Below are 144,179 nucleotides of genomic sequence, written 5' to 3'. Positions count from 1 at the left end.
TGACTACACTAAAGCCTTTATGTGGATCATAACAAACTGTGGAAAAATTTTAATGGGATAGATGAGAGTACCAGACTACCTTATCGGTCTCCTGAGAAACCTGTATGTGGGTCAATAAGGAGCATTTAGAACTGGACATGAAACAACTGACTGGTTCAAAATTGAGAAAGGAGTATATCAAGGCTGTGTATTGTCACTCTACTCATTTAACATATATGCTGTGTGTGTGAATGCTAAGTAACTTCAGTTGTGTCTGACTCTGTGTGACCCTAAAGACTAGCCTGCCATGATCCTCCCTGTCCATGGGCTTCTCCAGGCAAGAATACTGGAGTATCTCTCCATTCCCTCCTCCAGATGATCTTCCTGACACAGGGATTGAACCCATATCTCTTATTTCTCCTGCATTAGGAGATGTGTTCTTTACCATTAGCACCATAGATTAAATCAGGCAAGAAGTCAGATTGGGTAAATCACAAGCTAGAATCAAGATTGCCAGGAGAAATACCAACAAACTCAGGTATGCAGATGATACCTCTCTAATGGCAGAAAGTGAAGAGGAACTAAAAAGCCTCTTGATGTTGGTGAAAGAGAAGAGTGAAAAAGCTGGCCTGAAATTCAACATTTAAAGAAGAAATAAGATTGTAGCATCTGTCCCCATAACTTCATGGCAAATAGAAGGCAAAATAGTGGAAGCAATGACAGATTTTGTTTTATTTTTGGGGGCTCTAAAATCACCATGATTGGTGACTGCAGTCATGAAATTAAAAGACACTTACTCCTTGGAAGGAAAGCTGTAACAAACCTAGACAGTGTAGACATCAAAGATATCACTTTGCCAACAAATTTCCATTATAGTCAAAGCTATGATTTTTCCAGTGGTCATGTATGGATGTGAGAGTTGCACATAAATAAGGCTGAGTGGTTGCACCATAAAGTGGCTAAAATATTGATGAATTCAATTGTGATGCTGGAGAAGATTCTTGAGAAGACTAGTCAATTGTAAAAGAAATCAACCCTGAATATTCACTGGAAGGACTGATGCTAAAGCTGAAGCTCCAATACTTTGGCTACCTGATGCAAAGAGCCAACTCATTGGAAAGACCTGATGCTGGGGAAGACTGAAGGCAAAAGAAGAAGGAGGCAGCAAAGGATGAGATGGTTAGATAGCATCACTGGCTCAATGGACACGGATTTGAGCAAACTGAGAGATACTGGAGGGCAGAGGAGCCTAGTGTGCTACAGTCTATAGGATCAAAAAGAATCAGACAGGACTTAGCGACTGGACAACAACAACAATCTGTATTTATGATGCTTGACCACCAACAGAACATATATTAGCTTTTAAATCCCCCTTGTTTCTTGGCCTGTTCTCTAGAGAGCTAGTGTTTTTTTTTTTTTTTTTTTTCCCTTATCTGCTGTATCCATACACTAGGTTAGTAAGATATTTCTAGGGAATTTCTTTTCACATTGATAAAGTCCCTCTTTGGTATAAGTAAATTGGATTCTGACTGTTTTTAAAACAAAAGTGTCGGCTTTTGGTTAAATCTAATCATTCATTGGATAGGCTAGTCTCAAGCCTCTAAAGCTGAAAACATCTTTATCCTTTGATGAACAATGTGCATGTGATTCCCTAGTTTAGATTTTTAATCTTTAAAAGGTTATTCAACATATTTCACATTTCAAGTTTGTCTACATGTCAGTAAGTTTTTGCTGTAAAACAAACTGCCCCAAAATTAGTGACTTAAAACAATAACAATAACTTAAAATTCTGTGAGTTGGAAATTTGGGCTGGACTCAGATAAGTGTTTTTACTGCTCTCTGCTGGGCACACAAAATCAGATGATGATTTAGCTGCCTGGCTAGACCAGGCATCCTCAAATTTAACTCTCTTTCATGTATTTGTTCCTTATCCACCAAGCTATTCCAGGCCTTTCCACATGCAAAATCTCTTGTGATCCTGACTCAGAACTGACACTTCATTTCTGCTCCATTCTACAGGCTGAAGCAAGCCAGTAGTCTAATATAAACCACAGAAGTGGGGAGATAGGCCCTAACCCTTGATGAATAGAGATTCACATATATGTTATAAAGACAATCATACTGGGAAGAAATAAAGTATGGCCAATTTTCAAATCCAGTATTTTTTTCATGTTTCCTGTTACTTCATTTAAATTTCTATTTGTTTTATTTAATTACTTTAAAAATTACTTGATAAGTTTTTTTTTCCCCAATTGATCTAGAAACTCACATTTTAGAGAGTAATCTCAATTTTTATTCCTATGGTGACATCAGTAGGGATAGTGTATGTATGTGTGTGTGCTTGTGTGTAGCAGTGCTGAAAATGGTGAAAGTGTCTCATTTCTTTTGTTATATGAAAACTTTGCTTAAGACTGTTGAAGTTCTTTTTCTTTGTTTTTTGTTTTTGTATTTTTTCCTATATGTACCTGAAGTTCTGTGTGTCCAAGAGTGTTAGTGAAAGATTCCTACATACTGCCAGTGGTATGAAATTTAATTTTAATCTATACATACAAAAGGTCAGTTTTCATTCCAATCGTGAAGAAAGGCAATACCAAAGAATGCTCAAACTACCGCACAATTGCACTCATCTCACACGCTAGTAAAATAATACTCAAAATTCTCCAAGTCAGGCTTCAACCGTACATAAACTGTGAACTTCCAGATGTTCAGGCTAGATTTAGAAAAGGCAAAGGAACTAGAGATCAAATTGCCAACATCTGCTGGATCATCGAAAAAGCAAGAGAGTTCCAGAAAAACATCTAATTCTGCTTTATTGACTACGACAAAGTCTTTGACTGTGTGGACCACAATAAACCCTGGAAAATTCTTCAAGAGATGGGAATACCAGACCACCTGACCTGCCTCTTGAGAAATCTGTATGCAGGTCAGGAAGTAAGAGTTAGAACTAGACATTCAACAACAGATTGGTTCCAAATAGTAAAAGGAGTATGTCAAGGCTGTGTACTGTCACCCTGCTTATTTAACTTATATGCAGAGTACATCATGCAAAATGCTGGGCTGGATGAAGCACAAATTGGAATTAAGACTGCTGGGAGAAACATAAATAATATCAGATATGCAGATGACACCACCCTTATGGCAGAAAATGAAGAAGAACTAAAGAGCCTCTTGATGAAAGTGAAAGAGGAGAGAAAAAGTTGGCTTAAAACTCAACATTCAGAAAACTAAGATCATGGCATCTGGTCCCATCACTTCATGGCAGATAGATGTGGAAACAGTGGAAACAATGACAGACAATTTTTTTGTGCTCCAAAATCACTGCAGATGGTGATTGCAGCCGTGAAATTAAAAGACACTTGCTCCTCAGAAGAAAGTTATGACCAAACCTAGACAGCGTATTAAAAAGCAGAGGCATTACTTTGCCAACAAAAGTCTGTCTAGCCAATGCAATGGTTTTTCCAGTAGTCATGTGTGGTGTGAGAGTTGGATTATAAAGAAAGCTGAACACCAAAGAATTGATGCTTTTGGACTGTGTTGTTGGGGAAGACTCTTGAGAGTCCCTTGGACTGCAAGGAGATCCAACCAGTCCATCCTAAAGGAAATCAGTCCTGAATATTCATTGGAAGGAATGATGCTAAAGCTGAAACTCCAATACTTTTGGCCACCTGATGTGAAGAACTGACTCACGGGAAAAGACCCTGATGCTGGGAGGGATTGGGGGCAGGAGGAGAAGAGGATGACAGAGGATGAGATGGCTGGATGGCATCACCAACTCAATGGACATGAGTTTGAGTAAACTCCAGGAGTTGGTGATGGACAGGGAGGCCTGGCGTGCTGCGATTCATGGGGTTGCAAAGAGTCGGACATGACTGAGTGACTGAACTGAACTGAACTGATACCTACAGAATATTAACTTCTCAGAACGTCAGGCAGAAATAACCACCCATGTTGCTTCTCAGTGAAAATAGCAGGATTTTCTTGTCTGTACTTACTAGTGTGTGCATGCTCAGTTGCTCAGTCATGTCCAACTCTCTGTGACTTCATGGTCTGTAGTCCTCCAAGCTCCTCTGTCCGTAACATTTTCCAGGCAAGCATACTGGAGTGAGTTGTCATTTCCTCCTCCAGAGTATCTTCCTGACCCATGGATCAAAGCTGCTTCTCCTGAGTCTCTTTCATTGGCATCATTGGCAGGCAGATTCTGTACCACTGAGCTACTTGGGAAGCCCATTTAGTAGTGAAGAAACTTTTAAGACTTCAGTTGTTCAGACCTTTTGGTCTCATCTCCCCTATTTGGCCTGTGATGATAAAATACTGGCCTCAAACTCCCTCAGTGCTTGTATCCTCATTGTTCCCCACACTTTCCTGGTATCGGCTTGTGATTTTGTTTCTTGGTTGAAATCTAAAATTTATTTTTGGTCACAGGGGATTTTTTCTTTCATTTTTAATTTAAAATTTTCATTGCTGTTTGTGTATTTTATTTTAAAATTTCTGTGTGTTTGAAGCAGGATGGATAATATGTATTAGCTATAAAACTGTACCAAAGTAGTTATAAGAGGTGCTTTTTGCTTGTTCTTTTAAATCTTCTGGGCTATAGGGCACACTTAACTGACTTTAGGACCCACCAATAACCATGCCTCATGAAAGTTCACCTTAGTGATTTAATAAGCCAGCCATGCCTATCTTAAACATTAGAGAGTGTTTCCATTTTAATTGAATCCTGAGTTTTCTTTTTTTTTTTAATCAATAAACATGTCTTATTAGGAAATAGATACTATCTCCTTTTATCTACTGTGGCCTTTGAAGTTACTGAAATATTAAAGCATAATGGTGCTATATCTGGTTATACTCCCTTCTAAAATCCTGACTTTTTCTGTTTACAAATTCCATGTAGATTGTTGTCTCAGTATCAGAAATGGTTTCACTAACCTCTAGAGTTGTCTTTTGTGTGTGCAGAGATTCTATAAACTGGTAGTTTTAAGTGGAACTTTAAGCTTTTACACAGCATATTGTAATTGTAGGATATGAATATCTCTTCCAGGTAATATATATATATATATATATATATTAGGGTAGAGTAGAATATTTTTCAAACTGAGTTTTAACAAACACTAAACCCAGAAGTTTATTGAGTGAAAAAATAAGGCAAGGAGTCAAACTATTTTGAAAAATGCTATGCACAACCCCATTTTAGGGTATTCATAATGTATAGTCAAATTAGAAAACTTATACAAATATTGTCATAAAGAACTTAGTTTTGTTTTTAATCTTATATATTTTAAGACATATTAAAGAAGAGTTTTAGGTTTATAATAAAACACAGAGAAAGATACAGAAATTTTATATATGGTCTCTACCCCTGCACATACATAGCCTCCTCTATTATAAATATGCAGAAAGGTATTTTTTTTTTTTTAACAAAAGATCAACCTTCATTGTTACATCAAAATTAATCAAAGTTTATAGTTTTCATTAGAGCTCACTCAGTGCTCTGAATTCTGTGGGTTGAACAAATATATAATACATATATCTATCCTTATAATATGATGCAGAATATTTTCACTACTCTAATAATCCTCTATGCTCTGCCTATTCATGTCTTTCCCCTTATCCCATAGCAATCACTGATCTTCTTACTCTTTTTATTATCCCCATAGTTTTGTCCTTCGCATAATGTCTTATAGATAAAATTATATAATAAGGCAGACTTTTTCAGTTTGGCTGCTTTCGCTCAGAATTACATATTTAAGATTCCTCCTTATCTCTTTTTATGGCTCCATAGCTCATTTCCGTTTAGAGCTGAATAATATTTCATTTTTTGAATGTACCACAGTTTATTTATCCATATACCTCCCTAGGGATATCTTAAGTGCTACCAAGTTTTGGTAATTATGAATAAAGCTGTCATAAATATCACTATACAGGTTTCTCCATAGATATAAGTTTTCAACTTCTTTGAGTAAATGCCAAGGAGCATGACTGCTGTATCATATGAGTACCTATAGTTTTCTAAGAAGCTAACAAAATGTCTTCATACTGGCTCTTCCATTTTTCATTCACACCATCAATGAATGAGAATTCCTGTTGTTCCACATATTACCCCACACTGTAGGTTGTCAAGTGTTCTGGAGTTTGGCAATTCCAGTTGCTGTTGTAGTCTCATCGTTTTAATTTGTATTTACCTGATGACACATGATGTGAAACATATTTTCATTTGATTAATTGTCATACAAATATCTTGTTTGCTTAGATGTCTATTCAAGTCTTTGATCCATTTTTTGAATTGTTTTCTTGTTGTTGAGTTTTAAAAGTTCTTTGCATATTTAGGATATGTAAAGATGTCCTTTATCAGATGTGCATTTTGCCAATATTTTCTCCCATTCTGAGTCTTGATTTTTCATTCTCTTGAAAGTATCCTTCACAGAACAAGCTTTTATTTTTTTGTGACACTGCATGGTTTATGGAATCTTAGTTTCTTGTTGTTCAGTCACTGAGTCGTGTCCAACTCATTGCGACTCTGTGAACTGCAGCATTCCAGGCTTCCTTGCCCTTCACTATCTACCAGAGCTTCCTCAAACTCATATCCATGAGTCAGTGATGCCATCCAAGCATTTCATCCTATTGTTCCCTTCTCCTGCTGCCTTCAATATATCTCAGCCTCAGGGTCTTTTCTAATGAGTCAGTTCTCCACATTAGGTGGCTAAAGTATTGGAGCTTTAGCTTCAGCATCAGTCCTTCCAATAAATACTCAGGATTGATTTCCATTAAGATTGACTGGTTTGAACTCTTTCAGTCCAAGGAACTCTCAAGAGTCTTCTCCAGTACCACAGCACAAAAGCATCAATTATTTGGCATTCAGCCTTCTTTATGGTCCAACTCTCACATCCATACATGACTACTGGAAAAATCATTGCTTTGACTATATGGGACTTTGTTGACAAAGTAATGTACCTGTTTTTTAATATGCTGTCTAGGTTGGTCATAGCTTTTCTTCCAAGGAGCAAGTGTCTTTTAATTTCATGGCTGCAGTCACCATATGCAGTGATTTTGGAGCCCAAGAAAATAAAATCCCTCACTGTTTCCATTGTTTCCCTATCTATTTTCCATGAAGTGATGGGACTGGATGCCATGATCTTCGTTTTTTGAGTGTTGAGTTTTAAGCCAGCTTTTTCACTCTCCTCTTTCACCTTCATCAAGAAGCTCCTTAGTTCCTCTTCGCTTTCTGCCATAAGGGTGACATCATCTGCATATCTGATGTTATTGATATTTCTCCCAGAAAGAAGTCTTGATTCCAACTTGTGCTTCATCCAGCCCGGCATTCACATGATATAATCTGCATATAAGTTAAATAAGCAAGGTGACAATATTCAGCCTTGACATACTACTTTCCCAATTTTGAACCATCCATTGTGCCATGTCCGGTTCTAACTGTTGCATGTTGACCTGTGTAAAAGTTTCTCAAAAGATAGGTAAGGTGGTCTCTTATTCTCATCTCTTTAAGATAGTCAATAAAGCTGAAGTAGATGTTTTTTCTGGAACTCTCCTGCTTTTTCTATGATGCAGTGAATGTTGGCAATTTGATTTCTGGTTCCTCTGCCTTTTCTAAATCCAGCTTGAACATCTGGGAGTTCTCTGTTCACGTACTGTTGAAGCCTGGCTTGTATAATTTTGTAATGATTAGCATTACTTTGCTGGCATGTGAAGTGAGTGAAACAGTGTGGTAGTTTGAACATTCTTTGACATTACCCTTCTTTGGGATTGGAATGAAAATGGACCTTTTCCAGTCCTGTGGTCACTGCTGAGTTTTCCATATTTGCTAGCATATTGAGTACAGAACTTCCATAGCATCATCTTTTAGGATTTGAAATAGCCCAGATGGAATTCCATCACCTCCACTAACCTTGTTCATAGTGATGCTTCCTAAGGCCCACTTGACTTTGCACTCCAGGATGTCTGGCTCTAGGTGAGTGATCACACCATTGTGGTTATCTGTTATTAAGATCTTTTTTGTATAGTTCTTCTGTGTATTTTGGGCTTCCCTCGTGGCTCACCTGGTAAAGAATCTGCCTTCAATGCAGGAGACCTGGGTTTGATCCCTGAGTTGGGAAGATCCCCTGGTGAAGGGAAAGGCTGCCCACTCTAGTATTCTGGCTTGGAGAATCCCATGGACTGTATAGTCCACAGGGTCGCAAAAGTCAGACCCGGCTGAGCAACTTTCACTTTCATTTTCTGTGTATTCTTGCCACTTCTCCTTAATATCTTCTGCTTCTGTTAGGTCCATACCATTTCTGTCCTTTATTGTACCCATCTTTGCATGAAATGTTCCCTTGATATCTCTGATTTTTTTTTTTTTTTTGAAGAGATCTCTAGTCTTTCCCTTTCTATTGCTTTCCTCTATTTCTTTGCTTTGTTCACTTAGGAAGGCTTTCTTATCTCTCCTTGCTATTCTTTGGAACTCTGCATTCAGATGTGTGTATCTTTCCTTTTATCTTTTGCATTTTGCTTCTCTTCTCCTCTCAGCTAATTGTAAGGCCTCCTCAGACAGACATTTTACCATTTTGCATACTTTTTTCCTTGGGGATGGTTTTGATCACCCCGTTCTGCACAGTATCATGTTAGTCCTCTGACCAGGGATTATACCCAGTTCCACAACAGTGAAAGCACTGAGTCATAACCCTGAACTGCTAGGGAATTCCCTAAAGTATTTACTTAATGAAGTCCAGGTTACAAATGACTTACCTCATGGATTATGCCTTTGGTATTATATCTAAAAAGATAACACTATATCCCAAGGCAGTAGAATTTCTCCCAAGGCAATAGAATAAGTTATCTCCAGGTGTTTTATAGTTGTATGTTCTACATTTAGATCTGCGATCCATTTAGAATTATCTTTTATGAATATTTTAATTTCTGTGTAAATTGCTTTTTTAAATTTCCATTTAATCTCTCAATATTTGTTTTTTAAAATATTTGTTTTCTTCATTATCAAAACATTATAAGATGACCATATTTATGGGAGTATATTTCTGGGTTCAGTATTTTGTTCCATTGATCTATTTGTCTCAGTTCAGTTCAGTTCAGTCGTTCAGTCGTGTCCGACTCTGCGACCCCATAAATCGCAGCACACCAGGCCTCCCTGTCCATCACCAACTCCCGGAGTTCACTCAGACTCACGTCCATTGAGTCAGTGATGCCATCCAGCCATCTCATCCTCTGTCGTCCCCTTCTCCTCCTGCCCCCAATCCCTCCCAGCATCAGAGTCTTTTCCAATGAGTCTTCGCTTCGCATGAGTTGGCCAAAGTTACTGGAGTTTCAGCTTTAGCATCATTCATTCCAAAGAAATCCCAGGGCTGATCTCCTTCAGAATGGACTGGTTGGATCTCCTTGCAGTCCAAGGGACTCTCAAGGGTCTTCTCCAACACCACAGTTCAAAAGCATCAATTCTTCGGCGCTCAGCCTTCTTCACAGTCCAACTGTCACATCCATACATGACCACAGGAAAAACCATAGTCGTAAATGTCATAGTGTCTTAATTAGTCACTTTATAGACAGTCTTGAAGTTATATAGTATCAGTCCTCCAGATTTCCTTTTCTCCTTCAATATTATGTTGTCTATTCTGGTTCTTTTGCTTCCCTACATAAGCTTTGGAATCAGTTTATCGTGTGTGTGTGTGTGTGTGTGTGTGTGTGTATGTTAGTTGCTCAGTCATGTCCAACTCCTTGCAAATCCATGGACTGTAGCTTGCCAAGCTCCTCTGTCCTTGGAATTCTCAGCAAAAATACTGAAGTGGATTGCCATTTCCTTCTCTAGGGGATCTTCCTGACCCAGTGATTGAACCCAGTTCTTCTACATTGCTGGCAGATTCTTTATCATTTGAGCCACCAGGAAAGCCCCCTCAGTTCAACATATTCACTTTTAAAAACTTGCTGGAATTTTGGTAGATATTGCATTGAATCTATGGATCAAGTTGGGAGTAAATGATTTTCTTGACACTATTTTGTCTTAGTATGAACACAGATTATTTTTTGATTTATTTACTTCACTGTTTTGGTTCAGTTTTGTTTACAGTTTTCATCTCCATTTTATTCATTACCTCTCTAATCTTTATTATATCACTCCTTTTTCTGACTTTATTTATTTTTCTTTTTCTAATACTTTTAGCTGGAAAGCTAGGTTGCTTGAAATCTTTCTTGCTTATTGAGGACCCCTTGTGGCTATGAACTTACCTCTTAGAACTACTTTTGACACTTCCTGTAGATTTGGGGGAGCTGCATTTCCATTTTCATTTGTCTTTAGATATTTTCTGATTTCCTCTTTGATTTCATGGTTGGCTCATTCATTTAGTAGAATGTTGTTCAGTCTCCACATGTGTGTGTTCTTCTATGTTCTTTTTTTTTTTTCTTTTTGTATAAATTTTTAGTTTCATACTGTTTTGTCAGAAAAAAGAAATACTTGTTATAATTTCTATTGTCTTAAATTTGTCAAGACTTGTTTTTGTGACCTACTCTGTGAAAAACCTGTAGAACATTTCATGCACACTTGAAACAAATATGTATTCTACTTTTTCAGTACATAAAATCCTAAACATGTTACTTAAGTCCAACTGGTTGAATGTGTCATTTAAGACTACTGTTGCTTATTGATTTTCTTTCTAGATGATCTATCCATTGATGTCAGTATGCTGTTAAAGTCCCATACTATTTGTTTTTTAATTGTAAATTCTTCCACAATATCTGTTAGTATATATTTAAGTGCTCCTGTATCAGGTACTTTTATGTAACAAGTGTAATATCCTCTTCTTGCATTGATCTCTTTATCATTATATAACCCCCTCCTTTGGGTTTTGTTACAGACTTTTATTTTAATGGATCATTTCACAGGGCACAGGATAGGTTGATATGTTATTTCTCTCAATATTTCAAAAATTTTGCTCAGCTTTTTTCTTTCTTGCATGCTTTCTGAGGAGTCAGATGTAATTCTTATATTTACTGTCTATAGGTAAAGTTTATTTTTCTCCTCTGGGATTGTTCAGGATTGTTTATCTTTGTTTTTCTCTACTTTGAAGATAATATACCTAATTGTAGTTTTTGGGCATTTTCTTAGCTTGTGTTCTCTGAATTTCCTGGATCTTTGGTTTGGTATGTGACTTAACTTGGGAAAAATTCTCAGTCATTATTGATTTAAATGTTACTTCTGTTTTCTGCTTTTTCTCCTTCTAATATTTCTATTACATGTACTGTACAACTTTTGTAGTTGCCCCAAGGTCTTTGAATATTATGTTTATTTCTTTTTTCAGTCTAATTTCTCTTTGTTCTTTGAGGATTCTATTGATGTATGCTCTGGCACAGGTGGTCTCGTGGTAAAGAACCCACCTTCCAGAGCAGGAGACATAAGAGATGTGTCTTGGGTTTCTGGGTCAGGAAGATCCCCTGAAGTAGGGCATGGCAACCCACTCCAGTATTCTTGCCTGGTGACTCCCATGGACAGAGGAACCTGGTGGGCTACAGTCCATATGGCCACAGAAAGTTGGGCATAAATAAAGCGACTTAGCATGCATGTAGCACTAGCACAGAAATGTTATATCTCATCTGTGTTCAATCTACTAATGAACACTTCAAGTGCATTCCTCATTTCTGTTATAGGTTTTAAAAACATCTCTAGTATTTATTTTTTGTTCTTTCTTAAGATTTGCCTCTCTCTACTTATATTGTTTATCTGTTCTCACATGCTGTCTACTTTATCCATTAGAGCCCTTGGCATATTAATCATGAAAAAGAAAAGTGGGAAGTGCCACCTTGGAAGACTGGCAGGCTACAGTCCATGGGGTCACAAAGAGCTGGACATGACTGAGTGACTGACACACACTGAACTTTAGCCACCAGGCTCCTCTGTCCATGGAATTCTCCAGGTGAGAATACTGGAGTACATTGCCATTCCATTCTCCAGAGGATCTTCCCAACCCAGGGATCAAACCTGGGTCTCCCAGATTGCAGGCAGATTCTTAACTGTCTGATAGTTGTTTTAACTTTCTGGTCTAAGAATCCAGCCCCACTCATGGGTCTGGTTCTGGTGCTTGCTCTATATCTTCAAATTATGTTTTTGCCATCTGGAATGTCTTGTAATTTTTTTTCTTACTGGCTGAAAATGAATTGTTGTAAATATGTATTTTTTCTTTCTTTCTTTCTTTCTTTTCATACTGTTTATGGGGTTCTCATGGCAAGAATACTGGAGTGGTTTCCCACTCCCTCCTCCAGTGGACCACATTTTGTCAGAACTCTCCACTATAACCCAACCATCTTTGGTGGCCCTACGCGGCATGGCTCATAGATTCATTGAGTTATGCAAGCCCCTTTACCATAACAAGGCTGTGATCCATGAAGGGAAAAAGGACCCTGATGCTTAGAAAGATTGAAGGCAAAAACAGAAGGGGATGGCAGAGGATGAGATGGTTAGTTAGCATTACTGACTCAATGGACATGGATTTGAGCAAACTCCAGGGGATGGTGAAGGACAGGGAAGCCTGGTGTGCTGCAGTCAACAGATATGCAGAGTCAGATATGACTTAGTGACTAAACAACAGGCTTTTAATCATGTGGTGTTGATGTCTGAGGGGAGAGGAAACTTTCTTTAGTTAGTTCTGTGATTAAATCTCCATATTTTTGTGTGTGAACCTATGCCTTTGAAATATGAACTTTGTAAGTGTTTATTATTTTTTGTCCTCTCCCTCATAGATTGGATAGGATGGCTAGCATGAAAGGGAATGAATAATTTTCTTCCCCAGGTCACTCATGGTCTGGAAGTTCAGGGTCTTAGTTAATTTTCCCAAAAGGCAGGCCTTGTTATAAATAGACTGCTTTGCCATATTTCAAAATGGGTTCTTGCCCCTGTACCTGCTAGAAGACTTAGGGTGTTTTTTCTGGTATTTACTGTGGGACCCTGGTAAAACTCCTGGTGGAGGTATGTCTCACAGTATTGTGGGGGTTCCCTAATGACTGGGTCCTCTTGAGTTTTTAATTTTCAGACTTGTCTGCACTAAACCTCTAGCAGTTCTTCAATTACAGTTCATGTTTTCCTAGCTAGGTACAGTTCATAATGGGAGCTTCTGCTTATGAATATACTCCGGTGAAACTTGACTCCTTTTATTTGCCTATTTCTCCAGTCTTGAGAGCAGGACTTTGCCCTGTGTTTGTGTCTTTCTTATGGATCCCCCTAAAATGATTGATTTTCAGTTTGTCCAGTAGTTTCTTGTTAGGATGTGGCCCAAAAAAAGAAATCCTACAACTGGATACAAAGATTAAAATGTCTTATGAAACCTGCCTATATCCCTTTGCCAAGAATAATTGTCTTCCAAACTTGACTACAATGCTATGTATTATGTTTTTTAAAATACTTTTATAGGTGATCCTTTTCTAGGTTCTTATATTAATAAATAGAAACCTGCCTCAAAATAGTTATTACAGAAAGATTGGGTTTGATTAGGCATATTCTGCTCATTCATGGCACTTTAAAAAAAAGGAAGCCACTTATTAATGATTATATTGTCAGAAATTTTGCATTAATAATGTTATTTATTTTGCAAAAGAAAAAGGAAGTTTCTGTATTCTGTACACCATTTGCTAAGTCTGTACCAAGGGACTGAATACTCAGTCTAAACAGAAAAATGACTTAAGGATAAAATGTAAGATAATAAGAAAGGTTAATTCATGACTAATTCCCAAACTTTTACTAAATCCTCCTGTGTCTCAATCACTATGTAGGTATTACAGGTACAAGTAGAAGAATTAGACTTTGTGTTTCTCTCTTGTCTTCTAGATATTATCTAAAACTGTATCCCAGTGTTAGTTTGTCCAGCTGAATTATTTCCAGTTTGTCCAACTAACATGTTGTATGATGCTTCTCTCTTGCATTCCAAATCTCTTCAGCCTTCTAAGATTAACTTCTTATACCACCCTGGGTGTAAATGTTTTATGATTTTTATATATTAGCCCTGACAGAGTCTCTATCTGTTTCAGAAGAGCCCTATTATACCACCGGCTGGAAATCTTTACATTTGCCATTTTTTTCAACCACTTGTGCAGAATTCTAATCTCACATCATCTACCCTATAACCCTGAAGCTAAATTGGCAATATTTCTTAAGGCACCATGTAGAGAGATTTAATCCTAAAGCAACCATGTAAAATAATGCATGTGCTACCAATTTAAATGCTGCACTTTATGTGTGCAGTTTAAAGGGAGAAATTATACATTGTTGCAATGAACTCTAAAACTGCTCACAAGAAGAAATGATATTGTGAGAAAACCAGTGAGTTTTTAAAAGATCATAAAAAGCAGTACATTTATCTGCATTAATGATTGACTAAACACTATGTAAAAATTGACTACATTGTAGAAATGTATTTAATTTTATTCAGTGTGAATTTGGGCACAGCATTTTACTTACTTAATTTCAAGTAGTGTATAATAAAGAGACAAGTGTTTGTTTTTAGCCATAAAATTCTCCATGAAGAAGAACTGCATACACTGATATAAAAAGCAACATATTCATTTGTTCACTTATCAATTTATCCAATATTATTAAGCAACACCTCTCTCCCTAAGGAACACTGCAATTTTTTTGTGATTCACAGATGGCTAACATAGGCTTATTTGCTCAATAACTGGTTTCAAAGGGGCTTTCATAAAATTGTTATTTGTTTGAAAATAAATGATCATTTCCACTTTCTTAGATTTGAAAAGAGCTTTAAAAAATGGTGATTTTGTATTCATACCAATTGTGTCATTTTTCTATCCTGATTGAGCAAGTCAGGTAACCTTTCTGATACCAGGTTTCCTTATGTGTTTATTGTTTATCAATCCATTTTATATATCTGAAATATACCAGACCACGTGTTTTGCACAAATTTATATGAGTTGCCACTTGTTATATTATCTACAAAGAGAATATTTTTTTTCTCATTTTTAATTAAGGAAATTATGAAACAAATTAAATTCATTATGTAAAATTATTCAGGCCAGGAAGTATTAGAGCTAGAATTTAGGTCATCCTGATCTGGCTAAGGTAAAGTTCAAATTCTTAATATTAGGCAATCCTCCTTACTGTGGTGATATTGGGAATTCTACTTCAGAGTGTTGTGAGGATTTTTCAGCGACTGAGAAAATATCTCTAAATTCTCTTGAACTTATAGATGTCTACAAATGTAAAACATATATTCATAATCTACTTAAGTTTACTATTTCTCCCAAAAGCCTTATAAACTTAAATATGTTTGTCTTCCTTATAAAATTTTTCTTTGATTTACATAGAGTTATTTTTATGTACAATATATGGCTCTATGAATTAGTCACATACAGTAATAAAAATATAAATACACATAAATGCAAATTTGGCAAATGATATCTTGATACTCAAAGAAAAATGTTTTAACTTTCCTGTTATTTAGAATGATTAGAAAAAGGAAAGTAACTGATACTTTAAAACATTAAAAACTGCAGTATTTATTTTATTTCAGTTTCAAATCACTGATGACTCACAATGTCAAAAAAGATTTGTTGAGTTGATATTAACTTTCTTTTATCTGAGATTACTCATTCCCCCTGCATGTTTGAATAATAGTTTTGTGAACTATGGGCTTTCCTGGTGGCTCAGGTGGTAAAGAATCCACCTGCATTGCAGGAGACCTGGGTTCAGTCCCTGGGTTGGGAAGATAGCTTGGAGAAGGGAACAGCTACCCACTCCAGGATTCTGGCCTGGAAATTCCAGGGTCAGAACAGCCTGGCAGGGGAGTCCATGGGGTTGCAAAGAGTTGGACACGACTGAGCAACTACCACTTTTCACTTTGTGAACTATATAATTCACTATTGACAATTATTTTCTTTCACTACTTTCTTCTCACCTCCATGGTTTCAAATGGGAAATCTGTGGTTATTTGAATTGGTATTCCTATTAATGCTAATGAATAACCTCTCTCTGCTTCCAGTTTATTTATCTTATTATTTTTTTCTATTCTAAGTTGAATTTTGATGTATCTTGAGGTGGAGTTCTTTGGAACTATACTGTTTGTGTTCACTCAGCTGCTTGGATCTGTAAATTTGTGTCTTTTCCCAAATTTGGGAAGTTTCAGACATTATCTTTTCACATACTCTTTCAGTGCAAGTCCCTTTTTCCTCTTCTCGGAGACGTCTGTGATACAAATCTTGGACCTTCTATAATGATCCATGATATCTGAGGCTTTTGTTATTCTTTTACTCCTTTTCTTCTCTGTTGTTTAGATTTGCTGAATATTGTTCTTCCCTTAAGTTCACTGATTCTCTCTTCTGATATCTGCACTAGAGCCCATTCAATGTGTGTTGTATTCTGTTATTGTATTATTCACATCTATAATAACCATTTGTGTCTTTTTTTTATAACACATTACTTTGCTAAATTTTCTATTGTTTGCATTTGTTTCAATAAATCTGTATTTAATTGTTGAAGCTTTTTTTTTTTTTTTTAAATGATGGCTGCTTTAAATTCCTTGTCAGTTAAATCTACCTTCAGATATATCTCAATATTGGCATCAGTTAAATGTCTTTTCTCATTTAAGATATGCTTTTTGGTTCTTGATATGACAGGTGATTGTAACCTGAACATTTTGTCTATTATGTTAGGATTTTGTCTATTATGTTAGGAGAATCTGTGACCCTGATTAGTTTTGGCACTTGGATCTTAGCTTAATTTTCTGGACTGTGGTTCCAATGACAGTTTAATATTGAAGACTTTGAGGTGTTATTCTAGTCTGATTGATTTATCTTGTACCTCTGAGGCTCCCAGGTGTGGCCTGAGGGGATGAAAAATATTTCTCTAGGCGAGGGGCTGTCTAATATGTCTGGGTGTAGAGTGTGTTGAGACCTTATATCAGTGCCCTACATCCTGCCAGATGTCTCTGAGCAATCAGGAGTCTTGTCCTACAAGAATACAGAGGCTTCCCATACTATGACTGTAACTGGATTCCACCTGACATTGAAGTGATACTAAACAGGCTTCGTGGACCAGTTTGCTTCATGTAGTTTGGTCTCTCCTGTCACCTCTGCCTGCTACTATCCATATCTCTCAGTGTCATTGTCTCTTACATTATTACCTATAGTATTGCCTAGTAACTAGGATCAAGGAGATACAGGTCTATCTTGTTTGAAATGGAAGTCCAATGTTAATTTTCCTACTACCAGCAACATAAATTCAGGAAAACATATAATGTAACAATCAGTAAACTTATTTCTATGTATTTTAAGAGTGCTTGTTGGTTTATTATCATTTAACCAAGAATAAATGTTCATATAAAATAAACACAACATCTACCATTTCTTAATGTTGTACCAATTCTCATTGTCCAATGTATTATTTTAGCCTTGCTCATTTTAGGAAACTCTAACCCTTATTCTTAATGAATTACATAATAAAACAGAACTCTTGTCAGAATGAGTTGAGTTAAAAACCTGAAACTTACCTAACAAAGAGCAAAGATTCTTTCTTTATTTCTATCTAAAAATACTTTATTGAGATATGATTGACAGCAAAAAAGCTGTACATTTTGAATGTATACCATTTGATGCTTAATGTATACACACATAAATCCATTACTATATTCAGTGTCATAAACTTATCTAGCATTTTCAAAAGTTTCCTATATTTATATGGTGAGAATGTTTAACACAAGATCTACATTCTAGGCAACTGTTTAAGTATTAAATACAATATTATCAACTACAGATTGTATGCTATATAATAGATTTCTAGGACTTATTCATCTTGCATAATTCATACATTATATCCTTTGACAAACACTCCCATTTTCCTTCTCCCCAGATCCTAGTAACCTCCATTTTACTCTGCTTCTATGAGTTGACTATTTAAGATTTCTCAGATTCTCTAGTATTTGCCCTGCTATGTCTGTCTTATTTTAGTTGTCATAATGTCCTCCAAATTCAGCTCTACTGTTGCAAATTGTGGGACTTGCTTTATTTTAAAAGCTCAATAATATTCCATTGCATGTAATAACAATATTTTCTTTGTCCATGTATCTGTCATTGGGCATTTCAGTTGCTTCGATATCTTGGCTAATGTGAATGGTGGTGGTCACTTAGTCACTAAGGCATGTCCAACCCTTGTGACTCCATGGACTGTAGCCCTCTAGGCTCCTCTGTCCATGGAATTTCTCAGGCAAGAATAATGGAGTAAGTTGCCATTTCCTACCCTAGGGGATCTTCCTACACAGGATTGAACCCACAGATCCATGTCTGCTGCACTGGAGGCAGATTATTTACTGCTGAGCCACTAGGGAAGGCCAGCTACTGCGAATAGTGCTGCAGTAAACATGGGAATACAGATAGCTCTTTGAGATATGCATTTTGTTTCCATTGGATATGTACCTTAAAGTGAGATTACTAAATCGTATTCTGTGTTTAATTTTTTGTTGTTGTTGTTCAGTCGCTCAGTTGAGCCTGACTCTTAGTGACCCCATGGACCACAGCATGCCAGGCCTCCCTGTCCCTCACCATCTCCTGGAGTTTGCCCAAGTTCATGTTCATTGCATTGGTGATGGGGTCCAACCATCTCTGTTTAATTTTATATGGTCCCAAATAAGAAGGTCTTAGAGTGGAAAATGGGCAAACATCTATTGCCTGAAGAGAAAATTTACAGGAAGAAAAGAAAGTTTTTATCTTCTGTCTACTGTAGACTATCTATCCAGTTGTTTCCACAACACAACAATTTTCAATGTAATAGAACAAATCACTCCTCTATTCAAAACTAACAGCTTTCATCAGTACACTAAGTGCACACCAAAGTAATTACAATGGCTCTGAGTCTTTATTATGGTCTTTGCACCTCTTCACTGCACCTTTCCTCACTGTCCTTGTCAGTTACCACAGTCTTGCCAAATCGATCTCTATGTTCTCCTTCATGCTCAGCAAGCAGACCCCATCATAATGTAAGTGGCATCTTACTTTTCCCTTTATGGGATGCTATTTGTGACATTGTATGACTCCCTCCTTCACCTCCTCTTGGCTCTCTTGTCTTGCCAGACCTTTGCTAACTGTTCTATTTATTGTTCTAGCTCCTCTGCATTCATGTTCTCCGTTTTAGATTCTCTGTGCCAGTTTTTATCATTACAAAAGAGTGTATATTTCATTTGTTTATGGGCTTATACACTATCTTTGGACTTGAAAATCCAACTTCCACAAAAGTGATCACATTTGTCTTTTGCTTCATTCCATTTATGTGTAGCAAATAATAAACATCTTTTGAATGTATGAAATGCATAGAGGATTCCAAGATATAAATATTATTATACATTGCCATACTCTAATAAAATATCTGTTACTCTTTTATGTAATTAATATTTTTCATGGTTACCTATAGCTTTTGGGTTGAGGTCAAATTCCAGAACTCTCAAGACCTTTCATTTCTGATTTCTACCTAGTCACTTGACGCCACTTACTATTTCCTCCACACATACAGAAAATTGCTTGCAATTTTCTCCAACTCTATCCTGTAATTTCACACTTTCTTCACATTATATATTATATATATATATATACAATAATATCATATATTATATTATATGTATAATACATATATATTATATATATTTCCACTTCTTTGGAGAGGATAGCTAATCCCTCTTATGTTTTCAATAATAATTATAAAATAATAATTAAAGAGTATGAGAAATTTAAAGGAGATTAATAAAATAAATTTCTGGGGGAGAACAAGATGGTGGAGGAGTAGGTGGACATGGAATACATCCTTCTCTCCATGGATACATCAGGAATACACCTTTAGACACATAAGTGTATGCAGAACACCAGCTGAGAGCAGGCAGGAGTACCTGACCAGCAGAAAAGAATATACAGAACCACGCAAAAGTCAGTAGGATGAAGGAACTAGGAGAAAAACAGGAGTGTTAATAAAACTGGACCTGCCCTCAGCAGGTGGCGGAACTGAAGCAGGGGTCCGATCCCCACATCAGGGCAACTGTCTGAGTCAGAGGATAAACATTTAAGGCTGAGAGTGAAACAGCTGATATGTGGCAGCCTAACTGGAATGGGAATCAGACAGTCCTTGGCACAGCCATATATACCCCAAATAGGTATGCAGGTCTCCTAGAAATCACAGTGGCTGGGAGCTGGAGTTTAGGAATTGTGGAGCAATCCCAGGGCGAGGGCTGCTGTTGACTGCAGCGGGACATGTCAAGGGGAGGTGAGGGAGGAGATTGTGGTGGGAAATGCCTGTGAAGGAAAGCCAGGTAGCCATGGAAGCAAGGCGATACTGCTGAGTCATGTATAGGCAGTGGAGTCATCACAACAGCCTCTCTCTCTCCTCAAGCTAGCAACGGCAGCTGAATAATAGAGAGCCTGAACCGTCAAACACCTGACCCACTGAACTACAGACTAGGACACCACCCACTGTGCTCTTTTAAGTGACTGATGCCCCAAACTAGAGTAGGATCCAACCCAGAATGCCCCTTTAAGTGCCTGATGCTCTGATCTACAGAGTAGAACCCCACCAGTGGGGCCCCTCTATGTGTCTGACCCGCCAAACAACAGAGAAGGACCCCAGGCAAGGGAGCCCCCTAAGGGCCTGAATGGGCAGAGCTATGTAGAAAGACTGGCCAAAGAGGCCTTCTGATCGCCAACTACAAGAGGCTCGAAAAAAGACTGATGGTGCTATAACTCCTGTGGCAGAGGCAGTCCATGTCCCTATACACTTGGTGCTACTAGGATCTCCACAAGCCAAGCAGCTGAACCACCTTCAACTCTCTGAGCCACGTTCAACTCTCACTAGGGAAGAGCTACCACAGGCAAAAAAAGTCTTGCATCTATGCATGCAGGGTCACTTTGGTTGTGTCCAACAATTTGCAACCCTGTGGACTATGGCCTGCCAGTCTTTTCTGTTCAGGGCATTCTCCAGGCAAGAATATAGGAGCGTATTGGCCAATACTGGTTTCCATGCCCTTCTAGAGCACTATATTTCCTGCTTCCCTAGCCACCAACTCCCCTGAGTACCTAGTGCTGCCAAACGCCTGCAACACAAGCAGCTGCAACACCTCCACACCTGGCCCTCACTGGGGCAGACCCAAGTCCTCCAGGGCAGCCTCAGGAGCAAACCCCAGTGGATGACTCACATGCACAGATGGAAATAAAACCACAGTTGAAACCCAGGGGCAGTGTGGAAGAAGACCACTTAAGGAAGAAGACCCAAACCTTCCCACTAGCTGTACAAACTACAGATTAAATCCACACAATCAACTAGGCAGACTCTGTGTCTATGGAATATATAAAATGTCACTGAGAGCTCCCACAAAAGAAAATGCACTAGGTCTGACAGTTGTGGACATTGGAGGCAAAAACACATAGGAGTAGTACCAGATTAGAACCTGAGCTGCCCTCACAGGTCCAGAGATCAGCAAGGTGTTGGAGTGCATCCTATGAAGGTGAGGTGGACTGTGTACTTTATTTTTATTGGACATTTTTCATTTTATTTTCACTCCTTTACTCCCCACTTGGCACCTTTCTTTACTTTTGTTTTCCAGTTTGTGCTTTAGTTAGGTTTGTTCTTAAATGGTAAATATAATTTTTGATTTCCTTTGTATGCCAGGTCAATCTATTGTATTTTTGTTGGACTGTTTTGACTTTGCTCATGGTGTATATTCCATCATTTTAATTAATATTTGTCTTATTTTGTAATGGTCATTTGTCTGGGGTTCATCTTTGGTTTCTTGTTCATGGGAGTTTGTTTTAATCTCATTTTTGCCATAACAAACCACTTGTGGAATCTTTGTTCCTGACCAGAGATCAAACCCTAAGCCATTGGACTGGGGGCACTGACTCCAAGACCCTAGACTACCAGAGATCTAACCTTAGGGAGTATCAAACAGTAAGAACTCACACAAAGGAAACCACTTCAATATAAGACCTGGCATCACCCAACCATCAGTAGTACCCTGTGCAGGACTCTTCATCTAAACAACAAATAAAAGGAAAGTACAAACCCAATCATCAGCAGACAGGATTACCACCTCAGTCAGCCTTTCCAGTCAAAGGAAAAACAAACAAACAAACAAAAACTCAGCACAAATCTCACCCTATAAGCTTACAGAAACCACTGGACCAACCTAGGAGGGCAGAAACCAAAAAGATGAAACAATTCAACCTAAAACCTGGGAAAGGGAGACCTCAAACACAATAAGGTTTAAAAAAATAATGAAAAGGCAGAGAAATAGTACAAAAATAAAGGAACAAACTGGAAACAGAGAAGTCCAAATAAAAGAAGGGGAAATAGGCAAACTACCTAAAAAATAATTCAGAATAATGATATTAAAGATAATCAAAAACCTTGAAAATAGAATGTAGAAAATGCAAGAGTCAATTAACAAAGACCTAGAAGAATTAAAGAATAAACATACAGAGACAGAACAATTACCAAAATTAAAAATATTCTAAAAGGAATCAATAGCAGAATACCTGAAGCAGAAGAACGAATCAGTGAGCAGGAAGATAAAATGTTGGAAACAACTTCTGAAGAGCAGAATAAAGTAAAAAGGATGAAAAGAACAGAAGACAGTCTCAGAGACACGGGAACAATATCAAATGTACCAACATTTGAATTATAGGGATCCCAGAAGAAGAAGAGAAAAAGAAAGGGTATGAGAATTTTTTTTTTTTAAGGAACTCCATCCAGGTTGTTTGCACAGAAAATTTTTGAAGAGATTATAGTTGAAAATTTCCCCAACATGGAAAAGGAGAGAGTCAATCCAGTCCAAGAGGCAAAGAGTCCCATAGAGGATAAACCCAAGGAGAAACATGCCAAGACATATATTAATCAAACTAACAAAGACTAAACACAAAGAAAGAATATTAAAAGCAGTGAGGGAGAAGCAACAAGTAACATACAAGGGAAACCCAATACGTTTAACAGCTAATCTTTCAGCAGAAACTCTGCAGGCCAGAAAGGAAAGGTAGGATATATTTAAAGTACTGAAAGGGAAAAATCAACAAGCAAGATTACTGTACGGGCAAGGATCTCATTCAAAATTGATGGAGAAATAGAAAGCTTTTCAGACAAGCAAAAGTTAAGAGATCCAATGCCACCAAACTAGCTTTACAACAAATGTTAAAGGTACTTATAAAGTCAAGAAATACAAGAGAAGAATAAAGATCTACAAAATCAACCCCAAAGAATTAAGAAAATGGCCATATAGGGAACATATAATGGAACATACATATCAGTAATTACTTTAAATGTAAATGGATTAAATGCTCCAACCAAAAGAAACAGGCTGGCTGAATGGATACACAAACAAGACCCATCTATATGCTGTCTACAAGAAACCCACTTCAGACCTAAAGACAAATATAGACTGAAAGTGAGAGAATGCAAAAATATATTCCATGCAAATGGGAAACAAAAGAAAGCTGGAATAGCAATCCTCATATCAGACAAAATAGACCTTAACATAAAGAAGATGACAAGAGATAAGGAAGGACACTACATAATGATCAAGGGATCAATCCAAGAGGAAGACATAACAATTGTAAATAACTATGCACCCAACATGGGGTCGCAAAGAGTCAGACACAACTGAGCGACTGAACTGAACTGAACTGATGCACTCAACATAGGAGCACCTCAATGCATAAGACAAACACTAAGAGATATAAAAGAAGAAATTGACAGTAACATAATAATAGTAGGAGACTTTAACACCCAACTCACATCAATGGACAGATCATCAAAACAGAAAATTAATAAGGAAACACAAGTTTTAAATGATACATTAGATGAGATGGATGTCATTGATTTCTTTAGGACTTTCAATGTGATCCGTATCAAATTGCCAATGGCATTTTTCACCAAAGTAGAACAAAAAATTTCATAATACTTATGGAAACACAAAAGAACCCAAATAGCCAAAGCAGTTTTATGAAAGAAGAATGGAGCTGGAGGAATCAAACTTCCTGACTTCAGATAGTTCTACAAAAGTACAGTCATCAGGACATATGGTTCTGGCACAAGAACAAAAATATAGACCAATGGAACAAGATAGAAAGCTCAGAAATAGACCCATGCACCTATGGGTTCCTTAATTTTGACAAAGGAGGTAAGAATATACAATGGGGACAAAGAGAGCCTCTTCAATAAATGTGCTGGGAAAACTGGACAGTTACATGTAAAAGAATAAAATTAGAACACTTCCTAACACCATACACAAAGATAAACTCAAAATGGATTAAAGACCTAAATGTAAGACCAAAAACTATAAAACTCTTAGAGGAAAAGATAAGCAGAACAATCAATGACATAAATCAAAGTAAATTCCTCTATGACCCACCTCCTAGAGTCACAGAAATAAAAACAAAAGTAATCAACTGGGACCTGATTAAACTCAAAAGCTTTTGCACAGCAAAGGAAACTATAAACAAAGTGAAAAGACAACCCTCAGAATGGGAGAAAATAATAGCAAATGAAATAACTGACAAAGGATTGATTTCCAAAATATACAAGCAGGTCATACAACTCAATGTCAGAAAATACAAACAACCCAATCAAAAATTGGGAAAAAGACCTAAACAGACATTTCTCCAAAGAAGACACACAGATGTCTAACAAACACATGAAACGATGCTCAACATTGCTCACTATTAGAGAAATGCAAATCAAAACTACAATGAGATATCACCTCACACTAGTCAGAATAGCCATCATCAAAATGTCTACAGACAATGCTGGAGAGACTGGGGAGAAAAGGGAATGCTCTTGCAGTGTTGATGGGAATGTAAACTGATACAGCCACTATGGAAGATGGTATGGAGATTCCTTAAAAAGCTAGGAATAAAACCACCATATGACCCAGCAATCCCACTCCAAGGCATATACCATGAGGAAACCAAAATTGAAAAAGACACATGTATCCCATTGTTCATTGTAGCAGAATTTACAATAGCTAGAACATGGAAGCAACTTAGATGTCCATTGACAGATGAATGGATAAAGAAGTCATGGTACATACACACAATGGAATATTACTCATCCAAAGAAAGGAACACATTTAAGTCAGTTCTAATGAGGTGGATAAGCCTAGACCCTATTATACAGAGCGAAGTAAATCAGAAAGAGAAAGTTAAATATTGTATTCTAACGCATATATACGGAATCTAGAGAAATGATACTGAAGAATTTATTTACAGGGCAACAATGGAGAAACAGACATAGAGAATAGACTTATGGACATGGGGAGAGGGTAGAAGAGGGTGAATTGTATGGAAAGAATAACATGAAAATTTACATTACCAGATGTAAAATAGATAGGCAATGGGAATTTACTGTATGGCTCAGGAAACTCAAACAGAGGTCTGTATCAACCTAGAGGAGTAGGATCCGGAGGGAGATGGGAGTAAGATTCAAGAGGGAGGGGATATATGTATGGTTATGGCTGATTCATGTTGAAGTTTGACAGAAAATGACAAAATTATGTAAAGCAGTTATCCTTCAATTAAAAATAAATTTAAAAAATGAAGTTCCAAATATATGCCACTCTGGTTAAGAAATAGAATATTTCCATTAGCTTGCAAGCCATTCTCAGTCCCTCTTAAGTCACATTCATTCTGTTCTCTGCTTTACCCCTTCTCAGTGATAAAACAGTTCAGTTCAGTTGCTCAATCATGTCTGACTCTTTGCCACCCCATGGACTGCAGCATGCCAGGCTTCCCTATCTTTTACCAACTCCTGGAGCTTGTTCAAACTCATGTCCATCGAGTTGGTGATGCCATCCAACCATTTAATCATCTGTCATCCCTCTTTCCTCCTGCCTTCAATCTTTCCCAGCATCAGGGTCTTTTCCAAAGAGTCAGTTCTTCGCATAAGGAGGCCAAAGTATTGGAGTTTTAGCTTCAGCATCAGTCCTTCCAATGCATATTCAGGACTAATTTCCTTTAGGTTTGACTGGTTGGATCTCCTTGCAGTCCAAGGGACTCTCAAAGGTCTTCTCAAATACCACAGTTCAAAAGCATCAATTCTCTGCGCTTTCTTTATAGTCCAATACTATAAAGACTGCAGTCCAATAGTCTACACTTCTTTATAGACTATAAAGCTTTCTTTATAGTCCAACTGTCACATCCATACATGACTACTCAGAAAACGATAGCTTTGACTAGAAGGACCTTTGCTGGCAAAGTAATGTCTCTGCTTTTTAATATGCTTTCTCAGTTGGTCATACATTTTTCTACCAAGGAGCAAGCATCTTTTAATTTCCATGGAAACAGTTAAAGACTTTATTTTGGGGTTTCAAAATCACTGCAGTTGGTGACTGCAGCCATGAAATTAAGTGATAAAACAATTATTAATTATTTGTTAAGCACTCTCTTGCTTGTTTAGTTTAGCCAAGTAGGCATTTAGACTAAAGTAATATGGGGTTACCGGAGAAGGCAATGGCACCCCACTCCAATACTCTTGCCTGGAAAATCCCATGGACAGAGGACCCTGGTGGGCCACAGTCCATGGGGTCGCTAAGAGTCGGACACGACTGAGCGACTTCACTTTGACTTTTCACTTTCATGCATTGGAGAAGGAAATGGCAACCCACTCCAGTGTTCTTGCCTGGAGAGTCCCAGGGACGGGGAGCCTGGTGGGCTGCCGTCTATGGGGTCGCACAGAGTCGGACACGACTGAAGCAACTTAGCAGCAGCAGCAGCAGCAATATGGGGTTACAGAGTTGGACATAAGTGAGTGACTAAGCGCAACACAATGTATATTTTAGATTTTCTTGTTTAAATACTTTTCAAACGTGGAACTGCATGAGCTCTTTGAATGTGAAGGAGAAATGGAGATAGGTCAAGAAAAAGGAAAAATAAAGAGTGTGCTAAACGTGGCAGGATAAAGTAGCATGAACCTAAAGGAATACAGGCATTTAGAAAGGAAAGGAAATATAATAATCTGAAAATATCAATGGAGAGTTGTCAAGACAATCCAGAGCCTGTAACCATAACCTTCTTATATGTCTTGCAGCTGATTCCTCTCTTCCTCCTAGTCATTTAGTCAAGACTGTCTTTCTGAACTTGAGTTTAGCTTCATTCTGGCTTCCAGGTTTCCTGTTTCTGACTATTGACCCTAGATTCCATTCTTGCTTTCTTTCTCTTCGTGCATATTAGTTTGGATATTCCATTGTTTTTCGTGCTTACCTGGAGCATGAGCAGCAATCACTCTTTCTCAGGGCTCAAGATTTGTATGTTAATCTTACTCACTTTTTATCAAACTATCCGAAACCTTCAGTTTGTGTTAGAATCCCCAACATTTCCAAACACCCTGTAAAAGAGGGTTAACTGCACTATGCAAGCATTCATCTTCAATCTTCTCAAACTGAATTAGATAGAGATGGATTGTACTTTTGACTGACATATTTATCTTTGTTTCAATATTGCAAACTAATGACCTCCCACTACCATTACCAACCTCCACCACTAATGTTTGGCTCATGATTGGTTCTCAATAAATTCTTACTACATGAATGAAAGAACAAATGATTGAATGCCAGTTGCAAAATGTTACAATTTAAACAGATATAGGATAACTGTTCCAAGAATTCAAGTTGCATTCCTAGATTCACGTCATAATCCTTTCCTTTATGATTATATGACCTTGGACAAATTACTTATTGTTCTTGAATCTACTTATCTGTAAAATGAGAGATAATAACAAACCTATCTCATTGAATTTCTATTAAAATTATCAATAGCTGAGTCCAATGCCTGGTAAAAGTTATTAAAACAATGTTTTTTTTTTTAAATCCACTTATCTATTTATTTAATTTTATATTTGTTTATTATAAGAAGCTATTACACAGAATGGAATACAAGAAAATCTGTTGGAGATTCTATTTTTAAATGTCACTTTTTAAAAACTAATTTGCTTGTATTCATTTGTTTTCCTTGAGTGCAAAAATAAAAAAGTTTCATCTATCTGGATTCTTAACACATCTCTGCCAAATTAATTAGAAGAGATGTACTCTTCACTATATTAAAAATAGTAAGTCACACTATAGAAATCTGAATGACTTTATTATTGCCTTGCTTTTTTCCCCTTGAAATAGGCAACAGAGTGTCTATTATACACAGAAAGAAATTACTTTGAAACATAACTGTGGAAGCATATTTCTTTTTTTTATATTTGCAAGAGATGTCTATTTCCTATTTGAACACTGCTTTTTTATTTGGTAGCCAGAAAAAAGCTTACTGCAGTAATATATTTAAGTTTTGGTCTACTTCTGCATAATCTAATTTTTATATACTCTGCACAAATTGTAGCCACTTCATCAATGTCTTGCTATTTTTCCTCTCAACAATACAATGACAGTGATTAATTTCTAAAGACTGGCAAACAAAAACCTTACCTTGGAAGTGATTAAAACTGAGCTGCATACTGTGTGAAGGCTAACAGATTTATACACATGCTAGTGGCCCACACATACTCTTATAAACAGGATAAATTGTATGCCTAAATATTACTATAAAAAGAAGAGAGAACAAGATAATATACTCTACTACATTTTGATAAGTATATTGCCTATACCTGGTTACATTATAATCATTAAAACAGTGTATGTTAATGGCCATATATGAGAATGTTAATTAATTCTAAAGTAAATATTTCAATATAATATGAAGCACAGAACACTACTCGAAGATGGTGGAGGAATAGGAAGGGGAGATCACTTTCTCCCCCAAAAATTCATCGAAAGATCATTTAAACACTGAGCAAATTCCACAAAACAACTTCTGAATGCTGGCAGAGGACACAGTGCACCCAGAAAGACAGCCCATTGTCTTCAAAAGGAGGCAGGACAAAATATAAAAGATAAAAAGAGAGATAGAACTGTTAAGGATGGAGAGAGGTCCCAGGGAGGGAGTTGTAAAAGAGGAGAAGTTTCCAAACACCAGGAAACCCTCTTACCAGTGGGTCTATGGGGAATTTTGGAATCTCAGAGGGCAACACAACTGGGAAGAAAAACAAATAAATAAGTAAATAAAACCCACAGATTAACAGCCTAACAGCAACTCCCAGCAGAGAAGTAGCCCAGACACTCGCATCTGCCACCAGAAACAGGGGATGAACAGGGAGGCATGGGCTGCAAGCTCAGGGTAGGGACAGGGCTTGAATGCCATGAGGAGAATCTGAGGAAGATAACATGAGATTCAGCTCAGTTCAGTGGCTCAGTCGCGTCCGACTCTTTGCAACCCCATGAATCACAACATGCCAGGCCTCCCTGTCCATCACGAACTCCTGGAGTCCACCCAAACTCATGTCCATCGAGTCAGTGATGCCATCCAGCAATCTCATCCTCTGTCGTCCCCTTCTCCTCCTGCCCCCAATCCCTCCCAGCATTAGGGTCTTTTCCAATGAGTCAACTCTTCGCATGAGGTGGCCAAAGTATTGGAGTTTCAGCTTTAGCATCAGTCCTTCGAATGAACACCCAGGACTGATCTTCTTTAGGATGGACTGGTTGGATCTCCTTGAGTTCCAAGGGACTCTCAAGATTATTCTTCAACACAACAATTCAAAAGCATCAATTTGTTGGTGCTCAGCTTTCTTCACAGTCCAACTCTCACATCCATACATAACCACTGGCAAAACCATAGCCTTGACTAGATGGACCTTTGATGACAATGTCTCTGTTTTTGTATATGTTATCTAGATTGGTCATAACTTTCCTTCTAAGGAGTAAGTGTCTTTTAATTTCATGGCTGCAATCACCATCTGAGGTGATTTTGGAGCCCAAAAATATAAACTCTGACACTGTTTCCACTGTTATCCCATCTATCTGCAATGAAGTGATGGGACCAGATGTCATGATCTTCATTTTCTGAATGTTGAGCTTTAGGCCAACTTTTTCACTCTCCACTTTCACTTTCATCAAGAGGCACTTTAGTTCCTCTTCACTTTCTGCCATAATGGTGGTGTCATCTGCATATCTGAGGTTATTGATATTTCTTCCAGCAATCTTGATTCCAGCTTGTGCTTCTTCCAGCCCAGCGTTTCTCATAATGTACTCTGCATACAAGTTAAAAAAGCAGGGTGACAATATACAGCCTTGACGTACTCCTTTTCCTATTTGGAACCAGTCTGTTGTTCCATGTCCAGTTCTAACTGTGGCTTCCTGACCTGCATATAGGTTTCTCAAGAGGCAGGTCAGGTGTTCTGGTATTCCCATCTCTTCCAGAATTTTCCACAGTTTACTGTGATTCACACAAAGGCTTTGGCATAGTCAATAAAGCAGAAATAGATGTTTTTCTGGAACTGTCTTCCTTTTTCCATGATCCAGAAGATGTTGGCAATTTGATCTCTGGTTCCTCTGCCTTTTCTAAAACCAGCTTGAACATCTGGAAGTTCACGGTACATGTACTGCTGAAGCCTGGCTTGGAGAATTTTGACCATTACTTTACTAGCGTGTGAGATGAGTGCATGTGTGCAGTAGTTTGAGCATTCTTTGGCATTGCTTTTCCTTGGGATTGGAATGGAAACTGACCTTTTCCAGTCCTGTGGCCACTGCTGAGTTTTCCAAATTTGCTGGTATATTGAGTGCAGCACTTTCACAGCATCATCTTTCAGGATTTGATATAGCTCAACTGGAATTCCATCACCTCCACTAGCTTTGTTCATAGTGATACTTTCTAAGGCCCACTTGACTTCACATTCCAGGATGTTTGGCTCTATGTGAGTGATCACACCATCATGATTATCTAGGTCATGAAGCTCTTTTTCGTACTGTTCTTCTATGTATTCTTGCCACCTCTTCTTAATATCTTCCACTTCTGTTAGGTCCTTACCATTTCTGTCCTTTATTGAGCCCATCTTTGCGTGAAATATTCCCCTGGTATCTCTAATTTTCTTGAAGAGATCTCTAGTCTTTCCCATCCTGTTGTTTTCCTCTATTTCTTGCATTGATCACTGAGGAAGGCTTTCTTATCTCTCCTTGCTATTCTTTGGAACTCTGCATTCAGATGCTTATATCTTTCCTTTTCTCCTTGCTTTTCACTTCTCTTCTTTTCACAACTATTTGTAAGGCCTCCTCAGACAGCCATTTTGCTTTTTTGCATTTCTTTTCCATGGGGATGGTCTTGATTCCTGTGCCCTGTACTATGTCATGAACCCCCATCCAAAGTTCATCAGGCACTCTATCTACCAAATCTAGTCCCTTAAATCTATTTCTCACTTCCACTGTATAATCATTTGGGATTTGATTTAGGTTATACCTGAATAGTCTAGTAGTTTTCCCTACTTTCTTCAATTTCAGTCTGAATTTGGCAATAAGGAGTTCATGATCTGAGCCACAGTCAGCTCCTGGTCTTGTTTTTGCTGACTGTATAGAGCTTCTCCTTCTTTGGCTGCAAAGAACATAATCAATCTGATTTCAGTGTTGACCATCTGGTGATTTCCATGTGTAGAGTCTTCTCTTATGTTGTTGGAAGAAGGTGTTTGCTATGACCAGTGCATTTTCTTGGCAAAACTCTGTTAGTCTTTGCCCTGCTTCATTCCATACTCCAAGGCCAAATTTGCCTATTACTCCACGTGTTTCTTGACTTCCTACTTTTGCATTCCAGTCCCGTATAATGAAAAGGACATCTTTTTTGGATTGTGAGTCTTCATAGGACCGTTCAACTTCAGCTTCTTCAGCATTACTGGTTGGGGCTAGGCTTGAATTACCATGATATTGAATGGTTTGCCTTGGAAATGAACAGAGATCATTCTGTCGTTTTTGAGATTGCATTCAAGTACTGCATTTCGGACTCTTTTGTTGACCATGATGGCTACTCCATTTCTTCTAAGGCATTCCTGCCCACTGTAGTAGATATAATTGTCATCTGAGTTAAATTCAGTCCAGTCCATTTTAGTTCGCTGATTCCTAGAGTGTCGACATTCACTCTTGCCATCTCCTGTTTGACCACTTCCAATTTGCCTTGATTCATGGACCTGACATTCCAAGTTCCTATGCAGTATTGCTCTTTACAGCATTGGCCCTTGCTTCTATCACCAGTCACATCCACAACTGGGTATTGTTTTTGCTTTGGATCCATCCCTTCATTCTTTCTGGAGTTATTTCTCCACTCATCTCTAGTAGCATATTGGGCACCTACCAACCCGGGGAGTTCCCCTTTCAGTATCCTATCATTTTGCCTTTTCATACTGCTCTTGGAGTTCTCAAGGTAAGAAAACTGAAGTGGTTTGCCATTCCCTTCTCCAGTGGACCACATTCTGTCAGACCTCTCCACCATGACCCTCCCGTCTTGGGTGGCCCCACACGTCATGGCTTAGTTTCATTGAGTTAGACAAGGCTGTATTCTGTGTGATCAGATTGGCTAGTTTTCTGTGATTATGGTTTCAGTGTGTCTTCCCTCTGAAGCCCTCTCACCACACCTACCATCTTACTTGGGTTTCTCTTACCTTGGACGTGGGGTATCTCTTCATGGCTGTTCCAGCAAAGTGCAGCCACTACTCCTTACCGTGGATGAGAGGTACCTCCTCACAGCTGCTCCTCCTTACCTTGAATATGGAGTAGCTCCTCTTGGCCCTCCTGCGCCTGCATAGCCACTGCTCCTTGGATGTAGGGTTGCTCCTCTCAGCCGCCTCCCCTAACGTGAGATAGCAACCCAAACTATGGGACAGCCAGAGAGAGAGAAGAAAAAGAGAGAGAGAGAGAGAGAACTCTCCATGAAAAGCTCTAACCTAAGGCAAATGGCAACCCACTTCAGTGTTCTTGCCTGGAGAATCCCAGGGATGGGGGAGCCTAGTGAGCTGCTGTCTATGGGGTCGCACAGAGTCGGACACAACTGAAGCGACTTAGCAGCAGCAGCAGCAGCAAGGCACTGCTGGGCCAACTCACAGAACAAAGGACTGAACTAATACCAGAGGAGAGCTAGCCGGCTGTGGACTGGCTCATCTCCCACCGGAGGCAGGGAGACAGGCGAGTGACAGCCAGAGCCAGAAAGAGGCAATCCTGGCCCCAGACACGGCATCCTCTACCAAACTGCGAGCAGGCTCCCAGTTGCTAACCAAGTTTTCCTGAGATCCTTGATGGTTGACTTCCGCTGGGATGGTCGCAACAAGAGATCAGCTCCTGAGGAGACACACAGCACACCTGAGACAGCGCTCCTGCTGTGCACCCAGGAAACTGAGCACCTGGGACAGGGGAGGTGATAAGATGCACCGCATAACTGGGGAGAGTGTGCTCGCCAAGCACCTGGTCTCCTGAGCTGTTCTGACCTGGGAAGGGCACAAAACGCAGGCCCAACCAAGTGCACACCTTAGTGGAGTACCGGAGAACCTGAACCAGAATGGCTTAGACCTAGGAAGTGCACACAACCCAGGGCTCACTTTACACAGTTCCCCTGCAGAGCAACCTGGAGCCTGAGCAGTGTAGACTGGGAAAGCACACACTCTATGAGTAGGGGAAGACCCAGTGTGGCCAAAACACTGCAAGGCCTCCCCACACACACCAGTGATATTCCTTTGCAGTGTTCCTCCCTCCCTATAGCACGAATGAACAAGTGAGCCTAAATAAGTGACCACCTTTGCCCCCTTGTGTCAGAGTGGAAATTAGACACTGAAGAGACCTGCAAACAGAAGAAGCCAAAATAAACAGAGGGAACTGCTTTGGAAGTGACAGGTACAATAGATTAAAACCCTGTAGTTAGCAGCGACTACATTGGAAAGGCCCTATAGACCTTGAGAAGTATAAGCTGGAACAAGGAACTATGTGAAACGGAACTGACCCCACACTGCAGGCAACAGCTCCAGAGAAATTCCTAAATATATTTTTATATCATCATTTTTAATTTTTAATTTAATTTTCACTTTTACAACCTACTATTACCTTGCCTCCCAAAAACCCTGTTTTTAAAGCAAATCTCATATATATATTAAATTTTTTTTTTAATATTGTATTTTTGAGAGTCTAACGTCTACTCTAGATTTTTAATCTTTCCTTTTTATATTTGTTATCAATTTTGTACCTTTAAGAATCCAATCTTAAGTACCTACTTTTACTTAGAAGTGTGATTACTGGCTTGATTGACCTCTCCCCCTTTTGACTCTCCTTTTTCTCCCCTGCTGCTGCTACTGCTGCTAAGTCTTGTCATTTGTGTCTGACTCTGTGCGACCCCATAGACGGCAGCCCACCAGGCTCCTCTGTCCCTGGGATTCTCCAGGCAAGAACACTGGAGTGGGTTGCCGTTTCCTTCTCCAATGCATGACAGTGAAAAGTGAAAGTGAAGTGGCTCAGTTGTGTCCAACTCTTAGAGACCCCATGGACTATAGCCTACCAGGCTCCTCCGTCCCTGGGATTCTCCAGGCAAAAGTATTGGAGTGGGTCACCTCTATTTCCTCCCTCCCCCTTCTCTTCTCTACCCAACTCTGTGAATCTCTGGGTATTCTGGGCTGTGGAGAACACTTAGGGAGCTAATTACTGGCTAGATCTGTCTCTCTCCTTTTGACACCCCCCTCTTCCCTTCCTGGTCACCTCTATCTCCTCCCTCCCTTTTCTCTTCTCTGTGTAATGCCATAAACGTCTCTGGGTGTTCCAGGCTGTGGAGAGCACATAGGGATTTGATTACTGGATAGATTGCTCTCTCCCCTTATAATTCCCCCTATTCTCCTTCTGGTCACCTCTATCTCCCTCCTCCCTCTACTCTTCTCCATGTAACTCAGCTAACCTTTCTGGGTGTCCCTTACTGTGGAGAAGCTTTTCTCCATTAACCTAGGTGTTTTATCATCGGTCCTGTATGGATGGAGAAGTCTTAAAGCTATTGTAAGAATAAGACTGAAAACCAGAGGCAGGAGGCTTAAATCCAAACCCTGACAACACTAGAGAACTCTTGACTCCAGGGAAAATTAATTGATAAGAGCTCATCCAAAAGCCTCCATACCTACACTGAAACCAAGCTCCACCAAAAAGCCAACAAGTTCCAGAGCAAGACATACCATGCAAATTCTCCAGCAACACAGGAACATAACCCAGAGAGCTTTAATATACAGACTGCCCAAAGTCACACCAAACCCACAGATATCTCAAAACTCACTACTAAACACTTCATTGCCCTCCAGAGAGAAGAAATCTAGCTCCACCAACCAGAACACCAATGCAAGCATCCCTAACCAGGAAACCTTGACAAGCCACTCGTCCAACCACACCCACAAAGAGGAACCTCTACAATAAAAAGGAACCACAAGCTGCCAGCATACAGAAAAGTCAACCCAAACACAGCAATTTAATCAAGATGAAAAGGAAGAGAAATACTCAGCAGGTGAAGGAACATGATAAATGCCCACCAAACCAAACAAAAGAGGAGGAGATAGAAAGTCTACATGAAAAATAATTCAGAATAATGACAATAAAAACGATCCAAAATATTGAAAACAAAATGGAGGTACAGATACATAGCCTGGAGACAAGGATTGAGAAGATGCAAGAAAGGTTTAACAAGGACCTAGAAGAAATAAAAAGGAGTCAATCAATACTGAATACTGCAATAAATGAGATCAAAAACACTCTGGAGGGAATCAACAGTAGAATAACTGAGGCAGAAGATAGGAAAAATGAGGTGGGAGATAGAATGGTGGAAATAAGTGAAGCAGAGAGGAAAAAAGAGAGAAGAACTAAAAGAAATGAGGACAACCTCTGGGACAATGTAAGCACCCCAACATTCGAATCATAGGAGTCCCAGAAGAAGAAGACAAAAAGAAAGGCCGTGAGAAAATACTTGAGGAGATAATAATTGAAAACTTCCCTAAAATGAGGAAGGAAATTGCCACCCAAGTCCAAGAAACCCAGACAGTCCCAAACAGGATAAACCCAAGGTGAAACACCCCAAGACACATATTAATCAAAACAATAAAGATCAAACACAAAGAACAAATATTAAAAGCAGCAAGGGAAAAACAACAAATAACACACAAGGGAATTCCCAAAAGGATAACAGCTGATCCTTCAATAGAAACTCTTCAGGTCAAAAGGGAATGGCAGGACGTACTTAAAGTGATGAAAGAGAAAAACCTACAGCCCAGATTACTATACCCAGCAAGGATCTCATTCAAATATGAAGGAGAAATCAAAAGCTTTACAGACAAGCAAAAGCTGAGAGAATTCAGCACCACCAAACCATCTCTTCAACAATGCTAAAGGATCTTCTCTAGACAGGAAACACAGAAAAGATGTATAAACTAGAACCCAAAACAACAAAGTAAATGGCAACAGGATCATATTTATCAATAATTACCTTAAATGTAAATGGATTGAATGCCCCAACCAAAAGACAAAGACTGGCTGAATGGATACAAAAACAAGACCCCTGTATATGTTGTCTACAAAAGACCCACCTCAAAACAACAGACACATACAGACTGAAAGTGAAGGGCTGGAAAATGATATTTCATGGAAATGGAGACCAAAAGAAAGCAGGACTAGCTATACTCATATCAGATAAAAAAAGACTTTAAAATAAAGCCTGTGAAAAGAAACAAAGAAGGACACTACATAATGATCAAAGGATCAATCCAAGAAGAAGATATAACAATTATAAATATATAAGCACCCAACATAGGAGCACCACAATATGTAAGGCACATGCTAACAAGTATGAAAGGGGAAATTAACAGTAACATAATAATAGTGGGAGACTTTGAGACCCCACTCACACCTATGGATAGATCAACTATACAGAAAATTAGCAAGGAAACACAAAATTTAAATGATACAATAGACCAGTTAGACCTAATTGATATCTAAAGGACATTTCACTCCAACATGAATTTCACCTTTTTCTCAAGTGCACACAGGACCTTCTACAGGACAGATCACATCCTGGGCCATAAATCTAGCTTTGGTAAATTAAAAAAAAAAATTGAAATCATTCCAAGCATCTTTTCTGATCACAATGCAATATTAGATGTCAACTACAGGGGAAAAAAAAAACTATTAAAAATTCCAACATATGGAGGCTAAAAAACACACTTCTGAATAACCAGAAAATCACAGAAGAAATCAAAAAAGAAATCAAAATATGCATAGAAAAAAATGAAAATAAAACACACAACAACCCAAAACCTATGGGACTCAGTAAAAGCAGGGCTAAGGGGAAGGTTCATAGAAATACAAGCTTACCTCAAAAAACAAGAAAAAAGTCAAATAAATAACCTTACTCTACAGCTAAAGCAACTAGAAAAGGAAGAAATGAAGAACCCCAGGGTTAGTAGAAGGAAAGAAATCATAAAAATTAGGGCAGAAATAAATTCAAAAGAAACAAAAGAGACCATAGCAAAAATCAACAAAGCCAAAAGCTGGTTCTTTGAGTAGATAAATAAAATATACAAACCATTAGCCAGACTCATCAAGAAACAAAGGGAGAAGAATAAAATCAACAAAATTAAAAATGAAAATGGAGAGATCAGAACAGACAACATAGAAATACAAAGAACCATAAAAGACTACTATTAACAGCTATATGCCAATAAAATAGACAACTTGGAAGAAATGGACAAATTCTTAGCAAAGTATAAGTTTCAAAAACTGAACGAGGAAGAAATAGAAAATCTGAACAGACTCATGACAAGCACAGAAATCGAAGCTGTAATCAGAAATCTTTCAGCAAACAAAAGCCCAGGACCAGACTGCTTCACAGCTGAATTCTACCAAAAATTTAGAGAAGAGCTAACACCTATCCTACTCAAGCTCTTCCAGAAAATTGCAGAGGAAGGTAAACTTCCAAACTCATTTTATGAGGCCACCACCCCGATACCAAAACCTGACAAACATGTCCCACACACACACACAAACAACAGGCCAATATCACTGATGAACTTAGATGCAAAAATCCTTAACAAAATCCTAGCAAACAATCCAACAACTTATTAAAAAGATCATACATCATGACCAAGTGGGCTTTAACCCAGGGATACAAGGATTCTTCAATATGTAATACACCACATTAGTAAATTGCAAGATAAAAACCATATGATTATCTTAATAGATGCAGAGAAAGCTGTTGACAAAATTTGACATCCATTTATGATAAAACCCTCCAGAAAGCAGGCATAGAAGGAACATATCTTAACATAATAACAGCTATATATTGTAAACACAAAGCAAACATTATTCTCAATGGTGAAAAATTGAAAGCATTTCATCTAAAGTCAGGAACAAAACAAAGGTGCCCACGCTCACCACTACTATTCAACATAGTTTTGAAAGTTTTAGCTACAGCAATCAGAGAAGAAAAAGAAATAAAAGGAATCCAGATTGGAAAAGAAGAAGTAAAACTCTCACTATTTGCAGATAACATGATCCTCTACATAGAAAATGCTAAAGACTCCACCAGAAAATTACTAGAGCTAATCAATGAATATAGTAAAGTTGCAGGATGTAAAATTAATATACAGAAATCCCCTGCATTCCGATACACTAACAATGAGAAAATAGAGAAATTAAGGAAACAAATCCATTCACCATTGCAACAAAAAGGATAAAATACCTAGCAATAAATCTACCTAAAGAAACAAAAGATCTATATATAGAAAACTATAAAACACTGATGAAAGAAATCAAAGATGACACAAATAGATGGAGAAATATACCATGTTCATGGGTCAGAAGAATCCATGTAGTGAAAATGAGTATACGACCCAAAGCAATCTACAGATTCAATGCAATTCCTATCATGCTACCAACAGTATTTTTCACAGAACTAGAACAAATAATTTCACAATTTGTATGGAAATACAAAAAACCTAGAATAACCAAAGAAATCTTGAGAAAGAAGAATAGAACTGGAGGAATCAACCTGCCTGACATCAGGCTCTACTACCAAGCTACAGTCATTAAGTCAGTATGATACTGGCACAAAGACAGAAATATAGATCAATGGAACAAAATAGAAAGTCCAGAGATAAATCCATGTACCTATGGACACCTTAACTTTGACAAAGGAGGCAAGAATATACAATGGAGAAAAGACAATCTCTTTAAGAGGTGGTGCTGGGAAAACTGGTCCACCACTTGTAAAAGAATGAAACTAGAGCACTTTCTAACACTATACACAAAAATAAACTCAAAATGGATTAAAGATCTAAATGTAAGACCAGAAACTATAAAACTCTTGGAGGAAACCATAGGCAAAACACTCTCTGACATAAATCACAGCAGGATCCTTTTTGATCCACCTCCCAGAGTAATGGAAATAAAAGCAAAAGTAAACAAATTGGACCTAATTAAACTTAAAAGCTTTTGCACAACGAAGAAACCTATAAGCAAGGTGAAAGACAGCTTTCAGAATTGGAGAAAATAGTAGCAAATGAAGCAACTGACAAACAACTAATCTCAAAAATATACAAGCAACTACTGCAGATCGATCCCAGAAAAATAAACTACCCAATCAAAAAACGGATCAAATAACTAAACAGACATTTCTCCAAAGAAGACAAACAGATGGCTAACAAACACATGAAAAGATGTTCAACATCACTCATTATCAGAGAAATGCATATCAAAACCACAATGAGGTACCATCTCATGCTGGTCAGAATATCAGCTATCCAAAAGTCTACAAACAATAAATGCTGGAGAGGGTGTGGAGTAAAGGGAACCCTCTTACACTGTTGGTGGGAATGCAGGCTAGTACAGACACTATGGAGAACAGTGTGGAGATTCCTTCAAAAACTGGAAATAGAACTGCCATATGACCCAGCAATCCCACTGCTGGGCATACACACCAAGGAGACCAGAATTGAAAGACACGTGTACCCCAATGTTCATCGCAGCACTGTTTATAATAGCCAGGACATGGAAGCAACCTAGATGTCCATCAGCAGATGAATGGATAAGAAAGCTGTGGTACATATACACAGTGGAATATTACTCAGCCATTAAAAAGAATACACTTGAATTGGTTCTAATGAGGTGAATGAAACTGGAACCTATTATACAGAGTGAAGTAAGCCAGAAAGAAAATCACCAATACATTATACTAACGCATGTATATGGAATTTAGAAAGATGGTAACGATGACCTTATATGCGAGTCAGCAAAGAGACACAGATGTATAGAACAGTCTTTTGGACTCTGTGGGAGAATGCAAGGGTGGGGTGATTGGAGAGAATAGCACTGAAACATGTGTATTATCATACAGATCACCAGTCCAGGTTTGATGCATGAGACAGGGTGCTCAGGGTTGTTCCACTGGGATGACCCTGAGGGATGGAATGGGAAGGGAGGTAGAAGGGGGGTTCAAGATGGGAAACACATGTACACCCATGGCTGATTCATGTCAATGTATGGCAAAAACCACTACAATATTGTAAAGTAATTAGCCTCCAATTAAGATGAATAAATAAAAAAAATAAATAAAAGAAGCACAAAGAATATACTCTTGAAAGAATTTTGTTATAAAATGCTTATTTATTTTCCATTCTATGTTTATAGTAATCTATTCTGTAATAAAATCAGAGCTGGGCTATTTTGTCATAGGAAAACCATCATGAACAAAATTGTCAATTTCTTTACCTCATCTAAAGATATTCTTCTTTAGTATGACAAAATTATTGTTTTATAAATAACTCTTAATTAGATCTTTGAAATCAGCAGTGTAAACCAAACAGCATGTTTTTCCTATCTGATGGGCTTTTGGTATATAAATCTAACTCATCATATATTAAATAACCAAATAAGAACATTCTGAGATTCCATTGTAGCCAGAAGATGTGTATTAATATAGTAAAGAAAGCAGTGTTGATAAAGAGAGGAGAGAGAGACAGAGAAAGGGAAAAAGAAAAACAGCCACTGGAGACTATGAACTCCATAAGTGGCAAATTATACCTCAAATGAATTTTACTTGCAGACACTGAAAATAATTTTAAATTGTCTCTGTTATGTCCAGTTAAAACTAAGTAGGAAATCTAAACTTTGAACAAAATACTGCAAAATACTTAAGCAAGAAGTTTGAAGGTAGAATTTTAGGTCCAATGATAAATATACTAAATCATACCTAATGGTTCAGTTCAGTTCAGTTCAGTTCAGTCGCTCAGTCGTGTCTGACTCTTTGTGGCCTCATGAACTGTAGCACGCCAGGCCTCCCTGTCCATCACGAACTCCCGGACTCCACCCAAACCCATGTCCATTGAGTCGATGATGCCATCCAACCATCTCATGCTCTGCTGTCCCCTTCTCCTCCTGCCCTCAATCTTTCCCAGCATCAGGGTCTTTTCAAGTGAGTCAGCTCTTCACATCAGGTGGACAAAATATTGGAGTTTCAGCTTCAACATCAGTTCTTCCAATGAACACCCAGGACTGATCTCCTTTAGGATGAACTGGTTGGATCTCCTTGTAGTTCAAGGGACCCTCAAGAGTCCTCTCCAACACCACAGTTCAAAAGCAGCAATTCTTCAGCACTCAACTTTCTTTATAGTTCAACTCTCACATCCATACATGACCACAGGAAAAACCATAGCCTTGACTAGACGGACCTTTGTTGGCAAAGTGATGTCTCTGCTTTTGAATATACTATCTAGGTTGGTCATAACTTTCCTTCCAAGGAGTAAGCGTCTTTTAATTTCATGGCTGCAATCACCATCTGCAGTGATTTTGGAGCCCCAAAAAATAAAGTCTGCCACTGTTTCCCCATCCATCTGCCATGAAGCGATAGGATCAGATGCCATGATTTTAGTTTTCTGAATGTTGTCTTTAAGCCAACTTTTTCACTTTTCTCTTTCACTTTCATCAAGAGGCACTTTAGTTCTTCTTCACTTTCTGCCATAAGGGTGGTGTCATCTGCATATCTGAGGTTATTGATATTTCTCCTGGCAATCTTGATTCCAGCTTGTGCTTCTTCCAGCCCAGCGTTTCTCATGATGTATTCTGCATATAAGTTAAATAAGCAGGGTGACAATATACAGCCTTGACGTACTCCTTTTCCTGTTTGGAACCAGTCTGTTGTTCCATGTCCAGTTCTAACTGTTGCTTCCTGACCTGCACATAGGTTTCTCAAGAGGCAAGTCAGGTGGTCGGGTATTCCCATCCCTTGAAGAATTTTCTGCAGTTTGTTGTGATCCACACAGTCAAAGGCTTTGGCATAGTCAATAAGGTAGAAATAGATGTTTTTCTGGAACTTTCTTGCTTTTTCAATGATCCATTGGATGGTAGTAACATTAAGTGTAATGGATTAAACACTCCAAATAAAATACAAAGATAATCAAAAGGGGTTAAACTACATGATCTGACTGTAGTCCAAAAAAACTCATGTAGATTAAAAAAAATAGTTTGAAAAAAATGAATAAAAATAAACATTAGAAAGTGTTTACATATATATATATGAGGTAAACTAGACTATAAACATATAAATGTTACTAGAGATAAAGAAGAATATTAGGTAATTTTAATAATAAGAGAGTCAATTCATCAAAAATTAATAATTTTAAATGTATATGCACTGATTAACAGAGCCATCAAAGTAAAACCCAATGTAATTGAATGGAGTAAGATACAGTTCATGATGGTGTGATCACTGACCTAGAGCCAGACATCCTGGAATGTGAAGTCAAGTGGGCCTTAGAAAGCATCACTATGAACAAAGCTAGTGGAGGTGATGGAATTCCAGTTGAGCTATTTCAAATCCTGAAAGATGATGCTGTGAAAGTGCTGCACTCAATATGCCAGCAAATTTGGACAACTCAGCAGTGGCCACAGGACTGGAAAAGGTCAGTTTTCATTCCAATCCCAAAGAAAGGCAATGCCAAATAATGCTCAAACTACCACACAATTGCACTCATCTCACATGCTAGTAAAGTAATGCTCAAAATTCTCCAAGCCAGGCTTCAGCAATATGTTAACCGTGAACTTCCTGATGTGCAAGCTGGTTTTAGAAAAGGCAGAGGAACCAGAGATCAAATTGCCGACATCCACTGGATCATCAAAAAAGCAAGAGAGTTCCAGAAAAACATCTATTTCTGCTTTATTGACTATGCCAAAGCCTTTGACTGTGTGGATCACAATAAACTGTGGAAAATTCTGAAAGAGATGGGAATACCAGACCACCTGACCTGCCCCTTGAGAAATTTGTATGCAGGTCAGGAAGCAAAAGTTAGAACTGGACATGGAACAACAGACTGGTTCCAAATAGGGAAAGGTGTATATCAAGACTGTATATTGTCACCCTGCTTATTGAACTTTTATGCAGAGTACATCATGAGAAATGCTGGACTGGAAGAAACACAAACTGGAATCAAGATTGCCGGGAGAAATATCAATAACCTCAGATATGCAAGATGACACCACCGTTATGGCAGAAAGTGAAGAGGAACTAAAAAGCCTCTTGATGAAAGTGAAAGAGGAGAGTGAAAAATTTGGCTTAAAGCTCAACATTCAGAAAAGGAAGATCATGGCATCTGGTCCTATCACTCCATGGCAAATAGATGGGGAAACAGTGGAAACAGTGTCAGACTTTATTCTTTTGGGCTCCAAAATCACTGCAGATGGTGACTGCAGCCATGAAATTAAAAGATGCTTACTCCTTGGAAGGAAAGTTATGACCAACCTAGATAGCATATTCAAAAGCAGAGACATCACTTTGCCAACAAAGGTCCGTCTAGTCAAGGCTATGGTTTTTCCTGTGGTCATGTATGGATGTGAGAGTTGGACTGTGAAGAAGGCTGAGCGCCAAAGAATTGCTGCTTTTGAACTGTGGTGTTGGAGAAGACTCTTGAGAGTCCCTTGGACTGCAAGGAGATCCACCTAGGCCATTCTGAAGGAGATCAGCCCTGGGATTTCTTTGGAAGGAATGATGCTAAAGCTGAAACTCCAGTACTTTGGCCATCTCATGCACAGAGTTGACTCATTGGGAAAGACTCTGATACTGGGAGGGATTGGGGCCTGAGGAGAAGGGGACGACAGAGGATGAGATGGCTGGATGGCATCACTGACTCGATGGACGTGAGTCTCAGTGAACTCTGGGAGTTGGTGATGGACAGGGAGGCCTGGTGTGCTGCGATTCATGGGGTTGCAAAGAGTCGGACACGACTGAGCAACTGAACTGAACTGAAGATACAGTTCAACAATAAAAGTTCAAAAGTCAATATTCTGTTTCAATAATCGTTAGATCAAGTAAAACTAAAGCTCAACAATGAAATAGAAGACTTCAACAAGATTTCAAAGTGAACATAGCCAACAAATGTGGAACATGCCAGCCACCCAAGAGCAAAATGCAGATTCTTTTCAAGTGTACCTGTAATACATGCCAATGCAGACCATATGCAGATCACAAAGATACATATCAATAATGTGAACAAACTGAAATCATGCCAAGTATGTTTTTCAACCACAATAAAATGAAAATAAAACTCAATTATGAAAGAAATATGGAAATTTACAGATATTTGAAAATTAAGCAACACCATCCATAATAAGAAATGGATCAAAAAAGAAATCATAATGGATATTGGAAAATTAATTTAATATGAGTGAAAACTATAAAAGAAGATATACCAAAAATTTTGAGATAAAGCCAAATAAGTTCTTAGAGAGAAATCCATAGCTGTAAATGACAATTATAAAACAGGTTCTATAATAAATTAACATAAAATTTTACCTAAAGAAAATAAAATATAGTAGAGTAAGAAATAATGAAACATTTCCAAAAATTTCATAATATATTTGAAAAGAACCTCCTCTATGACAATAATAAAACAGCCAATAAATTGAATTACCTGGCATCAGAATATAGCATCTAAGTATAATATTTTAAATTTCTTCCACAGGATCTAGCTTATAATCTTGAGTAAGTATAAAATTACTCAGATTTTTGCACAAAAAGGAAACTACTTTAAATAGAAAAATGATAAGATAAGTTATTTTTTCAGTTATGGAAATTTAGATATTAAGGAGAAAGACTGAAGAAATTTTGCAAAATCTGCAATTAAGCCAACAAACCATTGATGATAAAACATTTTCATGACAAAACTAATACTAATTATGTGAAATGAAACACTGCTCAATTAATGCTTCAGATTAACTGTTGTCTCCAAAGGTTTCCATATTTACAACAATAAATTGTCATCCTATAGCCTAAAAAAATTCACACACGCAGTTTTAAATATTATTTCAAGAAGAATCTTATTTAAATACATAAATTTTGTTTTATGTCACAATGTACTAAGATGCACATTGTTTCCATCACGATGTTGTGGAAATCGCCAAAGATTTCCAGTTAAAGTCTGAAATAGGGAATATTTTAAGAGAAGAATTCAATGTTTCTTTTAATTAATCAAATAACTATGTGATATAGATTAAAAATACTCATGCACTGTTTTATTTAGCAGATTCTATGAAAAATGTTATTGATTCTATTATTACTACCATTCAGTATATATGTACAAAGATCACTGTGAGCTTATGAAACTGCTTAAAGAAGTAGAAGAAAATTAGTTTAAAATGTAATGTTCTTGCCATATGCATCATTTATGCTCATGAAATATATTATTGTACTTTTAATGTTTGTGTACATTTACTTTGAAAGAAATGGAATGCATGTAAAGGAATAGTCAATAACCAAAGGAAAATAAATAGCAGTGTGATTAACTTTTCCTCTATGTCTTCATGCTGTTTATGAATAAGCTAAATATAGAACTATAGAAATGGAAAAATCTTTAAAAATAACTTTAAAAATTTAAGTTGAAATTAAAAGAGTTTATGAGCAAAAATATAAAAAATTATACATTTTTAAGGAATCAGTTGCTGCTGCTGCTAAGTCGCTTCAGTAGTGTCCGACTCTGTGCAACCCAATAGACGGCAGCCCATCAGGCTCCCCCATCCTTGGGAGTCTCCAAGCAAGAACACTGGAGTGGGTTGCCATTTCCTTCTTCAATGCATGAAAGTGAAAAGTGAAAGTGAAGTCGCTCAGTCGTGTCCGACTCTTCGCGACCCCATGGACTGCAGCCCACCAGCCTCCTCCATCCATGGGATTTTCCAGGTGACAGTACTGGAGTGGGTTGCCATTGCCTTCTCCTAATGAATCAGTACCAACTGTATTATTTAAGCTGGCTCCAAAACTAAAATAAAATTTGAAGAGCATATTGAGATTCAAAATATAAATTTGTTTTCCAATATATTGAAGACGTTTGAATTTTAGCTGAATAAAAATAGGTGACAAATGTCATGGCACATTTTATGAGACAAATATAACATTAAAAATTTGAAATTTATATAGATATGTAATTATTTAAAAAATAAATTTTAGTATCAATTCAGTTATTGAATAGCCAGTGAAAATGTGCTGTACAAAGTGAGGTGTGCTGTAAGTGTAAAATGTATGTCAGGTTTCAAAAGTATATAAATATAAAAATATAAAATAAATCACTATTAATTATAAACATTAGAAATGATATTATTTTGAACTATTAAATTAAGTAAAACATATCACTAATATTTATGTCATTTTTTTCTTTTTAGTTTTTTAATATGCCACTAGAGAATTTAATATTTTAAATGTACCCTGCAATATATTGGAGGGCTTGGTATATTAGATGTATTTTATTTCTTTTCTAAAAATTATTTAGATATTATTGATTTTTATCTTCTTTAAGTGTCACCCATACTCTCAATTATTTCTTGAAAAATTGTTAATATTATTTTGATAAATTTCTCTATACATTGTCCCACCTGGATCTAGATATAAATTACCTAGAACAAGTGAATTATGTTATAAGGTCATTTCAAGAATTCTCAACTTTGATTATCTCAAAAAGATGTTAGTTCTATTATTTTAAATACCCTTGGCTATTCTCTTTGACAAATAATACATTTCAAAATGGGAGCTGGCAATTTGCAGTCTTTTATTTGTTAAAAAACTCCATAAACTTCAATTAGTTTTTCTATTTTCTTTCTTACTCTGAACAGAACATTAAAAGCATTTATTGTTGATATTGTAAGCTTTCTTCACAAACTTCTGCCTTTAAGCTTCTTGATGCAAATTTATAAGCTTGTGACATTCATATTTGGTCCTTAGTCAATGATTCTCTTTTCATTTTTGAATGTGTAATTGTTTTACTTCTGGGGTTTTCATATATGGTTTATAAAATACCACTTACAGTCTTAGACTTCTTAAATAGTATTCAAAAGTGTATATTAAAGGAAATATACTTTAATGAGCTTAAAGAAAACTCCTGGGTCAGCTAGGGACAGACTATCCAGTGAATTGCAAGCAGTGCTTTTAACTGACTGCCTCTAGATGATATTGTCTTCAATATTTTCATACATTTCTACCCTGTGATGGTTGATTTTTTTCATCTTGTCTAGGCTATACTATCTTGTATAGGCTAAAGTATTTATTCTTGTTCTCTGAGGAACCCTGAATGACTTATTTCCCCCTTAGAAATAAAAGTATCTAATTTGCTTTTCTTTTGGTAAGAGAAGATGAGGATAGAAATGTTGATTGTCATATAGTATTTCAGTTTTTGTGATTTGAAACTTTTTTTTTTTTTTTTTTGGTTCTCAAAATGGTTCTGTTATATTGAATTCTTGAAATTCTGTCTGTATAAGATTTATTAAGAGCAGTACTTGGAAAATGTATTATAAACCAAAAGTATTTGGTTTACAAAAGGTATACTAAAAACCCTTCTGAGTAACAGAATGTTTTTAGAATGAGGTAAACTCAATGCCATAATACAGTATTCATTGTTTTAGGATATAATTTATTCTTTCACTTTTGTATTACAGTATGCAAAAATCTCACACTTGATAGTTTTAAGTTTTCAAATTAAAAATTGCTTTTGTCTCAATGAAGAATCTGGTAAACCACACTCATCGTGTCAAGATCCAACATGCTAAAATTTTGAAATGCAATTCAAACTCTCCATTGAGCTATTGATTTCTCTATAGTGCTTCACATGGTGCATGGAGCACAAAGTAGTGATATATTTGCATCTGCGTGCGTATTTGTGCTGTGAACAAGGCTGCCAGTAACATACTAGCAGAAAATGATAACTCAAATGATTGTCAAAGAGTGAATGAAGAATATGTACTGCCGGGAGCCGGTGAGGCATTCCGCTCGTGACAAAGGTCATGAGGAAGGAGGCTCGGCATACCCAAAGGCGGGATCGAGCCTCAGGAGTCCGCCTGGATATTCTCGAGCATTTTCCCCCAAAAAACCAGAGTCTGCCTACTTTATTGCTTTGTGCTCTCACCTCTGACTTTACTGGGGGCTGTCCCCTACCACCATCTCTCTCTCTCTGTCAAAGAGTTAACTTACAGCTCCAATTAATAAAGTTCCTGGGCAATTAGGAGTGTTTAAATCCAAACCCCTCAGATGGCTCTCTAACTCTCCTGACAAGTTTACCCGGACTCCTGCAGATATGCATACGATTGTTTACAGTCTCCTAGCCTCCAGAGGCATGGGAAGCTTAAGATATTCAAATAGCTTAGAGCCTCTCAGAGAGTTAAAAACTGTCAGAATAAACTAGTAAAGGATTTCATTGATGAGTCAATGCTTGTTGCCAAGTTTTCACATCCCCTGAATTGTATCCTTGAATATGTATTAATTAATAGTGGGTATGTAGAAAAAATAAGTAGTGGCCTTGGTGTTAGTAACTTTAGGCCCTTAAGGTAATAAATTCTTTCCTTTGTTGTAAACCCATTACACATCCGCCCTATAGGAATGCAATTTTATCTTTGGAAAATGGCACCAAACCTTAAAATAATTACTCTTAGAGAAAATAAGTCTTTGTTGATAAGTCCTTGTCAAGAGTCATAAAATGTTAGTAGGCCTTCTGGCCAGAAGATGATGTAAATCACCTAAACCATTTGTATACGATAAATTTGCAGGAAAGAAACCCTGGTTTTTGATAAGAATCAAAGACTGCTGACTTTGCATCCCCTATTATCCTCTATGTGTAACTTAGGGTATAAAAGCCCCTGTTAAAAATAAAGCTGCGGGCCTTGCTCACCAACGCTTGGTCTCCCCATGTCATTCTTCCCTTTAACTTCCAGCTGAGTCTCCATCTGGAGTGCGGAACCCACCATGCTTACTAATTATGCCTGGGCTTCTAAGACCCACTCGAGAAGGTGTCTAGGGTGAGGCACCTTCCGCTATTCGAGAGGGCGCCTGCGGCCTACGTAAGTGGTGCAAACTTCTTGTCTTGAAGTTTTATTGGTCTCCTGCGTAAACCAAGCTACTCAGCCTCTTTTCTCCACTGAATTTTCCTACTGAGCTATCCTCATTCTATTATTCTTTATATCTCTAATTAGCATATAAATAGTCGCCTAGGCCGTCTCTCCTTCGAATACCCTGGATCAGCTGGGGCTGGTCCCCAGCAATGTACCTAAATCAATATAACACATAGTAAAGAAAGTATGAGGCAGGTTTATCCTAGTGTTAAAAATCTTTGAAGTAAACACAAAATTGTTAAGTGAAATCTGACTAAACACTAGGATCAAGGCTCATAAAATAAGAAAACTCTGAAGCAAAGGGAATCTCTGGAAGATTGGCATGAATAGGCTAAAATGGAGTGGAATCTAGCTTGGAGCTGAGCCTGATTGATTCAGTTACATGAGGGTCAGTTATTCCTTCTGCTATAGAGTGGGGACAAAAATGTAACAATGACAAGAAAACTTTGAATGTAAATGAGAGGTGAGAGAGTGTCATCTCAAGGTTAATTTTCTGGGTAAGAAACTGAGATGGCCTTTGTACTAAGAATTAACTCATCACTCTTGGGACGCTCAAACCCTGCATAATTCAAACAAAGGACTAGCCTTTGAATAACTCCTGTGAGATTAACTCTGAACTCTTGAAAAGGTTATGGTCAGAAAGTGTCTTTGTATACCTAAGAGCTTAGCCACATCAGATAGTTTATGCTGAATAATGTTTTTTAGAGTGAGCATCTGTTTCTGTTCACTGGAGGTCCTGTTTCAAACAATATCAGTTTGACCTCTGTGAGGTAGAAGATTGAAGACTAAGCAGCTAAGTTCAGTTACATGAGCACTCTAAGACTCCATGAATGACCAACAATTATCCTGGACACAAAGGCTTGAGTGAGCTTCCCTGGTTGGAAGCACTGACTCAGTGCTGTATTGATCAGAAAAGGAAGCAGTGTCTGCTAGAAGAAGAGAGGTGGAAGCTCATACCGGATTTCTCCCGGATTCCACTCTATGAAATTATTTTGTATTTGTTCTGATTTTAATCTGTATGTCATAATTATGAGAAAAATAACTTTTCTTTGAGTTTCTGAGTTCTCCTGGAAAATTATGGAACCTAAGGATCATCCTGAGCATCTGTCATTGGCACCATGATATCATTCCACAGGAAAAAAAAAAAAAGAAAAATAATGAAGCATTTCACCTTGGTGTGGTGAGGGCTACTGAGAACTAGAGTTTACTATTTAGCTCTTTCCAAATAATAAATAAAATGCAAGTTCAGAAAGCTCCTCCTTGATTGTATTGGTATTCTTAAGGGTAACCACCATTTATCAAGTACATATTATGCATCAAAGATTGATTTGTTGTGTTGTTTAGTTGCTAAGTTGTTTCCAACTCTTTTGCAACACCCCTATGGGCTACAGCCCACCAGGCCCTTCTGTCCATGGGGTTTCCCAGGCAAGAATACTGGAGCAGGTTGCCATTTCCTTCTCCAGGAGATCTTTCCAACCCAGTAATCAAACCTGTGTCTCCTGCATTGGCAGGCAGATTCTTTACCACTGAGCCACCAGGAAAATCCAAAATTTGGTTATGTAAAATTAATTTGGGCCATTGACTGTCCCATCGAGTTTTCTCTCTCTTTGAATTTCTTAGACTTTGATTCTTCCTGCTGTTATTAACACACCCAATTCATGTTATAATTTATGGGGTTTTGTCCCAGTATTGTAAAACAAACAAACAACAACAAAATAAAACCTGAAGAACAAAGACAGAAAGTTACTTACCCTAAATTACTTATACAGTGGTATGTAACAGAGCAAGAGTTTAAAATCATGTTTTAAGTGTGAGTCTTGAATATTTTTTTCATGTTGCACAACATGTACACAAGAAAATAAAGTTTTTCTTTTTTCTTTTTTCCCCCCTTTTCTTTTTGTGTTTTGTAAGATCCCTTTTGAAATGGTAGGCCTCAGTTGTAGTTGTAGTATCCTAGATTTTTGAGCTTTGGAGAGCTTTCCAAAACTGTTTTAACATTAGAAAAGGACACTTTTGGATACTAGGTAAGGTTGGTGATAGCTGGAGGAATCAATGTCAGATAATCTCAAAGGTATAAGGCACAATGGGTCAAAATCAGTGGACTAAATTGTTTGCTGATATCCATCTTAAAGTCTGTTTTTACTACCTGGGTTGTATAAAAACAGACATAAAGCTGTGATTGTCACATTTATCATAGCTTTCCAACCCCTGCTCTAAGGAAATAGGTAGCATAGTCAAGCACTGGAGCTGGGGCAAAGACTTCTATTCACAGCTCACATTCCACCCATTTAGGTTTGGTAGAAAGATCCAAGATAAATTTTCTTATTTATTTATTTTTTACTTTACAATATTGTATTGGTTTTGCCATACATCAACATGTATCCTCCACGGGTGTACACATGTTCCCCATCCTGAACCCCCCTCCCACCTCCCTCCCCATACCATCCCTCTGGGTCATCCCAGTGCACCAGCCCCAAGCTCCGAGATAAATTTTCAAACAAAAATTCAGTGGCCGTAGATGACATATTGAGAATTTCAAAGCACACACAAGAGAAGAAAGCCCCATATGCTATGTTCATCAGTCTCCTTCACATTCTAGATGTCTTAGGACAAAGCCATTCCTACTAAAGAACAGTGTTAAATCTCTAAAAAAAACTGAATATATGTTAAAAATTTACCCCTGGTCTGAATGAGCAGAATCCTTTCTGACAAGGTATATGCATACCTATAAATGTAAGATTTGTGCCCTTTTTCAGACTGAAATATCAATTGAGGATTTCAAACATAAATTATTTATTTATTTGTGCTTTTCAATGAGAAAAAGAAAATATTCCTATCCACTATAAAAATGAATGACAAGATAAAAATAGATCTTAATCAATTCATTGTAGCAAACTGTATTATTCATGAATAAAAAATGTTGGAGTTTGCCTAGACAGAAAATAAAGAATTGGATTGCATGCTCATTTTTTATTCTTATCTTTCAGTATCAACACAGAATCAGGGAGGGAGAAAGAAGTGAACATTGAAAGGTAAGATTCTTCTTATTTAACCCTGGGCAATCCAAGTTAATCTTAAACTTTCCTTTTGATGATATCCCACATCCAAAATCTATGAGAACATCACTTCCTAAGGCCAGTCCTTCTCAAAACAGGAGCCTCAGAGCAGAGGCCCATGGCAAAGGAAGTCAGAGCTGGGAAATTCTCAGATTTCCTGTTCTGCCCAGAATTAAACAATGATCAATCTTGCCCACGGGTTGATGATGTGAGATGTATTGGAAGGAAACCTTTGTTGGCTTTAGAGGCAGTACTTGTGAGTACAGATATATACAAGATGTTAACTCTCCTAGATTTCAGACTCCTCCTTTGAGGGATCACCTGGCCTGCAAAATTCATAGGTTGTTTGTAATTATTAACTAGGATAATGTGATTTAAATCACTTAAAACAGGATATATCATTGAACATAAATGAACATTGCAATTGTTGCCATAGATCATTTGACGTTGTGTCCTAATCCCTGAAGCTCTCAGAGTTGTTATTGTAAGGTGCTGTTTCCAATCAGCCATCCTTCTCAGTATTCTGTCTATACTTATCACTTTGCTTCTCCTTTTACTTCATGTAATCCTCATGCTTTCACACCTTAGAGTATCTGAGTATAACTGAGGTGACACAGGATTTGAGTTATCTCAACAATAGTCAATTAACCTCTTTTTATCTTTCCTGTATTCCTCTCCTTAATGTGGCTCATGAAATTCTGAGATCCCAGTGTAGCTTAGTATTGACAATGGACTGGGAATTGAGAAGAAATAGGATGTGAGATAAAATAATGGAGATTATCCATTACCTTTGGATAATGTCTAAATGGAGAATTGTGAAGTTGGGAACGTGGGGACCATGACCCCACTAGACCTGCCTAGCTGTTATGTCACTATTCTGCTTCTGGCTACAGCTTGTACCTTTTGTCTTCTTAGCCACCTGGGCAAGCTTCTTGTTGATGGCAACTTTCCACAGCAGTTATAGCAAGGTTTCTGCCTTTAAGGGTGTGAGAATTCGACCATGGAAGATAAACATCCTCTCTCTTGTTTGGAGAGCCTGTGGAAGATGCTGCTCCTTCTTTGCCCCCTTTTGGCTTTACAACTTCTCCAAGTCAACATTACATCTGACCTCTCTATTTATGAACTACACTCTTGGACAAAATTTCCTCAATTTCCACTTTATCACCAACACAACTGGGCACCTCTCTGCCACCACAACTCATTTACCACTAAATTCTCCACTTATTATGGTCTGTTTTTATGCACCCCCCACCCCCAACCTTATTGCTTTTTATCCTTTATCTTTGGCACACACTAACTCAATGGAACCTGTTTCCCAGCTGGAACTCACTCTTTTTCCTCGACCTTACCTACTTACTTGATTTATAACTCTACCCTCTCAGAGTATCATTTTCTCATAGCACTTGATTCACCTCTATGATTCCACTGACTTGACTTTCATGTCTCCATTCCCAAAGATCTCTACTATATCCTGTCACTCTCTATTTTAACTCTGACATTCTGACTAAATTCCAATCCTAATGAACACTTACCCAACAAATTTATCTGCAGAACTTCACTGTTAGTTAATATTGTTGTCTCAGCCATCTCAGATATTGACTATACATGCCTGCACATGGCAGCCTTCTCCTGGTGACAGACATTTGTTCTGCAACATCTTTTTGTGCTAAGTTCTCCTGCAATGGCTTATTTCTCATTACCCACTAGTGCTTATTCTTTGGAGATACTCTGAATCTAGATCTTTGGAGGTTTGTACCCTCTTAGTACTGATGACCAGGAGCTCCTGGAGATACAAATTATGAAAGAGTTTATTTTCACATTTTTGAAGAGAAAGCAAATAAAAACAAATTATTTTTCACATAACTCGACCAGAATATGAACACAGTTTTTTAAAGAAGGACTTTAGTGTTACCTCATGGCTATCAAGACTCAAATCCACCCCCAGTACTTCTGGAAAACTAAAGAAAAAGTGACGCAAGAGAGAAAACCCAGGATTCCAGGTTCATCATAATGATCTCTGTGTATTCAAGGCTCTGATGGTTTGTATGTCCTGTTACTAGATATATGGTCTCTTTTGGTCAGCCAGAAAATACTATTCATTCCCTTCCAGGGAAGTATTTCAAAGCAATTATTTTAATCTATTTAGAGAAAACCTCAAATTGGTAATCTGAGATGGAAGGTGTGTGTTTCCCATAGCCAAGTATATTTACTCTTCCCAAGTGTTATGGTTGTCATAAGAGTAGAGTGTTGTCAGATGTGTGTATGCTGTGTTTGTCATATACAGTATCCCAGGAGTTTTGGTTTAGTGAAACCAAGTGGATTAACTCAACTTCATACTGGATGCCTGCTGTGGCATCTACAAATGGCCAAGGTCTGATGTGAAGCTTCTAGTGACATTAACTATATCAAATGATATTCCTTGGCACCTGAACGAGTGTTGTATTTCTAAAATCCTTTATTGTTTCATGAATTTACCAAATATACAGTAACAACAACAACAGCTACAAAACTACTATAAAAATATCCAAGGGCTTTTCACAGTAGGAATATCTAATTAATATAAGATATGATGACATCAATCTTTCTTCCTGTTCTTTCGGCTCTAAAGATTGGGTAACACATAAAAGGGCCAGAAATTTCTTATTCAGTGCTTATAGAAAAGGTCAGAGATAAATTGCTTAACATTTGATAAAAGTAAGAACTGAGAATTCAGGGATGACTAGGACCTTATTTAAGAGAAGAAATGTATGACCCTAACTCTCTTGCTGGGAATTAGCAGCCACCTCACTCTTAAGTTTCCTCTTTCTTTCCTGAAAAAGGCTGCAGGGAGAGGTATTTCTCCAATCTCTTAAATAAGCTTTACTGAAAAATAGATAGTAGTCTATCACTACATCCTTTATTTTCTTTTTAAATTTTTATTTACTTATTTTTAACTGGGGGATAATTGTTTTACAATGTTCTGTTGGTTTCTGCCATACCTAACAGAAATCACCCATAGACATACAAATGTCCCCTTCCTCTTAACCCTCCCACCCACCTCCCACCAGTGAAGTAGGGAGCAAAAAATTCTTTCTACCTGGATGTGTAGATGGTGATTCCTCAGGGAATTGTCAGTGGTCCTAGGTTGCCTTCTTGCCTTGAGTAAAAAGTATCTCAATGTCCCTTCTTGGCCAGAGAAACCCCAGAGGCCAGCTCTCATAAATTGCAGTGTAATAGTAAAATGTTGCATCTGCTTTGGAAAATGATTAAAACATAAAAAGTTAAACACAGAGCTTTCTTATGACCCAACAATGTAACTCCTAATTATTTATATAAAAATACTAAAGACATATGGAATCCCAAAGAAGAGGCATGCGAAAGAATGTTCAAACAATTATACAACTGTGCTCATTTCACATGCTAGCAAGGTAGTGCTCAAAATCCTTCAAGCTAGACTTCAGTAGCACGTGAACTGAAAACTTCCAGGTATAGAAGCTGGATTTAGAAAAGGCAAAGGAACCAGAGATCAAATTGCCAACATCCACAGGATCATAGAAAAAGCAAGGTAATTCTAAAAAGACATCTACTTCTGCTTCATTGACTACACTAAAGCTTTTGATTGTGTGGATCACAACAAACTGTGGAAAATTTTTAAAGAAATGGGGATACCAGACCACCTTACCTGTCTCCTGAAAAACTTATATGCAGGTCAGAAAGCAACAGTTAGAATCAAACATGAAACAATGGACTGGTTCAAAATTGGGAAAGGGGTATGATAAAGCTGTATATTGTCACCCTGCATATTTAATTAATATGTAGAGTACATCATACAAAATGTTGGGCTAGATGACTCACAAGCCACAATCAAGATTGCCGGTACAAATATCAACAACCTCAGACATGCAGATGATATCACTCTAATGGCAGAAAGCAAAGAAGAACTAAAGACTTGATGACTGAGAAAGAGGAGAGTGAAAAACCTGCCTTGGAACTCAACATTCACAAAATGAAGATCATGGCATTTGGTCCCTTCACTTCATGACGAATGGAGAAAAAGTGGGAACAGTGACAGACTTTATTCTCTTGGGCTCCAAAATCACTGTGGACAGTGATTACAGCAATGAAATTAAAAGATCCTTGATCCTTGGAACAAAAGCTATAACAAACCTAGACAACATATTAAAAAGCAGAGACATCAGTTTGCCAACAAAAATCCATATAAGTCAAAGCCATGGTTTTTCCAGTAGTCAAGTATGGATATGATAGTTGGACCATAAAGAAGACTGAGTGCCAAAGAATTCACGCTTTTGAACTGTGATGCAGGAGAAGACTCTTAAGAGCATCTTGGACAACAAGGAGATCAACCAGCCTATCCTAAAGGAAATCAACTCTGAATACTCATTGGAAGGACCAATGCTGAAGCTAAAGCTCCAATACTTTGGCCACCTGATGCCAAGAGCTGACTCAATGGGAAAAGACCCTGATGCTGGAAAGATTGAGGACAGGAGGAGACAGGGCAACAGAGAATGAGATGGTTGAATGGCATCATTGACTCAATGGGCATTAGTTTGAGCAAACTCGGGACAATAGTGTAGGCCAGGGAAGCATGGCATACTATAGTCCGTAGGGTCACAAAGAGTTGGATGTGACTTAGGGACTGAAAAACAACAGGTTCAGGATGGGGAACACATGTATACCTGTGGCGGATTCATTTTGATATTTGGCAAAACTAATACAATTATGTAAAGTTTAAAAATAAAATAAAATTAAAAAAAAAAAAGAATGTTTGTGGTAACGTTTTTTTCATAATAGCCAAAAACTGGAAATAATCCTAATGTCAGTCAATTGATGAATGAATAAACCAAAAGTACTGTATAATTAAATGAAATGTTATTCAACAATAAGAAAGTGAAGTATAAAATGGGAAACATTATGAATTGACCTCAAAAAATTTATACCAAGTGAAAGAAGTCAGTTGCAAAAGGCCACATAGTGTTTATCAGAGGATGGGGTGGTAGTCAAAGAATATGGTGTGAATGCTGATGGTTATATGGGGGCTTCTTCTTAGAGTGATATAAGTACTTGGAATTAGGTAATTATGATTATTTCACAACTTTCTGAATACACTAAACATCACTGAATAGTACACTCTAAAGTGTTTATTTGTATGGTATGTGAATTATACATCAATAAAAATACCTGTTCCACACAGTGTTATAAAAATTGGCAAAATATTTCTAGAATTCATGTGAAAGAAACCAGATTGAAGATCAGCAAAGACTATGTTTTACATGAAGAATCAAACTGAAGTCTTGCTTTACCTCAGTTCAAGACTTATGAATCTCCTATTTTAAAGAATATTCTATTTGAAAATTTACATATAGAATAAAATTAAGTAAACATTAATTTATTGTCAATAAAATAAATTTAATTTATTAATTAAAATTAATAAAACAGAGATAGAGTTAAGAATAGACAAGTACAAGTGAGTTCTTTGGATGGGAGGAAAAGAACTTTAAAAATAGCTGAGGAAAAATGAATTTTTTAAAATGAATGAATTGGAAATGTTTCTGAGTGGGAAAAATATTATTAGATCCATTTCTGGAACTATACGCAGATTAAATTTCTGACAATTTGTATATCAAATGCAAAACTCAAAATGTTGTCAAAATACTTATCCTCAAAGTTTAGGTTAAGGAATATTTTTTAAGGCACAGAAAGCAGCAATCATAAAGGACCATAATGTTAAATAATAAAATGAAAAAACAATCAGATCTATGTACAAAATAGCAGCAAAATATATGAACAAGTAATTCATAAAACAGAAAAACAGGCCAATAAACTTGTTAACTAAATGCAAATTTTATAAAAAATGATAAATTGTTTTATAATCATTTTATTGAGAAAATATGACTATGCTTTTGAAAAGATAGCAAAGTCAAACTCTTAGGTCTAAGAGTTTTGCAGCATAATATTTTGGACACCTTCTGTAATTGTCAGCTTGGAAAAGTACATATTCCAAGATCCATAAACTCTATAAGCAGATCTTTATCCTAGAAAAATGTTTACCTATGTGCAAAATAAGGCTTATAAAAGCATGTTCTATAGCAAATGACTGGGAAAACCAACATAATTAACAATAGAGGATAAAAATGGAAAATGGAAATAAGCCATGGTAATAATTATTAAATCTAAATGTATCCACATGTGTAAAACTACAAAAGATAATGGTGAATTAAAGACCCAGATATAAAATCGTGTCTAATATATTTTGACTGCATTTGTGTAGATATACAAAATAATAATCTATGATATTTATGGATACAAATATTAAAACATCGATAAGAAGAATGTATACCATGATCATCACAGGAGCTCTATTGAGGCAGTGGGCAGGGAAATAGTTGTGGAAAAAAGTGAAGCTTCAGGACCCAGTGAGAGACGACAGGACAAAATATTAACTTTTGCTAGTTGTGTTTTTTAAATTGTTTTGTGTTTTATGTTTGAATTTTTCACCTGAAAAATGCATTAAGAATTAACCAAGTTTTAATTCTCTTGTATTTTTAGTTTATATACCAACTGTATTATACAAATTAAAAAATAAGTTATCTGGCATTGTTCTGCCTAAAATTAAAAGGAATTTCTCTGATACTTTGCCTTTATGGTGTGATGATGTGTTAGTCATTAAATGAGGTGTCCAATAGGTGAAAGAATAGGAAACTACTTGAGGGAGTAAAAGCAGCTACTTCTTAAATTAATCACGTGACAATCAGCAGTTGATCTTTTTATTATCATATTCTATAACTTTTACTTCGTATACAGAACAGTGAGGCTTTCCTTCTGAAATTAAGAAATTAACGGACATACACTTATAATTTTCTTAAAAACTGTATGATGGACTTATGGTGATCATTTTGCAATATATACATATATCATAATGTAAGCCTGAAATTAATATAATGTTAAATGCCAATTATATCTCATTTTAAAAACCTATATATTTGTTGGGCTTTCATGTTGGGGAACACAGTAATCCAAAGAGTTGACAGCAAAGGGAGAGGAAAAACAAATGAGAAAAGAACTATAGTTTGAAGTTCAAATATTTTTTGGATTTGAGAAAATTTTCTTCACTGTCTTGAAAATTCTAAAGGGACACATCTTTTCAAGAGTCACTTCTTCTGTTGAAAAAGGGAGAAAAAAAATCTAGCCAAGATTAAAAGAAATTGCTCCAAAATAAATGAACTAAGGCAGATATGTTCTTACTTTATTTAGTTTGATTGGCTATACAGAACTTTCCCTAAATTATTCTTAGTATCTTTTATGCTGCATTTGTGAATATAATAAAAGGCCAAAAAAAGATGGAATAAGTACCAATGGCATATCCTCTTTCTACTTGCAAACTATTTAATTCACAATATTTACTGAAATTAAGTAAGTAAAACATTACCTGAGACCTAACTTTTAGCTAGCCATCCCATAAAATGTTTCTTCAGTGTATTATCATATAATAAAAGCCTTCTGATTAAAGTTCCAGTTTTAAAAGTCTTAGTGGAAATAGCAGTTTGCTTTATTTCACCTTATCAATCCTTGAGTCCTGATTGAAACCTGTATCTGTACTAGGAGGCTACTGTGTTGCAATGAATATGAAAAAAGAAAGCATAGAACTTAGATTTAATAGACTTGGCTTAATGTTCTAGTTTACATCCTGCTTCCCTCATTTCTATTAGGTGAAACTAGTGAGAGCATCATAAAATATTAGTAATTTCATTTTTATAAGCCTTGTTTTTCTCCCTGGAAACCAATTTCGTGTTATACATCTATATATGAATCCTAGATTTTCAGGGTCTCTAAAAAGTTCTGTTTTTTCAAAACTCAAATTCTTCCCTAGCCATCAGACCTATTTTGTGATTTTTCCTACCACAGCATTTGCATTCCCTAATACAAATCTAACTAATTCCCTGTATTAAATTCCTCTATAGTATATGAGATTTCTGTTTTATTGACATCAAACAAGTAAAACTTCTATAAAGATTCAAGTAAAATAGTTAAATAATTAGCCTTCTAGTAATTTTATAAGAATCGTGACACAAATCTATCTATCCATTCACTCAACAATAAAAGTAGAATGGCATTCCGTTAAAATCATAAACTCTGGAATTTAGATTCTTTTGTTACAATCCTGGCTCTGCCAATTACTGTGCGGCCAGAGAAAGATCACTAGATTTGGGACATTTTCATTAACTCTATGCTTGTTTCCTAAGTTCGTATTACTGAATTCATTGCAGTCCTTATAGATAACTAATTTAGATGACTGTTTTACCTTGGGGTTTATAGTCTGTTAGAAAATGTAGATAATTCAACAATAATAATGTTAAGTTTTATTGGTACTGAAATATTTGTCTAGAGCAAAGGTATTTTTAATTTTATTTTAAATATGAAAATAATCTAAGTGTTTAGTAAAGTATGGGAGATTAAAATGTACTCATGATTAATATGTTTATATGTAATATAAAGTATTTATGTAGTCACTCTCCAAATTTATCAGATTTTAACATCTTACTCCTTGTTTCAGAATCTAGTCTGTTTTCACCACAACTAGAAGTAAAAATATAATATACATTTTCCCTGTCCCCCCACAGATCCCTTGATTTCTCAGAGATAACTGCCATAATCAGTAATTTATAGGTTACATATCCAGCTGGTATGTAAGATATGTGCATTATATCATTTGTAGACATTGAAAAATTGTTCTTCAATATATTTCTTTCATTTTACACTTCTGCCTTCCAGGAATATTTCTCTTGTACTAGATCCTTGCTTTTATTTGGTCCGGTAGACTAGATTATTGTACTATTGTGGCTGAGGGCCAACTGTGACATCCTACATTCCAGGTCTGTTGTTGTAGACCTTGACCAACAAAATATTAGCAAATGTAATGAAAACAGAAGCTTCACATATGCTCATACAGCTTTTTTTTGTGCCTAACCTGACTTGCCATGGGGAGAGCATGCCCTACATGGTGTGCTCAACCACTGGTATGGTTGAAGCTATTTTTTTAATAATAAGTTCCATAACGACAAATGTGCTTTATCTGACAACTAATGCCAGTTATTTTCTCAAACAAGTTATACTTAAGGCTGGATTATCTCACTGTGCTATGGTAAAACTTTACAGCAGAACTCCTTGACTCAAAATATAATCATGGACTCTTCATACTTTTTGCATGGAAACTGAAAGTGTGAGTCACTCAGTCACGTCTGACTCTTTGTGATCCCTTGGACTGTAGCCCCGCCATTCTCTCTGTCCGTGGAATTCTCCAGGCGAGAATACTGGAGTGAGTAGCCATTTCCTTCTTCAGGGGATCTTCCTGACTGAGAAATCAAACCCAGGTCACCCACCTTGCAGGCAGTTTCTTTACCATCTGAGCCATCAGGAAAGCCCCAACAGTGACCAAACTACTTGACTTGATCAATGTCTTTCATATGCCTTTCCTCTAAAAGAGAGTTCAAATCTCATTATCCACTGATAATTGACCCAAGCATTCTTTCATTTCCTATTTGCTTTAATTGTTGAACTCCAGAGAGTATATTTGTTCAATTCTTCATTTTACCTCCTTTAATATGAACGTTAATTACACATAGCTACTCTAGAATTCAGTGTAATGTCAATGTTGTTCTTAATAAATCTATGAAATATATCTGGGAAACTCTGAAAGTGCTGAGGTAGGGCTACCTATCTTCACCATCATCCTCAGGAACACTGTTGGATACCAAGAGATTTGCTTCATTAATTAACAAAAATAATTATAACTGAGACTACTCATATTTATGCTCAAGTTCTCATTTTGCTGACATCTATATCACTGAGATAGAGCCAACTGGGATTGAGACTTCATTTAGTCTCTATTGTAAGACTCCAAACTTTATTCAATTTTCATAAAAGCATGTTGGGGTATTAATGGCCTGGATACAGACAGAAATATTAATGTTCTTAGAAAGTTTGCAGTGGTCTTATCCACATTTGTTTCTGTGTCTAAACATGTAAAATGTTTACAGTTTGATGGGAGACCACCTGACAGCTCTGTGAAGGAGTTGATCCATAGTGTAAGGATCCTAAATACAGGTTCTGTGGTTCTTTATTTACCCATAATTTATTATTGCTTCCAGTAAACCTTAATTGACATGTGCACACAAAGTACATGTGTTTCTGACCTCCAACAATTGCTCATCTTGTTATTCAGCTGACTAAATCAATGATCACACTTGTTTGATCAAATCTTTATGCTGATTGAATTAAAAGGAACATTACAAACCCAGTAAATTTTTTTGCTTTTAAGAACTGGATTTTATTGTATAAATTCTCAATATCCCAAGCATTCTTTTCCAGGAAAAAATTTATATAACCATGCTAAATTGAGACAAAATATCAATAATCATGCACTCTGCTTGTGAACTATTTTCTTAGGCTCAAGTAGGCTGCCTTGAACTTGGAAAATTTCTAGAACCAAGAGATCTTGGCATATTTCATCTTGAGAACAATCATTCTTCAGAATAGCAATTGTCTAGCTTTCTTACATGTCCTTCTCTATATTTATGACTTAACCAATTTCACAGCTTTTACTATTTCCAAAGTGGGACACCTCCTCATATTAGGCCATCAACTGGAAAAAAAAAAAAAGTATTTGCAATTGGTGTACATTTGCTTTCCAAATGAGGTCATGACTTCATCCTCTCATGCCTACTTCCCTAAAGTCTCTAAACTTCAATTAACAGCATTTAATCAGATTTTATGTCTCGTTATCTTTGCATGCTCCCTTGGGGATTTTGTAACATATATACTATATATGTTCCTCATTCAGAAGTTGGAACATGCATCTATCAGTATTTCTTTTTCTTTCTATAAGACTATACATTTGTAATTCTAACGTATTTCTCCCAATTCCATCTAGAGTGGTAACCTATATTAGGAGACATAAATTGCATCAGTTCTGGATGTTGCAGATACATCAGTTTTGCAAAACTGTCCTGCCTGTTTTTTCCATTTTTGATAAAGTAATTCCAGTTAAGGGAGTGTTTTGTAACTTTTATTGTGTCAAGGATCTTTTGGGGAGCTTTATAGTGAAGCCAGTTTTATGACCCCCTTTCTTACAATATTGCTAAAACTATAAAATAAACCAACAATATTGATATAGTTATCAAAATATTTGATATTATGTTTCTTTATTAATCTATTTTTATTAATATATAGTTTTTGTCTAAAAAACTGACATAATTTTTTTTTTAAGATTTATTTTTGATTGAAGTAACTAAAGAGCCTCTTGATAAAAGTGAAAGAGGAGAGTGAAAAAGTTGGCTTAAAGCTCAACATTCAGAAAACTAAGATCATGGCATCTGGTCCCATCACTTCATGGCAAATGGATGGGGAAACAGTGGATACAGTGACAGACTTTATTTTTTTGTGCTTCAAAATCACTGCAGACGGTGACTGCAGCCATGAAATTAAAAGATGCTTGCTCCTTGGAAGGAAAGTTATGACCAACCTAGACAGCTTATTAAAATGCAGAGACATTACTTTGCCAACAAAGGTCTGTCTAGTCAAAACCATGGTTTTTCCAGTAGTCATCTATGGATGTGAGAGTTGGACTATAAAGCTGAGCACCGAAGAATTGATGCTTTTGAACTGTGGTGTTGGAGTAGACTCTTGAGAGTCCCTTGGACTGCAAGAACAAACCAGTTCATCCTAAAGGAAATCAGTCTTGAATTTTCATTGGAAGGAGTGATGCTGAAGCTGAAACTCCAATAATTTGACCACCTGATGTGAAGAACTGACACATTGAAAAAGACCCTGATGCTGGGAAGGATTCAAGGTGGGAAAAGGAGATGATAGAGGATGAGATGGTTGGATGGCATCACTGACTCAATGGACATGAGTTTGAGTAACCTCCATGAGTTGTGATGGACCGGGAGGCCTGGTGTGCTGCAGTCCATGGGGTCGCAAAGAGTCACACATGACTGAGTGACTGAACTGAAATGAACTGAACATTGGTTTATAGCATTGTGTAAATTTCCTGTGTACAACATTGTATTTTTACATTTGTATAACCCACAATATTGTTGTTGTATTAGTCAGTTAGTCCTGTCCGACTCTTTTGAGACCCCATGGACTGTAGCCTGCCAGGCACCTCTTGTCAGTGGAATTCTCTAGGCAAGCATATTGGAGTGAGTAGCCATTCCCTTCTCCAGGGGATCTTCCTGACCCAGGGATTGAACTCAGGTCTCCTACATTACAGGGAGATTCTTTACCATCTGAATTACCAGAGAAGTCCAACCCAGAGCATGCTCACCACCAAAAGTTTAGTTTTCATCTGTCACCATTGAGTTGATTCTTTTTTCCCCTTTTGTCCTCCTCACTATTCCTTTCCCTCTGGTAACCACTACTGTTCCCTGAAACTTTTTTTTTTTTTTTGGTTTGTTCATTTACTTTATTTATTTTTTTATATTCCACATATGAGTGAAATCAGATAGTATATGTCTTTCTTTGACCTATTTCATTTAAGCATTATACCTTTAAGGTCCATTCACATCACAAATGGCAAGATGTTATATTTTATGGCTGAATAGTATGCTATTATATACATATACCTCACCTTCTTTATTTATTCACCAATGGGTGGGCATTTAGGTTGTTTCCATATCTTCAATTCAGTTCAATTCAGTCGCTCAGTTGTGTCCGACTTTTTGCGACCCCATGAATCACAGCACTCCAGGTCTCCCTGTCCATCACCAACTCCTGGAGTTCATCCAAACACATGTCCATTGAGTTGATGATGCCATCCAACCATCTCATCCTCTGTCGTCCCCTTCTCCTCCTGCCCTCAATCTTTCCCAGCATCAGGGTATTTTCAAGTAAGTCAGCTCTTTGCATCAGGTGGCCAAAGTATTGGAGTTTCAGCTTCAACATCAGTCCTTCCAATGAATACCCAGGACTAATCTCCTTTAGGATGGACTGGTTGGATCTCCTTGCAGTCCAAGGGACTCTCAAGCATCTTCTCCAACACCACAGTTCAAAAGCATCAATTCTTCAGTGTTCAGCTTTCTTCACAGTCCAACTTTCACATCCATACATGACCACTGGAAAAACCATAGCCTTGACTAGATGTGTTGGCAAAGTAATGTCTCTACTTTTTAATATGCTGTCTAGGTTGGTCAGAACTTTCCTTCCAAGGAGTAAGCATCTTTTAATTTCATGGCTGCTATCACCATCTGCAGTGATTTTGGAGCCCAAAAAAATAAAGTCTGACACTGTTTCCCCATCTATTTGCCATGAAGTGATGGGACCAGATGCCATGATCTTAGTTTTCTGAACGTTAAGCTTTAAGCCAACTTTTTCACTCTCCTCTTTCACTTTCATCAAGAGGCGTTTTAGTTCCTCTTCACTTTCTGCCATAAGGGTGGTGTCATCTACATATCTGAAGTTCTTAATATTTCTCCCAGCAATCTTGATTCCAGTTTGTGCTTCCTCCAGTCCAGCTTCTCATGATGTACTCTGCATATAAGTTAAATAAACAGGGTGACAATATACAGTCTTGATGTACTCCTTTTCCTGTTTGGAACCAGTCTGTTGTTCTATGTCCAGTTCTAACTGTTGCTTCCTGACCTGCATATAGGTTTCTCAAGAGGCAGGTCAGGTGGTCTGGTATTCCCATCTCTTTCAGAATTTTCCACAGTTTATTGTGATCCACACAGTCAAAGGCTTTGGCATAGTCAACAAAGCAGAAATAGATGTTTTTTCTGGATATTACAAATAATGCCACAATGATCATAGTGGTATATATATATTTTTGAAATAATGTTTTCATGTTCTTGAATAAGAATATCCAGCAATAGGATAGCTGTATCATATAGTAGTTCTGTTCTTAATTATTTTCTTAATTTTTTGAGGAATCTCCATGGTTAATTTTTTCAGGAATTTCCATAGTAGCAGCACCAATTTACATTCCCACCAACAGTGCATGAATGCCCTCCTTTCTCTACATTTATTTCTTACCTCTTTGATAATAGCCATTCTAACAGTAAACTGCCATAATTTTTACTAAGTGATAACATAAATAACAGTTTAAAATATATGTAGAAAACAAACTTATGCTTACTAAGACAGGAAGGGTTGAGAGAGATAAACTGAAATGTTGAGATTGACATATGCACACTACTAAGGCAATGGCACCCCACTTCAGTACTCTTGCCTGGAAAATCCCATGGATGGAGGAGCCTGGCAGGCTGCAGTCCATGAGGTCACTAAGAGTCGGACACGACTGAGCGAGTTCCCTTTCACTCTTCACTTTCATGCATTGGAGAAGGAAATGGCAACCCACTCCAATGTTCTTGCCTGGAGAATCCCAGGGACCAGGGAGCCTGGTGGGCTGCCATCTATGGGGTCGCACAGAGTTGGACATGACTGAAATGACTTAGCAGCAGCAGCATATATAAAATAGATAACTAATAATAACCTACTGTATAGCACAGCAAACTCTACTCAATACCCTGTAATGACCTTTTGTAATCGAATCTAAAAATGAGTGGATATATGTATATGTATAACTGATTCACTTTGCTGTACAGTAGAAACTAAAACAACATTGAAAATCAACTATACTCAAATAAAAATTAATTTAAAAAATACAAGTCTATTTGATACAAGCTATCTATGAATTCTGTTAGTAAAAAATCATGGTATTGCTAATATGAATATTACTGACTACATTTATAATTGCAAGTAACACTATATCTTAGAGCTGAGTGAAAATAAAAGCATAAAATTTTCTCATTCAAGTTTATGAATCTCTAAACTCTATTCTTGTTTCCTTTAGTGTCCGTGTACTCTTGCAAAGACATGACCTAAGGCTTAGTCTTCCTCAGTCCCAACTTATAGCTGACTGTGATTCTACCAATGCTATCTCTGCTTATGTCTTTCCTAGCTTCATCTTCCTTGCTGCAGCTTCTTATAGCATCCTCATTTCATATGTCTGAGGAACGTATTTCCTGACAGTATAGTCAATATTTCAATCTCAATTTATAGAAACATAATTGAGTTACTTTAAAATTCACTGAAGAATTACCAGCATAATTTACACTTGTCTTTCATGTTTCTTCCTCTCATAATTCCAAACATTATATATCATCACTTGATGATATTTAATCTTCAAAGTCTTCAAATTGTGGTTCTCCAAATAATTTTACTATGAAGTTTCAATCGGTAGCTTTGAGATGACTCTTCTCAATAGTTTCCTGAGTCCTAGTTACCACTTGGTAGTGGTTCAACTCTTGCCCCGAAACACGTGGATGATTATTTTTAATTTCCTCTCTTTAGACAACTATGTTTTTTTCTAACATGATAATCACATCAACATTACACCTTTTCCTGGACTATCTGAAAAGAAAAATTGATCTGGCTACATATTATAAAAATTTCTCTCTCTCTCCCTGCCCACTTTTTTTTAACCTTTTCTCTAAAGCTAAGATTTCATTTATCACAGGACTATTGACATTTTAGGCTAGATAATTTTTATTGAGAGAGGCTGTTTTAAGCATTGTAGAATGTTTTACATCAATGCTGATCTCTTTCCACCAGAGGATCCCAACTGTGACAATTAAAAATACCTTTGAATATTGTTGAATATTCACAGGAAAACAGAATCTTGCCCAGCTGAAAATCACTTGTCTAAAGTGACCTGTGTAAACTTGAGTCTCCATTAAAATTATTCCTCTGTAATTTTATTTATTAGTATATGTTTAGTTTGTTCTCTGATGTCTCAAGAGCTAACATTACTTTTTAAATCACTATTTTCTTTTCATTTGAAGCATGGTTAAATTTGTCTACCTGCTTACTAATATCATTGCATGGTTTCTTGGCTAGCATAATTCTCAGCATAAAGGCATCTGGTATTCAAGCTTTCTTTAGGTTGTTGACTGTGGATTTGTGATTATTTAATTTAGCTTTTCCTTTATCTCTATACCAAATGTTTATGTCAATATGATAGGGTCCCCCAGATCCTTTTATTTACTGAGGAGTAAATTCTGTGAAATGTCTGAGGACAAAATCACAATCTCTATCTCTATGTTTCTCGAGAATGAATAACACTTTGTAGAAAATAAAGCTATAAGAAGAATGCAAAAAAAAAAAAAAAAAAAAGCCTCGCCACTTGATTTCCAGACTTTTCCTTTAGATAAAGGTCAGGATTTACAACTCCAGTGTCAAAAATTCTCTAATGGCCAACAGATCTGCCTGAGAAACAAAACAGAGAGAGCAAAATTATTTTACTTACCAGTGCTTATGAAGTCTTTAGAGAGAAAGTGTTCTAAAATGGATATCAAAAGAATCTGAATAAAAAAATGTCAGTATCAAAGATGCACCTGGGAAATTTGCTTAAGTCCAAAGCCCAAAGCCATGTGCTCTGACCCAATGCAAATATATATATATATATATATATATATATATATATATATAATATTGATCCCTCCAAAGTCACTCATAAATTCAAGATTGTTGAAGTTCCCAGCCACTATGTAAAACATTGTGTTATTTTAGAATTCTCAGCATGTTTGTGGTAGGCAGCCTCTACACAGTCCCCAGTGATTCCCATTCCTAATATTTGTGTCCTTGTGTATTTCCTTCCCCTTCAACACGGGCTGAGCTTGGTAACTTAATTCTTATGAATAGAGTACACCGAAGGTGATAGGATGACACTTCTAAGAATATGTAAAAAAAAGATTGTGATTTTCTTCTAGGGTATTTTTTGTTTGTTTTTTACAATTTTTTTAAGAGTATAGTTGATTTGCAATGTTGTGTTAGTTTCAGGTGTACAGCAAAGTGATTCAAGTATACATATACATATATTCATTTTCTTCAGATTCTTTTTTCATATAAGATTATCACTGGCTATTGAACAGCGTTCCCTGTGCTGAACAGTAGGTCCCTGGTGCCCTGGTGGTTATTTATCTTACACATAGTAATGTGTGTGTGTGTTAATCTCAAGCTCCAGATTTATCTCTTTCTTGATGTTTCTGCTTTGGTGATCATAAATTTGTTTTTGTTTTTTTGCTTTCAATATTTTTATTTTATTTTATTTATTTATTTATTATTTTACTTTACAATATTGTATTGCTTTTGCCCTACGTCAACATGCATCCTCCACCGGTGTACTGTTTCTGTTTTGTAAAGAAATTCATTTGTATCATTTTTAAAATTTGAATTTCACATATGAGTGTTATCATATAATATCTTTCTTTCTCTGTCTGATTTACTTTGCTCAGTATAACAATCTATAGGTCTATCCACGTTGCTGCAAAAAGCATTATTTTGTTATTTTTATGGCTGAGTCATATTCCATTTTATATAGGTGTCCCATTGTCTTTAATACTCTGTCAACAGATATTTAGGTTGCTTCCATGCTTTGGCTATGAACACAGGGGTGCATGTATCTTTTCTAATTACGGTTTTCTCTGGATATATGCCCAGGAGTGGGACTGCTGGATCATATAGTAGTTCTCTTTTAGTTTTTTTAAGGAACCTCCATACTCTTCTCCATAGTGGTTGTACCAATTTATATTTCCACCAACAGTGTAGGAGGGTTTCCCCTGGGATAATCTCTCACACATGCTTTCTCTCTTAGAGCTTTTGCTCTGGGGGAAGCAAGCTGTCATTTTGTGAGTAGACCTATGAATAAGCCCATATGCCAAGGAACTGCTGTCTATACCCAACTTTGAGAGAGAACCTGGGGCCTGTCAACAGCCACGTGGATGAACTTGCAGGTGAATCCTCCCAGAGTAGAGCTATGAGATGATGTAAACTTTGATAAATGCTTTCATCACAGTCTTTTTTAGAAACTCTGATTCGGAGTTACCCAGTTATACCATGCCATACCCAGATTCCTGACTTTCAAAAATTATTGTATAATAATTGCTGATTATTCTAAACTGTTGTTTAGGTGCTATGTTTATACTGGAGATACTTTAAAATCAATAATGTCTTCCACTTAATTTTTCATTACCCCTGAAGAATATTTTCTTCAATTAAGTTTTGCAACAATTCAGAAGTAAGAAAGAAAAAAATTGGAAGTTAAAATGTAATTTTCAGTTTTTGTACTGATAGGGGTGTGGAGCATATAGGTTAGTGTGAGAGCCCAGCAGCCTTGAGTGCCCTATCTGGAAATCAGGACAGCCCATCTGATGGGAAGTATGAGGTCAGAGAGTAAAAACAGTAATTAATATCTCTGCCTCCTGTTTCTTGAAAAGTTATTAGAATCTGCCATTTAGCACTCTTCATCTATTAAATGCATATAGTAGTTTTCAATCATAAAATAAGAATCAAAAACTATCCCATTGTATACAGTCATCAAAAACAAGACCTGGAACTTAGTGTGGCTCAGATAATCAGCTTCTCATAGCCAAATTCAGGTATACACTAAAAAAAAAAAAAAAAAAAAAGGACTGGCCAACCACTAGGCTAGCCAGGTACTACTTAAACCAATAGATTCAAAGGAGTATATCTAGAAAACAGTGTGCTGGAAGACCTATGGACAGAGGTTTGTAATATTGTACAGGAGGTAGTGAACAAAACCATCAGAAAGAAAAAGAAAAACAAGAAGGCAAAGTGGTTATCTGAGGAGGCTTTACAAATAGCTGAAGAAAGGAGAGAAACAAAAAGCAAGGGAGAAAGGGGAAAGGTACATTCAACTAAAGGCAGAGCTCCAAAGAATAGCTTGGAGACACAAGAAGGCCTTCTTCAATGAACAGTGCATAAAACTAGAGGAAGAAAAACAGAAGGGGAAAGACTAGAGATCTCTTCAGTAAAATTGAAAATATCAAGGGAATATTTAGTCCAAAGATGGGTACAATAAAGGACAGAAATGGTAGAGACCTAGTAGATGCTGAAGAAATCAAAAAAAGGTGGAAAGAATACATTGAAGAACTGTATAAAAAAGATCTTAATGAACCAGATTACTACAATGGTGTGGCCAGTGGCCCAGAAACAGACATTCTGGAGTGTGAAGTCAAGCAGGCCTTAGGAAGTGCTGCTGTTAATAAAGCTAGTGGATGCAATGCAATTCCAGTAGCACAATTCAAACCCTAAAGGATGATGTCATCAAGAAATTGCAGTCAATATATCAGCAAATCTGGAAGACCCAGAAGTGGCCACTGGACTGGAAAAGGTCAGTCCTCATCCCAGTTCCCAAGAAGGGTAGTAGCACTAAAGAATGTTCAAACCATTGTACAACTGCACTCACATCCCATGCTAGTAAGATGATGCTTAAAATCTTGCATGCTAGGATTCAGCATTATGTGAACTAAGAAATTCTAGATGTCCAAGCTGGGTTTAGAAAAGGCAAAGGAACCAGAGATAAAATTGCCAACATTTGCTGGATCATAGAGAAAGCAAGGTAGTTCCATCAGCTATACTAAAGCCTTTGACTGTGTGGATCATAACAAACTGTGGAAAGCTCTTAAAGAGATGGGAATCCCAGACCATCTTACCCATCTCTTGAGAAACCTATATGTGAGTCAAGAAGCAACAGTTAGAACCCTGTATGGGAAAACGGATTGGTTGAATGAAGATTGAGAAAGGAGTACAACAGGGCTGTCTGCTGTCACCCTGTTAACTTATACACTGAGTACAACATGAGAAAAGCCAGGCTGGATGAATTATAAGCTGGAATCAAGATAGGCAGGAGGAACAAAAACAACATCAGATATGCAAGTGAAGAGGAACTAAGAGCCTTTTGATGAGGGTGAAGGAGAAGAGTGAAAGAGCCTACTTAAAATTAAATATTAAAAACCTATGATCATGGCATCTGGCCCCATTACTTCATGACAAATCGAAGGGGGAAAAATGGAAGTAGTACCAGATTTCCTCTTCTTGGGCTCTAAAATCACTGCAGACGGTGACTGCAGCCATGAAATCAGAAGGCAGTTTCTTCTTGGCAGGAAAGCTATGACAAATATAGACATGTGTTGAAAAGCAGAGACATCACTCTGCTAACAGAGATCCATATAGTCAAGGCAATGGTCTTCCCAGAGGTCGTGTACAAGTGTGAGAGCTGAACTGTAAAGAAGGCAGAGCGCCAAAGAATTGATGCCTTCAAACTGTGGTGCTGGACAAGATTCCCAAGTATCCCTTTCACAGCAAAGGGATAAAACTAGTCAATCTTAAGAGAAATCAACCCTGAATACTCATTGGAAGGACTGATGCTGAAGCTGAAGCTTCAGTATTTTGGTCATCTGATGAAAACAGTCGACTCGTTGGAAAAGTTCCTGATGCTAGGAAAGATTGAGGGCAGAGGAGAAGAGAGCATCAGCAGATGAGATGGCTGATGGCATCACCAATGCAGTGGACATGAACTTGGACATACTTTGGGAGACGGTGAGGGACAGGGAGCCCTGGTGTGCTGCAGTCCATGGGGTTGCAAAGAGTTGAACACAGCTGGGTGATTGAACAGCAACAGCAGGCTATCCTATCTCCAAACAATACATTTTGTCTTGGAGGGAAAAGCAAGGGATAGGACAGTCAATCACAAAATATATGAAAAATCTTTTACTGAGAGAACCAGAGTAGTAGAGGAACAGTGGTGAAGAGTAACTCTTGAAAAAAATCATGTATACTTAATTTTTTTGCTTTCAGAATATCTCATTGAATGGAAAAAATATTTTCTGTGTGTGGGGGAGGCAATTCACTAATTTATTTAAATGAATGCATAACTGTTATATAATTTGTATTGTTATTGGGGGAAATAATAAATAATAGATTTTTTCAAACTCTACTCTTATTTGGAAGACATAATGGGTATATATGGAAAAGTTTAGCACTCATTTGTTGTTTTTGCTAAGTAAGATATTACTAGATATTCAGAGATGTTGACAATTACTCTGTCTGGTTTCTTTCATACTGTAGGATCACTGTCCTGGTTCTTTCAGAGTAAGATTTGCTCTTCTTTTCTTCCCTATGACATCACCTTAATCATGCACTCTTGTAACCAGCCTTTCCAGACAAAGCAAAAACTGTGTTGTAGTTGAGAAATCTCTATGAAATTTTTATTCTTGCTAAACCACTTTCCTAAAATATCTCTCCTATCTTTGCCTCATAATATTTTATATTAGTCAAGTATACATCTATCCTAATATTTTCATATAACATAGTTATATGCTTTCTCATAACTATTTGTGAAAAGGGCCTAGCAGGCTATATGTTGTTACTCTCATGTTTCAAAATTTGTTTAACAGAATTTGATAGATTTTACCAGGGTCATAAATTTATAAACAGAGTCAGAGAATGTTTGGTTACTAATTCCATTGCTTTTCTCCATCACCATCATTTTTTTATGCCATTTTGCTCAAGGATTAAATGTGACCTTCAGTATCTTTCCTATCATATGCGTCAAATCACTAGTACCACAGCAAGTCTATATGCCGCAGGGACCTATGCCATTAGAATCATTATCTTCACATTTTTGTTTAAAATCTCAATCTTAATGCTACAATCAAACCTGTCTACTCTCTTGAATATGTCTCATTTTCACCTATATTGTGACTACATCTTTTCTTAGCATCCTATAGAAACACTCATTTAAAACCCCAGCTCATATCCCACATGAAGACTACCTCACAGTTCCTTTTCCCTCCTTTGACCACCTCCTCTTAGTGTAAAGCATGTCACAATGCTCACTACTTGTTTTATTTATTTTTCATGTGCCAGTTGTCTTCTCATCTATGTCTTGCATTCTTCTGTCTCCTCAGTATTCCATGAAAATGTGATTTTTTAAAGTTACTTATCCAGAAACATTTTTTGAAAGCCTACTGTGTGCTAGGCTCAGGGTTTACAAATATGAAAAAATTAAAAAGCATGGTCATTGTCCTGGTGGAGTTCCAATTCCAGCACTAGATATGCCAGAGGCACACACTATACTTATTTATTAATAAATGGTTTGTTTTATACTACAGAACTTTCCAAAGATTTCATGTAACTGACACCAAAAACCTATTTTCCTGTTACAAAAATATTGAAGACTCTCGGATACTTCAGGAAATAATGAACTGGGAGATTGAATTTGTTCTTCACAAATAGACCTAGGTCTTTGATCTTTATTACTTTTCTGGATACTTCTCTTTTTCCCCTCTGCTTTGATTTCTCCATGTATTTCTCATTCTATTTCATTGTCTTGTCCTTTGACAGCTCTTTATTTTTCCCATGTTCTATGTTTTAGCAGATTATAAGAGTGAGCATGACAACTTTAATGATTTCTGGACTTAGAAATTTCTTATGATGGATATTTATTTAATCATGGTTCAATGTTCCTGAAATTGACTCATTTTAAAACTTTTAAATAATTGATTTTTATTTTGTTTTATCAGAAGGAAGGATAGGGTATTTCTGCCTTTAGGCAGAAAACAGCATCATAAAATGTCTATATAATAGTCTTTCTCTGACACATGTTAGCATAATTTTTAATGTTTTTAATAATTTTAAAAACATTTATTTACCATTTTTCAGTGTGATTTCTTCACTGGGCTACTGTGCCAATTGTTTGATACAATGTGTGTTATTTTCTTATGCTATAAGTAGATGGATGTATCATTTAAGAATTGCACTGGCCACAAGGAGCACAAAAGTTCAGGAGCATCAATTATTCGGTGCTCACCCTTCTTTATGGTCCACTTCTCACATCCATACATGATTACTGGAAAAAATCATACATATGACTACGTGGACCTCTGTCAGTAAAATGATGTCTCTGCGTTTTAACATGCTATCTAGGTTTGTTACAGCTTTCCTTCCAAGGAGCAAGCATCTTTTAATTTCATTGCTGCACTCAGCATTTGCAGTGATTTTGGAGCCCGAGAAAATGAAGTCTGGCACTGCTTCCAGTTTTTCTCCTTCGATTTGCATTGAAGTAATGGGACCAATGCCATGATCTTAGATTTTTTGAATGTGGAATTTTAAGTCAGCTTTTTCACTCTCCTCTTTCACCCTCATCAAGAGACTCTTTAGTTCCTCTTTGCTTTCTGCCATTAGAGTGGAATCATCTGCAAAGTTGAGGTTTTGATACTTCACCTGGCAATCTTGATTACAGCGTGTGATTCATCCAGCCTGACATTTTTCAGGACTTCCCTGGTGGCTCAGACAATAAAGCGTCTGTCTACAATGCGGGAGACCCAGGTTCAAGCCTTGGGTTGGGAAGATCCCCTGGAGAAGGAAATGGGAATCCACTCCAGTACTATTGCCTGGAAAATCCCATGGACAGAGGAGCCTGGTAGGCTACAGTCTATGGGGTCGCAAAGAGTCGGACACGACTGAGCGACTTCACTTTCACTTTCTTTTCAATCTGCATATAAGTTAAATGAGCAAGGTGATAATATAAGGCCTTCATATACTCCTATGCCAATTTTGAACCAATCCATTTCTCCGTGTCTGGTTCTGTTGCTTCTTGATCTGCATACAAGTTTCTCAGAAGACAGATGAGATGGTCTGGTATTCCCATCTCTTGAAGAATTTTCCACAGTTCGTTGTGATCCAGAATCAGAGGCTTTAGCTTAGTCAGTGAAGCAGAAACAAACATTTTTTTTCTGATATTCTCTTGCTTTCTCTATGTCCAGCAATGTTAGCAATTTGATCTCTGGTTGATCTGCCTTTTCTAAATACCACTTGTACCTCTGGAAGTTCTCAGTTCATTTACTGCTGAACATAGCTGGTAGAATTTTGAGCATCACCTTGCTAGCATGTGAAATGAACACAAAATTGTACAGTATTTCCATCATCTCCACTAGTATGTTCATAGTAATGCTTCTTAAGACTTAATTTCATATTCCAGGATGTCTGGCTCTAGGTGAGTGACTATACCATCGTGATTATCCAGGTCACTAAGACCTTTTTTGTATAGTTCTTCTGTGTATTCTTGCCACCTCTTCTTAATCTCTTATGCTTCTATTAAGTTCTTATGTGACCAGGCCTTGTTTTTGCTGACTGTATAGAGCTTCTCCCTCTTTGGCTGCAAAGAATATAATCAATCTGGTGTTGGTGTGGGCCATCTGTGATATATATATGTAAAGTCATCTCTTGAGTTATTGGAAGAGGGTGTTTAATATGACCAGTGTGTTCTCTTGACAAAACTCTGTTAGCCTTTGCCCTGTTTCATTTTGTACTTCCAGGCCAATTTTACCTGTTATTCCAGGTATCTCTTGACTTCCTACTTTCTCATTCCAATCCTCTATAATGAAAAGGACATCATTTTTTGTTAGTTGTAGAAGTTCTTAGGTTTTCATAGAATCTTTCAACTTCAGCTTCTTTGGCATTAGGGTTTGGGGCATAGATTTCGATTACTGTGATGTTAAATGATTTGCCTTGGAAATGAACTGAGATTATTCTGTGTTTTTGAAATTGCATTCAAGTATTTCAGACTTTTGTTGACTGTTAAGTCTGCTCTATTTCTTCTATTTCTTCTCTATTACTTCTTGCCCACAGTAGTAGATATAATGGTCATCTGAATTAAATTCTCCCCTTCCTGTCCATTTTAGTTCACTGATTCCTAATTCTGTTTTAACCAATGTCTAATTTGCTGAAGACATTGTCTTCCAATTGCTGTATTTGTATCTTCCTGTAATCTGGTAAAATTCACCATATTAAATTCCTTTGCATAGTAATTATATTTATTGACATACTCTAATTCCATAGCTTCATTTTCTTGCTATCTGGTCATTTTATTTCCTATGTTTCTGTTTTACTGGTTTTTGTGGTCAACTTTCTTTATTCTAATTTACCTTTTTTTTTTTGAGACTATGACTTCATATATGAAATACTGTAGAAACTAATGGAGCATCTTAAGGTATCTTCTTTTGTAACCATTCACTTCCTTTTTTAATGAAGGAAGGTGACCTAGAACTGTTTAATATCCTTGTCAACTAGAAATAGATAAGTAGATTAATTATATTCCTTGGAGGAAGTCATAAAAAATTATATCTTCATCCATATATTGTTCTGTTCAGGTCTCGCCAATCTCCAATAGGAATTCAAATAATTTATATTTGTCAGGGCTATCAAACGTATTTCTTGTGTGAGTTTGTATGTGTTCATGCATGTAATTATAGTAAAAAGTCAATATTTAGATAACCAAGATAAAACTTATCTGCCTATTTTTAATGCTTAGCACTATTATGTTAATGAAAAACTGTCAGTTATTTTTATATTTTCTATCAGTTTTTTCTTATATTAAATAAGAACTTTTCATTTGAATGTACTATTTCCTATATGCTGGATACATAAAACTTTTACAGGAAATGAGATAATTTTAAATAATTACTTCAACTCTTCCAAAGGGCAAGAGTGTAACATATAAATCTCCAAAGGGTATATCAAGCCATAACTTCTTAGAAAGTTCTTTTGTGTTAACAAGGTATTTCTCATAGCTTTGCTTTATAAACTTGGCAGGATTCCCATTATCATGACCTCAGGCATTCACTATCTTAATATTCTACACAATTCCTCATTCTTATTTCCTTTATCTAATATATGATAGCCTATAGTTCTTTCTAGAAGTTTAAACACCGGTCATATACTTCATAATTTTAAAAAATATTGAACAATAATTTGCAATATTATAATAGGTTCAGGTGTACAACATAGCAATTTAATATTTTTATAGATTATACTCCATTTTAAATTATAAAATATTAGCTATATATCCTGTTCTCTGTTTTGTTTTTTTTAGTATTTATTCATTTCTATTATGTGTATGCACAAAAATATAAAATAAAATTTTGCAATAATATAAGTAAAAGAAATAAAAGGTATCTGAATTGGAAAGGAAAATGTTATAAAACTGTCAATATTTGCAGATGGCATGATACTGTATATAGAAAACCCTCCACCAAAAAACTAGTAGAACTAATAAATGACTTAGTAAAGGTACAAGATACAAAGTTAATATATAGAAATATATTGCTTTTCTACACCCTAAATATGCACTATCATAAAGAGAAATTAAGAAAATAATCTTATGTACAATTTCATCAAAAATAGTAAACTATCTAGGAATTATTTATCCAAAGAGGTCAAAGATCTGTACTCTGAAAACTATAAAACACCAATATAGGAATTTGAAAATGATGAAAGAAAGAAAAGGTATCCTGTATCCTTGGATTTGAAGAATTTATATTGTTATATTGTTCACACTACCCAGAGCAATCTATAGATATAATACAATTCCAATCAGAATACCCATCACATTTTTCACAGAATTATAACAAATAATCCTATGATTTCTGTGGAACCACACAAAAAAAGAAAACATCAAATTGCCAAAGCAATCTTGAAAAAAAAAATAATTAAAGCAAGGCTTAAAGTATCACACACCCTGACTTCAGCCCATTATTCATAGCTACAATAATCAAAACAGAATGGTACTGACACAAAAACAGACACATAGTTCAATGCAACAGAATAGAGAGGCCAAAAATAAACTCATGTATACAGTTAACTGATCTGTGACAAAGGGGGCGGGGAAATACAGTGGAAGAAAGACAGTCTTTTCAATAAGTGATACTGAAAAAACTGGACAGCCACATGTAAAATAATGAAATTAGGAAATTTTCTAACACCATATTAAGAAAAAAAAACAACAACTCAAAATGGATTAAAGACCTAAATGTAAGACTATAAACCATAACATTCCTGAAAGAAAACATAGGCAAAGCACTCTTTGAGATTAATCATACCAATATCTTTTTGGCTCTGTTTCATAAGACAAAGGAAACAAAAGTTAAGAAAAAAAAATAAGCAAACAAAAAACAAATAGAACCTAATTAAATTTAAGTTTTGTCACAGCAAAGGAAACCAATGACAAAATGGGATGACAACCTACTTGAATGGGAGAAAATATTTGTAAATTATATGACTGAGAAGAGGTTAATATACAAAATATATAAATAGATCATACAACTCAATTTTAAAAACCAAACAATTTAATTTAAAATGGGAAGAAGACTTGAATAGACATTTCTCCAAAGAAGACATTCAGATGGCCAACTGCTACATGAAAAAGTTCTCTGCTGCTGCTGCTGGGGCTGCTAAGTCTCTTGAGTTGTGTCCGACTCTATGCCACCCCATAGATGGCAGCCCACCAGGCTCCCCTGTCCCTGGGATTCTCCAGACAAGAATACTGGAGTGGGTTGCCATTTCCTTCTCTAATGCATGAAAGTGAAAAGTGAAAGTGAAGTTGCTCAGTGATGTCCGACTCTTAGTGACCCCATGGACTGCAGCCTACCAGGCTCCTCTGTCCATGGGATTTTTCCAGGCAAGAGTACTGGAGTGGGGTGCTTACCTTCTCCGAAAAAGTTCTCAACATCACTAATTATAAGAGATATCCAACCTATTAGAATGACTATTATCAAAAGACTACGAATAACAATGATCAGTGAAGATACAGAGAAAGGTAACACTTGTACACTGAGGGTAGGAATTGAATTTGATATAACCATTGTGGACAGCACTATGGAGGTTCCTCAAAAACCTAGAATTAGAACTAACTCCTAATCCAGCAACTACACTTGGTATATATCTTGGTATATATCTGAAAAATAATTAAAAGGCTAATTCAAAAAGATACATATATCCCAATCTTTATAGCAGCATTGCTTAACAATCACCAGAATACAGAAGTAACCTAAATATCCATCAAGAGATAAATATATATCTCTTGATATATAAAGAAGAGTATATAGAAGAGTATAAAGAAGATTGCTTTGGCAATATGAAGACTTTTCAATTAAGTCATCAAGCAATTTACAGTAAACAGCTTTACAATATCAAAGATTACCTATATATGGTAAGACATTGCTTAATGAATTTTTTACATAAATTTTGTCTCCAGACTTTCAAATATGCAATAAGTTGTAAATCTATATCCTAAAAAGAAATTAAAGTTTTAGGGTTTTTAGTATTTGTCAAAGAAGTGTCTTAAATAAATATATTGTTTCTATCATATGTATATTTCTCCAAATATATCAAGTCAAAAGTCTGAATTTAAGAGTATATTTAAATAAGAATTTAATGTTTCTTTAAATAAATGATAAAGATTAAAAATACTTTTTTGCTGTTTTTTTGTATTTATTCAGTATGTTTATACAAATAACTTGGATCATTGGCCACTTATGGAATTGCTTAAACAAGTAAAAGACAATGAATTTAACAATTTAGTGTTCTTTGACATAAGAATGCATACAAGAAATATTAAATAACCAGAGGGAAAAATCTGACAGTGTGATTAACTATAGTTTCATGATATTATCCTGATTATGCATTAGCTAAATATGAATCTGAAGAAAACAAAAATTTTCTGTGACTTAACTAGATGAGTATAAAACTTATTTTGAAATTAAAATTTTTTAAAACCCCAAATATAAAAAGACTATACAAGTTTCTAACTTGAATCAATATTCAAAAAATATTAAGTATAATCAATAGTTATGTAAATTTTCTAATAAACTAAGAAAAATTTGATGAACATCCTGATATTCATTACTTTAAAATTTCTTTTCAGTTCATTGAACACTTAAATTTGATATTTATAGTAATGAATACACAATGACTGACTATATTTTATGATCTTAGAAAATATATTAAAATTTTGAAATTAAATATAGAAGTCAATATTAAAGGAAATTAGTGTACAATTCAGTTATTAAATAGTAAAATTTGGGGGCAAATTGAGATGTACTATAAGCATAGGATTGATCTGTATACTGATATTTCTGGGATAAATGGCCAACAGGAACGTACTGTGTAGAACAGAAAACTGATCGATATTATGTGGCAACCTAGATATGCAGAAAATTTGAGAAAGAATATATGTGTGTGGCTGAATCACTTTTCTTCATGCTTGAGCCTAGCACAACATTGTTAATCAACCATATTCCAAAATAAAATAGAGTTAAAAAAAGTGTAAAATGCATGACAAATTTTGAAAAATTATTGCTAAAATAATGTAAAATATCTCATTGTTAATTTTGTTATATTATCATATCAATGATAATGATACTATTTTGTATCTATATGATTAAATAAAATATAACATTATCATGTTTCTTTTTTTGTTTATTATGTTAGACAGATAATTTAAAATTACAAATGTGCCCTGCAGTATTCTTCTAATGGAGAGCACTAGTATATAGATACATTTTCCTCATTTTTCACATATTATTGCTGCAGTATTGATTTCTATCATATGCAAGTATTACTCATGCTCTGTTATTTCTTAAATACTTTCAGTGATATTTTGATAAATTTTTCTGTACATTATGAACCACTTGGATCCAGAGGACAGAAAGTATTTATAACAGAAAGCATTTAGAACAGCTGGATCCAGAGGACAGAAAATATTCATAACAGCTGAATTATTCATAGAACCTTTTCAATTTTTTTTCAGTTTTAATGGCATAAAGAGATATTAATTCTATTATTTTAAATATCTTTGGTTATTCTTTTTGACAAATAATCATCAAAATAAGAGCAGGCAATTTAGAAACACTTGTTGATTATAAAACTTCATAAACTTCAATTTGCTTTTCTGTTTTCTCCTAGCTTGGAACAACTATTAAAAATATTTCTTATTTTTCTTCTTGTTGTACAAGCCTCTCCTTTTAGGCTTCTTCATGCAATTTTTTAAAGCCTGTGACATTCATATTGGTCCTCAATGATACTCATTCCATTTGGGGATATTTAATTGTCTTGTTTATTTCTGGTTGGATTTTAAATATCTGGTTTATAAAGCATTGCATGCCATTTTGAAGAAGGCAATGGCAACCCATTCCAGTACTCTTGCCTGACAAATCCCATGGACAGAGGAGCTTGGTAGGCTGCAGTCCATGGGGTCGCACAGAGTCAGACTCGACTGAAGAGACTTAACAGCAGCAACAGCAGCATGCCATTTTAGTACACAAAAGTGTATATGAGTTTAAACAAAAATGCCTGGGACAGCCATAGATGGAATTTCACTATGCTTCAAGGAGTGTTATTAGCTGACAGACTCTAGCTTTTAGTCTCTTCATACATTTCTAAAAGTTTTATCCTCCATTCTTGAAATCCCTTATCTACACTGTGATAGTTTTTGTCATCTTGTCTAGGCTACTGTATCAAACAGTAGTTTAAATGTTGCTGTCAAAGCATTTTGTAGCTGAGGTTAGTATCTACAATCAAATGTCTTTAAGTAAAAGACATGACCTTTCATAGTGAGCTTGGGCATCATCCAATCAGGCTGAAGCCTCAAAGGGTAAAAAGTAAGATTTCCCAGAGAAGTTTCCTCCCCAGTGTTGCAGCCTGATTTCATGGGTTTCCAAACTAATTGCTCACCAACAATTTTAGACATGCCAGATGCCACAACACTATAATATATGATTATATTTAATATATTTTATAGTCTTTAAATATATATATCTTCCTAGTTTTTTCTATGGAGAACACTAAAAAAAAATGTGTTTAACTTATTCTCCTTTTTGTAAGGGAAGATGGGAACAGAAATGTTGATTTTCATGTAATATTACAGATACTTGTTGTTTGAAAATATTTTTGGCTCTCAAAATTACATGGCTACACTGAGCCTTGAAATTCTCTGTCTGTATGACTTTCTAAGAGGAGTCCTTGAAAAATGTAGGACTAGAGACCAAAAGCTCCTACAAAGGTGTGGATCGGCCTGCCATGGGGACAGGCACACAGGCAGCAGCAGTTCTGAGAGGCCTGTGTTGGTATAAGTCCTCTTGGAATTTGCCCATAGTCCTACCACGGAGCCTATAGTCTCCATGTGTGGGTCACCTCAGGCCAAACAACTAACAGGGAGGGGCCACAGCCCCAACCAACAGCAGACAATTGGATTAAAGATTTACTGAGCATGGTCCTGCCCACTAGAGTAAGATTCAGTCCTTCCTATCAGGAAGCTTGCACAAGCCTCTTATCATTATTCATCAGAGGGCAGACAGAAGAAGCAAGAACTACAATCCCACAGACTTCAGAATGAAAAACCACAATTACAGAAAGCTAACCAAAATGATCACATGGGTCACAGTCTTGTATAACTCAATGAAACTATTAGCCATGCTGTGCAGGGACACCCAAGACAGAGGGGTTCTGATGGAGAGTTCTGACAAAATGTGGTCCACTGGAGAAGGGAATGGCAAACCACTTCAGTATTTTTGCCTTGAGAACCGCATGAAAAATACAAAAGGGCAAAAAGATATGACACCAGAATATGAGCTCCCCCAGATCAGCAGCCATCCAGTATGCTACTGGAGAAGAGCAAAGAAATAGTTACAGAAGAATGAAGAACCCAGGCCAAAGCAGAAAAGATGCTCAATTGTGGATGTGACTGGTGTTTACATAAAGTCTGATGTTGTAAAGAACAAAACTGCATAGGAACCTGGAATGTTAGGTCCATGAATCAAGGTAAACTGGATATGGTCAAGCAGGAGAAGGTGAGTGAGTATCAACATTTTAGAAATCAGTGAATTAAAGTGACAGGAATGGGAGAGTTTAATTCAGATGACCATTATATATACTACTGTGGGAAAGAAACCCTTAGAAGAAATGGAGTAGCTCTCACAGTCAACAAAAGAATCTGAAATGCAGTACTTAGGTGCAATCTCAAAAAAGACAGGGATCTTGTTTTGTTTCCAAGGCAAGCCATTCAACATCACGGTAGTCCAATCTTACTCAAACCACTAATGTTGAAGAAGCTTAAGTTGAGCAGTTATCTGAAGACCTACAAGAACTTCTAGAATTAACAAGGGGAAAAAAAAAGATGTATTTTTCATCATAAGGGATTGGAATGCAAAAGTAGGAAGTCAAGAGATACCTAGAGTAACAGGCAAGTTTGGCCTTAGAGTACAAAATGAACAGGGCAAAGACTAACGTAGTATTGTCAGGAGAAGACACTGGTCATAGCAAACACCCTTTTCCAACAATGCAAGAGATGACTCTACACATAGACATCACCAGATGGTCAACACCAAAATCAGTTTGATTATATTCTTCGCAGCTGAATATGGAGAAGCAATATACAGTCAGCAAAAACAAGACCTGGTTGTGGAAGGACCTAACAAAAGCAGAAGAGATTAATGAGAGGTGGCAAGAATACACAGAAGAACTATACGAAAAAGGTCTTAATGACCCCGATAATCACTGTGGTGTAGTCACTGGCATAGAACGAGACATACTAGAGTGTGAAGTTAAGTGGGCCTTTGGAAGCATGACTACAAACATACCTAGTGGAAGTGATGGAACTCCAGCTGAGCCATTTAAAACCTTAAATGACTGTGCTGTTAAAATGCTACACTCAATATCTCAGGACATTTGGAAAACTCAGCAGTAGCCACAGGACTGGAAAAGCTCAGTTTTCATTCCAATCCAAGGAATGGGTTGGAATTCCAAGAAAGGCAATGCCAAAGAATGTTCAAACTACTGCAAAATTGCATTCATTTCTCATGCTAGCAAAGTAATGTTCAATATCCTTCCAAGTAGGTTCAGAAGTGCATAAACCAAGAACTTTCAGATGTGCATGTGGTGTTTAGAAAAGGCAAAGAAACCAGAGATCAAATTGCCAACACCCAGTGGATCAAAGAGAAAGCAAGGGAATTCCAGAAAAACATCTACTTATGCTTCATTGACTACGCTAAAGCCTTTCACTGTTTGGGTCACAATAAACTTGGGAAATTCTTAAAGAGATGGGAAAAGCAGACCACCTCACCTGTATCCTGAGAAATTCGTATGCAGATCAAGAAGCAACAGTTAGAACATGGAACATTTCTAACAGTTCAACAGTTAGAACATGGAACAATGCTGCTGCTGCTAACTCACTTCAGTTGTGTCGGACTCTGTGACCCCATAGATGGCAGCCCACCAGGGTCCTCTGTTTTTGGGATTCTCCAGTCAAGAACACTGGAGTGGGTTGCCATTTCCTTCTCCAATGCATGCATGCATGTTAAGTTGCTTCAGTCGTGTCCAACTCTGTATGACCCTATGGACAGCAGCCCACCAGGCTCCTCTGTCCACGGGATTCTCTAGGCAAGAATATTGGAGTGGATTGCCATTTCCTTCTCCATATGGAACAATGGACTTGCTCAAAATTGGGAAGGGAGTATGTTAAGGCTGTATATTGTCACCCTGCTTATCTACATCATGTGAAATGCTGGGCTGGATGATTCACAAGCTGGAGTCAAGATTTCTGGAAGAAATATCAGCAACCTCAGATATGCAGATGACACCAACCTTATAGCAGAAATTGAAGAGGAAATAAGGAGCCTCTTGATGAGGGTGAAAGAAGTGTTAAAAAGCTGACTTAAAATTCAACATTCAAGAAACTAAAATCATGGCATCTGGTCCCATCACTTTATGGCAAATAGAAGAAGACAAACTGGAAACAGTGAAAGACTTTATGTTCTTGGGCTCCAAAATCACTGCAGAGGTGACTGCAACCATGAAATTAAAAGATGCTAGGTCCTTGGAAGAAAAGCTATAACAACCTAGACAATGTATTGTAAAGCAAAGACATCAATTTGCTGACAAACATATAGTCAAAGCTATGGTTTTTCCAGTAAAAACCATAAAGAAGCCTGTGCCATAAAGAAGCCTGTGTGCTGAAGAATCGATGCATTTGAATTATGACACTGGAGAAGACTCTTGGACCAAGAGTCTCCAAGGACTGGAGAGTTCCTTGGACTGCAAGGAGATCACACTAGTCGATCATAAAGGAAATCAATCCTGAATACTCATTGGAAGGGTTGAAGCTGAAGCTGAAGCCCCAGTACTTTGGCCACCGATTGAGAAGCCAGGGCATTGGGAAAGATTCTGATGGAAAGATTGAGGGCAGGAGGAAAAGGGAATGACAGAGGTTGAGAGGGTTCAATGGCATCACTGACTTAATGGACATGAGTTTGAGCAATTCTGGGAGATGGTGAAGGGCAGGGGAGCTCATATGCTGCAGTCCATGGAGCTGAAAAGAGTTGAACACAACTTAGTGACTGAACAACAACAATGAGAAACTACTCTTAAAAACTATACAACAGTATGTATATATATTTCCCTTAGGTTATCCCAGTTTCATATTTGTCATTCTTTCTTTTACTGTTAAATTTTTAGCATTGGTATACCAAACATATTCTCATATTCCTTCATGTTAAGCTTCCAAATTGGAAATTGCTATTGTTTAATCAAGAATCTCCTCAAGCATCATGTCTCTTGACTCATCATGTCAAAATTTGGCATATTAACATTTCAATATGTAATTCAAACTCCATTGAATCATAGTTTCCTCTCTGGATGTTTAACAGGGTGCATGGAGCACAGAAGAGCGAGATATTTGCATCTTCATTTTGGTCTGTGTTCTGAATGAGGCTAGCAGCAATGTTCTACTATTTAAAAAGACAACTAAATTGATCTTCAAAGAGTAAATGAAGATTAAACACCAAAGTCAACATAACATATGGTAAATAAAATATGGGACAGGTTTACTCTAGTGCAGAAAATCTTTGAAATGAAAACAAAACTGTAAGTGAAATTTTGTGACACAAGGAGTGAGGTTCATAATATTAGAAAACTCTGAAGCAAAGGTTGCTGTCTGGAAAATTGCCATGTATAGGCTGAAATGAAGTGGAATTCAGCTTGGAGTTGATTCTAATCAGTTCAACTTCATAGTGGGGGTGGGGTGGATAGAGTTTTATTTCTGCTATAAAGTGTGTGTGGTGGGGAGAGCAAAAGTAGTCAAACAAAACAGGCAAGATAATTTTTAGTTTAAATGAGAGGTGAGTGTCATCTCAAAGTTAGTTTTATGGGTAAGACACTAAGATTGCTTGTGTACTAAGAATTAACCACTTTTGGGATTCTCAAGCCCTGCAAATTTCAAACAAAGTACTTATTAGTCTTTGACCAGCTCCTGTGAAATGAACTCTGAACACTTGGAAAAGGCCTTGTCAGACAAGAATGTCTTTGCATATCTGAGATTTTACACCACATCAGATAGTTTATGCTGAATAATGTTATTTAGAGTGTACATCTATTTTTGTTTACATGGGCCCCTGATTCAAACTATATCAGTTTGACCTCTGTGGGGTATGGGCCTGGAGACTTAATAGTCTAAGGTCAGTTGTATGAGCATTCCAAGACTCCATCAGTGACGTCCAACAAAAATCCTGGATACAAGGGCTTGAGAGAGCTTTCCTGGTTGGAAAAACTTTCTGTTAATAATGTTGACTCACACTATTGCTGAGAGAAGGAAGCACTGTCCACTGGAAGAAGACAGTGGAAGCCCTGCCTGGTTTCTCCTGCACTTCACCCTATGAAACCTTTATTTAAAATGTTTTTAATCTGCATCCCTTTGATATGATAAACCTTAACTCTGAAAATAACAGGTCTTCTTCCTCAATTTTCTGAGTTCTGGCAAATTGTGGAACCTACAGATTCCTGACATACTGCCTCAGTGACACTATGATATCATAACATGGAGGAGAAAAAAGAAAAGAAAAAGAATTAAGCATTCCACTTTTATAAGGATAATCTATTATGCATGAGTTACTATACCAAAAGCTGTGACAGTTGTAGCTGAAAAATTAACATCTAGATAAAACTACAAAGTAATATAGTCCACTCAGAACTAGAGTTTACTATTTACCTATTTTTGAATAAATAAATAAAATTCAGATCCAGAAGGGTCCTTCTTGATTCTATTGGTAAGCTTAATTATCAGCTTAATTATATAGAATTGCATAAATTGTTATATAGAATCATATAAATGTATGATTCTTGAAATCATTTTCATGTTATACAACATGTACACAGCATGAAAATTTGCAAAATTACTTTTTTCCTTTTTGTTCCACTTTTTTTCCACTTTCATTTTTGTTCCATTTTGTTGTTCAATTTTTCTTCTTGTATAAGTTCCATGTTGAAATGGTAGAACCTCAAATGTAATTGCAATATCTTCATGGTTAGAGCTGTGAAAGAGCCTACTAAACTGTTTTAACATGGGAAAAGCATACTTGTGGGGACTAGGTGTAGAGGTACTTTTTAAAATAATCTCTCTATGCTTACTCTTTATTATATTTTTCAACTGGATGATACTATTAAGTTATTCTTCCTATGTTCAGCATTCTTTTGGATCTTCCTAAACAGTTAAATTATTTTTATAGAGAAGTTGAAGAACAGGGAAGCCTGAAGTGCTGCAATCCATGGGGTCACAAAGAGTCAGACATGACTGAGAGACTGAACAACAAATGACTCCTTGCATTTGAATCCCTTCTTTTGTATTGATTTCTTCTTGAGAAAGTGAATTTTTCAATGGTACTTCAAAGATTCTAATCAGAAAATTTCACAACTTATCAGTTCAGTTCAGTCCCTCAGTCATGTCCGACTATTTGCAACCCCATGAATCGCAGCACGCCAGGCTTCCCTGTCCATCACCATCACCTGGAGTTCACTCAAACTCAGTCCATCGAGTCGATGATGTCATCCAGCCATCTCATCCTGTGTAGTCACCTTCTCCTCCTGCCCCCAATCCCTCTCGGCATCAGAGTCTTTTCCAATGAGTCACCTCTTCTCATGAGGTGGCCAAAGTACTGGAGTTTCAGCTTTAGCATCATTCCTTCCAAAGAACACCCAATGCTGATCTCCTTTAGAATGGACTGGTTGGATCTCCTTGCAGTCCATGGGACTCTCAAGAGTCTTCTCCAACACCACAGTTCAAAAGCATCAATTCTTCGGTGCTCAGCTTTCTTCACAGTCCAACTCTCACATCCATACATGACCACTGGAAAAACCATAGCCTTGACTAGACAAACCTTTGTTGGCAAAGTAATGTCTCTGCTTTTGAATATCCTATCTAGGTTGGTCATAACTTTTCCTCCAAGAAGTAAGCATCTTTTAATTTCATGGCTGCAATCACCATCTGCAGTGATTTTGGAGCCCCCAAAAATAAAGTCTGACACTGTTTCCACTGTTTCCCCATCTATTTCCCATGAAGTGATGGGACCAGATGGCATGATCTTCATTTTCTGAATGTTAAGCTTTAAGCCAACTTTTTCACTCTCCTCTTTCACTTTCATCAAGAGGCTTTTTAGTTCCTCTTCACTTTCTGCCATAAGGGTGTTATCATCTGCATATCTGAGGTTATTGATATTTCTCCTGGCAATCTTGATTCCAGCTTGTGCCTCTTCCAGCCCAGCGTTTCTCATGATGTACTCTGTGTATAAGTTAAATAAACAGGGTGACAATATACAGCCTTGACGTACTCCTTTTCCTATTTGGAACCAGTCTGTTGTTCCATGTCCAGATCTAACTGTTGCTTCCTGACCAGCATATAGGTTTCTCAAGAGGCAGGTCAGGTGGTCTGGTATTCCCATCTCTTTCAGAATTTTCCACAGTTTGTTGTGACCCACACAGGCAAAGGCTTTGGCATAGTCAATAAAGCAGAAATAGATGTTTTTCCGGAACTCACTTGCTTTTTCAATGATCCAGCGGATGTTGGCAATTTGATCTCTGGTTCCTCTGCCTTTTCTAAAACTAGCTTGAACATCTGGAAGTTCATGGTTCGTGTATTGCTGATAACTAGATACAATTTTTGATAATTCTTTTGCAGTTTAAAGTATTTTTGATTGCCTTCTGTTGTATATTTATTGGTGAGAAGACTACTGACTTGAATAGTCCTTTCTTGTTATTTTTAAATATACTTTTCTTTCAATTCTATTTTAACTTTAGTATGCCTCAGTGAAGATTGATGTTGTTTATGCTTTGTAGAACTAATTGTCTTCTGTATTAATATCTCACTTCTTCAGTCTTAGAACTTTCTGATATTAATCTCTCCCATTTATTGTCTTATTCTTTCAAAATTATTGGTGGATGTGCTTTGAGAGTTGTTATAGCCCATCTATTTGAAATTTTCTATCTCTTTTGCTTTCTATGTTACAGTGTAGGTAATCTCAGATGTGAAATTCACTTCCATTTATTGATGTTTAAAATAGCTCCTAAATAATCCTAAGTATTCTTGATATTTTTCTAAGTATTAATGGCAATGTGGGTGTTTATGTTTTAATCTCATTGAGTATATTTTGAGTATTAGTTCTACTTTTTAAGAATATTTGAGATATTTTCCTATCCTTTTTCTCTCTTTATTATTTTAAGTACTTTAAAAACAAGACTACTAAGCATATAAAGCTTACTTTTAATATAATCTGTAATGTCCAGTTCTTTCTTTGTGTTTGCGTGTGTGTGTGTGTGTGATTCTAGCTAATTTTTGATGTCTTATTTCCCCAAATACTTTTTTGTTTAAGAGTTATATCCTCCTCAGTGAGGTTTTTTCCCTACGGTAAAGTAGCATATCATAGGTGACAAAACTATCCCTGTAAATAAAACCTTTGCTCCTGCTAAGGCCATAAGAGTTTTCCTAGTTCCGAAATCCTTGTAAGGTTGATTTCTCAATTTATGTCCCTGTGTACCACATTAGTGAAGTGAAATGAAGTCGCTCAGTCGTGTCCGACTCTTTTCGACCCCATGGACTGCAGCCTACTAGGCTCCTCCATCCATGGGATTCTCCAAGCAAGAATACTGGAGCGGGTTGCCATTTTCTTCTCCAGGGGATCTTCCCGACCCAGGGATCAAACCCAGGTCTCCCACATTACAGGCAGACGCTTTATCCTTTGAGCCACCAGAGAAGCCCTGTGTACCACATGAGCATTATAAATTGACTTTCTTCAAAGCATGGTGCAGTATTCAGTTTCCACATTGCCATTGCAGAGCTTTATTCTATTCAAGGGTCCACATAGGCCAGAGTTATCCTTTACAGTTCCACTTGACAATCAACAGATATTTTCACTTATGCATCAGTCCTTTATAACTTTCAAATAGCTACAGATGTCTCAGTTGTTACACTTTTCATAAGTATTAAACTCTACATTTGCTCCCCTAAAGATATCTGGGGCATAAATTCTCAGAGTGTGGTCTGGGCTCTCTGAGTGTCCTGAGATCTTTTCAGAGGGCCTGGGAGATCAAAACAATATTCACTGGGGAGAGAGGTGGGAGTGGTGTTCAAATGGGAGGGGATATAGGTAAACCGATGGCTGATTCATGTTGATGTTTGGTAGAAAACAGCATAATATTGTAAAGCAATTATCCTTCAATTAAAAATAAATAAATTAGAGGAATTACAACTTTTTCAAATATTCATTTATTCTCTCAGGCATGTCAAGTTTTTAAATGACCTGGGATACCTAAAGAGATTGAATGAAAAAGGCAGATAGGGGAATATCATTGTAATCTATTAATGCACACAGGAAAGATATGTGCAAATCCTATAAAAACAATGCAGATCATCTTAAAAAAATTTGTTTTTTTGAAAAATATATGTGTAAGAAATAAAATACTATTTATGTTAACTGATGAATTAATTACTGCTTTTTAAAATAACATATATTTTTAAATTATCAGTTTTAATTTCTAAGGAATGATATCAATCTATCAATGTAATGTAATAAATAAACATAAGGATCTTTATTAATTTTTAAGGGTAAATGTTTTTAAGACCAAGTGTTTTTAAGACCACTGTTCTAGGGCATCAAATCTTTGCCATTAAGGATTATCTTTTCTTTATGTTCAGTCTCAAGTCATGTCCAACTTTTTGAGATCCCATGAACTGCAGTGTGCCAGGCTTCCCTGTACTTCGAAATTTTCCAGAGCTTTCTCAAATTCACGTCCATCGAGACAGTGATGCTATTTAACCATCTCATCCTCTGCCACCCACTACTCCTTTTGCCTTCAATATTCCCAACACCAGAATCTTTTCCAATGAGTTGACTCTTCACATCAGGTGGCCAAAGTACTGGAGCTTCAGCTTTATCATCAGTCCTTTTAATGAATATGAAAGGTTGACTTCCCTTAGGATCAACTTTTTTGATCTCCTTGCAGTCCAAGGGACTCAGAGTCTTCTACAGCACCACAATTTGAAGCATCAGTTCCTTGGTGCTTTATGGTCCAACTCTAACATCTGTACACAACTACTAGAAAAATCATAGCTTTGATTATATGGAGCTTTGTTGAAAAAATGATGTCTCTGCTTTGTAATATGCTGTCTAGGTTTGTCATAGCTTTCCATACAAGGATCAAGCCACCCCAAACCAAGCATTCACAACGGCTAAATTGCAAAGTGCTGGGCTGGATGAAGCATAAGATGGAATCAAGATTTCCAGGAGAAATATCAGCGACCTCAGATATGCAGATGACACCACCCTGTGGCAGAAAGCAAAGAGGAACCAAAGAGCCTCTTGATGAAAGCGAAAGTGGAGAGTGAAAAAGCTGGCTAAATTTCATGCCTACAGTCACCATCTGCAGTAATTTTGGAGCCCCAGAAAAGAAAATTCGCCATTTCTTCCACTTTTTTTTTCCTTTTATTTGCCATGAAGTTATGGGAACAGATGCCATGATCTCAGTTTTGTGTTTTAACATTGAGTTTTAAGTCAACTTTTGCTCCTCTTTCACCCTCATCAAGAGGTTCTTTAGATACTCTTCACTTTTTGCCATTAGAGTGCTTTCCTCTGCATATATGAGATTGTTGATATTTCTCCCAAACATCTTGACTTTTAACTTGTAATTCATCCAGCCCGGCATTTTGCATGATGTACTCTGCATTCTAAGTTAAATAATCAGGGTGACAATATACAGCCTTGTCATACTCCTTTCCGAATTTTGAACTAGTCTGTTGTTCCACGTCTGGTTCTAACTGTTGCTTCTTGACTTGAATACAGATTTCTCAGGAGACAGGTAAGGTGTCTGGTGTTCCCATCTCTTTAAGAATTTTCCAGTTTGTTGTAATCCACACAGTTAAAGGCTTTACTATAATAGGTGATGGCACTCCACTCCAGTACTCTTGCCTGGAAAATCCCATGGACAGAGGAGCCTGGTAGGCTGCAGTCCATGGGGCCTCTAAGAGTCAGACACGACTAAGTGACTTCACTTTCACTTTTCATTTTCATGCATTGGAGAAGGAAATGGCAACCCACTCCAGTGTTCTTGCCTGGAGAATCCTAGGGACAGGGGAGCCTGGTAGGCTGCTGTCTATGGGGTCACACAGAGTCAGACACGACTGAAGTGACTTAGCTGCATAGTCAGTGAAGCAGAAATAGATAATTTTTTCTGGAATTACCTTGCTTTCTCTTTGCTAGCATGTGAGATGAGTGCAATTGTGTGGTAGTTTGGAAATTCTTTGACATTGTCTTTCTTTGGGATTGGAATGAAAACTGACCTTTTCCAGTCCTATGGCCACTGCTGAGTTTTCCAAATTTTCTGGCATATTGAGTGCAGCCCTTTCACAGGATCATCTTTTAGGATCTGCAATAACTCAACTGGAACTCCATCACCTCCACTAGCTTTGTTTGTAATGATGCTTCCTAAGGCCCACTTGACTTTGGATTCCAGAATGTGTGCCTCTAAGTGAGTGATCACACCATGGTGGTCATCTGGGTCATTAATATATATATATATAAATTTTTTTGTGTATAGTTCTTCTGTGTATTTTTGCCATCTCTTCTTAGTATCTTCTGCTTCTTTTAGGTCCATACCGTTTCTGTCCTTTATTGTGCCCATCTTTGCATGAAATATTTCCTTGGTATCTCTAATTTTCTTGAAGAGATCTCTTTCCCATTCTATTGTTTTCCTCTATTTCTTTGCATTGATCACTGAAGGCTTTCATATCTCTCCATGCTATTCTTTGTAACTCTGCATTCAAATAAGTATATCTTTCCTTTTCTCCTTTTCCTTTTGCTTGCCTTCTTTTCTCAGCTATTTTAAGGCCTCCTCAGATAACCATTTTGCCTATTTGCATTTCTTTTTCTTAGGGATGGTCTTGATCACTGCCTCCTGTATAATGTTATGGACCTCTGTCCATAGTTCTTCAGGCACTCTATTAGATCTAATCCCTTGACTCTTTTTGTCACTTTTTTCAATTTAAGTCTGAATTTTGCACTATGAAGTTCATAATCTGAGCCATGCTGACTGTATAGGCTTCTCCATCTTCAGCTGCAAAGAATACTATCAGTCTGATTTTGGTACTGACCATCTGGTGAAGTCCATGTGTAGAGTTTTCTCTTGTATTGTTGTAAGAGGGTGTTTGCTATGATGAGTGCATTCTCTTAGCAAAACTCTGTTAGCCTTTGCCCTGCTTCATTTTGTACTCCAAAGTCAAACTTGCCTGTTACTGCAGGTATTACTTATTACTCCAGGAAGTACTTGATCCTACTTTTGCATTCCAGTCTGCTATGATGAAAAGGACATCTCTTTTGGTGTTAGTTCTAGCATGTGAGAACTCATCTCAGACACTAGGAGAGTAATGCTCAAAACTCACCAAGCTAGGCTTCAACAGTACATGAACCTAAGAATTTCCTGATTTTCAAGCTGGATGTAGAAAAGGCAGAGGAAACAGAGATCAAATTGCCAACATCCATTGACTTGTGGGAAAAGCAAGAGACTTCCAGAAAAACATCTACTTCTGCTTCATTGACTACACTAAAGCCTCTGACTGTGTGGATCACAACAAACTGTGGAAAATTCTTAATACCAGACCACCTTACCTGCCTCCTGAGAAATCATATGCAAGTCAAGAATCACATGGAACAAAGGTCTAGCTCCAAATTGGGAAAGGCTGAGTATTGTCACCCTGCTTATTTAACTTGTATGCAGAGTACATCATGCGAAATCCCAGGCTGGATGAAGTACAAGCTGGAATCAAGATTTACAGGAGAAATATTAATAACCTCAGATATGTAGATGACACCACCCTTATGGCAGAAAGTAAAGAGAAACTAAAGAGCTTCTTAATGAAAGTGAAAGAGGAGAGTGAAAAACTGGTTTAAAAACTCAACATTCAAAACCTAAGATCATGGCATCTGGTACCATCACTTCATGGCAAATAGATGGGGAAACAATGGAAACAGAGACAGATTATTTTCTTAGGCTCCAAATTCATGCAGACGGTGACTGCACCCATGAAATTTAAAGACACTCCTTGGAAGAAAGGCTATGACCAACCTATACAACATATTAAAAAGCAGAGACATTAGTTTGCCAACAAAGATCCATTTAGTCAAAGCTATGGTTTTTTGAGTAATCATATATGGATATGAGAGTTGGACTGTAAAGAAAACTTGACACCAAAAAATTGATGCTTTTGAACTGTGGTATTGGAGAAGACTCTTGAGAGTCCCTTGAACTGAAGATCAAACCAGTCAATCCTAAAGGAAATCAACCCTGAATATTCATTGGAAGGACTGATGCTGAAGCTTAAACTCTAGTACTTTGGCCACCTGATGCGAGGAACTGACTCATTGGAAAAGACCCTGATGCAGGGAAAGATTGAAGACAGGAGGAAAAGGGGATGACAGAGGATTAGATGGTTGGATGGCATCCCTGACTCAATGGACATGAATTTGAACAAGCTCCAAGAGATGGTGATGGACAAGGAAGCCTGCCGTGCTGCAGTCCATGCCTTCACATATAGTCTGACACAACTGAGCCACTGAACTGAACTTTCTTTGTCTATGATTCAATGAATATTGCCAATTTGATCTCTGATTCCTATGCATCTTTGAGATGTACCCAGCTTGTACATCTGAAAGTTCTCTTCACATACTGCTAAACCCTATCTTGCAGAATTTTGAGTACTACCTTGCTAGCATGTGAAATAAGCACAATTATACGGTAGTTTGAACATCCTTTGGCATTCCCTTTCTTTGGGACTGGAACTAAACTGACCTTTTCCTGTCTGTAACCACTGCTGAGTTTTACAAATTTGCTGTTGTATTGAGTGCAGCCCTTTAATGGCATTATTTTAGGATTTGAAATGGTTCAGTTGGAATTTCATCTGCTATCTTTATTCATAGTGATGCTTCCTAAGGCCCTCTTGACTTCACATTCCAGGATGTCTGGCTCTAAATGAGTGACCACAACGTCATGTTTATCTGGGTCAGTAAGATCTTTTTTGTATAGTTCTTCTGTGTATTCTTGCTACCTCTTCTTAATCTCTTCTGCTTCTGTTATGTCCTTACTGTTTCTGTCCTTTATCATGCCCATCCTTACATGAAATGTTCCCTTGATATCTCCAGTTTTTTTTAATCTCTTAATTTTATTTTATTTTTAAACTTTACTTCAGTTTTCTTGAAGAGATCGCTAGTCTTTACTATTCTATTGCTTTCCTCTATTTCTTTGCATTGTTTGCTTAAAAAGGCTTTCTTGTCTCTTATCTCTCTTTCTTATCTCTCTTCCATATTCTCTGATACACTGCATTGCTCCCTTTCCTTTCACTTCTCTTCTTTCCTTTGATAGTTGTAAAGCCTCCTTACACAATCATTTTGCATTTTGCTCTTCTTTTTCTTAGAAATGGTTTCAGTCTCTTCCTCTTGCACCGTTACAAACCTCCATCCATATTTCTTCAAAAAATCCATCTATGAAGTCTATTTCCTGAATATATTTGTCATCTCCACTGTATAATCATAAGGGATTTGATTTTGATCACACCTGAGTTACATAGTTCTTTACCTTACTTTCTTTGATTTAAGCCTGAATTTTGTAATAAAGAGCTCATGATCTAAGCCATAGTCAATTCCAGTTCTGGTTTTTGCTCACTGTATAGATTTTCCACATCTTCAGCTGCAAGGAATATAATCTGCTTTCTGTGTTGACCATCTGGTTGATATCTATGTGTAGAGTCATCTCATGGGTTGTTGGAAAATGATATTTGCCAAAACCAGCGTGTTCTCTTACAAAACTTTACTAGGCTTTGCACTGCTTCATTTTGTACTCCAAGGTCAAATTTTCCTTTTACTCCAGGTATCTCTTGACTTCCCTCTTTTGCATTCCAATCCCATGTGATGGGAAAGGACATTTTTGGGGAGGTGAATTCTAAAGGGTTTTATAGTTCTCATAGAATGCATCAATTTCAGCTTTTTTGACATCAGTGTTTGGGCCATATTACTTGGATTACTGAAATGTTGAATGTTTTGCCTTGGAAGCAAACAGAGATCATTCTGTCATTTTTGAGGTTGCACCCAGGTACTGCATTTTGGACTCTTGTTGCCTATAGAAGCTAATCCATTTCTTCTAAGGGGTTTTTGCCCATAGTAGTAGATATAATGGTCATCTGAGTTAGATTTGCCCATTCCCATTCATTTTAGTTCACTGATTCCTAACATGTTGAAGTTCAGTCTTGCCATCCCCCTTGGCCATATCTAATTCACCTTGATTATGGATCTAACATTCCAGGTTCTTATGTAATTTTGTTCTTTACAAAATTGGACTTTACCTTCACCACCTAGAAACATATACAACTTGGTGTCATTTCTACTGTGGTCTGACCTCTTCATTCTTTCTGGAGCTTTTAGTAATTGCCCCTCGTTCTTCTCCCCGAACACCTTCTGACCTGGGGGGCTCATCTTTTGGTGTCATATCTTTTTGCATTTTCTTACTGTTCAAGGGATCCTTGTAGAAAGAATACTGGAGTGGTTTCCTATCTCCTCCTCCAGTGGATCACATTTTGTCAGAACTCTGACAAATGTGATGATAGTTGTGCTAGAAATATAAAGTAAACTTAGAAGTTTTGAGGGCAAAATCTTTCAAAATAGAATTTTTGTATTTCAAATTTATATGTAATATGTACCATATAATGTATATTATATTATATACTATATTATCTTCCAAGATTGACTAGCTACTACTGCCAGACTTCAGTTACAATCACCAGTCCCCCACTGCTGTGAAGAACAATGAAATACAAATGATTTCAGTTAGATACAGTCACTCCATGCTCATTTAGAAAAAGCTAAAATTTCACATTAAAGAACTTTTATCAAGGTGCTTATTAAATTTCCAAACTATATTATATTGTATTTTGCTTTGAATGTAAGAAAATAAAATGTCACTCTAATTTTTATAATCACATAGCTAGAATCGATAAGAAGCATTGTATAAATTGTCTGTAGCATGATTATATTAGAATCTCACATTTACAAGGAATTCATTTTAAAAATGTATTTTTTCTTTTAAACTGAGTAGAACTGATTTGGCAGCTGGCATGTAATTAAAGATGGACTCAAGTTCAAAATAAAATATATTTTGTATTGGACTCATTTGCTCAGTATCTTGTCTTATCTGGCACTTGAAGATAGCTCTCAAAGCATACAGTTAATTATAGTGCTTTATTTTACACATATAATTCTAAGAATTAAAAAAAAAATTCTTAGGTTCTTGAGATTTTTTTTTTTTTTTTTGAGATCTCCAAGTTCTCAAGTATTTTGAAAAATGTGTTTCCAAGTTATATTACATCCTTGGACATATTACTAAAACAAAAGGTATAAGAGGTAACTGATTCTTATTTCAAAACAATATAGTTCCTAGTAGCATTATTTAAATAAATACAATAGCAATCAAATTAGTAATATTAAAGTATCTGGAAATATTAGTTTTATATCTGATTTTTTAGGATCTTGAAATGCAACTATGTATTTAATCTTTATTATTGCATTTATTGAAGTTCTTCCAGAACAATCCCCTTGACAAAAAGAAAACACAAAATTGAAGGGAATATGGAAAACTTAATTTTTTTACTAACAGATGATTCACTTTGAATCATTTACTTTAAAAAAACCTAATGAAAGTTTTACCTTTTATCTTCTAAAAAAATCTTATGCATATCTGTAGCAAATGGCTTAAAGCCAAATCACACAGTGAAATTTTCATGTTCATGTATAGAATGAGTTAGCTTAAAAAAAAATAAAGTTAAATCATTAGGTATAATTTCCAGCTTCTAACAAATTTTATCACTCATAATCTATTATTAATTATCATTAGTCTGTAAACTCTTTCTTCAGACTGTAAAAGGAAAACAGTTTACTCTGTGCCAAACACTTTGTGTGATATATTGAGACAACTCAGAGAATAATCAATACACTGAATTCTCTCCCTTCCTTCCTTTTGGCTTCTAACAACAAAAAAAGATAATAGAAAATTCTCAAATGATACTGTTTTCAAATTAGCCAGATTATCATTAATATGAAGAAAATGAAGAAAAAAAAAAGATACTTGGGTATGAGAATCAAAGCAAAATAGAATATATATTTGCAACCTTTGAAGAGATAAATGACATTTTTAAAAAATGTTTTACTGCAGTATATTTGAATGGATATTGTTTTTTAAATGGCTGTGATGACTCACATGAGTGATGGTAAAATACTTTTGGGGGTGCAAATAAACACCCTTTTGTGGTTTTTTGAGCACATTTTATTTTCACACTAAATATATGTTTAAACAAATAGTAAAGAGGTTAAAAAAAAAAAAAGGTCATTCAGGTACAGTCATCCCTCGATATCTGCAGGGGATTTGTTCCAGGAACCAAATCCACAGATGCTCAAGTTCCTTAAATAAAAGGACGCATTTTTTGCATACAACCCACACACATCCTCCCATCTACTTTGAAATAATCTTTTGATTATTTATAATACCTCATACAATGTAAATACTATGTAAATAGTTTTAAATATAATGTAAATGCTATGTAAAAAGTTGCTGGAACATGGCAAATTCAAGTATAAATTTTGGGGAATTTCTGGAATTGTTTCTCCAAATATTTTCTATGCAAGTTTGGTTGAACCTGAGGATGTGGAACCCACAATTATGGAGGGCCAAATGTGAAAGTGTTCTCATATAGTATTATCCTCAGGGATTTGCATTTAGAGATAGGCCACTAGTACTAAAAGTCAAAAATAACCAATTTTGCAAGAGTTCACATGTTGTCTCCATACACTTATACATATGCATAATTTTCTTAGCCTTGGCTCTGGCCCTAAATATATACCCAAAACTAAACTCTTTAAGACATCCTTAATAATTACTAATATAAGAGAAGCTAAAGATCAAAAACATTTCTCAGTCTAGTTACTTTTAGAAATAAAGGGTTATCAACTAATATTGTCAAAATAATAAAATTATGACATCTTTTTAAAATAATAGATGTATCCATTTTCACTTACATTTCTTAGTAAACTTTGAATTTTCATTGCAAATAATATACCACAATGTTATTACTGAATACAAAATATTAAAAGTATTAAAAGTTTAAGCCATTCTTCTTATTCGATATCTCCTGTGATCTTTTTTTAAACATCAATTTGCCCTATTTTAAAGTGTAAAATTTGATAAGTATTGATAAACATAAACCACAGCAAAATTGAAAGAGAAAATTTCCATAACAGAATTTTTTTTTTTTTTTTGGCATTATTATAAGTCAGTCACTCCCTACACCCTTGGCACAGAGCTCATGTGGCTTCAGCATGCAGTGACTCAGAGCAGGGCTTGGGTTCCCAGCCAGAGAGTGGGCTGGCTCACAGTGGTGAACACACCAGATCCTAGGCACTAGACCAGTGATCAGTGACAAGAGCCCTGGCACTTCAGCTTTGCAGAAAATAATTCCCACAAAGATGAAAAGCTGTGAAATAAGTATTTATTAAGAGAAAGAGAGTACAGTACATGTGACTAGGCACATGGGCAGACTCAGAGAAAGAGAGAAAGTGATTGAGTCATGCCCTTATGGATAGTTTGAATTACTTTTATGGGTCATTTCTTCTGGGTTTCCTTTGGTCAATCATTTTGATTTGTCTGGTTCAAAGTCCTCATTTGGTATATCTAAGGATCCTCCCATATGTGTGCATGCATCTCTTAGCCAAAATGAATTTTACCAAAAAGGAATATGGGTAGGAAACACTCCTTGACATAACTGCCCCTTTGATCTGCAAGGAGCCTTTCTGCACACATGTGGTTTGGGAGGTCTCCTGACTTCAAGAGTAATAAATACGTGATCTGGAAAGGAGGCAGCCTTCTTCCTTCATAGTCTTGCTGTTTTTGTCTTGGAGTTTCCATCCACAGGGAATGAATCTCCAGTCACTTTACCCTGGGGAAGGGGCATCTACCTCCTGCCTCAGTACCAGATAATCAGTGTATTCCTTTCTTTCTCTGCATATTATTTTGCATTATTTACAATTTTATGTAATTTGTATGTACGTTTTGGTTATCTAGCTTCTTTGTAATTATTTGAGATAATAATTTTGAGATCTATCAATGTTGTTGTCATTAGTTCCTTCTTAATGTTGATTAATAATCTATTACATACAGATAACACATTTGTTTATCAATTTCCTTATTGAAAGGTATTTGAGTTGTTTATAGTTTTTGGCTTTAGGAATTAATGCTGCTATAAACTATCTTGTGAATTTTTTCTATGGCCTTGTGTTTTCATATCTCTTGGTAAAGATCAAGCTCTTATGACTAGTGCATATTGAAATTCATAAGAAAATACCAGTGTTATCCAGTATTTGTATCATTTAAATTCTCTTTCTGCAGTGCATGAGATATGCTGTTGCTCTACATTCTAATGCCTTTTTATATATTTATGTGAACTCTCCAAAATTTTGCTGATATATTTGTCATCCTATTAATGAGTTACAAAACTTCTTTATGTATGATACTTAAGGTTTATTTACCAGATGTATATATCCAAATAATTTTTCTCATTTGGTGCTATTTTTTCATTTTTGTACATGTGTTTCAAAGTGCAAATGAGTAATCTATTATTATGTTTAATTATACATGCAACTGTGTAGTATTTGAGAAATCTTTGCCCGTAAGTGAGATATAGAGTTTTTGCTATTTTCCTCTTTTTATTATTTTCTAAAAGATATGTCACAGTTATAATATGAGGTCTATGAGTCATGTTAAGTCAATGTTTATGTATAGTGAGATGTGTGTCCCCATTAACTTGGCAAATTTACTGAAGATTGGTGTTTTACATGTTAATCTATGGATATTAACATTTTTATATTTTTCTATAGCTTCAAAAATATTATGACTACTGCTACTACTTCCACCAATACATTTTTATTTATGCATTTTAATTTATCCATTTCTTTCATTTCCATAAAATTGCTTTGGACATACTAGAGCATTTCCATTTATTTTTACTTTTAGAATCAGTTCAGTTCAGTTCAGTCGCTCAGTCGTGTCCAACTGTTTGCAACCACATGAATTGCAGCATGCCAGGCCTCCCTGTCCATCACCAACTCCAGAGTTCACTCAAACTCACGTCCATCGAGTCGGTGATGCCACCTAGCCATCTCATCCTCTGTCGTCCCCTTCTCGTCCTGCCACCAACCCTCCCAGCATCAGAGTCTTTTAAAATGAGTCAACTCTTCCCAAGAGGTGGCCAGACTACTGGAGTTTCAGCTTTAGCATCATTCTTTCCAAAGAACACCAAGGACTGATCTCCTTTAGGATGGACTGGTTGGATCTCCTTGCAGTCCAAGGGACTCTCAAGAGTCTTCTCCAACACCACAGTTCAAAAGCAGCAATTCTTCGGCGCTCAGCTTTCTTCACAGTCCAACTCTCACATCCATACATGACCACTGGAAAAACCATAGCCTTGACTAGATGGACCTTTGTTGGCAAAGAAATGTCTCTGCTTTTCAATATGCTATCTAGGTTGGTCATAACTTTCCTTCCAAGGAGTAAGCGTCTTTTAATTTCATGGCTGCAGTCACCATCTGCAGTGATTTTGCAGCCCCTGAAAATAAAGTCTGACACTGTTTCCACTGTTTTCCCATCTATTAGCCATGAAGTGATGGGACCAGATGCTATGATCTTAGTTTTCTGAACGTTGAGCTTTAACCAACTTTTTCACTCTCTTCTTTCACTTTCATCAAGAGGCTTTTTAGTTCCTCTTCACTTCTGCCATAAGGGTGGTGTCATCTGCATATCTGAAGTTATTGCTATTTCTCCCAGCAATCTTGATTCCAGCCTATGCTTCTTCCAGCCCAGCATTTCTCATGATATACTCTCCATATAATATAAATAAGCAGGGTGACAATATACAGCCTTGATGAACTCCTTTTCCTATTTGGAACCAGTCTGTTGTTCCATGTCCAGTTCTAACTGTTGCTTTCTGACCTGCATATAGGTTTCTCAAGAGGCAGATCAGGTGGTCTGGTATTCCCATCTCTTTCAGAATTTTCCACAATTTATTGTGATCCACACAGTCAAAGGCTTTGGCAGAGTCAATAAAGCAGAAATAGATGTTTTTCTGGAACTCTCTTCCTTTTTCCATGATCCAGCAGATGTTGGCAATTTGATCTCTGGTTCCTCTGCCTTGTCTAAAACCAGCTTGAACAACTGGAAGTTCACGGTTCACGTATTACTGAAGCCCTTGGAGAATTTTGAGCATTACTTTACTAGCGTGTGAGATGAGTGCAATTGTGTGGTAGTTTGAGCATTCTTTGGCATTGCCTTTATTTGGGATTGGAGTAAAAACTGACCTTTTCCAGTCCTGTGGCCATTGCTGAGTTTTCCAAATTTGCTGGCATATTGAGTGCAGCACTTTCACAGCATCATCTTTCAGGATTTGAAATAGCTCAACTGAATTCCATCACATCCACTAGCTTTGATCGTAGTGATGGTTTCTAAGGCACACATGACTTCACTCCAGGATGTCTGGCTCTAGGTGAGTGACCACACCATCGTGATTATCTTGGTCGTGAAGATCATTTTTGTACAGTTCTTCTGTGTATTCTTGCCACCTCCTCTTAATAGCTTCTGCTTCTGTTAGGTCCATACAATTTCTGTCCTTTATTGAGCCCATCTTTGCAGGAAATGTTCCTTTGGTAACTCCAATTTTCTTGAAGAGATCTCTAGTCTTTCCCATTCTGTTGTTTTCCTCTATTTCTTTGCATTGATCGCTGAGGAAGGCTTTCTTATCTCTTCTTGCTATTCTTTGGAACTCTGCATTCAGATGCTTATATCTTTCCTTTTCTCCTTTGCTTTCACTTCTCTTCTTTTCACAGCTATTTGTAAGGCCTCCCCAGACAGCCATTTTGCTTTTTTGCATTTCTTTTCCATGGTGATGGTCTTGATCCCTGTCTCCTGTACAATGTCACGAACCTCCATCCATAGTTCATCAGCCACTCTATCAGATCTAGACCCTTAAATCTATTTCTCACTTCCACTGTATAATCATAAGGGATTTGATTTAGGTCATACCTGAACGGTCTAGTGGTTTTCCATACTTTCTTCGATTTAAGTCTGAATTTGGCAATAAGGAGTTCATGATCTGAGCCACGGTCAGCTCCCAGTCTTGTTTTGGCTGACTGTATAGAGCTTCTCCATCTTTGGCTGCAAATAATATAATCAGTCTGATTTCAGTGTTGACCATCTGGTGATGTCCACGTGTAGAGTCTTCTCTTGTGTTATTAGAAGAGGGTGTTTGCTATGACCAGTGTGTTCTTTTAGCAAAACTCTAGTAGCCTTTGCCCTGCTTCATTCCGTATTCCAAGGCCAAATTTTCCTGTTACCCCAGGTGTTTCTTGGCTGCCTACTTTTGCATTCCAGTCCCCAATAATAAGAAGGACATGTTTTTTGGGTATTAGTTCTTAAAGGTCTTGTAGGTCTTCATAGAACCGTTCAACTTCAGCTTCTTCAGCATTACTGGTTATGGCATAGACTTGGATTACTGTAATATTGAATGGTTTGCCTTGGAAATGAACAGAGATCATTCTGTCATTTTTGAGATTGCATCCAAGTACTGCATTTCAGGCTCTTTTGTTTACCATGATGGCTACTCTATTTCTTCTAAGGGATTCCTGCCCACAGTAGTACATGTAATGGTCATCTGAGTTAAATTCACCCATTTCAGTCCATTTTAGTTCACTGATTCATAGAATGTCGACATTCACCCTTGCCATCTCCTGTTTGAGCACTTCCAATTTGTCTTGATTCATGGACCTAACATTCCAGGTTCCTGTGCAATATTGCTCTTTACAGCATTGGACTTTGCTTCTATCACCAGTCACATCCACAACTAGGTATTGTTTTTGCTTTGGTTCCATCCCTTCAGTCTTTCTGGAGTTATTTCTCTACTGATCTCCAGTAGCATATTGGGCACCTACTGACCTGGGGAGTTCCTCTTTCAGTATCCTATCATTTAGCCTTTTCATACTGTTCATGGGGTTCTCAAGGCAAGAATACTGAAGTGGTTTGCCAATCCCTTCTCCAGTGGACCACATTCTGCCAGACCTCTGCACCATGACCTGCCCGTCTTGGGTGGCCCCACACGGCATGGCTTAGTTTCACTGATGTAGACAAGGCTGTAGTCTGTGTGATTAGATTGACTAGTTTTCTGTAATTATGGTTTCTGTGTATGTTTCCTCTTTGCCCTCTTGCAACACCTACCATCTTACTTGGGTTTCTCTTCTTAGACGTGGGGTATGTCTTCACGGCTGCTCCAGCAAAGTACAGCTGCTACTCCTTACCTTGGACAAGGGGTATCTCCTCACCACTGCCCCTCCTGACCTTGAATGTGGAGTAGCTCCTCTCGGCCCTCCTGCACCCGCTCAGAATAAAATTGTCCATATCTCAAAAAAAAAAAAAAAAAAAGACTGGAATTGTTGTTAGAGATTTCATTGGAATAGCTGATTTTATTTAGTATCTTTCAGTTTTAGAAATAAAATTAGCATTTGGTTTAATGGTGGTAGATGGTATCTCATTTGGAGAGTCAAATTATTGTGTATACATATATGTGGTTATAACTGAATAGAGGCTAAATAGAAATCAGTAGTGTATAATGCTCAGGTGAATCAGATCAGATCAGATCAGTTGCTCAGTCATGTCTGACTCTTTGCGACCCCATGAATCGCACCACGCCAGGCCTCCCTGTCCATCACCAACTCCAAGAGTTCACTGAGACTCACATCCATCGAGTCAGTGATGCCATCCATCCATCTCATCCTCTGTCATCCCCTTCTCCTCCTTCCTCCAATCCCTCCCAGAATCAGAGTCTTTTCCAATGAGTCAACTCTTCGCATGAGGTGGCCAAAGTACTGGAGTTTCAGCTTTAGCATCATTCCTTCCAAAGAAAACCCAGGGCTGATCTCCTTCAGAATGGACTGGTTGGATCTCCTTGCAGTCCAAGGGACTCTCAAGAGTCTTCTCCAACACCACAGTTCAAAAGCATCAATTCTTCGGTGCTCAGCCTTCTTCACAGTCCAACTCTCACATCCATACATGACTATAGGAAAAACCATAGCCTTGACTAGACGAACCTTTGTTGGCAAAGTAATGTATCTGCTTTTGAATATGCTATCTAGGTTGGTCATAACTTTCCTCCCAAGGAGTAAACATCTTTTAATTTCATGGCTGCAGTCACCATCTGCAGTGATTTTGGAGCCCAGAAAAATAAAGTCTGACACTGTTTCCACTGTTTCCCCATCTATTTCCCATGAAGTGATGGGACCGGATGCTTTAAGCCAACTTTTTCACTCTCCACTTTCACTTTCATCAAGAGGCTTTTGAGTTCCTCTTCACTTTCTGCCATAAGGGTGGTGTCATCTGCATATCTGAGGTTATTGATATTTCTCCCGGCAATCTTGATTCCAGCTTGTGTTTCTTCCTGTCCAGCGTTTCTCATGATGTACTCTGCATATAAGTTAAATAAACAGGGTGACAATATACAGCCTTGAAGAGAACGTTTTATATTTGTATGCAGATAATGGGACATTTACAAGAAGGCACTGTATCTAACAAATAGCTATTTTTAGTTTGAAAAAATCAGAAAATACTTAAGGTTTATAAAATTGCATTAAAAATTTTTCGTGATATTCAAACATAATATTTAGCTTGCTGGGTTTTTATTCATATAATGTTTTATGAGACAGCAATTTCTTTTTACTTTTTTCCTTCAATTTGAAAAATGAGCAAAATTTCTTTTATATATACACAACTCTAAAGAGTTACTTTACACCAAATTAGGTATTTTTCTATCTTAATAGCTATTGAATCGTTACTTTCATAACGCTCGTGTACAAATTACAGGAAATCATTTAGTATAATTTGTAGAAAATTATAAAGTGAAAGCCAGTAATGGGGATAAATTCACCCTGTGTTTGTTTATGAACATATTTTATTAGATGAATAATTATTTTGTTCTAGGAGTGAGAATTAATTTGGCCTATAATATTTCAATTATCGGTGGTGGTGGTGGTTTAATCACTAAGTCGTGTCTGACTCTTGCGACTCCATGGGCCCTAGCCTGCTGGGCTCCTCTGTCCATGGAATTCTCCAGGCAAGACTTCTGAAGTGGGTTGCCATTTCTTCTCCAACTTCAATTATTACCTGAGCTAAAACTAAATAAAATATTTCTGAACACTCTGTTATATTTATACTATGTCATTTAATTTTGGATTTTTTTTTTAGCTTAACCTCATGTCTTTTTGTTGATCTAAGGTCATCAAGAAAAGAAGTCATAAGAGAGGGCAATGCAATAAACATTAACATAAAAAATCACATGACTACTACCTCTTCCAAAGGGACTCATCCAAAATACTAGTTTAAAATTGAGTTGTTAATGGTATACTTAAGTTTTCCAAGAGGTTTGATAAGTCTACTTCAAAGAAGACAGTCTTACCATCATTTGTAAACTAAATTATATAGTCTTTGATACACGAATGATCATCTACATAAATCTTAGAATAAGTTAATAAGGATTCCTATTACATAAACGTCTCTGTCTCTGGTTTCTGCATTTGACTGACTTTTCATTATTGTCTTAGAAGTGTAATACTTGCTTCCTTTCAATTCTCAGTAAGCATGGCATATTAACCATTTGCAACATCTTCAAGTTTATTTAATGGTATTTTATGTGTAAGTTGAAATCAACTGTGATTACCACAACATTCATTTTTGAGAACCAGCAAACCCATTCCAAATTTGGTTATTTCAGCTCTATTTAGGTTCATATCCTTTAGTATTTTTAGTGTGTATGTGTAACAGACTTCAACTATTATGAATATTTCTATTTAACACAGGATTTTTAATATATATTTTTCTAAAAACAAATTTATACTTTATTATTATCTTGTGTTTTAGTCCAGTATCTTTTTAGCAATCTTAAGCAAATTAATCAGAATTTGGGGTGTTATTTTGGAAAATAGATGAACACCAGATCAGTCAATTTGCTCAGGTTTCATTAAATTCAACTGGTTTCAGTTCATGACCTCATGTCTCCTCTCAGTCTGCCTTGTTTCTGTAAATCCAAATCCTTTGATGTTTATTCTCTACAGATATTAAATCTCAAATCTTCTGCTGAAGTGACAATTACCTAGTTGCTCAGGCTGGAGCAGGCTTCCTAAGCTTACTTAACATAGTGTTTGCTGCTGCTGCTGCTAAGTCGCTTCAGTCGTGTCCGACTCTGTGCGATCCCATAGACGGCAGCCCACCATAGTCCTGTTTTCAGTTTCATTAACACCATTTCCTTCCTAGACATCTGAATCCTAGATTCACTAAGTCTCTGGAGTTCCTCTAGCAAAATTATGGCTTATTTCAGCCTTGTCTGCTCTCATGAATTTTTTTCTTTTAGCATTTGTCCTTCAATTTCCCAGCCTCAGATTTTGTTGACATCTTTGTGTTCTCTTTGTCAGTATGCATGTACATGTATTATTATGAATTTTACCTAATTTAACTAGAGTTCAGAGGGAGCATAAGTATTCATATGTCTCAAATGATGTTTTGGTTTTCTTTTTTAAAGTATGATAACACTTGACATGAGGTGTATCCTCTTAACAAAATTTTAGTTGCCCTGTGTAGTGTTTTAACTATAGAAACAATGTTGTACAATAGATCTCTACAACTTATTCATCTTGTGTAACTGAAACTTTATGCCTATTAAATAGTAACTCTCACCCCTCCATCCAGCCCCTAGCAACCACCATTTAATTCTCTGATTCTAGGAGTTTGACTATCGTTAAGTACCTTATATAAGTGGAATCATGCAATATTTGCCCTTCTGTGATGGGCTTATTTCGCTTAGCATAATGTCCCTCAGGTTTATTCATATAGTTGCGTATGGCAATATGTCCTTATTTTTTTAAGGCTGAATAATTACTTTGTATGTCTATACTATATTTACTTAACCAATTCATCCATGATGGATGTTTAGTTGTTTCCACAACTTAGCTATTGTGAATAATGCTGTAATAAACATGGGAATGCAGATATTCTACAGAAATCAGTTTTAAATTAGTTTGAATTATACCCAGAAGTGGGATTGTTGGATGATATAGTAGTCTATTTTTAACTTTTAGAGGAATATTTACACTATTTTTTCTGTAGTGGCCACAACATTTTATATCCCCACCAGTGTTTTATAAGGGTTTCAATTTCTCCACATCCTTCTCAACACTTATCTTTTAAAATATTTAATATCTCTTTGATGTTTTGATTTACATTTCCCTAATGATTTGTGAAGAGTTGACTCATTGGAAAAGACTCTGATGCTCGGAGGGATTGGGGGCAGTAGGAGAAAGGGATGACAGAGGATGAGATGGCTGGATGGCATCAATGACTCGATGGACGTGAGTCTGGGTGAACTCTAGGAGTTGGTGATGGACAGGGAGGCCTGGCGTGCTGTGATTCATGGGGTTGCAAAGAGTTGGACACAACTGAGCGACTGAACTGAACTGAACTGAATGATTATTTATGCTAAGCATCTTTTCACATACATTTTGGACATTTGCATGTCTTCTTTGGAGAAATTTCTATTCAAGTACTTTGCCCATTTTTTAATCAGGATATTTACTTCTTTTCTGCTGTTGAGTTATAATGGCTCCTTACATGCTTTGGATGGTATCCCCTTAGCATATATATAATATGCAAATATTTTCTTCCCTTCTGTAGACTGCCTTTCATTTGTTGTTTCTTTCCTTTGCCATGTAGAAAATTTTTCATGAACACCAATTTGTATATTGTTGATTTTTGTATCTTGTGTTTTTGGGGTCACATACAGAAAATTATTATGTAGACCAATGTCATAAAGATAGTCCCCTATGTTTTATTCTAACAGTTTTGGACATTACATTTAAAGCTTTATTCCATTTTGAGTTGACTTTATGTATTGTTATGGTGAGCGTTTATTTCATTATTTTGCTTGTGAATATCCAGGTTTTACAACATCAAATGGGGAGACTATCCTTTCCCCATTCACCATTGCATCAAAAAGAATAAAATACTAATAGATAAACTTTAGAATGAGCATAAAGACATACACTGAAAACTACATACCATTAATGGAAAAAAAGTGAAGGAAGACACAAATAAGTGGAAAGATTTTTCATATTCATGAATTGGAAAGATTAATATTATTAAAATGTTCATACTACCAAAACTATCTATAGATCCAATATAATTTTTATCAATAGCACAATGACTTTTTTTTTGCAGAATAGAAAAATCAATCCTAAAATTTTTATGGTATCATAAAACACAAATGTAACCAAAGCAATTTTAAGAAAATTAAAGCTGGAGGCATCACATTTCCTTATTTTAAAATATAATATGAAGCTATAGTAATTAAAACAAATTAGTGCTGACATAAAGACAGCATATAGACTAATGGAATAGAATAGAGAGCCAAGAAATAAGCATATAAGACCACCTGGTTTTCTATAAGGGTGTTAAAAAGTGTGTTTTTTTTTTTTTTTTTTTTTGGTTTTATTTATATATTTATTTTCTCTTCTTGCTTTAGTCTCTATACATTTGTGGAAACCTATAAATTAATATCTTAAATGACTGTTACATGTCTGATTTTTTTTTTCACTTTTATTTTAGTTTTCATGTTGCTGTTGTTGTTGTTCAGTCCCTCAGGCATGTCTAACTCTTTGAGATCCCATGGACTACAGCATGCCAGGCTTCCCTTGTCATTCACTATCTCCTGGAGTCTCCCCAAACTCAGGTCCACTGAGTCAGTGATGCCATCTAACTCTCTCATCCCCTGTCACCCCCTTTTCCTCCTGCCCTCAATCTTTCCCAGCATCAGGGTCTTTTACAATGAGTTGGCTCTTTACAGCAGGTGGCTGAAGTATTGGAGCTTCAGCTTCAGTATCAGTCCTTCCAATGAATATTCAGGATTGACTTCTTTTCGGATCGACTGATCTGATTTCCTTGCTGTCTAGGGGACTCTCAAGAGTCTTCTCTAGCACCACATTTCAAAAGTATCAGTTCTTCAGTGCTTAGCCTTCTTTATGGTCCAACTTGCACATCCATACATAACTACTGGAAAAACAATAGCTTTGACTATATGGACCTTTGTCAACAAAGCGATGTCTCTTCTTTTTAACATGCTGTCTATGTTTGTCATAGCTTTCCTTCCAAGGAACAAGTGTCTTTTAATCTCATGGCTACAGTCAACTTCCACAGTGATATTGGAGGCAAGAAAATAAAGTCTGTCACTGTTTCCATTTGTTCCCAACCTATTTGCCATGAATTGATGGGACCAGATGCCATGATCTTAGTTTTTTGAATGTTGGGTTTTAAGCCAGCTTTTCCACTCTTCTCTTTTACCTTCATCAAGAGGCTTTTTAGATCTTCTTCTTTTTCTGCCATTTGGGTAGTGTCATCTGCATACTGCATGCTGGGAGGTTATAGATATATCTCCCAGCAGTCTTGATTTTAGCTTGTGCTTCATCCAGCCCGGCATTTCCCATGATGTATTCTGCATATAGATTAAATAAGCAGGTTGACAATATACAGCCTCAATACACTTATTTCAATTTTCAACCAATTCATTGTTCTCTGTCTAGTTCTAAATGCTGCTTCATGACATGCATACAGGTTTCCAGGAGGCAGGGAAGGTTGACTGGTATTCCCATCTTTAAAAGAATTTTCCACACTTTGTTGTGATCCACACAGAGGCATTAGCATAGTCAATGAAACAGAAGTAGATGTGTTTTTGTTTTTTTGTTTTTTTCTGAAATTCCCTTTATTTTTCTATGATCCTATGGATGTTGGCAATTTCAGTTCTGGTTCCTCTGCCTTTTCTAAATCCAGCTTGTACATCTGAACATTCTTGATAAATGTACTGTTGAAGCCTTGAAGGATTTTGAACATTACTTGATAGCAAGTGAAATGAGTGCAATTGTGCAATGGTTTGAACATTCATTGGCATTGCCCTTCTTTGGGACTGGAATGAAAACTGACCTTTTCCGGTCCTGTGGCTACTGCTGAGTTTTCCAAATTTGCTGGCATATTGAGGGCAGCACTTTAACACCAACATCTTTTAAGATTTAAAATGGCTCAACTGGAATTCTATCACCTCCGCTAGCTTTGTTCATAGCGATGCTTCCTAAGGACAACCTGACTTCACACCCTGGATATCTGGCTCTAGGAGTGATCACACCATCGTGGTTATCTGGGTCATTAAGACCTTTTTTGTACTGTTCTTCTGTGTGTTCTTGCCACCTATCCTTAGTATCTTCTGCATCTGTTTGGTCCAAAATGTTTCTGTCCTTTACTCTGCTCATCTTTGCATGAAATGTTCCCTTGGTACCTCTAGTTTTCTTGAAGAGATCTCTAGTCTTTCCCATTCTATTGTATTCCTCTATTTCTTTGCATTGTTCACTTAAGCAGGCTTTCTTATCTCTCCTTGCTATTCTTTGGAACTCTGCATTGAGTTGGGTGTATCTTTCCTTTTCTCCTTTGTCTTCTGTTTCCAGCTATTTGTAAGGCCTCCTCAGATAACCATTTTGCCTTGGTGCATTTCTTATTCTTGCAGATGTTTTTGGTCACCTTCTCCTGTGCAATGTTGCAAAATTCTGTCCATAGTTCTTCAGGCACTCTGTTTACCAGATTTATCCCTTGAATCTATTTGTCACTTCCACTGTATAATTGTAAGGAATTTGATTTAGATAATTCCTGAATGTTCTAGTGATTGTTCCTACGTTCTTCAATTTAAGTGTGAATTTAGTAATAAGGAGGTCATGATCCAAGCCACGATCAGCTTCAGGTCTTGTTTTTGCTGACTGTATAGAGTTTCTCCACCTTCAGCTGCAAAGAATATAATCAATCTGATTTCAGTATTTACCATCTGGTGATGTCCATGTGTAGAGTCATCTCTTGTGTTGTTGGAAGAGGGTGTTTGCTATAACCAGTGAGTTCTCTTAGCAAAACTCTGTTAACATTTTTGTACCCCAAGGTTAAACTTGTGGTCATTTTGTATCCCAAGGTTAAATGTGCCTGTTACTCCAGGTATCTCTTGAGTTCCTACTCTTGCTTTCTCATCCCCTTGATGCTTAGGACACTTTATTTGTGTGTTCGTTTGTTCTAGAAAATCTTATAAATCTTCATCAGATCAGATCAGAACAGATAAGTCGCTCAGTCGTGTCCAACTTTTTGCGACCCCATGAATCGCAGCATGCCAGGCCTCCCTGTCCATCACCAACTCCCGGAGTTCACTCAGACTCACGTCCATCAAGTCAGTGATGCCATCCAGCCATCTCATCCTCTGTCATCCCCTTCTCCTCCTGCCCCCAATCCCTCCCAGCATCAGAGTCTTTTCCAATGAGTCAACTCTTCGCATGAGGTGGCCAAAGTACTGGAGTTTCAGCTTTAGCATCATTCCTTCGAAAGAAACTCCAGAGCTGATCTCCATCAGAATGGACTGGTTGGATCTCCTTGCAGTCCAAGGGACTCTCAAGAGTCTTCTCCAACACCACAGTTCAAAAGCAGCAATTCTTTGGCGCTCAGCCTTCTTCACAGTCCAGCTCTCACATCCACACATGACCACAGGAAAAACCATAGCCTTGACTAGACGGACCTTTGTTGGCAAAGTAATGTCCCTGCTTTTGAATGTGCTATCTAGGTTGGTCATAACTTTCCTTCCAAGGAGTAAGCATCTTTTAATTTCATGGCTGCAGTCACCATCTGCAGTGATTTTGGAGCCCAGAAAAATAAAGTCTGACACTGTTTCCACTGTTTCCCCATCTATTTCCCATGAAGTGATGGGACCAGATGTCATGATCTTTGTTTTCTGAATGTTGAGCTTTAAGACAACTTTTTCACTCTCCACTTTCACTTTCATCAAGAGGCTTTTGAGTTTCTCTTCACTTTCTGCCATAAGGGTGGTGTCATCTGCATATCTGAGGTTATTGATATTTCTCTCGGCAATCTTGATTCTAGCTTGTGTTTTTTCCAGTTCAGCATTTCTCATGATGTACTCTTCATGTAAGTTAAATAAACAGGGTGACAACATACAGCCTTGACATACTCCTTTTCCTATTTGGAACCAGTCTCTTGTTCCATGTCCAGTTCTAACTGTTGCTTCCTGACCTGCATACAAATTTCTCAAGAGGCGGATCAGGTGGTCTGGTATTCCCATCTCTTTCAGAATTTTCCACAGTTTATTGTTATCCACACAGTCAAAGGCTTTGGCATAGTCAATAAAGCAGAAATAGATGTTTTTCTTGAACTCTCTTGTTTTTTCCATGATCCAGCAGATGTTGGCAATTTGATCTCTGGTTCCTCTGCCTTGTCTAAAACCAGCTTGAACATCAGGAAGTTCATGGTCCACATATTGCTGAAGCCTAGCTTGGAGAATTTTGAGCATTACTTTACTAGTGTGTGAGATTAGTGCAACTGTGTGGTAGTTTGAGCATTCTTTGGCATTGCCTTTCTTTGGGATTGGAAAGAAAACTGACATTTTCCAGTCCTGTGGCCACTGCTGAGTTTTCCAAATTTGCTGGCATATTGAGTGCAGCACTTTCACAGGATCATTTTCAGAATTTAACTTCAGCTTGTTTGTCATTAATGTTTGGCATAGACTTGGATTATGGTGATGTTGAATGGTTTGCCTTGGAAATGAACTGGGATCCTTCTATTGTTTTTGAGATTGCACCCATGTACTGCATTTCAGATTCTTTTGTTGACTATGAGGGCTACTCCACTTCTTCTAAAGAATTCTTCCCCACAGTGATAGATACAGTGGTCATCTGAATATAATCCACCCTTTCCCATCCAGCTTAGTTCACTGATTCCTAAAATGTCAATGTTCACTCTTGCCATTTCCTTTTTGACCACTACGAATTTACTTTGATTCATGGACCTAACATTCCAGGTTCCTATGCAATATAGTTTTTTATAGCATTGAACTTTACTTTCACCACCAGACACATCCATGACTGGATGCCCTTTCCACTTTCTTTGACATTTATTTTAGTTTTCATAACTTGTAAAAAAAAGTTATGTTTGCACATATCAGCCACATCTATCCTCAAATATACTACTAATATGATAGGAACAAAACCAAAATGCAATTTTTATTTTTTTTAATATATGTAATGGATTTCATTTACATATATAATAAATAAGTCTTCTGTCCATATGTAGTTAATAACACCAGATGAGATTATACTTGATCTGCTGTCTATATTTCTGTCAAGCATTTTATGCTACCAGCTTCCTTCTTTTCCCACTTTATTTTGCCATATTAGACAATTTGCTATTCCTTGAACATCTAGAATACCCATTCCTTTGAGCTTATTACACATTTGTATTTCATAATTCACCTGGAATATAGTCTCTATTGTTTCTTTGATTTCCCACAAGTAAAGGCATTCAGCTCTCTCTTTTCTACCAAGTTCTTCATTTGTGTACAGCCTTACTTATAGTATTTATGGGCAATAGCATTTATTTGTTTGCCTCACTTTCTACTAAACTGTGAATATTTATGTTCCCAAGTCTTAACAATATATGTACATTTTAAAATACAGCAGTATTTGATGAATGAAAGTAAATAAGTGATTTATGATGCTTCACTGATAGTGCTCAAAGGCTAAATAAAATTGCAAAATTAGTGTCATTTCCTTGGTCGGTGAGAATGAATAATACCCAGCCTGTTTCAGTTTTAGAAATACAATAGTCAAATATATGTATATGTATGTGTTCTATACATATGCATATATTATTTTTAAAAGCTTTATTTGGTTAAAATATTTAATACATTCTTTCCTTAGATAATTCTATTTTGTAACTTCAAGTTTGTGTTAAATATTTCATTAGACAAAAATTCCAGATTTATGATCATCTTCTTTATTAAATAAATCATATATATATATATATTTGTTTATATATAAATGTATGTATATAAACAAATTCATCACATACTCTCACACCTAAAATACTTTCTACATCAATTTTTGATTGAAATGTTATTTCAAAATAAAACTATTCCTTTGATTTCAGTTTACTTTTGGATTATAATTTCATTTTCATAAGATAAGGATTGCCTTTGTACAGAAGAATAATAAATCAGTACTTTTGACCTGCTGTGATTTGAATTATTGATATCCATAGATGTAAACTGAAATTCTACAAATCTACATCTTGCACTGTTAACAGATTGTATATTATATATACGGGCTTCCCTGGTAGTTCAGTTGATAAAAAATCTGCCAGCAAAGTGGGAGACATGGGTTCGATCCCTGGGTTGGAGAAATCCCCTAGAAGAAGGCATGGCAACCCACTCCAGTATTCTTGACTGGAGAATCCCCATGGACAGAAGAACCTGGCGGGCTACAGTCTGTTGGATCACAAGGAGTCAGGCATGACTGAGCGACTAAGCACACACATATTATATATACATAGTGACACATAAAATAGAATGAGAGAAGAGCTCATTACATGGTATTTGTATTTAACAGTTTATCTCCCAAAGACAGTTTGCAACTTTTAAATGGAGATTTGATAGCTATTCAGTATACTCACACTAGATTATAGCAATATTCATCAGTACCAGTCAATAGGGATGATCAAGTCCAACTAAGACTATACAGAATGGAGATAGAAAAGGGAGGATTAAACACAGGTCTATGTAACACACACTTGAGTTGTAGAGGCTTCAAGTCTAGTGAGTAGACAGCATTACCTTGAAAATTTTGGAATTAAGCACTTACAAATGAGTTTTCATTAGTTCAGTTCAGTTCAGTTCAGTCACTCAGTCATGTCTGACTCTTTGCAACCCCATGAATTGCAGCATGCCAGGACTCCCTGTCCATCACCAACTCCCGGAGTTTACTCAGACTCACGTCCATCGAGTCAGTGATGCCATCCAGCCATCTCATCCTCTGTCGTCCCCTTCTCCTCCTGCCCCCAATCCCTCCCAGCATCAGACTCTTTTCCAATGAGTCAACTCTTCGCATGAGGTGGCCAAAGTACTGGAGTTTCAGCTTTAGCATCATTCCTTTGAAAGAAACTCCAGAGCTGATCTCCTTCAGAATGGACTAGTTAGATCTCCTTGCAGTCCAAGGGACTCTCAAGAGTCTTCTCCAACACCACAGTTCAAAAGCATCAATTCTTCGGCACTCAGCCTTCTTCACAGTCCAGCTCTCACATCCATACATGACCACAGGAAAAACCATAGCCTTGACTAGACGGACCTTTGTTGGCAAAGTAATGTCTGTGCTTTTGAATATGCTATCTAGGTTGGTCATAACTTTCCTTCCAAGGAGTAAGCGTCTTTTAATTTCATGGCTGCAGTCACCATCTGCAGTGATTTTGGAGCCCAGAAAAATAAAGTCTGACACTGTTTCCCCATCTATTTCCCATGAAGTGATGGGGCCAGATGCCATGATCTTCGTTTTCTGTATGTTGAGCTTTAAGCCAACTTTTTCACTCTCCACTTTCACTTTCATCAAGAAGCTTTTTACTTCCTCTTTGCTTTCTGCCATAAGGGTGGTGTCATCTGCATATCTGAGGTTATTGATATTTCTCCCAGCAATTGATTCTAGCTTGTGTTTCTTCCAGTCCAGCGTTTCTCATGATATATTCTGCATATAAGTTAAATAAGCAGGGTGAAAATATGCAGCCTTGACATACTCCTTTTCCTATTTGGAACCAGTCTTTTGTTCCATGTCCAGTTCTAACTGTTGCTTCCTGACCTGCATACAGGTTTCTCAAGAGGCAGATCAGGTGGTCTGGTATTCCCATCTCTTTCAGAATTTTCCACAGTTTATTGTGATCTACACAGTCAAAGGCTTTGGCATAGTCAATAAAGCATAAATAGATGTTTTTCTGGAACTCTTGTTTTTTCCATGACAGCGGATGTTGGCAATTTGATCTCTGGTTCCTCTGCCTTTTCTAAAACCAGCTTGAACATCAGGAAGTTCACAGTTCACATATTGCTGAAGCCTGACTTGGAGAATTTTGAGCATTACTTTACTAGCGTGTGAGATGAGTGCAATTGTGTGGTAGTTTGAGCATTCTTTGGCATTGCCTTTATTTGGGATTGGAGTAAAAACTGACCTTTTCCAGTCCTGTGGCCATTGCTGAGTTTTCCAAATTTGCTGGCATATTGCATGCAGCATTTTCACAGCATCATCTTTCAGGATTTGTAATAGCTCAACTGGAATTCCGTCACCTCCACTAACTTTGTTCATATGATGCTTTCTAAGGCCCTCTTGACTTCACATTCCAGAATGTCTGGCTCTAGGTCAGTGATCACACCATCGTGATTATCTTGGTCGTGAAGATCTTTTTTGTACAATTCTTCTGTGTATTCTTGCCACCTCTTCTTAATATCTTCTGCTTCTGTTAGGTCCATTCCATTTCTGTCCTTTATCAAGCCCATCTTTGCATGAAATGTTCCCTTGGTATCTCTAATTTTCTTGAAGAGATCTAATATTTGCCATTCTGTTTTTTCCTCCATTTCCTTGCATTGATCGCTGAGGAAGGCTTTCTTATCTCTTCTTGCTATTCTTTGGAACTCTGCATTCAGATGCTTATATCTTTCCTTTTCTCCTTTGCTTTTCGCTTCTCTTCGCTTCACAGCTATTTTTAAGATGGAATAGCTCTATACAATCAACAAAAACAAGACCAGGAGCTGACTGTGGCTCACATCATGAACTCCTTATTATCAAATTCAGACTTAAATTGAAGAAAGTAGGGAAAACCACTAGACCATTCAGGTATGACCTAAATCAAATCCCTTATGATTATACAGTGGAAGTGAGAAATAGATTTAAGGGCCTATATCTGATAGATAGAGTGCCTGATGAACTATGGAATGAGGTTTGTGACATTGTACAGGAGACAGGGACCATCCCCATGGAAAAGAGTTTTCATCAGTGAGTGTCAAATAGAGACAGATGAATAAAATGTTAAAAATGTTAACCCAGCGTCCAAAGTGAAAATCTACTTATAGTTACAGAAGAGATAATTATTTTTAAAAGAGGCATATGGACAATGTATGTAGTGCACTGAGTTTAAAATTACTTGACAAGACTACCTTCAGAGAAGAGCATAATATGTCTGTTCTTGTAACTGTTTGTTGCCTTCATGGTTCATGCTTCTGACCTGTCCTGTCATTCCAATTCTTAATAAAAATCTTTATTTTAAATGTCATTATATGAAGGAAATATAAAATGTTCATGATAATTTGGTCACTTATATTGAACTAAATTTTGGTGGCATTTTATAAATGCTTAGTTGTGACACTGTTTATATTTATACAAACACTCTACAAAGTTTGCACAAAATTTTTAGGATGAAATGGAAGTATGAGTGGACATGCATGTACTTGCACATATGTGTATGAGATTTTTTAGATATTAAATCACAGCATAAGATCAAAAATATAACTGATGTATGGAGTTCATGTTTATCATTCTCCATTCTGATACTGCTTTAATTTTAGTTTACCTGTATATCTCATAATGGAAAAACACACAAAAAAAGTAAAATATTGAGATTCTGCATTCAAATTTTATAATTAAAGTAGCTCTTTTTGTTTAAAAATATCTGGAGACATAATTTGAAAATGTGGTGAATAAAATGCTTATGTTCAGCTGTTTGTACAGCAGAAACTAACACAACATTGTAAATCAACTGTACTCCAATTAAAAAAAAAAAAACATAGAGTTCCTTTAAAAATACAAACTGACATACCAAATACTGGGTGTCTTCTTTTATTAAAATGTAGGAAATATGGTCAACAAAGACTCCTTATTTTTTGAGAGGAAAAAACATTGTATGTCTCAAAGTAGACTACTCATCATTAGAGACTGTTTGTGTGTTTCGATACAGTTCTGTTTCTATTTCTAGAAAAGATCTGATACTAAAACTTTTGATAAGAGAAATCTAGGAGATGAATCTCCCAAGATTTAGATAGCTGTGGAAACAAACAAAATTTAGTAGCAGCTCAAATGAAGGCATATCAACTTTTCAACTTCCAAGTCTCCTACTTATCTGTACCAAATATTTTAGCCAGACTTTTTGGTGACAGAACAAGATTTATAATTCCATTGAATGTATTTTTTTTCTTGCAGGAAATGGAAAACAAAACATACTTGGATTTAATACTGAATGTGAGGCAGAAATAAATAATATTGAATGATCTCACTTATGGGAGGAATCAAAAAACAAATACAGAAATTAGATTAGTGCTTGCCAGGAGCAGGGTGAGTAAAATGATTATTACTGGTCAAAGAATATATACGTTTAGTTATCAGATGAATGACTTCTGAGGATCTAATGTACAGCATTGAAACTTTACTTAGCAATACTTTGTTGTCCATGCATGCTCAAGAAAACAGTTGCTCAGTCATGTCTTACTCTTTGCAACCCCATGGACTGTAGCCCCCAGGCTCCCCAGTTTGTGGGATTTTTCAGGCAAGAATACTGGAGTGGGTTGCCATTTTGTTTTCCAGGGGATCTTCCAGACATAGGGATGGAAATCATGTCTCCTGCATTGGCAGGTGGATTCTCTACCACTGAGCCATTTGGGAAGCCTTCACTGTGTTGTATACTTGAAAGTTACTGATTTCAGTTCAGTCTCTCAGTCGTGTCTGACTCTCTGTGACCCCAGGAGTGCAGCACGCCAGGCTTCACTGTCCATCACCAACTCCCAGAGCTTGCTCAAACTCATGTCCTTTGAGTCGGGGATGCCATCCAACAATCTCATCCTCTGTTGTCCCCTTTTCCTCCTGCCTTCAATCTTTCCCAGCATCAGGATTTTTTCCAGTGATTCAGTTCTTCGCATCAGGTGGCCGAAGTATTGGAGCTTCAGCTTCAGCATCAGTCCATCCAATGAATATTCAGGACTGATTTTCTTTAGGGACTCTCAAGAGTCTTCTCCAACACCATAGTTCAAAAGTATCAGTTCTTCAGTGCTCAGCTTTCTTTATAGTCCAAATCTCACATCCGTACATGACTACTGGAAAAACAATAGCTTTGACTGTTTGGACCTTTGTCAACAAAGTAATGTCTCTGCTTTTTAACATGCTGTCAAGATTGGTCATAGCTTTTCTTCCAAGGAGCAAATGCCTTTTAATTTCATGGCTGCAGTCACCATCTGCAGTGATTTTGGATCCCAAGAAGATAAAGTATTTCACTGTTTCCATTGTTTCTCCATCTATTTGCTGTGAAGTGATGAGACTGGATGCCAAGATCTTAGTTTTTTGAGTGCTGAGTGTTAACCCAGATTTTTCATTCTCCTCTTTCATTTTCATCAAGAGGCTCGTTATGTATTCTTCCCTTTCTAAACAAACAAAACGGTAACCATGTAAGATAATGGATGTGTTAACTACTATTATTGTGGTAATCATTTCAGGGTATGTGTGTTTGTGTATTCACGTTGTATCACTGAAACTTGTATAATGCTATATGTTAATTATATCTCAGTAAAGCTTGGAAAAATAGTGTCACTGAGCACATTTTAATTTTGCTTAAATATATTTTAATATACATCTAATCATATGAGAACTTTATTATTAGGATAAGTTAAATATATAAAAATATAGTCAGCTTATTCCTTTTAATTAAAAACTAGTATCTTCCTCATGCTGTCATTTACACTGCATAAATTATATCTCTTTAATCAAATGACCAGTTCAACCTCTAGAAAAGTTTTTTCTTACATTTTTTTTTCACATATCCTCTCTTCTAACCATGTACTGATAAGCTCTGTCATACAACCAATAATTTTAAGTAATGGAATAAATAATTTTTAAACACTATTTTAAAGGATCATTTTTTTCCCTAAGTTTTTCATTGGAAAGGGAAGATACTGTATCTTTGCTCTTGTTTTTCACAAAAAATCTTAAGATGTTATATAAGTTAATTTAAATTTGCATCAGTAGGTTTGCTGGCACTCTATTCTCATTTAAGCTGAGAGATAATTTATTTTGTATAACATCTCTCAAAAGAAAAAAGTATAGAGGTGAGACATACTCCACAAATACATTACACTAGTAGAAAAAAATATATGTAGTCAAATTTCAAAAGAAAGTTATTCATTATTCAAATATTCTTTTGCTAGGGGCCATACTGATTTGCACCTTCAATTTATTTATTGAACGGATATAATTGGTACTTGTCAGTGTGAGATATCCAGTTCTCTGTGGATGTGTAGAAGACTACTTGGGATTACATGATTTTTAAAAATTAATATAGCATTTGGTAAATAAAATTTCAAACACTAATATTATTTTAACTAGAAAAGTCATTTTAAATGTCTTATTATGTATACATTTTGTACAGTTTGTTTTTAAGAGAATTTGACTATGTAGCTAATTGTTTCACTAAATATCATGAAATATATTTATAAATGTTTCTGAATTTCAGCTGCCAAACAACAAATGCTCTCTAAGTATTTTGAAAATCAGTTTGTTTCCGTCATTTGAGTTAAGTTGCTCAGTTGTGTCTGACTCTTTGCAACCCCATGAATCACAGCATGCCAGGCTTCCCTGTCCATCACCAACTCCCGGAGTTTACCCAAACTCATGTCCATCAAGTTGATGATGCCATCCAGCGATCTTATCCTCTGTTGTCCCCTTCTCCTCCTGCCCCCAACCCCTCTCAGCATCAGGGTCTTTTCCAATGAGTCAACTCTTTGCTTGAGATAGCCTAAGTATTGGAGTTTCAGCTTCAGCATTAGTCCTTCCAATGAACACCCAGGACTGATCTCCTTTAGGATGGACTGGTTGGATCTCCTTGCAGTCCAAGGGACTCTCAAGAGTCTTCTCAAACACCACAGTTCGAAAGCATCAATTCTTTGGTGCTCAGCTTTCTTCACACTCCACCTCTCACATCCCCACTGCTGCTGCTGCTAAGTCGCTTCAGTCATGTCCAACTCTATGCGACCCCATAGATAGCAGCCCACCAGGCTCCCCCACCCCTAAATATTATCAAATGTGTATGTGTATTTTATTTTAAGCACTCTCTCTAATAAACATATTGTACTCAAATGTGTGCATGTGTGCTAAAATGCTTTAGTCCTGTCTGACTGTTTGTGACCCTGTGTACTGTAGCTCACCAGGCCCCTCTGTCCATGGAATTCTTGAATGGGTTGAATACTGAAATGGGTTGCCATGCCCTCCTTCAGAGGATCTTCCCAACTCAGGGATAGAACCCACATCTTTATGTCTTCTCCTTTGGCAGGTGGATTCTTTACCATTAGCTCCACCTGGAAAGTCCATTGTACTCAAATACTTAGTCCTAATAAATCTCACAAATTAAATTAATAAATGTAGTCATTTATAAGTTTTCATGAACACTGTGTTTTAAAAGTTAGCTAATTTTTTATCTTAACATCATTCGTCTAAAATAAACAAATGTTATTAGTTGGAATAAAAATAACTGTGATTTTAATGTCATTATTTTACATAGTTTAAATACTAAATATCCTAATTTGTTTCCTAAATTTATAAAAAATACTAAAGATATAGATTTGATTTACCATACTTTTATACTTTCTCAGGGTGTTAAATCCTTATACAGGCTTCTCTGTCCATGCGATTCTCAGGCAAGAATACTGAAGTGGGTTGCTGTGCCCTCCTCCAAGACATCTTCCTAACCTAGGGATATAACCCAGGTCTCCCGCATTACAATTGGGAAGCACCAGGGAAACATCTGAGCCACCAGGGAAGCCCGTGTTATACAATAGCAATTTAATTTAGGATAGGGTTGGAATTACAGATCAGAATAGGTTGGTGTGAGTTTTCTAGTGTACTTAGATTAACTAGATATCGAATTTTTGATCTGACAATGGAATGTAGAACTACAGGTATCTAGCATGATTTTCCTGTGATCACAAGAAATGGATTGAAACTGGTATTATAAACTATGCCAATGTGGAGCTAAATAGCGTATGGAAAACCAGAATTCCTTTCACAGGCTGTCCTGTAATACTTTTCTTCTTTTTTTTTTTTTTTAAACTGCCTTGGACTTTATCTCCTAATTAATATAGATGAACAGCAGTAACTCTGATCTAGGATGGTTTCCCGCTTTATTAGATTTAACTAACTTATTTAACATTGGTTCAATTTTATTTATTTTTTTTCAGTTAATGTAATATTCCTTTTTTAAAAAATTTTATTTTTAAACTTTACAATTTTGTATTGGTTTTGCCAAATATCAAAATGAATCCACCACAGGTATACATGTGTTCCCCATCCTGAACCCTCCTCCCTCCTCCCTCCCCTCTGGGTCGTCCCAGTGCACCAGCCCCAAGCATCCAGTATTGTGCATCAAACCTGGACTGGCAACTCGTTCCATATATGATATTATACGTATTTCAATGCCATTCTCCCAAATCATCCCACCCTCTCCCTCTCCCACAGAGTCCAAAAGACTGTTCTATACATCAGTGTCTCTTTTGCTGTCGCGCATAGAGGGTTATTCTTACCATCTTTCTAAATTCCATATATACGCATTACTATACTGTATTGGTGTTTTTCTTTCTGGCTTACTTCACTCTGTATAATCGGCTCCAGTTTCATCCACCTCATTAGAACTGATTCAAATGTATTCTTTTTAATGGCTGAGTAATACTCCATTGTGTATATGTACCACAGCTTTTTTATCCATTCATCTGCTGATGGACATCTAGGTTGCTTCCATGTCCTGGCTATTATAAACAGTGCTATGATGAACATTGGGGTACACGTGTCTCTTTCCCTTCTGGTTTCCTCAGTGTGTATGCCCAGCAGTGGGATTGCTGGATCATAAGGCAGTTCTATTTCCAGTTTTTTAAGGAATCTCCACACTGTTCTCCATAGTGGCTGTACTAGTTTGCATTCCCACCAACAGTGTAAGAGGGTTCCCTTTTCTCCACACCCTCTCCAGCATTTATTGCTTGTAAACTTTTGAATTGCAGCCATTCTGACTGGTGTGAAATGGTACCTCATAGTGGTTTTGATTTGCATATCTCTGATAAGGAGTGATGTTGAACATCTTTTCAATCTCTGGTGTTCTCAGGGTTTGGACTTAAGCCTCCTGCCTCTGGTTTTCAGTCTTATTCTTACAGTAGCATCAAGACTTATCCATCTGTACAGCACCAATGATAAAATATCTAGGTTAATGATGAAAAGTTTCTCCACGGTGAGGGACAAAACCTGAGAACACCAGAGAACTCCTGACTCCAGGGAACATTAATCGATAAGAGCTCATCAAAAGCCTCAATACCTACACTGAAACGAAGCACCACCCAAGGGCCAACAAGTTCCAGAGCAAGATATACCACACAAAGTCTCCAGCTGGAAGCCCTGAGCTTCAATATACAAGTTGTATACAATATACAAGTTGCCCAAAGTCACACCAAATGCACTGACATCTGAAAACTCACTACTGGAAACTTCATTACACTCCAGAGTGAAGAAATCCAGCTCCACCCACCAGAACACCAACACAGCTTCCCTAACCAGGAAACGTTCACAAGCCACCCATCCAACCCCACCCACAGTAAGGAACCTCCACAATAAATAGGAACCACAAACTGCCAGAATACAGAAAGGCCATCCCAAACACAGCAATATAAACAAGATAAAAAGGCAGAGAAATACTCAGCAGGTAAAGGAACAGGATAAATGGTAACCTAACCAAACAAAAAAGGAAGAGGTTGGCTATCTACCTGATAAAGAATTCAGAATAATGATAGTGAAAATGACCCAAAATCTTGAAAACAAAATGGAGTTACTGATAAATAGCCAGGACACAAGGATTGAGAAGATGCAAGAAATGTTTAACAAGGACCTAGAAGAAATAAAAAAGAATCAATATGTAATGAATAATGCAATAAATGAGATAAAAAACGCTCTGGAGAGAACCAACAGTAGAATAACGGAGGCAGAAGATAGGATAAGTGAGGTAGAAGATAAAATTGTAGAAATAAATGAAGCAGAGAATAAAAAAGAAAAAGAAATTAAAAGAAATGAGGACAATTTCAGAGACCTCTGGGACAATGTTAAATGCCTCAACATTGGAATCATAGGAGTCCCAGAAGAAAGAGACAAAAAGGAAGTCCATGAGAAAATGCCTGAGGAGGTAATAGTTGAAATCCTCCCTAAAATGGGGAAAGAAATAGTCACCCTAGTCCAAGAAACCCAGAGAGTCCCAAACAAGATAAACCCAAGACAAAACACCCCAAGACACATATTAATCAAATTAACAAAGATCTAACCCAAAGAACAAATATTAAAAACAGCAAGGGAAAAACAACAAATAACACACAAGGGGATTTCCATAAGGATAACAGCTGTTTTTTCAATAGAAACTCTTCAGGCCAAAAGGGAATGGCAGGACATACTTAAAGTGATGAAAGAGAAAAACTTACAGCCCAGATATGGGTACCCAGCAAGGATCTCATTCAAACATGAAGGATAAATCAAAAGCTTTACAGACAAGCAAAAGCTGAGATAATTTGGCACCACCAAACCAGCTCTTCAACAAATGTTAAAGGATCTTCTCTAGACAGGAAACACAGAAAGCATGTATAAACTCAAACCTAAAACAACAAAGTAAATGGCAACGGGGTCATCAGTTCAGTTCACTTCAGTTGCTCAGTAGTGTTTGACTCTTTGTGACCCCATGAATCGCAGCACACCAGGCCTCCCTGTCCATCACCAACTCCCGGAGTTCACCCAAACCCACGTCCATCGAGTCAGTGATGCCATCCAGCCATCTCATCCTCTGTCGTCCCCTTCTCCTCCTGCCCCCAATCCCTCTCAGCATCAGAGTCTTTTCCAATGAGTCAACTCTTCACATGAGGTGGCCAAAGTACTGGAGTTTCAGCTTTAGCATCAGTCCCTCCAAAGAACACCCAGGACTGATCTCCTTTAGAATAGACTGGTTGGATCTTCTTGAAGTCCATGGGACACTCAAGAGTCTTCTCCAACACCAAAGTTAAAAAGCATCAATTCTTCGGTGCTCAGCTTTCTTCACAGTCCAACTCTCACATCCATACATGACTACTGGAAAAACCATAGCCTTGACTAGACGGACCTTTGTTGGCAAAGTGATGTCTCTATTTTTTAATATGCTATCTAGGTTGGTCATAACTTTCCTTCCAAGGAGTAAGCGTCTTTTAATTTCATGGCTGCAGTCACCATCTGCAGTGATTTTGGAGCCCCCAAAAATAAAGTCTGACACTGTTTCAACTGTTTCCCCATCTATTTGCCATGAAGTGATGGGACCAGATGCCAAAGAATGAAGAGATGGAGCCAAAGCAAAAACGGGATCATATTTATCAACAATTACCTTAAATGTAAATGGGTTGAATGCCCCAACCAAAAGACCAAGACCGGCTGAATGGATACAAAACCAAGACCCCTATATATGCTGTCTACAAGAGACTTACCTCAAAACAAGGGACACATACAGACTGAAAATGAAGGGCTAGAAAAAGATTTTCCATGCAAGTAGAGACCAAAAGAAAGCAGGAGTAGCAATATTCATACAGATAAAATAGACTTTAAAATAAAAGCTGTGAAAAGAGACAAGAAGGACACTACATAATGATCAAAGGGTAAATCCAAGAAGAAGATATAACAATTATAAATATATATGCACCCAACATAGGAGCACTGTAATATGTAAGACAAATGCTAACAAGTATGAAAGGGGAAGTTAACAATAACAATAATAATGGGAGACTTTAATACCCCACTTACACCTAGAGAGAATTCAACTAAACAAAAAGTTAACAAGGAAACACAATCTTTAAATGATACAATAGACCAGTTAGACCTAATTGATATCTATAGGACATTTCACCACAAAACAATGAATTTCACCTTTTTTCTCAAGTGCACATGGAACCTTCTCCAGGATAGATCACATCTTGGGCCATAATTCTAGCCTTGGTAAATTCAAAAATATTGAAATATTTCCAAGCATCTTTTCTGACCACAATGCAGTAAGATTAGATCTCAATTACAGGAGAAAAAACTATTAAAAATTCCAACATATGGAGGCTGAACAACACGATTCTGAATAACCAACAAATCATAAAGGAAATAAAAAAGAAATCAAAATATGCATAGAAACAAATGAAAATAAAAACACAACCCAAAACCTATGGGACACTGTAAAAGCAGCACTAAGGGGAAGGTTCATAGCAATAAAGGCTTACCTCAAGAAGGAAAAAAAGTCAAATAAATAACCTAACTCTACACCTAAAGCAACTAGAAAAGGAAGAAATGAAGAACCCCAGGGTTAGTATTAGGAAAGAAATCTTAAAACTTAGGGCAGAAATAAATGCAAAAAAAAAAAAAAAAGCAAAAATCAACCAAGCCAAAAGCTGGTTCTTTGAGCAGATAAATAAAATAGACAAACCATTAGCCAGACTCATCAAAAAACAAAAGGAGAAGAATCAAATCAACAAAATTAGAAATGAAAATGGAGAGATCACAACAGACAACACAGAAATACAAAGGACCATAAAAGATTACTGTCAGCAACTATATGCCAATAAAATGGACAACTTGGAAGAAATGGACAAATTCTTAGCAAAGTATAACTTTACAAAACTGAACCAAGAAGAATTTGAAAATCTTAACAAACCCATTGCAAGAACCGAATTCAAAACTGTAATCAGAAATCTTCCAGGAAACAAAAGCCCATGACCAGATGGCTTCACAGCTGAATTCTACCAAAAATTTAGAGAAGAGCTACTCATTCTATGAGGTCACCATCACCCTAATACCAAAACCAGACCAAGATGCCACAAAAAGATAAAACTACAGGCCAATATCACTGATGAACTTAGATGCAAAAATCCTTAACAAAATTCTAGCAAACGGAATCCAACAACATATTAAAAAGATCATACATCATGACTAAGTGGGCTTTTTCCTAAGAATGCAAGGATTCTTCATGTTCCATAAGTCAATCATGTAATACACCAGATTAACAAATTGAAATATAAAAACCATATGATTATATCAATAAATCCAGAGAAAGCCTTTGACAAAATTCAATATCCATTTATGATGAAAACCCCCCAGAAAGCAGGAATAGAAGGAACATACCTCAACATAATGAAAGCAATATATGACAAACCCACAGCAAACCTTATCCTCAAATGTGGAAAATTGAAAGCGTTTTCCCTAAAGTCAGGAACAAGACAAGGGTGCCCACTCTCACCACTACTATTCAATATAGTTTTGGAAGTTTTGGCCACAGGAATCAGAGAAGAAAAAGAAAGAAAAGGAATCCAGATTAGAAAAGAAGAAGTAAAACTCTCACTGTTTGCAGATGACATGATCCTCTACATAGAAAACGCTAAAGACTCCACCAGAAAATCATTAGAGCTAATCAATGAATATAGTAAAGTTGCAGGATATAAAATTAACTCACAGAAATCCCTTGCATTCCTATACATTAACAATGAGAAAACAGAAAGAGAAATCAAGGAAACAATTCCATTCACCATTGCAATGAAAAGAATAAAATACATAGGAATAAATCTACCTAAAGAAACAAAAGACCTATGTATAGAAAACTTTAAAACACTGATGAGAGAAATTAAAGAGGACACAAATAGATGGAGTAATATACCATGTTCATGGATTGGAAGCATCAATATAGTGAAAATGAGTATACTACCCAAAGCAATCTATAGATTTAATGCAATTCCTATCAAGCTACCAACAGTGTTTTTTACAGAGATAGAACAAATAAATTCACAATTTGTAAGGAAATACAAAAAACCTCGAATAGCCAAAGCAATCTTGAGAAAGAATGGGACTGTAGGAATCCACCTGCCTGACTTCAGTCTCTACTACAAAGCCACAGTCATCAAGACAGTATGGTACTGGCACAAAGACAGAAATATAGATCAATGGAACAAAATAGAAATCCCAGAGATAAATTCATGCACCTATGGACACTTTATCTTTGACAATGGAGGCAAGAATATACAATGGAGAAAAGACAGTTTCTTTAACAAGTGGTGCTGGGAAACTGGTCAACCACTTGTAAAAGAATGAAACTAGAACACTTTCTAACACCATACACAAATATAAGCTCAAAATGGATTAAAGATCTAAATGTAAGACCAGAAAGTATAAAACTCCTAGAAGAAAACAGAGGTAAAACACTCTCCAACATAAATCACAGCAGGATCCTCTATGACCCACCTCCCAGAGTAATGGAAATAAAAGCAAAAATAAACAAATTGCACCTAATTAAACTTAAAAGTTTTTGAACAACAAAGGAAACTATAAACAAGGTGAAAAAGACAACCTTGAGAATGGGAGAAAATAATAGCAAATGAAGCAACTGACAAAGAATTAATCTCAGAAATATATAAGCAGCTCCTGTATCTCAATTCCAGAAAAATAAATGACCCAATCAAAAAATGGACCAAAGAACTAAACAGATATTCCTCCAAAGAAGACATACAGATGGCTAAGAAACACATGAAAAGATGCTCAACATCACTCATTATCAGAGAAATGCAAATTGAAACCACAATGAGATACCATCTCATGCCAATCAGAATGGTTGCTATCCAAATGTCTACAAACAATAAATGGTGGAGAAGGGGTGGAGAAAAGGGAACCCTCTTACACTGTTGGTGGGAATGCAAACTAGTACAGCCACTATGGAGAACAGTGTGGAGATTCCTTAAAAATCTGGAAATAGAACTGCCATATGACCCAGCAATCCCACTGCTGGGCATACACACTGAGGAAACCAGAATTGAAAGAGACACATGTACCCCAATGTTCATCACAGCACTGTTTATAACAGCCAGGACATGGAAGCAACCTAGATGTCCATCAGCAGATGAATGGATAAAAAAGCTGTGGTACATATACACAATGGAGTATTACTCAGCCATTAAAAAGAATACATTTGAATCAGTTCTAATGAGGTGGATGAAACTGGAGCCGATTATACAGAGTGAAGTAAGCCAGAAAGAAAAACACCAATGCAGTATAGTAATGCGTATATATGGAATTTAGAAAGATGGTAAGAATAACCCTCTATGCGCGACAGCAAAAGAGACACTGATGTATAGAACAGTCTTTTGGACTCTGTGGGAGAGGGAGAGGGTGGGATGATTTGGGAGAATGGCATTGAAATACGTATAATATCATATATGGAACGAGTTGCCAGTCCAGGTTTGATGCACAATACTGGATGCTTGGGGCTGGTGCACTGGGACGACCCAGAGGGGAGGGAGGAGGGAGGAGGGTTCAGGATGGGGAGCACATGTATACCTGTGATGGATTCATTTTGATATTTGGCAAAGCTAATACAATTATATAAAGTTTAAAAATAAAATTTAAAAAAAAAAGAAAGCTTGGTACATATACACCATGGAATATTACTCAACCATTAAAAAGAATACATTTGAATCTGTTCTAATGAGGTGGATGAAACTGAAGCCTATTATACAGAGTGAAGTAAGCCAGAAAGAAAAACACCAATACAGTATACTAATGCACATATATGGAACTTAGAAAGATGGTAACGATAACCCTATATGCGAGGGACCAAAAGAGACACAGATGTATAGAACATTCTTTTGGACTCTGTTGGAGAGGGTGAGGGTGGGATGATTTGGGAGAATGGCATTGAAACATGTATATTATCATATGTTAAACAGATCCAGTCTAGGTTCAATGCATGAGACAGTGTGCTCGGGGTTGGTACACTGGGATGACCTGTAGGGATGGGATGGGGAGGGAGGTGGGAAGGAGGTTCAGGATGTGGAACACATGTACACCCATGGAGGAACCATGTCTAAGTATGTCAAAACCACTACAATATTATACAGTAATTAGCCTCCAATTAAAATAAATTTATATTAAAAAATAAACAATTTAAATCATGTCTGTTCTTAACAAATATATTCCATAGCCTATATAGGCAAGAATCTCACTTATACAAAAGTATAGTTTTTATCTTTTTATATCTTAGTTAGTAATCTGGCCACTTTTACAAGGACATGTAAAAATGGTTAATACATATTTAACATATTAAAAAGTTAAAGGAATAATGGTTTCATGGATAACTCCATGACTATATGATGACTATTATGACCTAATTATTTAAATGTGCTTGCATAAGTATACCTCCATGTTTTCAAGAATCTTCCCATCCTCACAAACACCTTCTTTCCCACTGAAATGGATGTTTAAAAGATAACTGAAACTTACAAAATATCCTAGCAAGTTTTTAGCCATTAAACAGTGCACATGGCTCTCTTGGGCTTCCCAGGTAGCTCAGATGATGAAGAATCCACCTACAATCAGAAGAACCTGGTTTGATTCCTGTGTCAGGAAGATCCCCTGGAGAAGAGATAGACTACCCACTTCAGTTTTCTTGGGCTTCCCTCATGGCTCAGACAGTAAAGAATCTGCCTACAATGCGGAAGACCTGGGTTCATTCCCTGGGTTGGGATGATCCCCTAGAGGAGGGCATGGCAACCCACTCCAGTATTCTAGCCTAGAGAATCCCCATGGACAGAGGTGCCTGGCAGGCTACAGTCCCTGGAGTCGCAAAGAGTCAGACATGCCTGAGCAACTAAGCACAGCACAGCTCAGCATGGCTCTCCTGGGGGCTACCCAGGTGTCACAGTGGTAAATAATCTGCCTGCCAAGCAAGAGACAGCAGAAACGTGGACTTGATCCCTGGTATTCTTTCCTGAGAAATCCCTGGAGAGAGGAACCTGGTGGGCTAAAGTCAATGGCATCCAAAGAGTTGGACATACACTGAGCAACTAATAACAACATGGTTCTCTAGTTACCAGCCCTATTCTTGAAAGATTTATTTGTTTCTTATTATTCATCCTCTTTTTCCTTAAAACTTTATGGTTTTTTTTTTTTTCTCCAATCTCTTCAATTATACCTTCTCTTAAAATTTTTCTCTTAAAAATTTTATCACCAATTCAATGGACATTAATTTGAGCAAACTCAGGGAGATAGTGGAGGACAGAGGTCCCTGGTGTGCTACAAGTCTATGGGATCAGAAAAAGTCGGGCACAACTTAGTGACTGAGCAACAACAACAAATTTCTTAAGTTGCTAATGTTCCTGAAAATTCTGATTTGGCCCTTCTTCAATCCCAATTGCCATCTACCTAATTGTGTTTCATATTGAGAAAGATAAACCAGTCCCTGATATGCAGAAGCTGGGCTGGTGCTGTCATTCAGACTCCAATATTACTACAGTTTGGCACTTTCAGTTAGGTCCTGGTATTCTCTTGCAGAGCAGAAACTATTTCATAGAACAGAAATGTCAGATAAGGATATTCTGTAACCATACTGTTTCAAGACAAAAGTAAGAACACTCATAGTGATGACTGAATACAGATAAAACTGGAATGTTTTCTGTGCCAGAAAATGCCAAGTAAACCTGACTAAAATGAGTCACTGACTATTTCTTTACCAATTCAGCTTTAGCTGGGCTCTAATCTCCCTTCCCTATAATTTTTTTTTTAAGATACCTAGCCATAGTTTTTCTTTATTGCCTAATAGAGGAAAAGTGTCTCATGCCAAGCAAAACACTGCTTTCATTAATTGTTTCCTTACTAACAAAACACAAGTCCAAATCCTTTAATAAGTCTTTTATAACATCCACTTACTGAGGTGGCCAATTGTTCCCCATGATGTGTGTAATACTTTGCTGCAAATAGTAATCAGTTCAACTTATTCAGTAAGAGGTGTGGTTGAAGGTGATTGATAATATCTGTAAAACTCATACTTTTATGTGTATGCTTTTATACCTGTATGTTTAGGACTCTGAGTGATGTAACCCAAGCAAAACTCTTATCTAAAGGTAAAAATTCACTGAATTATTATTTGCTAGGCTTTGTTTTGTTTTTTAAAACCTACATGGTTCTCATACATACAAATTTCAACATGCCAAATTAAACAAATTGTTATCTCCTCCAGAGAAGCACTTTCTCTTACATTTGCTATTCTGTTGAAGAAACCTCTTCTATAGCCAGAAACCCAAAATGTAGTTTTGACAGCTGCCCAACTAATTAAATGCAACTTTCATTCTTTAGAATCTGAATATCTCCTTTCACTTTACATTGCCACGGGTGCTTCTCAGATTCAGGTCCTCATTATTTCTTATCATATAGCCAACTGACAGTACTAATTAATGTACTGTGCTATTTTGTCCTACAATGTCAGATGCCTAAGTGATCTTTCTAAGAGGTTAAACCCATCAGCTCATTTCTTTATATAAAATCCTCCAATTTTGTCTCAAGCTTACAGGATTAAATTCAAATCTCTTAGGAGAATTTGCAAGAAAAAATCATTATCAGGCCTTTGGCTTCTTCATATGCTTTATCTCAAGTAATTGGACAAAGAACATTTCAGGCCACTGGTACTGTACTTTTTGCATATTCATATTGTTATCCTTATGAACCTATTTTCTAATTATATTTTGTTGAAATGTAGTTAACATAGAAAAAGTTAAAGATCCTAAATGTTCAGTTTGATGAGCTTTGATGTTTTTCTGTTCCCATGCAACACCAAGTAAAATAAGAAAATTTTGCCATGTCCCTTTCTATTTATTTATTTTGCTTTGATTCTGCAAACACTTTCTAATTTTTGTCACATTAAATTAATTTTGATTGTTCTTGAATTTTATATGCATAGAAATGGGCTCTTTCAGTTGAACTCCTTGTATTTACTAAAGTGTGTACAGGATTCATTATTTAATGACTCCATGGGAGAGTAGTTCAATGTCATTGCATGGTTCTATTTTTGGAAACTATGCAGTTTCAATAGTTTATTTTTATATTTTATGTGATAACTGCACTGTCTTAATGAAATTTTGTACTAAGATTTCAAATGAAGTGATTTAAATCCTCTAATTTTTTTATTATATAATTTTAAAGATATTCTAGGTCTTTTACATTTCCTTTTCAAGCTTAAAATGAACTTGTTAATTTTTTCAAAAAATTCTATTAGAATTTAGATTACAAATGCACTGAATGTATGAACATTGTTGAAGGATTGAGTATCTTATCCATGACTATAGTATATCTCTTCAAAGATTTAGGCTTCTGCAAATTTTTGTCAACAATATTTTATAGATTTCAAGATAAGGAGTTTAATTTTTTTTTAATAATTACCAATATTTTATTTTAAGCTATTTTTAATGATAGTTTAAGATGGTGATTGCAGCCATGAAATTAAAAGATGCACACTCCTTGGAAGAAAAGTTATGACCAACCTAGATAGCATATTTAAAAGCAGAGACGTTACTTTGCCAACAAAGGTCCATCTAGTCAAGGCTATGGTTTTACCTGTGGTCATGTATGGATGTGAGAGTTGGACTGTGAAGAAAGCTGAGCACCGAAGAATTGATGCTTTTGAACTGTGGTGTTGGAGAAGACTCTTGAGAGTCCCTTGCACTGCAAGGAGATCCAACCAGTCCATTCTAAAGGAGATCAGCCCTGGGTTTTCTTTGGAAGGACTGATGCTAAAGCTGAAACTTCAGTACTTTGGCCACCTCATGTGAAGAGTTGACTCATTGGAAAAGCCTCTGATGCTGGGAGGGATTGGGGGCAGAAGGAGAAGGGGACGACAGAGGATGAGATGGCTGGATGGCATCGCCTACTTGATGGACGTGAGTTTGAGTGAACTCTGGGAGATGGTGACGGACAGGGAGGCCTGGAGTGCTGCGATTCATGGGGTAGCAAAGAGTCGGACACGACTGAGTGACTGAACTGAACTGAACTGAATTTTATATTTCATTTATTAATGACTAACCATTGATTGTTTTTTCTTTGATGGCTTAATCTAATATTTCTCATGTATTTCTTTTACATCTTTATCCTGATGAACTTATTTGTTTTAGATTTCTGTTGATTCTACAGGGCTGTCTCCAAATACAATGATGCTGTTGCTAAATAATTAGTGTTGGTTCTTCCTTTCTCATATTTATTACTTTTATTTGCATGTATTTACCTATTAAAAATACCTAGATTCCCCTGTAAAAGTCTGAACAGAAGTGATGATTAAGGCTTCCTTGCCTTGGTCCCAGTCTTAAAGGTAATATATTCAGTCTCTCATCAAGATGTTGGCTGTGGGTTTTAGAAATATTCCCTTAATTAAGTGAAGAACACTTCCTTCCATTTGTGTTTGCTAAAGGTTTTTACCATGAATTAGTGTGAATATTGCCAAATACTTTTAATCTATTGAAATTATCCTGCATTTTTTTCCCTCTTTTACTCTGTTAATGAGTTACACAGACTTTCCAAATTAAAACCTACTTTGTATTTTGGTGAAGAAACATAATTCATCACAATGTATTTGTTTTATATAGCTAGATTGGATTTGCAAGTAGTTTGTGAAGAATGGTTATGCGTGTTATTAATGATGTTGAGTTTTAGTTTTCTTTCCTTGTAATACCTTTTTTGTCTTATTTTGTGTTAGAATTTTCCTCACATCAGAAAATAAATTGGGAACTTTTCTGTTTTTCTTTTTTGCAATAACTTTTGTAAATTTATCACTTAATCCTTGAAAAGCTTAAAATTTAGTATGAAATGGCTCTGCCTACTTATACTTTACCCAAGACATCTTTAAAAAAAATACAAAATATCTTTACAGGTATACTCTTTAAAAATAGAAATGATTAAACAGGTTCTGAAGACTAAGTTTCTCAACAGATGAAGTCATGAATAAGAGTTACTATAAGCAATAAATAACACTTTCAGGTGCACATATTCACATACATAAAAAATAAACATTGCAAATCAACAGAATCAGAATATGAAGCAATTTTTTAAAAAAGGGAGAATTGAAGTTCTTATTAAAGAAAATATAATAAAGATAGGCTTTAAAATAATTAAGGAGATATGAAAATGAACACATCATTGCATGTGAACATATACAACAGTATTTTATAGGAATACTTTTTTAAATATTCTGAAAATAGAAATAACCTTAAAAGTGAAAGTGTTAGTCACTCTGTTGTGTCCAACTCTATGATCCCATGGACAGTATGTAGCCTTCCAGGCTCCTCTGTCCACAGAATTCTCCAGGCAAGAATACTAGAGTGAGTTGCCATGCCCTTTTCCAGGGAATCTTCCTGACCCAGGGATCGAACTTCAGTCCCCTGTATTGCAGGCAGATTCTATACCATCTGAACCACCAGAAACAACATCTTTAGGGATGCAGAGAGTCAGAAATGACTGAAGTGACTGAGCACAAGAGCATCTCATTATTAAGGTTACATTAAATAATGTCATTTATCATTTATGTAGAGATTTTATATGAAAGTAGGAATTGAAGTGAATTTCCATTTATCATGTATCGGTGGTCTTGAGGCACTCAAAAGTCTTTTACACTGTGCTAAGGATTTCAGAATATTCTTACATAAATTATTTTATTATAAACATTCAAGGATTTTGATGGTGTTCTCTCTGCACCATAAGAAGAGCTAGAAATGTTGTTAATGAAAGTATTTGATATTCTTAGTTTAAAAACTTAATGGAGTACGAGTAGTGTATTTTTTCTATCTTTTCAAGGCATCAGTACAGTTCAGTTCTGTTGAACAGCTGTGTCGAACTCCTTGTGACCCTATGGACTGCAGCATGCCAGGCTTCATTGTCCATCACCAACTCTCAGAGCTTGCTGAAACTCATGCCCATCGAGTCGGCGATGCCATCCAACCATCTCACTTCCTGTTGTCTCCTTTTCCTCCTGCCTTCAATCTTTCCCAGCATCAGGATTTTTTTCCAATGAGTCAGTTCTTCACATCAGGTAGCCAAAGTATTGGAACATCAGCTTCAGCATCAGTCCATCCAGTGAATATTCAAGACTGATTTCCTTTAGGGCTGACTGGTTGGATCTCCTTGCAGTCCAAGGGACTCTCAAGAGTCTTCTCTAACACCACAATTCCAAAGCATCTATTCTTCAGTGCTCAGCTTTCTTTGTGGTCCAACTCTCACATCCATACATAACCAATGGAAAAACCATAGCTCTGACTAAACAGACCTTTGTAGGCAAAGTAATGTATCTGCTTTTTAATATGCTGTCTAGGTTAGTCATAGCTTTTCTTCCAAGGAGCAAGCATCTTTTAAATTCATGGCTGCAGTACCATCTAGAGTAATTTTGAGGCCCCCAAATAAAGTCTGTCACTGTTTCCATTGTTTCCTCATCTATTTGCATGAAGTGATGGGACCGGATGCCATGATCTTAGTTTTCTGAATGTTGAGTTTTAAGCCAGCTTTTTCACTCTCCTCTTTCACTTACATCAAGAGGTTCTTTAGTTACTCTTCGCTTTCTGCCTTAAGGGTGGTGTCATCTGAATATCTGAGGTTATTGATATTTCTTCCAGCAATCTTGGTTCCAGCTTGTGCTTCACCCAGCCTGGCATTTCGCATGATGTACTGTGCACATAAGTTAAATAAGCAGGGTGACATTATGCAGCCTTAACATCATCCTCTCTCAACTTGGAACCAGCCCATTGTTTAATATCTGGTTCTAACTGTTGCTTCTTGACCTGTATACTGATTTCTCAGGAGGCAGGTAAGGTGGTCTGGTATTGCTGTCTCTTGAAGCATTTTCCACAGCTTGTTTTGATGCACACAGTCAAATGCTTTGGCATAGTCAATAAAGCAAAAGTAGATGTATTTCTGGAACTCTCTTGGTTTTTCTAGGATCCAACGGATGTTGGCAATTTGATCTCTGGTTCCTCTGTCTTTTCTAATCCAGCTTGAACATCTGAAACTGATTTGAGAATTTTGAGCATTACTTTGCTAGCAGGTGAGATGAGTGCAATAGTGCTGTAGTTTGAACATACTTTGGCATTGCCTTTCTTTGGGATTATAATGAAAACTGACCTTTTCCTGTTTTTTTGCCACTGCTGAGTTTTTCAAATATGCTGGTATATTGAGTGCAGCACTTTCACAGCATCATAGGATTTGAAATAGCTCAACTGCAATTCCATCACCTCCACTAGCTTTGTTTGTAGTGATGCTTTCTAAGGCTCACTTGACTTTGCATTCCAGGATGTGTGGTTCTAGGAGTGTGATCACACTATTGTCATTATCTGGGTAGTGAAGATCTTTTTTGTATAGCTCTTCTGTGTATTCCTGCCATCTCTTCTTAATATCTTCTGCTTCTGTTAGGTCCATACCATTTCTGTCCTTTATCGAGCCCATCTTTGCATGAAATGTTCCCTTGGTATCTCTAATTTTCTTGAGGAGATCTCTAATCTTTCCCATTCTGTTGTTTTCCTCTATTTCTTTGCATTGATCACTGAGGAAGGCTTTCATATCTCTCCTTGCTATTCTTTGGAACTCTGCATTCAGATAGGTATATCTTTCCTTTCCTCCTTTTCCTTTTGCTTGTCTTCTTTTCTCAGCTACTTTAAGGCCTCCTCAGACAGCCATATTGCCTTTTTGCATTTCTTTTTCTTGGGGACGGTCTTGATTACTACCTCCTGTAGCATATAATGAACCTCTGTCCATAGCTCTTCAGGCACTTTGTCTATTAGATCTAATCCCTTGAGTCTGTCTGTCACATCCACTGTATAGTCATAGAGGAGTTGATTTAGGTCATATCTGAATGGTCTGGTGGTTTTCCCTACTTTCTTCAATTTAAGTCTGAATTTTGCAATAATGGTTTCATGATCTGAGCCACAGTCAGCTCCCAGTCTTGTTTTTGCTGACTGTATAGAGCTTCTCCATCTTCAGCTGTAAAGAATATAATCAATCTGATTTCAGTATTGACCGTCTGGTGATGTCCATATGTACAGTCATCCCTTCTATTGTTTGAAGAGGATGTTTGCTATGACCAGTGCATTCTCTTGTCAAAACTCTGTTAGCCTTTGCCTTGCTTCATTTTGTACTCAAAGACCAATCTTGCCTGTTACTCCAGGTATCTCTTGACTTCCTACTTTTGCATTCCAGTCCCCTATGGTGAAAAGGACATCTTTTTTTGGTGTTAGTTCTAGAAGGTCTTCTAGATTATCATAGAACCATTCAACTTCAGCTTCTTTGGCATTAGTGGTTGGGACTTAGACTTGGATTACTGTGATATTGAATGGTTTGCCCTGGAAACGAACAGAGATCATTCTGTCATTTTTGAGATTGCACCCACATACTGCATTTCAGATTCCTGTTGACTATGAGGGATACTCCATTTCATCTAAGGATTCTTGCCCACAGTTGTAGATATAATGGTCATCTGAATTAAATTCTCCCATTTCAGTCCATTTAAGTTTCTGACTCCTGAAATATCGATGTTCACTCTTGCCATCTCCAATTTGACTACTTCCAATTTACCTTGATTCATGGACCTAACATTCCATGTTGCTATGCAATATTGTTCCTATGCAATTTCAAGGCATGTGTTCTTTTTACATTTTGGAAGTTCAAGTGCAGATTTGCCTCATTTCACTGAATAAAACTATGAATGTCATATGGTGTTAACTCTCTTAGCTCTATTTTGCTGAGTGTCATATACCCATTTAAAATCAACTAAATAGTTAATCAAGTAAAATTTTGTTTTTATGTGTAGCCACTGTATTCACACATTAATATTTATTTCCATTAAATTGTCTGATTTAACATGGTAATTAGAATTTGATCAGTGATTGTATGCTCTGTAAGTCTTTAAAGTAGATTTAGCTTAATCTAATCTAATCTATAAATATACAACCATATTTTAGTTATGTAATTATAGTTTAGGTACTAATTGACTCTCCTTAGATGACGGAAGCTCTGCAAAATCTTTTTCACACTTCAGCAGATGATCACAGTACCCAATTTAACCAGTTATTTTTGCGTTTCTGTTGAAGATGAACAATAAGCAGTTTTTAGAATAGTTGACTTCACAATTAGTTAAGAAATTCCCAAATTCTGTTAGACAAGGTTGACATTTCCAAAGGGCTTTGGACAGTGTATATCTAAGCTAGAGAATCTCCTTGAAGAAATTTTAGTTATTCTAATGTGAAATGCTTTTTATTGAAGACAATAAAATATTGATATTTAGACCCAGATTGTTGATAAAAAACCAAAGATAGAAGTACATGCAGTTGACTCTTAAACAACATAGGTTTGAGATGCACAAGTTGACTTCTACATCAATTTGTTTAGTAATAAATACTACAGTACTATATCATTCACACCAGTTGAATCCATGGTTGTTTAAATTTGTTTCTGTGGAGCTATGGATATGAAGGGCCAAATGTAAGTTTTACATGACTGCACTGGAAGATCAGTGCCCACAATCCATGCATTGTTCAAGGGTAAACTGTACTTGATATTACAGCTGTTAAAGTCTGACCTTGAGAGTAGGAAGACACATAGGAAAAAAAAAAAAAAGCCTCAGAATAAAACTTATAAGATGTCTTTAAAATAAGGACATTAAGAAAGAAAGCAAGCATCCTAGGAGACAAACAGTTAGTGCAGTAATAACAGAGAAAACAACATAGATAGCAATATAGAAAATTATTTACTCTTTGTCAATCCCTGCACAGGAACTTTTCATACATTTATTATGTAATCATTTTATCATGTAATCATGACCAAGAACCCACATGAGAAATATTTTATTTCCATTTTATAGATATTTAAAAGGAGACTATATAAATTAAACTGAAGTGCACGTGGGCAGGCATGCATGCTTAGTTGCTCAGTCATATCCAACTCTTTACGACTCTGAAAGGCAGCCCACCAGGCTGCTCTGTCCATGGGATTGTTTAAGGCAAGAATACTGGAGTGAATTGTCATTTCCTCTTCCAGGGGATCTTCCCAACCTGGGGATCTAACCCGCATGTCCTGTGTGTCCTGAATTGCAGGCAGATTCTTTACCAGCTGAACCAACCCAGAAGCCCCTTAACTAAAGTAATTAAACTTAAGTATTTTGTATGAAGTGTAGCTAAGTTTGGGCCCTAGAAAGGCTTCTAACTCACTCTGTTGAATAGCTTTAATAGTATTACCTGAAACTATACAAGGGGTGTATTTTAATAGATGACAGACTGATAGGCAAAGCAATCTAATTACTGGGAGTAGTATACAGCAGATGATGAAAGACAGTTACCCTGTAAAGACTTTTCAGTCAAGTCTGAGAGTTAATACAGGATGATTGTCAACAATGTATGTTTTTAAAAAAAAGTATTTAAGATGTGAAATGTATTAAGTATAGAAGAAATTAAAGAGGGTACAAATATAATTTAAACATCCCATAAGAAGCAATATAAAATTAATTTGAGGGACCATTCTTTTTTGAGATAAAAACATGCAGTTTTGTAAAGGTCACATATTGAACTGATGTATTAGGAGGATGACAGTTTTAATTCTAAATAACTCAATTCAGTGGTCATATTTAAGACAATCTTCTTCCATTTCCACTTACAAGCAGTGACCTAATAGTTTCATGAAAGAGTACAAGCACCAAATGCCTTAAATTATATTTTTGCTTTCACAAGCATTTATAAACATTAATTTATGCAAATTAGATATTATTTTATCAACTCCATACTAAATTTGTAATAAGAATTTACAAAAAATTTGAATGATTCCAATGTTTAAATATCTATGAATGTTTCTCACTTACATTGATATTTTTAAGAATACTGATTCTCAGGAATAGAGGTTTTATTAACACTTGAATTAAACACATTTTTAGATAAAAGAAATGTATCTGTCAGTATTCTTGCACAGTTCTTTGATCTCCCTGTGGAACATATTCTATAGTTAATTTGTCTTACTGCAAATTTCTTTTTAAAATATTTCACAGGTTATTTTAAGGCAATGGATAATGTCTTTTCTATTAGTTGAGAAGTTTTGTCACATCTTATGCACATCATATGTTGAAAGGTATCAACCTTACAGATATTTCAGCTTTAAAACCTCATTAAATGTGACTTTTTTCTATGTTTGGGGGCTTTATATTTACTTTCTGCCTCATAAAAAAAGACATTAAAATGAAAATACATTTAATGTGCTGATCCAGAAATGATTGTGTTCTTTTATGAAATATAAAACATAAACTGAAATGCCAGGAATAATTTAAAACATTAAAAATAGTACCACACAGATATAATACCAGGCACAAATTCTCTAGCCCAGTAGCATTCTCTTGAGAGACGTTTACCATCATTAAGTATATAAACTTTAATGCTCAATGAGGACTTCCACAAAATGGTCATACGCAAAGTGACTGTGTTTTAAATCAATGCCTGAATTTTAGACCATCTAGCCTAGTGACTTTCACCTTGGAGATTAGAACTGGAAGTATTGATTAGGTTTCCAGCATATGTAATTTTAATTTATGAGGCATTCATCCCTAAACAAGCAGTCACACAGGCTTGTGTTACTTTCAGTTATTTAAAGTATAACTGCCTACCTCTTTGAAGCAACCCTCCTGACACAGGCTCAGCTCCCTGGATAAGACCTTCATTCATAGGCAAAATGACTTATGGAAGTTGAACCATAAGAAATGTGCACTTGCAAATGTCAAGCTTAGTAAAATAACACATAATGTACTAAAACAAATATGATATTTTATTCATGTTGATTACATATGCTATGTCCTATAAACTACTTTTTATTTTAAAAAAAGAAAAAAGAAAGAAAACTAGAGGCATTATACCATGGCAATAGGTATAATGTCCTATAGATTTCATTATTTTAAGGAATATGTTTCAATGCAATATATGGATGTATTTTAACGGTGTATTCTATTATTCTCTTATTTATCCCTTTTTCCTGTTTAAATCCTGAAATAATATTTTCTGATAAATATATTTTCATGTTCTTGTTCAATTATCTCATCA

This window comes from Bos javanicus, chromosome 8, assembly GCF_032452875.1.
Source record: "Bos javanicus breed banteng chromosome 8, ARS-OSU_banteng_1.0, whole genome shotgun sequence".
In the NCBI taxonomy this organism is placed as follows: Eukaryota; Metazoa; Chordata; class Mammalia; order Artiodactyla; family Bovidae; genus Bos; species Bos javanicus.
Note: the sequence above shows the minus strand (reverse complement) of the source record.